Source organism: Geotrypetes seraphini, chromosome 4 (assembly GCF_902459505.1).
Source record: "Geotrypetes seraphini chromosome 4, aGeoSer1.1, whole genome shotgun sequence".
Taxonomy (NCBI): domain Eukaryota; kingdom Metazoa; phylum Chordata; class Amphibia; order Gymnophiona; family Dermophiidae; genus Geotrypetes; species Geotrypetes seraphini.
Window position 1 is genome coordinate 228852062 of NC_047087.1, and position 121421 is coordinate 228973482.

At 42.9% G+C, this 121421-nt stretch overlaps 1 protein-coding gene across 2 annotated transcripts; it reads left to right on the plus strand.

Annotated features, from left to right (window-relative positions):
* The first annotated feature begins 47105 nt into the window (after window positions 1-47105).
* Window positions 47106-99874, plus strand: COMTD1 (catechol-O-methyltransferase domain containing 1). Of its 2 annotated transcripts, XM_033942291.1 has the most exons (7): window positions 47106-47375; window positions 63599-63732; window positions 64924-65029; window positions 69546-69664; window positions 71626-71680; window positions 77828-77961; window positions 96058-99874. In XM_033942291.1, exons 1-7 carry the CDS (start codon window positions 47294-47296, stop codon window positions 96208-96210), a joined length of 783 nt encoding a protein of 260 aa, XP_033798182.1. In that variant the 5' UTR covers window positions 47106-47293; the 3' UTR covers window positions 96211-99874. The 2 variants fall into 2 exon arrangements, with proteins under 2 accessions (XP_033798182.1, XP_033798183.1); XM_033942292.1 differs by lacking the exon at window positions 77828-77961.
* Window positions 99875-121421: the final 21547 nt, after the last annotated feature.

Consider the following 121421-nt stretch of genomic DNA (forward strand, 5'->3'; position numbering starts at 1 on the left):
ATGGGGTTCTCTCATCAGCTGCACCACTGATATTGTAAAGTAGATCCACAACATCTCTCTCACTTTTTGACTTGCTGCCTTCTGAAGACAGATGGTCTGGGTGAGTGGGTGTGGGGAGCTCAAGGACGATAAATGAAGAAATGTCCAGATATGTGATTTCAGATGCATGCCTTCCAATTCAATGTTTGGATGGAAACACCATACAGAAGTAGTAATTGCTTGTGTGGTCAGTGGGTTCCTGCCAAATTCTTGGGATAGAAAACTTCATAGCTCTTGTTACCCCTCAATATCATTATGTATAAGAACAAAATTAAATTGTGGTAATAAAAACAATAAATTTATTTCACCTTTGACTAATGTGTACAAGATTCTCGCAACATATTTCATACATGATATATTTTCAAATAACATTGAAAATTTTAAAATTTAAATATTTAAAAAAATTAAACATTCTAAGAAATTCTATAGCAGAAAATTCCTCCATCCTAGTGAGAAACAAAATTATCTTACCTTCCAGAGTTTTTTGGCAGTGCCTGCATGTGAAGTGAGGTACCCAAGGTTTGTCTTGATCCCCAACGGGCATGGCAAAATATGCATTGTAGGCATCACATATCTTAGCAGATGCTTCTATGGAATACTTTTTCCCTCTTGTCTTGACAGATTGATTGCATACATAGCAATATGCATCTGCTGAATGTTTGTACCTTAGTAAAAGGACCCCTATGTTTTTTCAGCTTAGAATCAATCTGGAATGTTTTGCAAATAAAGTTAATTTCAAAATATCAATGTTTTGGTCACAAAAGCAAAGTATACTATGCCATTTTCTATACTTTTCTGGCATAAGTAATTAAGAAAGAACATTTATTACATTGGAACAAAATTGAATAAATAAACTTTTGTTAAGTGGAGGGGCATTTTCAAAACATATGTCTAAGTCTGATTTGGACATGGCACTAGATGTCCAAAGTTGGCAGTAAGAAAATGCCTATTTATCTGGATGCCCAGGCCATTAGGATGCTCAGACCACCAGGACATCTATCTTTATACCACTTTTTGAATCAAAATTTCATCTAGGTCCCATGTGCCGAAAAGAAGACTATTTAGACTTGGGAGGGGCCAGTCCTGTAATGGAATGGTCACCCAGACATGGCAATAAAGCAGTGGAGCACCTTTCAGGGCACTGCTGTGAGCTTTACATAAAGGGTGCCAGATAAACATCTCACAAGAACTCCCTTATAAGTTATAGTAATTCCCCAAAGCACCCCCCAAATCCACTATACCCACCTATCTACAACCACAAAAGCCCTTATGGCTGCAGGTGGCACCTATATGGCAGTAGAGTAGGGTTTTGGGGGATTCGGGTGGGCTCACATTTTCTATCATAAATGTAGTAGTTAGAGTGGCTTATAAGACTTGCTACCTCTCTATATAGTTCACTAACCCACCCAACAGGCTACTTAAGACTCCTGTATGCAGCTCTACTAGGCTTTCCTACACCAAGTGCTGATGTTCTGGAGACAGATATGTACATTTGTATTCTGATCTTTGTGGGTGTGAAGGGGTCAGTGAGCACTGGGGGGAGTGTGGGGTGTCTTACTTTGATGTGTCATCTGGTCAGTTTGGGCACCTTTGTGGAACTTAGACCATTCTAAAACTGGTCTAGTTCCAAACCTATCAGTTCTGTCCAGGATGTCATGAAAAATGTTTGATTATCGCTGCAAGATGTCCATGTCTAACCCACCCTTGAAACTACCCAAATACCACCCATAGCACGCCTCCACCACACCCCTCTCATGCTCTGAACATATAGAGGCTGGAAAACCTCGCTAGACGTATAGAAAGATGGTTTTGATTAGGACATCTGGATCGCACCAGAAAAGTAGGCCAAGGTTTTCAAGGCCTACATTTCCGGTGCCTATCTTTGACATGCATCGTGCCTATGGAGACACTTTACAAAGCCTAACGCCACTTCCAGCATTAGCCAAGCAATTACGACACTGTCTTTTTAGGTGCCAGTAGGTGCCTACATTTTTAAAAAGCAGCACTTTTAATCAGTTTTAAACAGCATTTTCAACTTAAGTTAGGTAGTGGTAAGGCAACTACCAACACCTAACTTAAGGCACCGTTTACAGAATCCAGGCCTTATTTCATAAATAGCACTTAAATAAGATTAAAACATTTAAAATTCAGTTAGATGTTTAAAATTGAATAAAATGTCAATTAAAATTTTACATTATAAAGCTTGCTAAAGCCTAGAAACGGATTCAGTGTTATGACAATCACTAATGTCTAGCTTTTCCATTAACGGAAATGTATTGTTCAAAATTACATTTTCTAAACCTTGTCAAGGATGTCAGTCAGATAGGCTTTCTTATTTTTTCACCTACACACTCACTCAGAACTCTGAGAAAATATTTTTTAATTAACAGAATATTAGTCCATTTGCTTTTAAGTAGCAGCCCTTTCTGAGAGCTTTAGTTCTGTAAGTCAAAGATACAGGATATAGATAAATTTCTCTTCCAAACAAATTTCTTTTATTAAAACTCTTTAACCTCACTTGCATTTACTCCCAGAATAAATTTTCCGCAGTTCAGGTTGCTTCTATTTCTTTTGGGAATTGCATAATTTTGTTTACTGGGATATATTCTTGCATAAATAATTTTAAATCCTTCAGTCTGATGTCTTTTCTCTATAATATTTCCTCAGATCTGTTAAAAATGAACAATGGTTTTTACAAAGCTGTGGTAAAGGATTCTACCACAGCCCAGAGAGGTAAATGCTTTGACGCTCATAAAATTCCTATGAGCATCAGAGCATTTACCTCGTTGGCCCATGGTAGAAATCTCTACCGTGGCTTTATAAAAGGATCTCTAAGATTTCACATCTCAGGAATACTTATTCTTAGGTATCTTTCTTTAAATTTTTCAATAAAATATGCTGAAATAAATTTTTAAAAAGATCAAATATTTATCTGATTAAACTTAACTATTTTCTGACAGAACTTACTTTCCTGCCAAAATAATCTCAAATTTCAACAGCCTTTTGTCCTCATACATTAGAGAGTCTGCTTTTATTTTTCTCTCAAACTTATTTAAATTTAATCATCCAGAGCTAATCCAAATACTCTTTCATACACACTTCTCCAGAGCACCTCTTTCTTCTTCCAGCTCAGCCCTTGAACTCATCAATGTTTCTGTCAGGTTCCTTTTCAGCAGCAGTGCAGCCAATCAGAAGCTAGTTCACATCTGCTTGAAACATCACTTACATTCTAATTTATTACATTACCTTAAAACATATAGGGCTCCTTTTACTAAGGCGCGCTAGCCATTTTAGCGTGTACTAAATACTAACACATCCATAGAATATAATGGGCGCGCTAAAAAAGCTAGCATGCCTTAGTAAAAGGATCCCTTAATAAAGCTTAGGGCTCCTTTTATGAAGCCGCATTAGTGGTTTAATGTGCGTAATAGTGCACGCTAAACCGCCGGACGCGCTAGCCGCTACCGCCTCCTCTTGAGCAGGCAGTAGTTTTTCCGCTAGCACTGGGGTAGCGCGTGATTAAAAGTCACGCGCGTTAAAGCCACTACCGCGGCTTCATAAAAGGAACCCTTAGTTTCTAATTTAAAGTACAAGAATTCAGGCCTGCTACTTTTAAATTTACTTATCATCCAAAATTTTCCCTTTTTTAGACTTTTGGAATTTTTATTTTTGACTCTAACCAATATCTCCTATTTGCAGACAAACAGTGCTTTTGCAAGAATCTGTACATCCAGTGCCTGAACTGACCTGTCAAAACTTTTCAAAACCTTTAAAAATGTTTGCAAGGCAGCTCTCCTTGCAGGTCTCCTAAAACACATGCATGAAAAATCACACCAGAATCGGGCTGGTAATTGGTTTTCTGTGCCGCCCTTTCACTCCCAGCATCATCTGGAGCATGTGTTTTAATATATGCATGTTTTCACATATGTGCAATTGTGTTTGAAGTGCAAAACATGCCAAAATTGAGTCTGATTCAAAAAGGGACCTCTCCAGGTCTCTGCTGGCCTAACCAGCACTTTTGTTTTTAAATTAAATTGGTGATTCAGGGCTTTGAACAGCTCCAGGACTTTCCCGAAGCTTCTGACTGCCTTTCCCTAATGTGCATGCAAACGTGACATCACTGCATATCACATCACCGTGTGTGCACACAGCAGCATTCTTCTCAGCCTGCCCAGTGCTAGAAGTTGAAAGTGTATCAGAGAAATAATAGCATCTTTCTTTTACCTCTTCAGAAAAAAAGAGAATGAAGTACTGCACAATATACCACTGAAAGAAAATATGATTCTAATAATGTACTGACACCAGGCTCAGCATAGCCTGGGCCTCTCCTGAATGTTGCAGCCAGCCTTTTCTCTCTTCCAGGCAGTCCAGAATGCCAGAGATCACACCAAAATGGTGACTCCCACACTGGGTCCACCCCCTATTTGGGACCCATTCTTCTGACCACTTCCTGAGGCCCCAATACTTGGAGAACCCAAGGTAAGGCATTAAATTTAATTTTTAACCACTGGTTGCATTATGATGACCATTGTTAGTCTATTGGTCTCTGTGGGGTGTAATTCTGTAGCAGGTTGCCTACTAATGACACCGATTACTGTGCCTATTTTAAGCCTATTCTGTAAAGAAAATTAGGTGCCTACTTCTTTTTATAGAATACTAGTGCAAGTGGGTGACAAAGCACATATATTTAAAGTGTAAGCTCTTACACCAGCCCTATATCTGGTATAACTACCTGAGCCTAGTTGTGTGCTAGAAAACAGATAAACTATGTTATTCTATCCTTTATTCATATATTTGTATGCTCCACCCATGTGTCATTTCTATAAGGCCAGTTACACATGCAAGTAACCATTTACCTATGTAAATGTCTAAAATACAGACATTTGCAAGCCTTCTTGCTGCTTATAACTAGATGTTGCCTTATAGAATTATTCCCTGTCTGTGTAAAGCATTATTAATCTCTATGTTAGGGTTTTCAAGAGTAGAGAGCGATTCAAGACAGAGGGCATTCAACTATCTGCTTTCATGAGCGTGACAGAAGAATGAATGCTGGCTGACAGTGTGCTTGGGAGGATGAAAGCTGAGCTGAGGAAGAGAGATGGGACAGGGATACACTTTTGTTAGCATGCATTCAGTTGGTTTGTCTTAAAAATTAGAGTACACAAAGTCAATTTACCTTATTAATTTATGAATTAATGCTTATAAAATTGATTTATATGCATTAAAAAGTTCTAACACGTGTTTATTTTTATTTTTTTAACAAAAGCTTTGAAATAAGTGAATCAAACAATGTGCAAAAATTAGGAAACAGTAGAGAAAACCACCCAGAACGCATTGAAAACTTTTTCCATCAACATCGCTAGGATGAGATGACCTGGAAAGGGGAAGTCATAATTCTGAAGGAAAGCTGCAGAATGCAAGTTATACTGGAGAAGGAAAAAGTGGAAGATGAGGCAACAGTCCTGTGTTAACATCCAACAGGCACAGAGAAGAACAGCACAGAACAGAGGAGGGAGAATAAGAGCAGAGAAGAAAATAGGTAAAAATAACAAGGAATTTTCCCGCAAAATGCTGTGTATTGTTTGAAGGGAAAACCAAAGCAATTACTTGAATTTATTGTGGCTACAGAAAGGGGGGGGGAGTAACTATTGGTTCAATTGCTTAACCAACAGTTTACCGAATCGATTATCTAGAGTTAAAAACAAATGTCTCCTTCTCTGTCTATAAGATCATGTAAATTTATCTTCCTTTTTTCTAGCTACTAGTTTATTTCCTTGTTCTTGGATCATAACTTTTTTGTGGACTAAATGATAGTATCTTAAAAAAATATTTTGTTCATTACTTTCAGTCATTTTATGACTGGTTAATATTTTTCTAAATCTCTATGCAAACATTTTGACTTGTTTATTAAACTTATAAATTCAATAAAAATAAAATAAAATGATAACAAGGAATTAGGGAGGCTCTACATCACAGACCAACAATTCCAAGGCAGGAAGAGGAGTAGAAAGAGGCAGGTTCAAACAACAGTGGTGCCAAGACAATGCATGGTTGCAGCTGCTTCATTACAGCCAAGAGGAAATTGGGAAATATTACATTCAAAATGGCCACCATGACTCTTTAACTTGTCAGTTTCGCTTCCAGTTTCACTGAGATTTCTTTCAGTTCCTCCGCATCATCACCCTTGAAAACTATTTATGGTTCAGGTAGATCTCTTACATTTTTTCCATACAGAGAGAATTCATTCAGTCTCTCCACTAAGGCTTTGTTTTCCCTCAGTACCCCTTTTGCCCCTTTATGATCAAACAGTCCCACGGATTCCCTCACAGGTTTTCTACTTCTGATATAGCTGAAAAAGTTGTGAGTTTTTGTCTCGTTGGAAAGTTTCTCTTCATATTCTCTTTTAGCCTTCTTATCAATGCTTTGCATCTACCTTGCCAGTGCTTATGTTGCTTCTAATTTTCTTTATTTGTATTCTTTTTCCATTCTTTGAAGAATAATTTTTTGACTGTAATATCCTCTTTTACTTTACCTTTCAACCATGCTGTCTGTCGTTCATTGTTCTTTCCACTTTTGTTAATTCATGGAATATATCTAGTCTGTGCTTCCAAGATGGTTCTTGTTAAACAACATCCATGCCTGATTTAAAATCCTATCCTTTTGGGGCTGATTTTTTTAGCTTCTTTTTAACAATTTTCCTCATTTTACCACAGTTGCCCTTTTGAAAATTAAATGTTGCTACAGTGGGTTTCCTTTGTGACTTCACTCCCGATATTAGCTCAAATTAGATCATATTATGATCACTGTTTCCCAATGGACCCAACACTGTTGCCTGTTGTATTATTTAATTTAATTCTTATATACCGCTAATAACCGTGAGGTTTCTAAGCGGTTTACAAAAATGAATGCATTAAAAGATACAATAAATAAAAATAAATAAGATAGGTACTTGGAAATTCCCTAACTGTCCCAAAGGCTCACAATCTAACTAAAGTACCTGAAGAGACAATTTATGAAAAATAAAGATAAAATATAAAGATAGAGATAGAAATGAATATTCCACCAAGTAATGAATAAATAAATTTAAAGATAGAATTAAAAATAAATAAGTAAAATAAATAAAAAAAATAGAGATAAAAATAAGTATCAAGAGAAATAAAAAATATATATTTAAAGTGTTCTCCCCTGCTGGATCAGGGGAGGGGTGTAACTGTGATCAGGTGCCCTGCATTTCACTAACAACTAGATCTAAAATAACTCCTCTTTTCAATTCTTGGACCAGTTGCTCCAAGAAGCAGTCACTTATCACATCTAGGAATTTTACCTCCCTAGCAAATTTATCTTGTACATATTCAATGTGGGTGCCATGAAAACCTGACTTACTAGGTCCTACAGCCACTTCATCCCACATCTCTGGAATAAACTCCCCCCCCAACTCAGGCAACAGAACTCTTTATTGACATTCCGTAAAATGGTAAAGACCCTCCTCTTCAACTAAAGATCTCCCTCAGTCTACACCCCCCCTTAAACCCCACCTCTCTCTTCTCTCCCCTATTTAACTTCTCCTAAATTTCAGTATAGTCCTCTCTTAGTCTGTACTCTGATAAATTGTCTGTACTCTGAAAAATTGTTTGTACCCTGATAAATACTGCACAATTTTGTATGTCCAAGCACCTAAACCTATTGTACATCTTATTTGCCTAATTACTTCTACTGTGTATGTTTACTTGTAGACCGTTCTGAGCTACTGGGAGAACGGGATATAAATCTAAATAAATAAATAAATAAATAAATAAATAGGTCTGTCCCAAGAACTGGTTTGAGAACCCATGCTCTAATCCATGTATATGTTAGCTGTAAAAAAAAAAAAAAAACCCAGTCTTAATATGCATATGTTTGGATGGTTTCATAATGGCCATATGGGGAAACCTGGTATGGCACTCATATTTTGGCAGAGCCCTCTTTGAGTGCATATACAAGGGGATCTTTGAGAAGGAATCATCCTTGATAGACGTGAGAGTGATGTAATGCTTTGATGTTAGCATCATGAGGCTTCCAGTTTTTTCCTTTGTGACTTCTGCCTTTTCTCGCCTTTTTCTAATTCAGTTTATAATGTGGCCATGGAAATTTTACAATAGAAATTGACTTCATATGTTCACATGAAAGAGACAGTGACTGGCAGTAGATGGCGAGCTGTCTTCTAGTTAGAAGCTGGCATTCTCTTTGCTGGCAAATCTTACAGATGAACCGACATGCTATTGAATAGGTTTTTCTTTAACAAAAAAAATATAGGATATGTCAAAGCCTTGACACAAAAATCTTTGTACCTTGTAAGTCATTCACTCAGTGCCAGTTCCAATGTTATGTCACTCCCAAATGGCTCTGATCTACTCTGGCACGAGAGATGCTGCTGAATTTCGGAGGTGAATATGAAAATGTGCAAAATGCCCATTTGTTAGAAGCTAGTCACAGAATCTATGTCTCTATGTGCTAATGTAACTTCTGCAGCTAATGGGAATTCAAACATCAATTAGCTACAAAGGTAAAAGCATTGCAGTAAACCAAGACACTTAAAAGGAGTCTATTTTTAAAATAAACATTCCATATATATGCAGGCTCAAATGTTTTTTTAACTGCTAGCACTAGCAACTGAACTCTTACGAAGTTCTGAGGAACTGTCATCTGTGTTAATGCTCTGCAATTCCCTGTGACTTGGATAGCTCTAGCTCGTCCTCATAAGACTCAGATTTGATTAATCCTAAAATAAACCAAGGCAAGAAAAGAGCTGTCTTCACTACCATGAAACTTTCTTGGGGAACTATTACCAATCAGGCAAATAGCAGATGAGTTTACAGGTTCTGAACTCTAAACCTGCCCATTCCAGCTGGGCATTAATCCTTAAATGATCAAAAAGGAACAAAGAATGAAACAAGTTCCCGGGCAGGAGTGAGAAAACAGAAGTGCTTGATACAATTTCTTGTGTTACTCAGGGCCCGATTTAAGTATAAACTAGATAAAATGTACAGTAGTTTAGGACCTTACATTCCAAGGAGCCTCAAGCCTTACTCAGGAAAATAAAATTACCGCAAATGCATTTGTTAATTATGATTATTATTGTTTTAATTATCAACTATTTTACATATATATATTTTTAATTTTATTATTATTCTAAATATTACCTCTGCACACAATATAGTAAAGTCAGTGAAGAAAAGTATTAATTCTCAAATTTTTAGCACTGACCATGGCAGCAACAGCTCTGACGCTAAGGTTTGTAAAAGGGGGGGTTAGTTAGTAGTTAGGTGATGGCGACTCATGTTCAAGTCCTAGCGACTTGATGAATTACAGATCTAAGAAGAGATCGGTTTTGTGCTAGTCTGCTAAGATCCTCCAGCGTCATCCCCGTTGTTGTTTAAACGTATCCACCTATCTGGATGCAGATCACCCTCTTCACCTGGTTCCTCCGATCTTATAAAACATGATGGCCTTCTCCAATGATCTTTCTCTTCTGACAGTGTGAGCAAAATAAGACAGTTGTACCTTCATCGTTTGTACTTTGAGTGATATAACTGGTTTGATCTCTTCTGGCAGTCCACATAAAATCCTTCTCCAGCACCAAAGTTCAAATGAGTCAATCTTCTTTCTGTCTTGTTTCCATAGTGTCCAGCTTTTGCATCTGTAATTGACCACTTCCTCCTTAATCTAGGGAGGAAGCTGCTGGTGATATAGGAGTGAGAGAAGCAGGTCCAAAAGTACTGTACCACCTGTAAAGGAAACTGGTGCACTGCTGAAATAGGTCCAAGAGGAATAAAGTAGGAGGAAGATGGGTTTTGAAATTGCACTGGGGTGCATAAAGGAGAGTCTTTTGTGCTGAGTAGCAGTTACCGTATTTTTTGCTCCATAAGACGCACTTTTTCCACCCCCCAAAAAGGGGTGGAAATGTTAGTGCGTCTTATGAAGCAAAAATACAAATTTGTTAAGTCCACTGCCGCATCTTTCAACCCTCCCCCACCCACCCACCCCCGCATTTTTTTTTTAACCTGCCACCGCCAAATCTTTAAAACCCACCTGCCCGCTCGCTGCCATCGAACGTGGTGATCCAGTGTATTTCCCGACCAGCAGCGCCACAGGCCAGAAGCACAGAGATCAGGAGCAAGCCCTCCGCGCTCCTGCCTGGGCCCGCCCCAATCTCCGAATGGCTGCAGTCAGCTGTTGCGGGACTTGAGAGAACTGACTTCAGCCATTCGGAGATCGGTGCAGGCCCAGGAGGGCTTGCTCTTGATCTCTGCGCTTCTGGCCTGTGGTACTGCTGGTTGAGAAAGAAGAGAGCCATTTAAGGAGCGGGTATGATTAAAGGTCCGGGGGGGGGGATGATTAAAAAAAGCACTGGGGGTACGTGGGGGGATAATTTAAGGTACTGGGGGGCACGTGGTTGTGGGGGGATGATTTAAGGTACTGGGGGGGCACATGGTTGTGGGGGGATGATTTAAGGTACTGGGGGCATGTGGGGGTATGGGGGATGATTTAAGGTACTGGGGGGGCACGTGGGGGTATGGGGGATGATTTAAGGTACTGGAGGGCATGTGGGGTATGAGGGAATGATTTAGATTAGGGGGGCACGTGGGGGTATGGGGGATGATTTAAGGTACATGGGGGTTTGGGGGGATGATTTAAGATACTGGGGGCACGTGATTGTGGGGGGGATGATTTAAGGTACTGGGGGGCACGTGGTTGTATGGGTGGATGATTTAAGGTACTGGGGGCATGTGGGGGTATGGGGGATGATTTAAGGTACTGGGGGGCACGTGGGGGTATGGGGGATGATTTAAGGTACTGGAGGGCATGTGGGGTATGAGGAGATGATTTAGATTAGGGGGGCACGTGGGGGTATGGGGGATGATTTAAGATACTGGGGGCATGTGGTTGTATGGGGGTGATTTAAGGTACTGGGGGCATGGGGGGGCATGGGGGGATGATATAAGGTACTGGGGGCACATGGTTGTATGGGGATGATTTAAGGTACTGGGGGCACATGGTTGTATGGGGATGATTTAAGGTACTGGGGGCACATGGTTGTATGGGGATGATTTAAGGTACTGGGGGACATGTGGGGGTAGGGGGATGATTTAAGGTACTGGGGGACACGTGGGGGTAGGGGGATGATTTAAGGTACTGGGGGGTATGGGGCCTGCCTGCCACTAGGCCTGCATTCCCATCACTAAGCCACTAGGCCTGCCTGCTCTGTGCCCTGTCCCAGCCTACCACTAGACCACCAGAAAGGGAGACAGGGTACAGAGCCTGGCCGAGAGAATTTAGTTCAGAATTGTTTTTTTCTTGTTTTCTTCCTCTAAATCTAAGGTGTATCTTATGGTCAGGTGCGTCTTATGGAGCAAAAAATACAGTAATTCATGCCAAATGTGAACAGGATGAGACATGGCATAAGCAGGAAAACAATCCCATATAGGGAGAGGCGCTATGTGGCAGCAAAAAAGCTACCAGGTCTGCATGCAAGCAGCCACTGATACTCTGTTTCCACGAAAATAAGACCTATCCCGAAAATAAGCCCAAGCATGATTTTTAAAGATGCTCCTAATATAAGCCCCACCCCAAAAATAAGTTAAGATTGACCCCTGAAGGCACCCCCAAATGTCCCCGACACTCCCTAACTCCATCCCTGACACTAGTGCTGCCAGATTCACCAGACTCATCAATTCAATGACCCCCACCCCAGTGAGACCTGACATACCTCTACTCTGAGGCCTCCTAAGGTTGTGGCAGCGGCACACACATGTTCAGCATCTTTCCTCTCCTCTCACCCATCCCCATGTGCAGCATCTTTCTATCCCTCTCTCCCATCCCCCTGTGCAGCAGAACCCCACCGACCCTCCCACTGTGAGACTGACATAACGTACCTGTGTGGCCTCCAAAAACAGCAGCAGTGGCAGCGCTTTGAAAGGGGCCTTCCCTCTGTCGCCGCTGCTGTTTTTGGAGGCCTCGGAGGTACAGTATGTCAGTCTCATGGTGGGAGGGTTAGAAAGATGCTGCAAAAGGGGATGGGTGAGAGGGGAGGAAAGATGCTGCACATGGAGGAGGGGAGAAAGGAAAGAGAAAGAATTGGGGTGGAGGAGAGGAAGGGAGAGATGATTGTTGTACATGATCATCCCCCTAATGCATTTTTTGGAACCAAAATGAATATAAGACACTGTCTTATTTTCGTGGAAACAAGGTAGTAGCAGATGGCCATAGATGATGATGTAAGAGATGGCAATATTGGCCTGTTGCTACTGCCCCTGGATTTATATTTGTATGAGATGTACAGCAGAGTGGATGGAAACAGAAGACAAATGGAGGAACAAAACAGACGTAGTTACGTGTATCAGTGGGATGTTGGAAGGCAAACTAGGGAACTGCATAAGAAGATAGAAAGTCATGCATAAAGGAAAGTGACTCTATGAGTAAACCTTCCACAGGTCTAAAAAAATAAAACTGGCAAAAAGAAAGCTGAGAATTCCTGTGAATTAGGGACCGCAAATAAGTATGTGTATGTAAGCTGTAAACACCTCAGGTGGATGTGTTGCTTTACAGCTCTGCAGAAAATAATGGCTGCTATTTGAGTAAGTGACAGATAATTAACTGATGGAAAATACTTATGTAAAGACATGAGAATCCATTTTAATGTGTCTTTGAGCAGCCGGTGGCAGAAAGGTAGTAGAAAGAAAAATTCATACCGCTGCTACAGGAGGGATTTTAGGAGATCAGAAATTGAATTCCATTTGGCGATACAGAATTAGAAATAGCCCAGAAAAGATATTGCTAAGCTAGAGAATGTATTCTAGATAGGATTTCAGAGAAAATATCCAAAAACGACAAATAGCTACTGATTAGAGAAAAAATGAAGAAAAAGGAACCACTGTGGTGGAACCAGGCTCATAAATAAAGGAAAAAAAAGAGTAGCAGAGGAAAATTCAGATTTATTACCTCAGCAGATGCTAGTGGAATGGAATTTAAAAAAAAAAAAAAAAAAATCAGGGTCTTAGATAGTGAGTAATTTGGCTTTTTTCTGAGGTATCTCCATCTCTTCCAGGGATCCTTGCTGTCACATGTATTATGAAAGATGACATTTACCCCTCCCTTTTACAAAACCATAGTGTGGTTTTTAGCACCAGCCACGGCAGTAACAGCTCCAACACTAAAAATCACACTACAGTTTTGTAAAGGGGGGGGGGGTTAGTTGTGGCACTGCCCTGCCAGATTTTTTTTTTGGGGGGGGTGAGAAGCGACTTTGGTGAAGTAGGCTCATAAAGAAAAAAATGTTTAATCCGCCCCGAAACCAAGACAACAAACTCTCCTGGTGCAAAGTTGACAGTCCTCTTACGACAACCATTATATATATCTTTGACTGTAATGCAAGGTATCATTTGTATTCTGCCAACTTCCTACACGGTTCAAAGCAGATGAGAAGAAGAATTAAAATAAAGAAAAGAACGAGCCCACAGGATAGGTAATCATGTGATTGTAAGGTATTATGGTGTCCCATTTGTAAATCGAGACATTGGTCACCAAATATTCACACATTGTAACATTAGTAATTAACACGGTGTATAGATGTTTATTATAGCATAGATACCATGAGGTATTCGCAAATGTTGCTTAGTACATATAAGTGTGACTTATGATATTATGACGCATATAAACTGCCTTATTATATTCACTTCTGTCTAGATTACTTGTTACTAGTTTTATTTTTCTTATATTACTGACTATTGACCCTGTATATTTATACCACATTACATTTCTGTATAAGGTCAATTGTATTTTTGTTACTTCTGTAAGTTATGAAACTAAATAAAGACGATTGAACTTAGAAAAAAAAAGAAAGAAAGAAAAGAAAAGAAACTTTACATTAAACAATTCTTAAACAAATATGTCTTGAAACATTTGCACAAAGAAAGATATGGATTCAATGTTCTTAATTCTTTTGGTAAACAGAGCCAGTCCTAAATGGCCTGATAACAAACAGAATAAAACCTTTTTTTTAAAAAAAAATTATTTATTGATTTTCCAAGCTTCAATAGTACAATACACAAATATATAACATATAAATCAATAAAGCATTTTCAACTTACAAATATACATAACCAACCATTTTCACCCACCCACCCACCCACCCAATGATTATTCAATAAAGCACAGAACCATAAATTTTCCCAATAACCTTACCCTATTCAAATTAATAATATCTTCTCAACCTTCCACGCACCCCAAGTGTAAATACTCAAAGGTCAAAATTAGGACAAAAATAGCCCCCCCTCCCACCCCTCCCTGGATGTGTACGAAAATATACAAAAACTGACTCATAATCAAAGACATACTATAGTGAAGTAATATAAGATGTCAATGGGCCCCAAACCAATTTAAATAAATTACTGTGCCCCAACAGAATAAAACCTTATTATAGTAAACTCCAGACAATAAAAAGAATATACTAAACAAGAGTTGCCAGTTCTAGGAGATTTGACACAGTTAGGAAATGAATATAAACTGATCAAATATTCCAGACTTGTTCCTTCAAAATTTATATATATCATACATGCTAGCTTGAAACTAAATCAAGCACTATTGTAACTCGCGAGTGGTTCTATCAAATTTTTTTCATGAATACCGTAATTCATTTCACTGCAGTATTTTGTAATATCTGAAGTTTAGTCCAAAGTTTAACCACAGTAGTTGAATACAAGCTCTTACAATGGTCAAGTAGGGGCATTTTCAAAACACAAAAATTTCTGCAAAACCATCCAAATCAACACTTGGATATTTTTTGCGCCGAAACATCCAAGTGTAGAGTTTTGAAACAAATATTTTAGACATCTTGCAGGACATTCACCCTCCAAGACATCCAAGTCATAAAGGGGCATGTTAGAGGTGTGTTTTGGGCAGACTTTGGACCAGCTTAGATTTGTACATCTTGCGACGATATAATTGAACCTTTCACAAGACATCCTGGATGGAACTTAGATGTTTTGACCTAGACCTGTTTTAGAAGCATCTAAGTGCCACAAAGGTACCCAAACTGATCAGATGACTACTGGATGCATGAAGGTATGATCTCCCATACTCCCCCAGTGGTCATTGACACCCCCCCCCCACCCCCTAAATATCTGAATGAAACAGAACATACCTGTCTCTAGAACAATAGTACCTGGTATTGGAAAGCCTAGTAGAACTCCACACAGGTGTCTAACCATAGAGAGGAGGAGCCAGACCCATAAGCCACTTTTTTGCCTTACATCATTCTTTCAAAATAGAGCAAAATAACAAACCCCACTTCCTGTTAGCGTGCTGGACTGTTTCCTTAGAGCATACATGAAATTATTTAAAGAACTTTCTTAAATATTTAGTGTGCTCATAAATTCTCCAGCAGGGTGCCACAGCAGCAATGCGAGGTTGCTGACAACGTGCTCAGATTTTAATCATAACACATTTCAATGGTGCATACTTGCTTCCACTAGATAGTAACAATGTGGCTTTACAGAATATTATAGTAGACCACTTATCTGAAGAGATGTTCCTCGGCTTCAACACAGTCTGTTTCGCTATGGCTACATCAGGAAGATGGACTGGAGAGCTTTTCATATGTTTCCATATGCTAAAGTGCAGTGCCTGTGAAAAACAAAGACATGCTGTAAAAAGTGTTCAAAACTTCACAAAAATAACAAATAATCATCCAAACATTTACTTTCAAATCTATATAAAACTAGAATTATGGTTGACAGGCAGGTACCTGAGTACTTTGACAGCCCAGCCGATGTCATAAACCACAGGTTACATTAGGCAGAAACGCCTTCCCCTTCATTGAAATATGAGATCATCCACTCAGAGAGAGGAGGCAGGGCTAGTTCCTCGACTGGAATACCAGATTTTAAAGGCTGCCAAAAACTGTAAACGAGGAAAACTCCTAAAGTAAAAATGATCATCAGACAACAACCCCCCCCCCCCCCAACACAGAAGCTCCAACCCAAGACAGAACAAAAAGCAAATGCATTATGATTAAAATCTGAACACGTTGTCAGCGACCTTGCATCGTTGCTGTGGCACCCTGCTGAAGAACTTATGAGCACACTAAATATTTAAGAAAGTTCTTTAAATTATTTCATGTATGCTTTGGAAGAAACAGTCCAGCACGCTAACAGGAAGTGGGGTTTGCTATTTTGCTCTATATTGAATTTTTGCCCTTCCTGGTATTCAGATTCCAATTAAAATACCTTGATCATAGAAACATAGAAACATGATGGCAGATAAAGGCCAAATGGCCCTTCTAGTCTGCCTATCTGCATTAACTATTATCTCTTTCTCTCTCAGAGAGATCCTACATGCCAATCCCAGGCCCTTTTGAATTCAGACACAGTCTCTGTCTCCACCATCTCTTCTGGGAGACTGTTCAATGCTTCTACCACCCTTTCAGTAAAAAAGTATTTCCTTAGATTACTCCGGAGCCTATCACCTCTTAACTTCATCCTATGCCCTCTCATTGCAGAGTTTCCTTTCAAATTAAAGAGACGCGACTTATGCGCATTTATATTATGTAGTTATTTAAATGTCTCTTATCATTTCTCCCCTCTCCCACCTTTCCTCCAAAGCATACAGATTGAGATCTTTAAGTCTGTCGCCTTATGATGAAGATCACATAGTTTCAAGTTTATTTCAAGGTGGTTATACATTTTAAAATAGGGCAGAAACAGATAATATAATTTAACATAACTTTAACAAAATAAACATACATGATTAGATAAAAGCAATGACATACACGACTGGATAAACGGGTACGAGTGGAAAAGAAGGGGAGAACTACAATGATGAAAGCAAAGTAAGATATTAAAGGTATAAACAAAAGGGTGAGGTTAAAAACAAATAAGTTCAATAGAAGTGGACTCGTAAAATATAAAAAAGTTTTTGGGGTTTTTTTTTTAAATAAAAATCCTTAAAAGGACATTTACACTTAAAAGGCATCTTTAAAAAGGAATATCTTAAGGAAAGATTTATATTTTTCAAGATTAGTAATCTCTCTTAGAGCATTTGGTGCCGAGTTCCAGAGGGTCGTGGCAACTACTGAAAAGATAGTGTTTCTTCTAGTGTTAATATGCTCCGAGAAACGAAGAAATTGCGATGTGACGTACGGTATCAAAAATGTATTAATGAATTCTGACTGTCTAGTGTTTCTTGTTTTAAAAGCAATAATAGAGTTTTATAAATGACACGGTGATGGATGGGAAGCCAATGGGCTTTTATCAGAAGAGGAGTTACGTGGTCAAATTTTTTTGCCTTATAAATGACTTTTACATCTGTATTCTGGATTATTTGTAGACGTTTTAACTCTTTTTTGGTAATACCATGATATAAGGCATTGCCATAATCCAGACAAGAAATAACTAATGAATGGATTAAAGTATTTAAGGCTGATATATCAAAAAATTTAGTTAGAGAGCGTATCATTCGTAAATGATAAAAACATTTCCTTATAACTGTACTTATATGATCATGAAAAGTGAGAGATTCATCCAAAGTGATACCTAGAAGCTTGATACTACGTACTGTATGTATTGGAATAGATTTGATTTTAATAAGAGAGGGAAGAGAACTATCTTTCTTGAAAGGAAAGACCATTGTTTTGGTTTTAGTGGTATTAAATGACAATTTGTTTGAGTTTAACCAGTCATGAATCTTGTCAAGTTTTTCATTGATGGAAAGAATATTATTTGGATCGTCTAAGTTGAGGGGATGTACTAGTTGGATATCGTCTGCATAAGCGAAGACGGTACCAATTGATTGTTTTAGTGTGATTAATGAAGCCAGGAAAATACCATTTTAGTAGCCTTCCTCTGGACCGATTCCATCCTTTTTATATCTTTTTGAAGGTGCAGCCTCCAGAATTGTACACAATATTCTAAATGAGGTTTCACCAAAGTCTTATACAGGGGCATCAATACCTTCTTTTTCCTACTAGCCATACCTCTACCTATGCAACCTAGCATCCTTCTAATTTTCACCGTCACCTTTTCAACCTGTTTGGCCACCTTAAGATCATCACATACAATCACACCCAAGTCCCACTCTTCTCTCATGCACATAAGCTCTTCACTCCCTAATCTGTACTGTTCCCTTGGGTTTTTGCAGCCCAAATGCATGACCTTGTATTTCTTAGCATTTTGTTTCGATATTTACATCCATCTTTGGCATTAACTTTTAACATTCAACTTTCTTCCATTTTTCTGCTTTCATCTCAAAATCTATCTACTTTTCCATGTCTTCCCATCTATCCATGTGTACCATCCCCTCCCTCTTTCTTCTCCCCTATTCCCATCTATCCATAAAAAGCATTTCTTCTCTCTCTATCTCCCCCCTTCCCCTTCATCCCTGTGCAACATCTCCTCCCTCTCTCCCCTTCATCCCTGTCACACTCTCTTCCTTCTCTCCCCCTTCCCCTCCATCCCTATGCACCCTGTCTTCCTTCTCTCTTCCCCTTCCCATCCATCCCTGTGCACCCTGTCATCCTTCTCTCTTCCCCTTCCCGTCCATTCCTGTGCACCCTGTCTTCCTTCTCTCTTCCCCTTCCATTCTTGTGTACCCTGTCTTCCCTCTCTATATCCTTCCCCTCCATTCTTGTGCACCATCTCTTCCCTCTCTATCCCCTTCCCCTCCATTCTTGTGTACCATCTCTTCCCTCTCTCTCCTTCTCCTCATGAGGTTTGTACTGAAGACACCATCACATTTGTAGATTGGATTACGTACACCTTAGAGTTGCATTTATATACAACCAGCAGCACGTTATACATTTGTCCCCCTGATGAAGGCATTCCAGATTGCTGAAACTGGGATCCTAGTTGGGACATCAGCCTTTTAACTGTATTAAGAATTTTATATTAATAAATATCACTGTTGACTGGATTCAACATCTCATTTACCTTTTTTGTTTGTTGTTACACTTCAAGGCAAGTTCTCTTCTTTCTTCTGTTTGGCACCAGGATTTACCCCAGGTTTTAGCTAGCCTAAGTCCTCACACCAAAGTTGGGCACATGAACCCACTCTAAGCCTTCGAACTGTGGGGCTGGAAAAGACTTCTGCGAATCCCATGGACAGCTAGGATCACCAGCAAAGATGTTCTTGATCCAGAGTTGTCCCTGGAAGGCAAGATTACCAGACAGAAACTGGCCTATTTTGGATGTATGATAAGGGCAAATTCACTAGAAAGGAGGTGCTACTCGGAATGGTCAGTGGTAAAAGGAAGCAGGGTAGACCAAAGGCCTGTGGGTTGGATATCATCAAGAATGAACATCAAGCAATTGAAAGAAACTGTGAAAAACAGGAAAGCATGGCAAGGACTAACCTACAAAGTATCCAAGGGTCAGACAAGACTGAATGGATAGTAGTAGCTCAACCTGGAGTGTCCATTATTTAATAGTACTTTGCATAGTTTCTCCCCAGCACATCGATTTGAGCCCATTCATTGAAACTGGCCCACTCTGTTGAACCACTTGTAGTTTATTTATAAGCCGTCTGTATGTATGTTATAAAAATTTTAAATTTAGGTATTTAGTTTTTAGTTCACTGGGGGGAGGATGAAAATACAAAAAAAATAAATAAATCAATGTTTATTGGTGATTTTTTTTTCTACAGTTACTATTGCTAGGTATATTTTCCAATTGAATCCTATACATTTGTGCAGCTGCAATCATGAAGGATTTTAAGATCCTGTTCAGATGAAAGGTGCTTTTATAAATGTTAAATTATTATTGCTTTCCAATCAAAGCCAACCATCCCATTTACGTCCTAAGATTGTGGTGCTAGCTGACAAATAATGTATCGATTAAGAGATTGTTGTTGCATAAAGTACTATACACTTTAGACTTGGTATGTGTTGGGCTTTTTAGTTCCCTAATGCATAGGTTCTTTTTTATGGTCTACAAATTATTGGTACAGAAGGAGCACTATAAATCATGAGATGCCAGAATTGTTTCAGCTCTTTCTCCTGGGCCCTAAAGCTCTTTTCTAATAGAGATTTGGAATATTAGTCCTGCAAATGCTCTTAAGTCAATCAATAGGCACTGCATATTTGCCTAAAGTGACATTTTCTGACTAGCTCTGATCGAATTGGTCTTTGGTCTTCATAAATGAATCTGGGATATAGTTGTATTCAAAAGTGAAAAATTCAAAACCCTGAAACGTTTAATCCAGAGGGAGCAGTCGACCAGTGCTATTTATTGCATAGGATGTCCTTCTGTTATCTAGTCACATGTTCAGATAGCCTAACCCCCTCTTTTACTAAGGTGTGCTAGCGTTTTTAGCATGCACTGCATTGTCGCGTGTGCTAACCCCGTGCTGCGCACCAAGAACTAACGCCAGCTCAATGGTGGCATTAGCATCTAGCGCATGTGGCAATGCAGCACGCGCTAAGCGCGAGCTAAAACCGCTAGCGCAGCTTAGTAAAAGGAGCCCTAAATCCACCATGACAGAATTCATTAAATCTTTTAGTTTCACTTTATTTTGCTTTCTTTTTTTATTTATTTATTTATATTGGTATACAAATCAAAGATCACAACTTTGGCAAAGGAAATAGAATTATCTTAACAAAGAAATATAAATTAAGAAAGGAAATTATATACTATGATTACAGTCCACAACATAAGAAGGGAGAGAAACCACACACTCTCAAGGAAAGTTGAAATTTAAGGAAATTGTTATAGTAAGAAATACAGAGATCTGTTGGACTAATGACTTATAGCCTAATTGAGGATATCAACAGCTGCTTCTAGGGTTCTTGAGGCCACCTTGCCTTCCTAAAAATATTGTAATTGATCTGGTTCATTAAAAAAACATATCTATTAGCCTGGTATGTAATACAATATTTGCAAGGAAAGAGAAATTGGAAAGTAGCTCCCAAATTTAACATAGATTGACGATAAGTCAAAAAAAATTTACGCCTGGACTGCATCCACTTAGAAACATCGGGAGAAATCGCTATTTTGTGTACATACAATTCAACATTCTTGGTCCTAAAGGATAAAGAAATAACTGCTTCTTTATCCTGTATGAAAACAAAGGTCACCAGTAAAGTGGCCCTAGCTGAAATTTCAATTTGTGAGGATTCCAAAATACCAGTGAGATCCAAGTTTCCTGGTTGTATTTCCACTTTATCTTTAAGCAAATTTAAATAGTACAGCTTCTATAATGGTGGAATATTAGTCATCGGGTATTTTAGAACTGTTACAAATAATTGAAATAACTCCTTAGAAGATTGCAATCTAGAAACCGGAAAATTAATCAACCTCAAATTTAGATTTCTATTAGCATTTTCCAGATTTTCAATTTTTCTAAGTAACAAATTTTTATCTTTCAATTGTTGGTTAATGGAAACTTTTAAATCTGAGGCCAATTTTTCTACTTGGTCCATTCTGGTATTCTGTTGTTCAATCTTCAAAAGTTTTAAGCAGTATTGCTGAATTTTGAGTTGAGGAAATAAAATGGGTGCATACCTTGTACAGGCTCTCAATAGCTCCCCCATATTGCCTCCATAGCTATCAGAGGGCTAGGGAGAGAGATAGAATGCAATGTTACTGAAGAAACTAATTCCAGAGAATCTTGAAAATCATTTTCTACTCTTGTCACCCTCTGAGACTCAAGTCCTCCAAACATTAACGCGGCTTATGTAAACTCAGCGAAGATCGAACTTCCTCCAGCATCAAGAGTAAAACCAGCAGCCTCGACGGAGAAAAGAACTCCGGTGCTTCCTGAAGCGCTGTCAGCGTCCCCAACATCATCCCGGGATGTGAATGAACTCCCGCACCCAATGAGCTCAGTGAAACTTCACCATCCAACTCCAAGGTCTGCCCACCTTGGTCTGTGGAAGAACCCACTCCAACAGGAACAGCATAGGCTATTATCGCTGTTTGGCGCAAAAGTTTTCCCCTGCGTTTCGACATCTCAAAGTAGGTAAAACTTATGAAATCATTGCCAATAATGCAGGAGCCTCTTCTAACGCAACCTACTCTGACGCCATCTTGATTTCTCTCCTCTTTATTTTGCTTTCTTACATAACATTGTTCAGGCAATATTTGTCTTACACACAACATTGTTCAGGCAATATTTGTCTTACACACAACATTATAGTGGAAGAAAAAATATAAAAGAAACCAAAGATAAGCATTTCAAATTTCCACAAACAAATCCTTCCTTCCTCCTCCCCCCCCTTCAGGGCCGGATTTAGATGAAAAGAGACCCTTTCACCTCCCATTTTTAAGTTTGTAAATTACATGAGAGATAATAAAATACATCATTACTGTGATATATATCAATAGGTTAAATGAAACATGTTGTTATTGGTACTAACCTTTATAAAAAATGTGACACGGATAATAAATTAAAAAAAGTCGAGGGAACACTTATTTGGACATTTATTATCAGCACCATATATAGTACTGGTAACAATAACTAATCAAACATAACACACAACATTGCCCCTTCCTATGTCCATAGTGCCCCCTGTGCGTCCTTCCTCACCTCGCCCCCCCCCTTCGATGCCCGCCTGCCTCCCATCCCCCTTCCATTGAACACCCCCCCATGCCATCCTGCCTGCCTGCCTTCCATTAAACCCCTCCACCCCACCTCCGATGCCAGTCTGGGCCACCCTGTCCTGAGGGATCCACGTTTTGCCTCTCTCCCCACAGGGCTGGGCTTTGCCCAGCTGTTTCCGGACTGATGTCTTTCCCTCCCCGATCCTCCTCCCAGGGCGAGAAAAAGAAAGGGAGAAGCCGAGTCAGCGTAGGATTATTAAAAAAGGGAAAGTTAACAAGACTAAGAATTTTATAATACCCCTGTATCACTCCATGGTGCGACTTCATCTGGAGTATTGCGTTCAATGGTCTCCTTATCTCAAGAAAGATATAGTGATGCTAGAAAAGGCTCAAAGAAGAGTGACCAAGATGATAAAGGGGATGGAACTCCTCTCGTATGAGGATAGACTAAAAAGGTTAGGGCTGTTCAGCTTGGAAAAGAGATGGCTGAGGGAAGATAGGATTGAAGTCTACAAAATCCTGAGTGGAGTAAAATGGGTACAAGTGGATCGATTTTTCATTCCATCAAAAATTACAAAGACTAGGTAACACTTGATGAAGTTACAGGGAAATACTTTTAAAACCAATAGGAGGAAATATTTTTTCAGTCATAAGAACATAAGAAGCGCCATCTCCGGAACAGACCCTAGGTCCATCAAGTCCGGCGATCCGCACACGCGGAGGCCCCGCCAGGTGTACCCTGGCATAGTTTTGGTCCCCATATTGCTCCAAGCTTCTCGTAAAGAGAAGTGCATCTAGCCTACCCCTACCCATGTCACTTCATGCCACTCATAAGGAGATGTAAATCTAACTTACCCTTAAATCCTAGAATGGTGGATTCCGCAATTACCTCTTCTGGGAGAGCATTCCAGGTGTCCACCACTCGTTGTGTGAAGCAGAACTTCCTGATATTTGTCTTGAACTTGTCCCCCCTTAGCTTCAGCCCATGTCCTCTTGTCCGCGGATAGTGTAGCTGGTTTTAAGAAAGGTTTGGACATTTTCCTGGAGGAAAAGTCCATAGTCTGTTATTGAGAAAGACGTGGGGGGAGCCACAGCTTGCTCTGGATCGGTAGCATGGAATGTTGCTACTCCTTGGATTTTAGCTAGGTACTAGGGACCTGGATTGGCCACCGTGAGAATGGGCTACTGGGCCTGATGGACCATTGGTCTGACCCAGTAAGGTTATTCTTATGTTCTTAAGTTCTACAGCCTTCTTTGGATTTCCAGTTTCCACTGAGAGTGACGTCAAATTATCTCCCCTTACTCCTATCACCCCCTGAATATGAGACTTGTACTGTATACTGATGCTTATATTTGCCGATTGTCTATAAGATTATAAAATGCATGATTATTGTAAAAGTCTGAGAGAGTGAGAGATTATAACTCCATTTTAAAAAATATAATATCGATGCCTTCTGGTAGCATTTCAACCTAGCCAACTTTTCCAGTTGATTAGGTAAAATTGGCTCTTTAAAACATGTTCCTCTTTTGTCTGAAATATTTCCTACCTTATGGCATTTCAAATGTTGGCATTTATACACATCCATTCAGTCTTAGATTCCCATGCGGTTGATAGAGGCAAAAGCAGCAAAACAACAAATGCAAAAGGAGAGAAAAACACTCCCCTGTGACAAAGTGTGAACTAGAAGCCAAAATGTTGTGCTGGGAAACAGTAGAGAGCTGGACAATGATGTGACAGATTAGATCTAGAAGCGTAATCTCTACTGAAGCCCAAAATACCCAACATATAATAGGTAACTGTACATAGCTGTTAATTCCACCTGACTTGAGATATTCAGAGAGGTGGGAGTTGAGAGCTGGACTGCAGTGATACCTCCACTTGCCAAATGGTACATTTGGTTGCTTGTCAGCACAGCAGATGTGGAATGGACATCCTTTCTGTCTGGTGACCTCCTGAAGGACGATGGAAGCAAGATAAGCAGCAGGAAATACGAGTCTTGTTAATGATTTGAAACAGGATATGAAGTTTGGATTCCCTCTGCTAAGGGAACAAAAGATGCTATTAAACAGTTTCATTTTTCCTGCCAACTTGCACCCTGCATGCCTCAAAATAAGCATATTTTTTGAGAAATAAAATATAAGAAATCACTTTAATAATCAATTGTACTTACTGTGAAAATAAAATGGTAAAGAACAACTCTACAATACAAGTAGAAGTTTTATGATATGGAGTGTTAATTAGTGGGTTTTAAATATAGAAATAACATGAAGGTAGTAACATTTTACGGCCTCGTATTACAAAGCCATGTGAGCGAGTGCTGCGTGGCAAATGCTTCAACGCCCTTCAATCCCTATGGGCATCGAAGCATTTACCGCATCGGCCCACACTCTTGGGCTTTGTAAAGGAAGGGGATAGAGGGAAAAAAAACCCCACTTACTTTAGCCTCTGGCAGCATTTCTAGCATGGATGTATGGCTGTTTCTTTTGGTCACAACGAGGGGGGGGGGGAGGCAGGGAGGTATTTTCATTTAAAAAAAAGAACAGAGACATATGTGCTAAACAGCAGATTTTTGCAGACAGGGTCTACAGCAGGGGTATCAAATCCAGTCGGGTTTTCAGGATTTCCCCAATGAATATGCATGATTTCTATTTGCATGCACTGCTTCCATTGTATGCTAATAGATCTCATGTATATTCATTGGGGAAATCTTGAAAACCCGGCTGGATTGCGGCCCTCGAGGAGGGACTTTGACACCCCTGCTCTACAGGCATTAAGAAGAAGAGTGTGGCACAGTGGTTAGAGCAACAGCTTCAGCAACCTGAGTTTGTGGGTTCAAACCCTGTGCTGCTCCCTGTGACCCTAGACAAAGTCACTTAATCCTCCACTGCCCCCCAGGTGCATCAGATAGATTGTGAGCCCACCAGGACAGATAGGGAAAATGCTTGAAGTACCTGTAGGTAAACTACTTTGAGTGTGGCCGAAAAGCACAAAAATGCTGTCATTTTAGCTTTTATTTATTTAATTCATTTTCTATTCCATTCTCCCCAAAGAGCTCATAAATAGTTACAGGTTGACATACATAATATACAGTTAACAGGTTACAATTTGCCATAGTTCCAGTGCAAGGTTTTTTTAAATACAAGTTTTATCCTTACTTGACACGTACTTGGGATCTAATACCAATGCACATAATATGCAGTTTATAGGATAAATGTGACAGTTACAGTACAAGATTTATCAATATAAGTTTTTAATCCTAATTTGACACATATCGATATACCTTGATATTTCTTTGTAAACTATCGGTCTTAGGTAGGGGGGTTAGGTAAAGAGGTATGTTTTTATTGCTTTTTCTTTTTATTTTGCCAATACTTTATTCGTTTTAACAACCAACACAAAGTGCAACAGATTAACCAACATTGGTACAAAAATAAAGCAGCACTCATTACAATCAAATAACAAGATAAGTTCATAGCCCCCCTCCCCCCACCCACCCATCCTGGATGTGTATAATCTTCATTCAGAAATCAAAGGGTAATACTAATAATCAATTCTTACAAAATTTTGTTAATGGATCCCAAACCTCTTTAAATTTATTATAGTGTCCCAACTGTAATGAATTCATATGTTCAAACTTGTAAACTTGGCATAAGGTTTCCCACCAAAAGTTATAATTTAGCCTATCCCAATTTTTCCAGTTTTTCGTGATTAACTGTATAGCAACTCCTGTCATGATAGAAAGTAATCTATTCTTATTTGCATCAAACACAATGTCATATGACAATACCATATTGATTTGACCCCCATATGGATCTCCAAAATTTAAGTATCAAGGGACAATAGAATAGCAGATGATCCAGTTTTTATTGCTTTTCTAAAGTTTTTATGTTTTTTAACACACGTACAGTACAACCTGTTTGCAAAACACCCACACATTAGGACACGACCTGAAAAGGAAATACCAGAAATTGTTCAATTTCCTAGGCATGCTAGAAATGAGCTTAGCATGTGGTAAAGTCTGAGTTTGCATGTACTACACCCATTTACTAGACCACGTGGAGGGGCATAATCGAAAGGGACGTCTAAGTCCGTTTACGTCCATATCGCAAGTTGTCCAAAGTTAAAAAGAGCCTAAGACACATTTTCGAAAGATACGTTCAACTTTTTTTTACTTTCGAAAATCGTCTAATTATACGTCCTGCCGATCTGATCGTCCAAGCCACTAAATCATCTATCTTTATACCACATTTCCGTCCAACATTCCGTCCAAGTCCAAAATGCCTAGAACAAGCCCTGTTGGATGTGGGAGGGGTCTGCAAAGTGATGGACTGCACACCCAGATATACCACCTAAATAGTGGGGTAACTTACAGGGCACCTCTGTGAACTTCACAAAAAAGGTGCCATGGCTTCTCCTCACCTTATAGGAGACGGTGAACCCCAAACCACCTCCAGAATCCCCTAGACCCACTTATCTACCACCCCAATAGCCCGTATGGCTGCAGGAGCCACTTATATGCCAGTACAAAAGGGTTTTGGGGGTGTATAGGGTAGTGCACATGTTTCAGTATCAATGCAGTGATTGCAGGGGCTTATGGGCATGGGTCGTCCTTATCCAATCAGGAGCTGCATGTCAAAGCAGCTCCTAATTGGATAAGGCCCAACTTAGTACAGGAAGAGGCGGTCGGAGTGAACCGTGAGTGATTTCATGCACTTGCGGCACTCCAGCTGCTCTCTCCTGCTGCCCTCTCCTTGTCGGTGGTTCACAGTCCGAAAATACCGTGAATGACTGGGACCGCCAACCGCAAACAACCGGGGGAACACTGTGCTCATTAAAGTGCTTTTCTCTCAGGTGACTGCAAGGGACGTGCTAGGCACGCCACCAACAGTTAGCACACAGCCTTTGCACTTATCGTGCATTAATTTTTGAATTTAACACACACTAAGTGCAAAAATTCACCACATTTCAGTAAACATGCTTTTTTATGCAGTCACACTGCCACTGACTTTATGAGGGTTTCCGAAGACTGATCTGTACATTTTTTTTTTCCTTTAAGAAATAAGAGAGCTACGCCAACAATAGAGGGCCCAGACAAACTTATTCCAGGAAAAATCTGTTCAGGAAAAAAAGTGATGATAAACTACTATTCTTTCCTTGGAGCCAAAATCACCAAGGATAAATAAGAATATTAGGAATCTTGCTGAGTCAGACCAATAAGAACATTAGGAATCTTGCTGAGTCAGACCAATGCTCCATCGAGCTCAGCATTTTGTTTGTGACTGTGGCCAGAGTCACTTGGCAGATCTTACCGGGAAGATCCCCTTTCCTGCTGTTCATTCCCAGATGTACAATATGGTGGTCTCAGGGGCGGCTCAAGGCAATCTGCTACCTAAGGTGAGGGATGAGACAGTGCCCCCTCTCCTCGCACACCTATAATCAGGGAGCAAGGTGGGTGGGAATGATAGAATACAGCAAACTGACAGGAGCCAAGTAATTAGGCTTATTACAAAAATCATGAAAATACATAAACTATATATATATTTATATATTATATGCACATAGAACCAAAGTGAAACAGCCTAATGGAGGAGTCAAACTATACCAAAAGAAAAATGTCCAGTTGCGGCAGAGTTAGGTCCAGGGAGGAGTGTGAGGACCTACAAAGGGACCTGGACAAGCTGGAAGACTGGGCAAACAAATGGCAAATGCGATTTAACGTGGAAAAATGCAAGGTCATGCATATAGGGAAAAAGAACCCGTTGTTCGACTACAAATTGGGGGGGGGGCATCGTTGGGAGACAGCAGTCTTGAGAGAGACTTGGGTGTGCTGGTGGATGCATCACTGAAGCCATCTGCACAGTGCGCAGCAGCCTCGAAAAAAGCCAACAGGATGCTGGGCATCATAAAGAGGGGCATAACAACCAGGACACGGGAAGTCATCATGCCATTGTATCGAGCGATGGTGCGTCCGCATCTGGAATACTGCGTTCAATATTGGTCGCCGTACCTCAAGAAGGACATGGCGGTACTTGAGAGAGTCCAAAGGAGAGCAACGAAACTGGTAAGAGGGCTGGAACACTGCCCATACGCCGAGAGGTTGGATAGGCTGGGGCTCTTCTCTCTAGAAAAGAGGAGGCTCAGGGGAGATATGATAGAGACCTTCAAGATCATGAGGGGCATAGAGAGGGTGGATAGGGACAGATTCTTCAGGCTGAAGGGGTCAACAGGCACGAGGGGGCATTCGGAGAAACTGAAGGGAGATAGGTTCAGAACAAATGCAAGGAAGTTTTTTTTCACCCAAAGGGTCGTGGACACTTGGAATGCGCTACCAGAGGAAGTGATAAGGCAGAGTATGGTACAAGGGTTCAAACAGGGATTGGACGGATTCCTGAGGGATAGGGGGATCGTGGGATACTGAGAGAGGTTCTGGGATGTAACACAGGTATAGAAAGCTAACCAGGAATAAGTATAGAAATCCAACCAGGTCGTGGATGTGCAAGACCGGAGGGTTAGGACTTCGATGGGAAGATAGGACTCAATGGGAAACCAAGGTGGCAAGGGGGCCCCTTCTGGTGACTCAGACAGGCCGTGACCTGTTCGGGCCGCCGCGGGAGCGGACTGCTGGGCGGGATGGACATATGGTCTGACCCGGCGGAGGCACTGCTTATGTTCTTATGTTCTTATGTTCATTCTACCAGGGTTGAGCCCTCTGGTGCTAGCGGCCACCAGGATCTAGCTTCATACTTCCAAGACCTAGAGTAAGGAGCACAAGTACTCACAGAGAAGTCAGTTGCATGTATATATGAGTATTCATTCCACATAGAAACATGGCAGATAAAGGCCAAATGGCCCATCTAGTTTGCCCATCCGCAGTAACCATTATCTCTTTCTCTCTCCGAGAGATCCCATGTGCCTATCCCAGGCCCTTTTGAATTCAGACTCAGTCTCTGTCTCCACCACCTCTTCTGGGAGACTGTTCCATGCATCTACCACCCTTTCAGTAAAAAAGTATTTCCTTAGATTACTCCAGAGCCTATCACTTCTTAACTTCATCCTATGCCCTCTCATTGCAGTTTCCTTTCATATGAAAGAGACTCGATTCATGCACATTTACATTACATAGGTATTTTAACGTCTCTATCATATCTCCCTCCTTTCCTCCAAAGTATACACATTGAGATCTTTAAGTCTGTCCCAGTACGCCTTATGATGAAGACCACATACCATTTTAGTAGCCTTCCTCTGAACCGACTCCATCCTTTTTATATCTTTTTAAGGTGTGGCCTCCAGAATTGTACACATTATTCTAAATGAGGTCTCACCAAAGTCTTATACAGGGGCATCAATCCCTCATTTTCCTACTGGCCATACCTCTCCCTATGCAACCTAGCATAATTGGCATAATTCTCATTCATATGGGTATTCCAAGATTAACCTAATGATTGAAAAACTTATAAATTAAAAAAAAAAAAACCAATAAAACTCTCCCAGCAAAAAGGTACAAAGCAGATATACTAACTCTGGTGTCAAATTAACAATAGCAAGACAATGATAATGGTTACTGCAGATGGACAGTCTAGATGGGCCATTTGGCCTTTATCTGCCATCATGTTTCTAAGTTTTTAATGTAAGAAAAACTTTGCAAATAGACATTCAGAAGCTTTCCATATTATACTAGCTCTAGGTAAAGAACTCAAGACTACAACCCAATCTATGGAAAATCAGCACTAGAAATGTTCTTGAATACCAGCACACCTCCAGGGATCGGGGCTGGGTTTTTTATTAAGCACAGGGGTGAAAAGCTTTTTTCCAGGTGGAAAAGACAGACCGTTACAAATTCGTATACAGAATATCATCCCTGTTACACACGAAAAATGTAGGCCATCACTTATATATATATATATATAAGATATTAAAGTAGAAACATACCTCCTCTTTTACAAAGCCTGATAGTGCAGGCCACTGTGGTAACTGTCCCAAAGCCCATAGGGATTTAAATGGTTTGGAGGCTTTTGCCACATGGCAGCCACTAGTACTGTATTGTAAAAGGGGGGATAATGTAGACCAGGGCTGCCCAAGTCCAGTCCTCGAGGTCTACTGGCAGGCCAGGTTTTCAGGATATCCACAATGAATATGCATGAGAGAGATTTGCCTGCACTGCCTTCTTGGTGTGCATCTCTCTCTCTCATGCATATTCATTGTGGATATCCTGAAAACCTCGAGGACCGGACTTGGGCAGCTCTGATGTAGACTAAGAAAAATTGAATGGAAAACAAAAGAAACCAGACTGTGAGCAGTGGAACCACAGAGAAACAGATCCCTTTCCTTCAGTACAGAAGAAAATATAAGAAGGCCTATATTCTCTAAATGGTGCCTTAACTTAGGTGCCCTACTGGTGCCTAAGTTAAGTCCAAAACGCCATTTAAAAAGAGTGCTTAAAAGAAATTTCAAGGCGTCTAATGGCGCCTGAAGAAATGGCACCAAAATCATACCTCTGGAGGTGCCTACTGGCGCCTAATGTCACTGTAGACATTATTATCTAAATGGTGCCATTGTGTGATTGACACGTGATCGATGTACATTTTTAAGGCAGCCGCCGCACCTTCTAGAAATTCCGGGTCAAAATGCCTATTTTCAAAGCTAGCATTATCTTTCTCTAAATATCAAAAATACATTTGTGTTTTCTGACCATGTTATTTTATAGATGGAAGATCCTTTATCTGAAATTCCAAAAAACTTAATTTGACACGAGCCAGAAGTAGTCAATTTCCCCAATGTGACATGTGCATAGACATCTGCAACACGTATTTCCCAAAGCATATTCCAGTTAATAACATTACATTAGGGATTTCTATTCCGCCATTACCTTGCGGTTCAAGGCGGCTTACAAAAGATTTATAAACAGGGTTACATTGGGAGAACAATAGATTTGCTAGAGTGCTAAAGAGTAGATCTTTTGATATTTCTTTGGTAGTTAAGAACAAGTTGGCTTAACAGAAGATTTATGAACTGGGGTTTCAATGGAAGCATAATTGCCCTTGTTATGATAGTAAAGGGTAGATCCTTTATCAATTTTAGCGTTGTTGAGAGTACGTGAGGTTAGGGCTGTTTCAGGGTATGAATGGGGAATGCGTTTTTCTGTGTTTGGTTGTGGATGCAGGGATGAGGCGGTTGTTCAGGTAGGACAGGCTGTCTCCATTAAGGGTTTTAAATAACATGCAGTAGAATCTGAATTGTATTCTTTCTTGGATTGGTAGCCAATGTGAGTTGATGTAGGCTTCTGTGATATGGTCATGTTTTCTCAGTGAGTAGATGAGTCTTAAAGCTGTATTTTGGATTGTTTGTAGTTGTTTGGTCATAGAGGCTGGGCATGGGAGGAAGAGGATGTTGCAATAATCCAGCAGACCTAGGATTAGGGATTGTACTATAAGCTGGAATTGTGTTCTTTCAAAGAATTTCCGGATTTGACTCAGATTTCTCATGATAGCGAAGGATTTCTGTATTGTATTGTTTATTTGTGGTTGCATGGTACATTCAAAATAAAACACTTTTCTTTTCTTCCTATGCATGTCTGGGCATTTTAGTTTTCCATCATGTTGGTCTGTTTCTCTTTTCTGCTTTCCTTTCTTCTGCTAATTCTGTTGCCACTGGTCATTATCCATTTGTTATTTCTCCTCCTGTCTTATTCCATTCATTCACTACACCTGTTTTTTGACATATTTATTTATTTTAGGTATTTATCTTCAACCAGAGAAAATACGACTCAGTCACAACCTTCATTAAACAAATGCACTGGCTACCCATCCCATCACGAATAACATTCAAAATATCTTGTATCATTCACCATATACTTTATGAAAATTTTATGAAAACTCTGCATGGTCTACTTCCCGCAGAACCCTCAACCAGATGCTACTAAATCTCCCATCCACTAAAGATTTTCACTATAAATGAGTTTTCGACTCCATGCTTACCTTCCTAGGAGTTAAAACTTGGAATGGCCTTACAGAAAGGACCAGAACTGAATCTTACATCATCTTCTGAAGAAAACTGAAACCCATCTGTTCGATACTTAATCTCCTTTACCCTCTCCTCTCTCCCTTTCCCCTTCTTCCCTTCCTCCTCTCTCCCCTTCCTCTCCCTCTTACCTATCCACCTCCTCTCTCTCCCTCCTCTTTCTCTCCCCTCTTACCTCTCTTTACAGTTGTCTTGAGCCTGTATAGGTATGAGCGACGCACATATAGAAGATTAGATTAGATTTATATACTACCTATCAAGGTTATCTGAGCAGTTTACAATCAGGTACTCAAGCGTTTTCCCTCCCGTAGGGTTCACAATCTATTGATCTTTCTCTTAAAGCTCTCTCCGTTTTTTTTTTTCTTGTCTGCCTGTGTCCACTCAAATTCACCCTCTTGCTCTACCCCTTTTTATTTTCCATCTGCTTCTCAACTTTCTATCTACTTCTCTCACATTTTCCCATCTCACTCATTTCTCAGCCTCTTGTTGCCTTTTTATCTTTCATCTGTTCCTCATTACCATATTTCTACCCTCTGCATGCACTTCCTACCTCTTACTCATCTCTGGACAACCCTCCCATGACCTCTCCCACAAGGATCCACCATTCCTAGCATCTTCCCTCCTTCATCCCTTGTTCCACCCTTATAACCTAGCATCTCCCCCTTCTGCCTCTTCCCCTGAGTCTGACATCTCTCCATACCACTTCTGCCCCAAGTCCTTCTCCCTCTCCCCATTTTTCTTCCTCTGCCCTCTCTTTCCCTCTTCTGCTCCTCCACCCTCCAGTGTCCATCTTTCCCTCTTCCTCCTTCTTCTGCCTTCCCCATCTCTCCCTCATTCCATGTCTCCTCTGCCCTCCCTCAAGTCCATTTCTCCCTCAACAACTTCAGCCCCTTCTGCCCTCCCAAGAGCATCTTTCATTCCCTGTTCTACCCTCTGCACTCTTTTGAGTCCATCTCTTCCTCTTCCCCCTCCATCGTCCCCCATCTCTCCCTATTCCCTTCCCTCTGCCCTACTCCAAGTTCATCTCTCCCCCCACCCCTCCCTTTTTTTCTATTATCTCATCCATGAGTCTAACATCTCCCTCTCCCTCTCTCCCTTCTGCCACCCCCTCTCCTAAGTCCTTCTCTCCCTTTTGCCCCTCTCTCAAGCCTGCCATTTCTCTTCTCTCCCTTCCACTTCTCTTCTGGGTCTGTCATTTCTTCCTCCCTGCATTTTATCACCTCCTCCCCCAAGCCAACATCTCTCCCTTATGCCTCCAGTCCAGCATCACACACTCACACACTCTCCCTCCACTGCCTCTACCCTACCACACCACACCATGCCAGGCCAGTCTGGCATCTTACCCCCTTTTACCTCAATCTCCTTCAGCTTTCACTTCCCTTCTCTGAGTCTCTCCCTCTTTAATCAAGCATTTCAGCCGCCATCTCCACTGCCATCTTCCCCTGGCATCTGTCCTCTCTCAGCTGGCATCTCTACTTCCTCCCCCCTGCCCCTCTCTGCAAGCCACCACATCATGATCTATCTTATTTGCATTACAGAAGTTACCAATGGCAGCAATTCACAAAGATTGCCAACTCCAGTGTCATCCTTCTACTACTGTGATCCACGCTCTATGATGTAACTTTCTGTTTCCTCAGGGACAGGTGCAGTAGTAGAAAGAAGATGATGGGGCTGGCAGCCTATGTGTATTGCTGCCACCGGTAACTTCTGCAATGCAAATAAGGTAGATTCAGCAGCAATGGTAGGGGGTGGGGGGGAGGATAAGGAGAGATGCCAGCCAGGAGGGAAGAACAGATGTCGGGGGAGAGTTGTGGTGGAGATGGTGATGGCTGAATCTCCTAATTAAATGGAGATAGATGGAGGAGGAGGGAAGTAAAAGGTAGAAAATAGAGCAGAGAGCCAGCAGAAGTTTGCTGCTTCCTGAAGAGTGCTATCTGAGTTCCCTGCCTCAATTGACCTAATTATAGGGCCACCCAAGCTTTGAGTGGATGCAAGAAGTGAAACCTGAGATTCAACCACATGTGGAGAGGAGAAACAAAGCTCACCAAAGGAATCAGTTTGCCTTCAACAATGTTGCATTGGATCAATGGAACGTAAGAAGTTTGGAAATAAACCTCAGGTGTGAAAAATCCTGAGCAGAGCCATGTCAATGGAAAAAGCAAGCTGGTAGCATTTTCTCTTCTCCTGGAAAGAAGATATTCAAGCTGGTTTGCCTCTGTTTGGAATATTTGCACAATAAATGCTCATCTAAATGTTAATAGGGGAACCTGAAGGAGCTTCTCTAACTCCAGCTTCCTCTTCAGTTCTTATGTGAAAGTCCCTTTCTTCTTTTTACCTTATACTTTGGCCTCCAGACTCCTGATGCAAGCTGACTGGGCAAAAACATGTACATGTTGAGTCAGTGAGTGAATAAAGCAAAGTCGTTAAACACATCAGCTCACCTGTTTTCTTTGGACATCTCCACTGTTTGTATGCAATTGACTCGTGGAGGCAACTTTCCTGTTCTGTACATTCTATAACCTGTTTCTGCAATTTTGTGAGTTAGAGTGAAAGTGTGCGTACAAGCTCCTTTACTCAATGACTACAGATCCTTCCCCCTAGAGAGCTGTGTACTCTTTTTGTGCTGCATCTCTAGTCCCAGCCCCAGCTGAAACAGGGGTGCAAGGCCTGACTTGGAATCCTCACGCAGGACCATTTTCATGGAGGTACATTCACTTACTATTAAGCTATCAGGCTGACTTCTGACAGGAGTGCTGCACACAGAGTTCATGAGTATGTGTCTACTTCCTCTCAACATGGAAAATGGTTGAGAAAGTAGTCATACCCACCAAAAGATCATGATTGGGTTTTTCATCACTGTAGTAGCTATCAGTCAGTTTTGATGGTTCCTTCTTTAGCACTGCAACTACTGCTTTTGATATTATGATGTCCTTAATGCAAGCTCTTAAAACTTGTTATAAATTCAAATTTAACATACAGTTTATCAAATCTCATGATCTGAAATTCACAAGCAGATTAAAACTCTTCAAGCAGTCATCCAGATAGATGCAGAAGCAGAACTATACTGTATATTCATCTCTGTTTACGGTTACTGTATTATTTTGGGCAGTTACTTCTTTTTCTCACCTTTCCTGCAGTTATTGACTATAACCACTAGATGGTGTCCGATAACCAGCAATCTAATTCACGACTTCATTTAAAGCTGGAAAAAAAGGTCCTAAAATCAAGCAGATACTAACTAAAGGGAGGCTATTAGAAAGCAACAGAAACTATTTTTTAAAATCAGGGCAAAGAGTACAAGAAACAGACCTAACTGTTACTAATGTTGGAGAGTAGGGGAGGAAACTAGAAGATTCAGAGAAGTAGGCAGATGACTGCCTGTTTAAGTGTTCAGAAATTTCAACATAGAAAAACATGAAGGCAGATAAAGATCACGTGGCCTATCCTGTCTTCCGCTCCATGCAATCTACTCTCCCTTTCATTTTCTTAGAGATCCTATGTACTTATCCTAAGCTTTCTTAAGCTTTTGTCTCTACCACCTCCACTGGGAGGCTGTTCCACAAATTCACTACCCTTACTGTGAAGAAATATTTCCAGTTTCTTCTGAGTCTATCCCCTTTCACTTTCATCTTATACTTTATCATTCCAGAGCTTCATTTCAATTTCAATTGAAAGAGACTTACCTCTTGTGTATTAATGCCACATAGGTATTTAAATGTCTCTATCATATCCCTCTTCTCCCACATTTCTTCCAATGTATACATGTTGAGATCTTTAAGTCTGTCCCCATATACTTTATGATGAAGACCAGTGACCATTTTAGTAGCCTCTCTCTGAACCAACTCTACCTACCCCAATCAACTTTCTGACATCTAGCACCTGTGAAGATTTTGACAATTACACTCAATTACCTTGGTCAACCTAACTTCACCCCTTCCAGAATGTTCCTGTAAAAATGCACAGTTGCAAGGTGAAAAGAGTAGTAGTCCAAGCAAAGGAGGTTTCTTTGCTGAATTTATTTGACCTCCTTTGCTTGGACTGCTTTTTTCATCTTCAACTTTAAATTGTGCATTTTTATAGGAACATTCTGGAAGGGGTGAAGTTAGGGTGATCAAGGTAATTGAGTGTAATTGTCAAAATCTTTACAGGTGCTAGATGTCAGAAAGTTGATGTGGCGGCTGAAAGCTAAAGGTTTGCTTAGGGAACTCAATATCCTTGCACCAGCCCTAGAAATAGAAAAGGGGGGGGGGGGGGAGATGCCAGTAGTGAATAATGGAGAAAATACTTCCAAAGGGGGAAATTTTAAACTAAACTAAACTAAACCTTGGGTTTATTTACCGCACCATCTCCACGAATGCGGAGCTCGGCACGGTTTACAGGAAGAAAGATGAGAGAGGAACTACAGTAGAGAGATTAAAGAGTTAGGTGTAAAGGGGGAAGGTGAGAGGCCTAAGAGGGGGGAAGTGTTACAGTTTTGAGAATAGCCAGGTTTTTAGGTGTTTGCGGAAGAGTTGGAGGGTGCTTGAGGTTCGGAGAGGGGAGGTGAGGTTATTCCAGATCTCAGTGATTCTAAAGGGGAGGGATGACCCAAGTTTGCCTACATGGGAAAGGAGAAGTCAGGAGGATTTATCCTGTAATTCATTGGAGTAGATTAAACATTCAGTATATTTCCCCCACCAACTAGAGAGGGAAAAGAGAGAACTGATCTGGGAGCCAGTCCACCATCAATAGCGCACAATAGGACAATTGCGCCCTGACAATTCTGCTCCGTCAAATGCGTGCACCCAGTGCATGCATGAAGGGAACGGGGTTTTCGGGGTGAAACTGTAAGTGTAGTGAGGGGGTTTGCGGCAATCTTCAAACTGAGACCACGTCGGCATCCCCCAAACGAGAGCGAGATTGTGGGGGGGGGGGGTTCCCACACACACACACCCCTCAGAGTGGATGAGCCGGTCTTAGGGAGGAAAGCATGACTTTTAAGTGTACTGGGGGAATTCCCCCCCCTACACCCCCCTTCAACGGGTGCATGAGGAGTTGTAAGTGTAGTGGGAGGTTCCCCCCTACACCCCCTCAGAACGCAAACGGGAAGGCCTCAGAGTGGTCAGAGTGGCGGTGTGCATTTGTCCTATGTGCACATGATTGTCGGCGCGCCAATGTCTGGTATGTTTTTGATGGGTCACCAAGAGACAGAACAATTCATCTCATCCGTCCTTACCAAGGTAGAACATTGGACTATGCACTCCAAACTAAAACTGAATCCTGAAAAAACCAAGATTTTCCTGGCAAGTCCCAATAACAAGATTGTGAACACCTCCTTGAGACTAAATGGATCAGACTACCCAATTAATCCCACAACCAAAATCCTTGGCATCACCCTGGACCGAAGTCTGACGTTTGAAGATCACACTAATGCTCGAATCAAGAAATACTTTCTCACTCTATGGAAACTTCGTACCATTAAATAATACTTCGATTTTTTTTCCTTTCGACTGCTGGTTCAATCACTGATCTTAAATACCTTAGACTACTGCAATATTATATACTTGGGATCTCTCAAGAAAACCATCAAACGACAAAGTCATCCAAAATGCTGCAGTCCGTCTCATTTATGGCCTCAAGAAATCAGACCATGTAAGCCCATATTACAAAAAACTGCACTGGCTGCCTGTGGAAGCAAGGGTCATTTCTAAATTTGCTTGCCTTTGCTTCAAAACCATGACAGGTTCATCCCCATCCTATCTGTCTCACCAATTCGAATTCCCAGGCACAACTAATATACGCAGTACCTAAAGGACTGCACGTACAAAAGATACCTCGATAGAACACTATCATTGCAAGGCCAGCCGAAGGGAGACTGTAGGAGCTGTGCCTAGTCCTGAGCACATGGTAGCAGAGTTCTGAGCACATGGCAGAACAGTGAGCGGAGAGTGTGCTAGCAGGAAGAAGCAGAGAGAGGAGCAGAGAAGGCGGTGCTAGCAGGGGAAGAGGCGAGAGCTAACTCCGCCCACCCCTGACATCACCAGCCAAACTCCCCCCATAAAAGGGGACGAGCCAACGGCGTGCGGCGAAGGCGAGCGGCAAAGGCGCTCGCCTTAGCGAGAGCGCCTTTGCGAAGAGCCTTAAGAAGAGCCAAACTACATAAGACAACGATACCTTAGGGCAACAAGCGGACCTCTCAAACACACTATCCCTTCACCCTAATCGTACAGGCTCTCATACTAACTCACAGACAGCAACCCTCTCAGACATCTCAAACTCTCAGTCTCTCAGACACCCTTATCTTTCAAGCACTAGATACCCCAATCTTCCAACTCTCAGACACCCTAACTTTCAAAATCTCACACCTGCTCACAGACAGATTTTTCTAATTTTCCTAATTCTCTTCCTTACTGACAGGCAGACCTCAATTACAACTCAGCAATGGCAGGGAGGACAAGAAGCGCGAAGTCTAAAATCAAGACCAGTATTCCAGTCGCTATGGGGATCCAGGAAGCGACCACGGACTGCGTGCAGAAGGAGGAAGACCCAGGACGGAGGACAGAGGTCTCTGTGCAGACCGAGACCATCCCCCAGCGCTACACTACAGTCTCTACACAGACAGAGGAGGCTGCGCAGCTGGATGGAGATCTCATGCAGGAACTAAGGAGCCTCAGGGAGGAGGTGATACGCCTGAGAAGCATCCGAGAGGACGAGGCCTACAACGACGGAGTCGTCCAGGAGCTGTCCCAAATCACCGAGCAGGCCCATGACAAGTCCATCCTCGAGACACCCAAATCATCAGCTTTGAAACCAACAATTGGAATACAGGAAATGGCTAGCGGCACTGACTCCTGGCAGCTGGTGACCTCCTCCACGGGCAAATATAGGAGACCCCCCCCCCCCTTTTTCAATCTCTTCATCTTCTCCTTCTTCTTACAAACAGGGCAGCTATACATGAACCCCTCAACTCGTCCTGCGGAACAGATTCCAGATTCTTCAGGAAGGAACTGCCGATGAAGAACAGGAGCAGGCCCAACACCCAGCTCCATCTCCAGGGACAACTGACCGGCTCCCCCCAAAGAAGTGCAGAGTAATAGTCATCGGGGATTCCATGCTGAGGGGCACCGAGGGACCAATTTGCAGACCGGATATGCAATCTAGGGAGGTCTGCTGTCTGCCTGGGGCCAGGATACGAGATGTCACCGCCAGTCTGGATAGACTACTCATGCCCCGAGACCACTTTCCTATGCTTCTTGTCCACATAGGAACCAACGACACTGCCAGGAACACACCAGAGACCATCACCAGAGACTTTGGAGCACTGGGTGAGAGGCTGAAGCAGACAGGAGCGCAGGTGGTTTTCTCATCGATCCTCCCAGTTAGAGGCAAGGGAAGAGCCAGAGATGAACGTATCCTGAGGACGAACGAGTGGCTACAGGGATGGTGCCGGGATATGAACTTCGGATTCCTAAACCATGGGGAAGCGCTACAAGGACTTCAGGGACCAGACGGTCTCCATCTGACCAGTAGGGGTAAGAACGTCTTGGACACCGACTAGCCCGCCTGCTTCACAGGGCTTTAAACTAGGTAAGTCGGGGGAGGGTACCCATTCACATATTAGTGCAGAAAGGAATTATCCTGATGAGGTGAGTCGAAACTCCGTTTCCATGTCCAAGGTAAGTACCCACATTGCAAACAGTTCTTTGGGAGTCACACCGACTCGGGTAGGATACGCCTCACAGGGACTTAGCAAACACAAGATATGGAGGGCCATGTATGTCAATGCACACAGTTTAGGTAACAAAATTCTAGAATTGGAGGCTGAAATAAGGAATGCTGACCTAGATGTGGTGGCAATATCTGAAACTTGGTTCACGGACTCACATGGGTGGGATATGGCTATACCGGGCTACAATCTACTTCGTCAGGACAGAGAGGGCAGGTTAGGAGGGGGGGTAGCTCTATACATTAAAGAGGATATCAAAACCACCAGGATCACAGATGTCAAGTACACCGGGGAGTCCCTCTGGGTAAACCTGGCAAGAGGCAGAGAAAAATGCCTGTATCTAGGTGTGGTTTACAGACCCCCAAGACAACTGGAAGACATGGACGCAGAATTAATTGAAGACATAGAGAATATCACTCTACGAGGAGAAGCTGTACTGCTAGGGGACTTCAATATGCCTGATGCAGACTGGAACTCATTTTCAGCGACAACCAGCGGTAGCAGGAGGCTCTTAACCTCCATAAAGGGAGCACGTCTCAAACAAATGGTAACGGAGCCCACTAGGGCCCAGGCGATCCTCGACCTGGTACTCACCAACAGGGAAAGCGTTTCAGAGGTCTCAGTAGGAGATACGCTAGCCTCCAGCGACCACAATATAGTATGGTTCAACCTTAGGAAAGGCTTCCCTAGATCAAACACGAAAACAAAGGTACTCAATTTCCGGGGCACAGACTTCGCACGCATGGGAGATTTCGTCCATCAGACGCTGCAGGACCAAGCGGAGACCGATGATGTAGAAGCTAAGTGGTTAACACTGAAATCAACCATACATGAAGCAACTAGCTGCTTCATAAAATCAGTAAATAAACGACAAAGAACCCCAATGGTTCACCGCGGAGATCTCGCACCTCATTAAGGAGAAGAAAAAAGCGTTTCTCTCCTACAAGCGCACGGAGAAAAGAGAGGCAAAAGTAGAATATAGGACCAGGTCTACAGCGGTCAAAATGGCAGTTAGGGAGGAAAAACTTCGAGTGGAAGAAATTCTGGCAAAAAACATTAAAAAGGGGGACAAATCCTTCTTCAGGTATATTAGTGACAGAAAAAGGAACACAGGCGGGATAGTACGCCTTAGAAGACCGGACGGAAGTTACGTGGAAGCAGATTCCGATAAAGCCGAACTACTGAATGAATACTTCTGCTCAGTCTTCACCTGTGAGGCCCCGGGACACGGTCCCCAGTTGAAGGCAACACAAAGCACAGAAGACCCGTTTCAGAATTTTGAGTTCACACCAGGTGAAGTTTACAGTGAACTGGCAAGACTCAAGGTGAACAAAGCCATGGGACCAGACAATTTGCACCCAAGAATGCTCAGAGAATTGAGCGATGTCTTGGCGAAACCGTTGGCTGAGCTATTCAATCTCTCCCTAAGTAAGGGGAAAGTTCCCCTGGACTGGAAATTAGCTAATGTCGTTCCTCTGCATAAAAAGGGTTGCCGGGCAGAGGCTGCGAATTATAGACCGGTGAGTCTCACATCAATAGTGTGCAAACTCATGGAAACACTAATTAAAAGCAAATTGGACACGATCTTGAATGAAGGGAATCTTCGGGATCCCAGTTAGCATGGATTCACCAAGGGTAGGTCCTGCCAATCCAATCTCATCAGCTTCTTTGACTGGGTAACAAGAAAGTTGGACTTGGGAGAGTCTTTGGACGTCGTGTACCTGGACTTCAGGAAAGCTTTTGACAGTGTCCCACACCGCAGGCTGCTAAGCAAGATGGAATCGATGGGGTTAGGAGAGACACTAACTACATGGGTCAATGATTGGCTGAGTGGCAGACTTCAGAGGGTGGTGGTTAATGGTACCCTCTCTAAAACATCGGAGGTGACCAGTGGAGTGCCGCAGGGCTCGGTCCTGGGTCCACTCCTTTTCAACATATTCATAGGGGATCTGACTCAAGGGCTTCAAGGTAAAATAACACTATTCGCCGATGACGCCAAACTATGTAATGTAGTGAATGCAGTTTACAGAATTATATGGCGCAGGACCTGCTTACATTGGAAAGTTGGTCCTCAACCTGGCAACTAGGCTTCAATGCTAAGAAATGTAAGGTCATGCACCAAGGAAGCGGAAATCCATGCAGGACATACTTCTTGAACGGAGAAACTTTAACTAGGACTTCAGCAGAACGAGTAATCATCAGTGCAGACATGAAAACTGCCAATCAAGTGGAGAAGACTTCATCTAAGGCAAGGCAGATATTGGGTTGTATCAATAGAAGTTTCATCAGCCGAAAGCCTGAAGTCATAATGCCGTTGTACAGGGCCATGGTGAGACCTCATCTGGAGTACTGTGTGCAATTCTGGAGGCCACATTACAGTAAAGATGTGCGCAGAATTGAATCGGTTCAACGGACGGCCACCAGGATGATCTCGGGGCTCAAGGGTCTCTCGTACGAAGAGAACATAAGAACATAAGAAGTTGCCTCCACCGGGATCAGACCAGAGGTCCATCGCACCCAGCGGTCCGCACCCGCGGCGGCCCATCAGGTCCATGACCTGTCAAGTGTTCCCTGCCCTAAAAAAACCAACCTTACTTCTATCTGTATCCCTCAATCCCCTTTTCCTTCAAGAATTTATCCAAACCTTCTTTGAATCCCTGTAGTGTCTTCTGTCCCACCACTACCTCCGGGAGTGCGTTCCATGTGTCCACCACTCTCTGGGTGAAGAAGAACTTCCTGGCATTGGTTCTAAACCTATCCCCTTTCAGTTTCTCCGAGTGCCCCCTTGTACTTGTTGTTCCCCACAGTCTGAAGAATCTGTCCCTGTCTGACTGAACAAATTGCAGCTCTACACTCTTGAGGAACGTAGGAAGAGGGGAGACATGATCGAAACATTTAAGTACCTCATGGGACGTGTCGAAGTGGAAGATGATATTTTCTTTCTCAAGGGACCCTCGGCCACAAGAGGGCACCCGCTCAAACTCAGGGGTGGAAAATTTCATGGCGACACCAGAAAGTATTTCTTCACAGAGAGAGTGGTTGATCATTGGAACAAGCTTCCAGTGCAGGTGATCGAGGCAGACAGCGTGCCAGACTTTAAGAATAAATGGGATACCCAGTGGGATCCCTACAAGGGTCAAGATAAGGAAATTGGGTCATTAGGGCATAGACAGGGGGTTGGTAAGCAGAGTGGGCAGACTTGATGGGCTGTAGCCCTTTTCTGCCGTCATCTTCTATGTTTCTATGTTTCATTCCAAGCAGGCAAATGTTTAACCAACTTCATCTTAAATGCACTTTCGTACCAAATGTTTAGGAAGTCAATAAAAACTTATCTCTTTGACAAATTTCTCTGACCCCACTTCAACCTGATGTACCCCAACCTGATGTACTTCCAAAACACTTCCAGATAAACGTGACTAAACTTAAAATGCCAATGTAATTTCGAAAATTCTCTGTAATGTCGCTGTTTGTATAGTCTCTTCCCTTGTAAATCGCTTAGAACTGTTTGTGGTATGGCGGTATATAAAAATAAAGTTATTATTATTACTATTATTAACATCTTGCCCAATCGAAGAGCTAACACTTTTTCTAGAATTTTTGCATCAATGTTCAAGAATAATATGGGCTGATACGCTTCACAACCCAGTGGGTCCTTCTCAGGCTTAAGTAAGATAGACGAAGCAATTCTAGATTCTTTTACATGTCCAGAACTCAAATATCTTGCTGTGCTGCTGACCCAGGGTCATGATATTCATAATAATCTCAAATGCCTCTTTGCCATCTCAATGGAACCCTTAGCTATTCGGATATGGGAGCATTTAGACTTGCGGGGGGTTCGGGTGGGGGATGTGGACCATCAGATAGCACTCTTTGCCGATGATATTTTACTGTATGTGCGGGATCCGGAGGTCTCCCTACCTATTTTAATTGAGCTTTTATCGATGTTTGGGGAGGTGTCAGGATTCAAAGTAAATATGGACAAGTCAGAGATGTTGAGGGTTACTTTGGGTGACAATGATGTTCAACAGCTAACTGCATTGCTCATTCCGTTGGGCTTTGGGGGCCATACGATATTTGGGGATCCGATTATCGAGTGACCTATCCCAATTATATGATTTGAATTATGCTAAAACAGTTCAGCAGATTCAAGGTGATTTACAGTGATGGAATGGGCTATTGTTGTATTGGTGGGGCAGAATAGCTGTTCTCAAAATGAATGTTTTACCCCGCTTACTCTTTTTGTTCCAAACTTTACCGATTTCTATCCCATCTTTGGTACTGTGTCAATTACATGTTGTTGGTTTTTTTTGTTGTTTATTTGGCAGGGAAGACCTCCGCATATCTCCCGGCGGGGCATGTGGGTCGCACTCTCCCTAATTTGTTTTGGTACTATAGGGCGGCACAGCTAAGGTTTCTGTTTGACTGGGGGTTAGGATGGAGCAGCATTTTGTGGAGCTGTTTGGGTGGTCCCTGAAGAAATAACTGGGGGCTATGTGATGGACATGTTATGTACTATGGGATGTTTTGTACTATGGGATGTTTGCTATTTGCGAGTGGATATCTTGGTACAGGGTGGGGTTCTAAGCGCTGTATATTGAGTTTTTCAGATTTGTCGCTTGTTTTTTAACGTTGTATATTGTATTTACTGGTGTACTGTTATCCCTTTTATGCTGTTTGTACTTTTCTAAACCTTTAATAAAAATTTAAATATATTTATTAAAAAAAAAAAAAAAGAATCTAGAATTGGATCCACAACTATTTATTTATGATTTATTTAAAAGATTTCTTAATCACCTATAACTAGGCGCTTTTACAAAAAAACAGTCATTAAAAAAAACATATAACACATGTTATACAAACAATAAATACAGCAATTCCTTCATATCAGCCATTATTTACGGCACTCAACAACACATCAATACAAGAACATTCATAACCCAGGATAGACATTTATTGAAATGCTTCAACAAACAATGTAGTTTTTAGCAGTTTCTTAAACTTTTGGAAAATCTACAAAAGCTCTTAGCGGTCCAGTCAACTTATTCCACGGGTGTGTCACTGGTAGGAAGAACACTGCATGAAATATCCTATGTTTTGCATGGTTGTAAGCTGGGAAGAGGTGACTGCATTAATGCACAAGCAGCTTGGGTAGATAAATCTATACAGTGCTAAGGTTGTCTGTTACCACCACATAAGATGCCTGTGTGGCACATCCTTTATTTGTACTGTGGTGAAGGCATTTTGTACTGGTATCAGTTTGGCAGTGAGGCACAGATGGGAAGAACAGTTTTCTGTATAAAAAGCAGAACTGTCACGTTACCCAGTTCCAGGAAGGAGACTTTGATACCAGTCCTGGTTTTGCACCTAAATCCCAAAAGCAGAGTGATATTTATAATCCTTAATTCTACCCACTGAAATTAATGTTGTAAGTCCTCTATGCATCAGAATTAAGTTACCTAAAATCCAGGACTGACCTAAAGTCTTCCTCTTGGAACTGAGTTTAAAAAAAAATTTTTGTATCGCTGAACATGGTAGTGTGCTATCTCTGCGTCCTCTTCCTCTTGAGAAAGAACTTGTTGAAACACAATCTGTGTCGAGAAAGCAGAGTTTGGATTTGCTGCATACGCATGGATTATATGGATTCTAATTGATTTGTTTTGATTTTTGATTATCTTGTTTGAAGTTCAATATGGATTGTTTTGGGAGGAATTTGACACACACACATTTTTATGCCAGCTGGTTGAGGACTTCATTGCTTTCTATGCTTCAGTGCCCCCTGCCTTGAACACTACGAGAGCCCACAAAGATTGAGATAAGTAACTTGCTATATAACACCTTCTTATACCTTCTTATATACTTTGATTAAGATACATCTTACGATGGAGGCAGGGAGGGCATGTGCAATGATGTTATGAGTTGAACTTTCATTAACCTTCCAGTGGCTTTCAGATTTGTTCACGTCTCTGAGCATATATATTTTTTATATTCCTTTTATTTTAAGTTCTCTTGTATTAATAGCACTGTAATGAAGCCTAAATTGCTCATGTGCTTACGGAATCCCTTTGAAAGTGCCTTCCTACTTATGCAGCATGTGAAAAAAGGTATGATCCCAAAGGAGTCTGTGGCAGTGCTGGCCTGTCATTTCATGTCCACCAGTCAACAATGTAGAACAAGTCACACAATCTCATCATTTTGTAAAGTTGTAGCCTTTGCTGATAAGCTGTAATTTGGGGAGAATGGGATATAAAACCAAATAAATAATGAAGAAGAATCTCGGCCTCTCAATGAAACACACTAAGGGCTCCTTTTACAAAGCTGCGATAGCGTTTTTAGCGCACGCAGAATTTTAGCATGCGCTAAACCCATGCTACATGGCTAGAACTAACGCCAGCTCATGCTGGTGTTAGCGTCTAACGCGCACGGCAATTTAGCCCGCACTAAGTGCACGCTAAAACCGCTAGTGCAGCTTTGTAAAAGGAGCCCTTAGGTGAAGAGATTTCGAAAAATAGCAGTTCTTTGGCACAGAAATGTTGTTTCACTTAAACAGGGAGATCTGGCATCTGCATTCCAGTACAAGACAAAATTAAAACAAAGTGTGAACACTTTTTATTATCCAGGAATTTAACACTTGTCTGGGATTTTAAAGTCTGAAGCTAGAAGAAATCCCATAGGTGTCACAGTGAATTCTTTTCGCCACTAGATGTCACTAAACACTCATGATATGAACAGCACGAGAGAAAGGAATCAGATCTTACTCTTACTTGATTGGTTCTCTAGTCACATGGTTTGGGAAAGGACCTGTTGGAAATTCTGTGACTTTGTAAACAAGGAAATCACAATGTGCTCTCTAGACTTGCTAGTGCCGCTGAAAAATTAGTAAACCAGTTTAAGCAGACTTCATTCACTGTTCACACAGTTGTTTTTCGTGGTTGTTGTTTTTCCTGGCCCAGCATTGCCTGGACTACAATGCCGATTTTCACAATATCAAAGGAAGCGCTGGTTGGCACTGCTGCCCTAGGAGCTGCTTTTGCTGCTGGGGTCATCATTGGTAAGTTCCGCAACCACACCCTTGGTTATACTCATACATATCGCTGATTGCTGGCCATGTACAAACAGAGCAGGCTGCAGATCAAAGTTCAGAGTTTTGTTTCTGACTGAACCTTCAGCTTAATCCAGCTTGTATAGTATATGTACATGGGCACACACACACCTACACACATATGGACATGAGGTAACCAGTATAGTGAACAGTGAATGCTTTAACACAATAGCAATTACAATATATTTGCTTTATGATGATTAATAATCAGGAAACACTGATACACAATACAGTACACTGTTTAAAAAAAAACAAAAAAAACACTATATACAAACCTTTGTTTTCTTCTTAACTCTGTCAAAACTTGACCAATTTCAATAAAATTTGGGATATATCATCCTGAATAAATTTGCAATAAGCTTACACTCATTCCAAATGCCTCACCTTCATGACCTAGCCACCACCTACCAATTATCTTGAAGATATGCGCAGACACCATTTTGCTTTAAACATACACAGTTACTATGGTTTTCAGTCAGGAGGATCTGATCCTTATAAAAAAAAAAATTAAAAAAAACCTTATCCTTATTTAAGAAAAGACTGGTGTAAGAGTTTCCAGAAATGATGTGGAAGAGGGCAAGTGTTTAATATATTTTGAAGAAACTGCAAGAAACGAGCTCAACTGATCGCCAGTCAGGAAGCAGCAGGGCCCGATTAGTTCACATTGAAGAAAGCATCCGTCGAAGAGCCAGATAGTGAAGTGACATCATTTGGGTGAGGGACTGGCAAGAGTATAAGCTTATTGAAAATCTATTCAGGATGACATATACCGCATTTTATTGAGCTTGGTTAGGATTTGACAGTTATAAAGAAAACAAGCTTTGCATAGTTATTATGAAACACAGTGGGCCAGATTAAGTAATTGGTGCCGAACACTGGGTGCTGAAAAAAATTGACACTGAACGGTATACTATAAAGGATGGACACCCTTTATAGAACAGTGCATAGCACAAGCATCCAAAACTTTGGGTGCAAAGATTTACACCAACTGAAACCAGGTGTAAATCCTGACACACAAGATAAGCAAAGATTTGCACTATTCTATAACTGCGTGCATTTTAAAGGAATGCCCCTCACCCGCCCTTGTCCTTTCCATTGTTACGTTAAGAGAACATAAGAACACCCATACTGGGTCAGATCAATGGTCCATCTAACCCAGTATCCTGTAATACAATGGAATAGATTAAACAGTCAGTATATTTTCCTGACCAACTAGAGAAAAGAGAGAACTAACCTGGCAGTTCAGGAGGAGCAGATGCCACCAAATGGGGTATTTGAAATTATTATGTATATCATGACCCTGAGGACAGCAGCAGAACAAGAGGTGGTGGAGAGAGATTGAGTCTGAATTCAAGAGGGCCTGGGATAGGCATGTGGGATCTCTTGGAGAGAGAAAGAGATAATGGCTACTGCGGATGGGCAGACTAGATGGGCCATTTGGCCTTTATCTGCCATCATATTTCTATGAGTTTTGGACATGTAAAAGAATCTAGAATTGGAACCACAACTACCATTCCCAGGTGTGTCACTGGGAGGGAGAACGCTGTGTGAAAGATCCCATGTTGATCATGGTTGTAAGCTGGGAAGAGGTAAGTACATTTATACACAAGCAGCTTGGGTAGACAAACCTGTACTGTGCTAGGGTTGTCTTTTACCACCACATAAGATTCAGGATGACATTTCCACAGTAGTCAATCCAGGTCACAAGAACCTGGCAAAAACCAAAATAGTAGCAGCAGTACAATTACCACTACAGTCAGTGAAAACTGCAAAATTACAAACTTTTTCTATGTATAACCCCGAGGTACCACCTCTTTCTCGTGGCTATAAGTGTGGGTGGGAAATGGGGAAGCATTCTTCTAAGGCCCTAGCTTCATGACATTCACCACACAAAGCCACGAGCAGCAGATGAAAAAGCCAGAAAAAGAAATCCAGGCTGTCACAGGTTTGGTCTGTTCAAACAAAAGTTATTTACTAAGGAATTCCAACAGTTTCCAGCTGGGAAATCTAATTCCAAACGTGTGAAACACAAATCAGTCCAGATTAGCCTGGGTTAAATTCAATTGGCATTCTTTGAATGAAGGGTTAGGTTATTACTGGCCTTCATTCTCACTCACAGAGGCAGCAAATCTAGGGTTGACAGATTTCCTCTTTTAAAAAAACAGAGAACACATGGCCCCGCCCTGTTCTGCCCATCCCCTCCCCATTCCGCTTCCTGCGCCGCCCAGCCCTGCCCCCAGCCCCACCCCCCCAAACAAACCTCCCTTAGGGCTGCATCTGGAGGGCCTCTGCGCATGTGTGGATGTCGACATGATGACATCACATGTATGTGTGATGTCATCGCGCTGACGTCTGCGTATGCATAGAGACCTCCAAACGTGGCCCCGAGCTTGGGGACATCCAAAACCCGGACAAACTGCTGAGTTTTGGAAATCCCTCAGGGCACCTGGATGGCCACTTGTGCAGGAGGGATCTGCCCTGCCCTGCAGACTTTGCGAGCCTGCTCTTCTCCAGCCCATCCGAGGGCTGCTAAAGGCCAGTGTGACCCGGCCTCTCTTCAGCCCACTGCGGGCCGACAAAAGCTTTTTTTTTCCGCTCCAGCGCCTCCAAGGCAGAGGAAGGAGGAAGCTTCCTCCATCTTGTTCCTCCTTCCTCCACCCGCCGCCACTCGAGCAGGAGGGATCTGCCCTGCCCTGCAGACTTTGCGAGCCTGCTCTTCTCCAGCCCATCCGAGGGCTGCTAAAGGCTAGCGTGATCCGGCCTCTCTTCAGCCCACTGCGGGCAGATGAAAGCTTTTTTTTCCGCTCCAGCGCCTCCAAGGCAGAGGAAGGAGGAAGCTTCCTCCATCTTGTTCCTCCTTCCTCCACCCGACGCCACTCGAGCAGGAGGGATCTGCCCTGCCCTGCAGACTTTGCGAGCCTGCTCTTCTCCAGCCCATCCGAGGGCTGCTAAAGGCCAGCGTGACCCAGCCTCTCTTCAGCCCACTGTGGGCCGACAAAAGCTTTTTTTTCCGCTCCAGCGCCTCCAAGGCAGAGGAAGGAGGAAGCTTCCTCCATCTTGTTCCTCCTTCCTCCACCCAACGCCATTCCTGCAGGAGTGTGCGGTCCTGCTCAGCGCCAGAAACTTTGTCCCCACAGCCCACCCAAGAGCTGCCGAAGTCCCTGCAAAACTGTACTAGCACACTTGGGCTCCTCTCCGCCTCACCTCACCGCCCTCCCCCCTCCTTGGCTTATCAAGGTCCACTTGAGGGCCTCCAGACTCTCAGCTCCCCTTACCCACCCGGATTCTGCCCATTGTCAAAGTTTACCACTGTTTATACCCCTGTTTCTGTACCATATTTTACTATTGTATTTGCTCCTGTTTAGATGCTAAACTTTTCTCTGTTTTTTGCTTAGTTCTGCACCAAACTGTACTCTCTGCCAAAGGTTTTTTACCAGTCTCTCACTTTTCGATTGCCCCGTTTCCCCTAGTACATCCTGGGCTACTTACATACCTCAACTGTGCAATCTCCCTGTTACCCATTTACTGCCCCAAGTCTCACCGCTCTAGGCACCACATGGAAAGCGCTTAGCTGCTAATTGTCCTCACTGATATAGCCCCCCTTTAGTCCTTAAAAAAAAAAAAAAAAAAGGCTCTCCTCCCTACTCTCGGCCCCGTACTTAGCCAGCTTAATTTAAGTTCCCCTGCTCCTTCCTCAACCAACTCTACTCCCCCTTGCTGTAGACTCTCACACACCAACCACCCCACCATGAACCCATCCTTCTGGGTCCTTCTCCTCCTACTCTGCTCTCTATCCTTCCCTCTGCCTGAAACCTCCCTCCCCCAACCTACTCGACCCCGCTAACACCAATACCATCTGCCCCGGACTCAGAATCCCCACATTGATACGCACCAGAAATTCCCCTCCCAAGAAAACCCCCCGAAAAGTCAACCAAGATTCTCTAAAGCCCCTGCTCCCTGCCAATCTTCCCAACACTGTCCCGGACTCTCTCACCCCAGTCCCGACACTTTATTGCAATGCCAGATCCGCGTGCAATAAGACCCAAATCTTGAAAGACCTTCTAGACGAGCTCGACCCTGGATTCCTGTGCATCACAGAATCATGGATCGCCAAAGGTGATCTATTCACACAAAATGAACTCCTCCCCCACGGTTACCAAGGCCTCTTCTCCCCCAGACCCAATCGAAAAGGAGGTGGTCTGGCACTCCTCTACAAATCTTTCTTTGACGTCCAGCTCCTTGAGACGGGCACCCATGCTTCTCTAGAATATTTGCTTGCCTCAGTCAATGATGAACTCCGCACCCACCCATTGGGCATCCTGTTACTATACCGACCACCCACCCCTTGAACCAAATCTTCCAATCTTGTCTATGAGACCATAACAAATGCCTTCCTTAAATTTCAAAGACTTCTGATCGTCGGTGATATCAATCTCCACCTCGACGACACAAATAACAATGATACATCCGAATTCAACAACTTCCTTACCTCTCTAGGCTTTCCCTCACCCACCCCATCCCCAACCCACGAAAAAGGGCATACTCTAGACTTCACCACCTTCATTGATCTTACCGCCTTCAAAACCTCAACCGACGACACCCGCTGGGAACAAGTCCCTTGGTCAGACCAGTTCTTAGGGACTACCTGCCTCCCCATCTTCATGTCACATCTTGACTCCCCACCCCACTCCTCTCATTCCATAACCTTCCGCAAAAAAACCTCGAGCAACCTATTCTGGTCCAAATTCCTCAGCAAACTCTCCTCCAACCCTAGACCTACAGACCCCGAATCACATTGGCACAACTGGACCGCCCTCTCCGAGTCCACCTACCACTCCCTTGCTCCATTAACCACCAAAACCATCTCCTACCCCCGAAAGGCCCCATGGTACCTACCTCTTCACAGAGAATTGAAACAGAAATGTCACGCTTTGGAGCGCAAATGGAAAAAATCTAAATCCCCCTCTGATAGACAGACCTGGAGGGCTAATATTAAATTTTACAATTCAACATTAAAAAAAGCCAGGAAAAACTTCTTTGGAGACAAGATCTCTAGATCCAACAACCAGATCAGTGCGCTGTTCAACATCTGGCGCTCCCTAACTACAAAAAAAAACCCATCTTTGCTCCCACCATCTCTATCAGCCGATGCCCTTGCAAATTTCTTTAATGAAAAGGTTACCACACTAAGATGCTCCTTCCCTCCCACGGTCTCCTACAATTCCCTGACCTCTATTGATCTCAACCCTACCTTACCTGTATCCACCCCCATTCCTGCCGACAGATCCTGGACCATCTTCGAGCTTGTCTCCGAACTGCAAGTCTCCAAACTCTGCCTCAAACTAAAAACTTGCAAGTGCATTTTGGATCCTTTCCCCTCCTATCTATTCGAGAATATCCCTACACAGGCCATCGCTTCCCTCACCGAACTTATAAACTCTGCCCTAACATCGGGCCTCTTCTCCCCCAATATGGGACACATTTCATTGTCCCCTCTACTGAAAAAGGCTGACCTTGATCCCTCCACTCCATCAAATTACCGTCCTATAGCAAATATCCCTCTCCTAACCAAGTTATTAGAATCCATCATATCCACCCAACTCTCATCCTACCTAGAAAGATTCTCTATCCTCCTACCCCACCAATTCGGCTTCAGACTCAACTTCAGCACCGAATCCCTCTTGGCCTCACTAATCTCTAAGGTGCAACAACTCCATTCTCGCAACAAATTTGCTGTTCTTCTTCAATTCAACCTCTCCGCAGCCTTCGATGTCGTTCACCACGACATCCTAATCTTCCAACTCTCCGAAATAGGCATAATCTCCACAGTCCTAGATTGGTTCTCGAAATTCCTACGCTTCCGCTCCTACACCGTTAACACAAACGGTACCTCATCCCCCACCTGGAAGCCGAAATGTGGAGTCCCGCAAGGCTCACCCCTCTCCCCTATCCTTTTCAACATCTACATGTCCTCTCTGAAACTCCTTCATATATCCCCCCTAGAAACTCTCTACTCCTACGCTGACGACATCCTCATCCTCCTCGAGACCGACTCGAACCTCTTTAACCTCGCTGAGAACATATCCACATGTATTACGAACCTCCAATCCTGGGCCCAATCTGTACAAATGAAACTGAATGAGTCCAAAACAAAACTACTCTGGCTCGGCCCAATTTCAGATCATTTACCCACCTCCATCCCACTACCTTCCGGCCCCACTCTTCAGCTTGAGTTTTCAAGCAAAGTCCTAGGCATCATCTTAGACTCCTCTCTCTCCTTCAATGATCACCTCAACTCCCTGGTAAAAAAATGCTTCTTTAGCCTCCATATGTTGAGGAAAGTAAGATCCTGCTTTCATCATTCTCATTTCGCCATCCTCGTTCAATCCACCATCCTCTCTAGACTGGACTACTGCAACTCCATCTATATAAGCCTAACTAAGAAAAACCTCCGTAGACTTCAGCTAATTCAGAACGCCGTGGCCAAGCTTATTTTCGCAAAAGGAAAGTTCGACCACGTCTCCCCACTCCTCTCCAAGCTTCACTGGCTCCCAGTATACTCCAGAGTCTTCTATAAATGTGCCTGCATAGCCTTCAAGATTCTACATGGCGTCCTTCCTCCCGTTATCCCACTCCTTTGAAATTCCTCAAACCCGCTCTCTACTAGATCCTCCCAAAAACTGAAACTATCTTTCCCATCTATAAAAGGTATATCCCGTGTAGGAAAACTTGGAACATCCCTCCCTTTTAGAACCACAGAACTCTGGAACAACCTCTCATCCCCGCTCAGAAATTCTAGCTCCTTCCAATCCTTCCGCAAACACTTGAAAACTTGGCTCTTTTCAAAAATCTAATCACCTCCCGTTCTCTAGTACCCTGTCCCTCTCCATCTTCTCAGTCCCCCCTTCTTTGTAGTTCCTTCCCTCTCAACCTCTGTAAACCGTGCCGAGCTCTGCGCTTGCGGAGATGGTGCGGTATACAAACCTAAGGTTTAGTTTAGTTTAGTCCTCTAAAAAGAAGATATGTCCGGGTTTTCCTAGACGTCTGATACCCTTAGTAAATCTCTCTATAGGGCTTAGGCCATCCTTTCCATCTCTGACACACCTCAGTGTTTTGGAATATAATTTCTTTGTTAGGATTAGAGTTACCAATATTTCAATAAAAAAGAATAAGAAGCTCACCTATTCCTTCATTGCAACCTTCCACTTTGAGATCTGACTATGGTGGCAGGAATAGCAGATCTAAAACCTAATTTTGCATAGGTCATGAGAGGTTCAGGCCAGGCCATTCACAATTTCCTGGGTATTTTATAAAAGGCTCTGCTAAAGACAGAGAGGCTCATTTTCAAAACACTTACCCCCTCTTCTACGAAACCGTGCTAGCGGGTTTTAGCACAGAGAGCCGCGCTGAATGGCCCGCGCTGCTCCCGATGCTCCTAGGAACTCAACGAGCGTCGGGAACAGCACGGGCCATTCAGCGCAGCTCACTGCCCTAAAAACCACTAGCGCGGTTTCATAGAAGGGGGGTTAGACACAGGGCAGGATTAATTCGTCCACGGCCCCTAGACACACAAGTACATTGGGCCCCCTGCCCCGCCCCACCCACAATGCCCCACCCCCACCCCAAATGTTACCTGAAATAAATAGGTGCAGCTCTAATCATTGAGGGCTACAAACAGACCTGGGTTTCAACAATGTGCAATTGATATTTGAGAGATATATTTCATCTTAAGAACCTGTTTTGGTTACCCTGAAAAATCTGAACTATTTGTTGCACTTGACATCTAGAATTTTTGCACTTATGTGCACAAATGTGCTATTTTAAGCCTGCTGTACATAAATCCATCTCTGGCTGTTTGTTAAAAAGATTTTGCTTATATCGGTTGCTTAACTTAAAACACTAATAGTATGGCCAAGCTACCACACCTATAAAACCAACAGTTCCAACTATGGGAATCTCTCTGAAGGGTGTGTACAGCACAGCTGAGTAATACACTCTGCATTAATGTTTGAGATGTTACATGCTCAGCAAAAATGAATCAGCCATCCCTTTTTGCCAGTGCCCTGAATTTTGAGTCACAGATTCTCCTGCTTCAGTGATAGAGGCTGTTATAAAGACTGAAATTATTGTTCATATACATGGATTTAGTCAAGGGGAATTTTGCCTCCCCAGTTTGCTACATTTCTTTGAAGGGGTGAATAAATGTGGCTAAAGGTGAGCCAATTGATAATGTGTATGAGGGGGTACTGAAAAGTTCTCAGCCCAACCAACCAACTTCATAAATTCTGAGCATTGTTTTGTACTGTAGCTGAAAAGAGTGTTATCTTATTTCGTTAAGTGCCAATTTGCAGAAACAAAATTCTGTGTTTTGACATTGTTTCAGATCATTGGTTGAACTATATCCACGCCATTCTCTTCTTGGTTGGGCTGAGAACTTTTCAAAACTCCCTTGGATTTGGATGTTCAGAAGTCATTTGACAATGTACCTCATGAATGACTCCTGATGAGAGAGCTGACCAGCAGGTACGCTGACCAGTTACAAAATGCTGCTTCCACCGGAGTGCCGCCTAGAAATAAGGCCCCTCCAGAGACATTTCAGATTCAGGAGAGGGGTGGAAGACAGAGAGGGAGCAGTATAGGATTTGTAGGATGGACTGGGGGAAGAAAATTTGTTGGACTCAAATGAGGGAAGGAGGGAGAGATGTGAGACTCAGGAATGGGGTAAGGGAGGGAGGGAAAGATGTCAGATTTGTGAGAGATAGGGAGAGATGTACTTGGGGATGGCAGATGGGGTAGAAGGAGGACAGGGTGAGGTTGCAGAGGGGGTAGAAGGGAGACATTGGGAGATGGATTTGGAGGAGGACGAAGAGATGGCAAAGGGGGAGAAAAGAAGAGATGGATGTGGAGGAGCAAAATGAGACAGAGAAATGCATTTGGTGGAGATGACAAAATGGGGAAGGGGAGGGAGAGATGGACAACTCAGGGAGAGGAGAGGAGGGAGAGGAGAGATGGATAGGGAAAGGTGGAGAGAATATGGACTGGGGCCGGAAGGGGGGGGAGAGAAATCAGACTTGGGAAGAGGGAGTGGAAAGGCAAAAAGATGTTGGACTTGAGAGAGAGAAAGAAAGAAAGAGGAAGGAAATGCTGGGTTACAAGGGTGGGGTAAGTGGCAAAGAGGTGGATCCATGTGGAAGAGTGTTAAGATAAGTGAGCAGAATAATGAGTATATGTAGGTAGAAATGTGGTAATGGGAAGCAGATAAAAGAGAATAGGAGGATGAGAAATATGAAAGCTAGGGGATGAGAGAAAGAGATAGAAAGTTGATTAGATAAAAAGTGAAAAGGAATAAAGCAATGTTCCCTCTAAGCTGCGTGGCCACACACCTTTTGCTAGCAGGCTGTGCAGCCAGCATACCAGGACCTCTGGCCAAACTCTGCTGCTGCCTGTGGCTTTGTAAAAAGAAGTGCAGCTGGAAAGAAGGAGGAGGGGCCTACTTGGATTTCTTGGAGCTGGCCAGAACACAGGTACACACCTTTGGGAGGAGGCATGAACTTGGGAGACAGAAGGAAGGGAGAGAGGCACATGGGGTCACAGAAGGGAGGGAGAGGGGCGAATTGGGATGCGGGAGGGAGGGGTGCATTGAGTTACAGAAGGAAGGGAGTGTGAACTTGGGACAAAGGAAGGAGGGAGGGGCATGAACTTAGGACATAGGATGGAAGGAGAGAGGGAGAGAAAGAGGGAAAGAAATGCTAAAGTGGGGGAGGGAATAGAAAGGTAGAATTCTTGAGTATGGGTGTGAATGAGAGGGAAAGAGATGGTGTACATGGGGAAAGGAATAAAGAGGAGAATTGTTGGGCATGGTGGTGGGAGAGAAGTGAAGTAGAGAGAGATGAGAGGGAGAAATGTTGGATGTGGTGATGGAGAGGGAACAGTGGGACAGATGGAAATGGATGCAAGAGGGAGGAATGTTGGACATGGTGGTGGAGGGAATGGAGGAAGAGATGTGGTAAGGTGCTAAAGACGGGTGACAGAAGGAGAAATGTTGGGCATGGAGCTGGTGGGCAGGGGCGAAAGTTCTACATACAATCCTGGGGATAAGAGAGAAAAAAATATTGGATGTGGCAGTAGAGGGAGTTGGAGAGATGCACCCTGGATCCCTCTCTCTCTCTCTTTCTCCACTCCCTTTGCAGCAAGGGAGGGAATGAGAGAAAGAAGTTGCACATCGGGGTGGAGGAGAGTAAAAAAATGCTGTGCAGTGATGTGGAGGGGAAAAAGAGTGTGCTTTGTGTAGTTTAATTTTGTGGTTACCATTATGTATTGTTAATAAGATTATATTGTGTGTATATGAAAATGAATGGAAGAAATGGCATTTACAATTAGTACTATTATGGGGGTGGTTCTGGGGCGCAACTTGGGCAGGTCTGAGACGGAGCTTATGTGGGTCTGGGGTGGAGCTTGGGCAGATCTGATGTGATGACTAGGGTGGAGCTTTTGGGCTCCCCCCAAACAAAATAGCATCCTGCTGCCTATGATTTGTAGTATATGAGTTTTGCTGCAGTGTTTTGTGTAAGTTTGAGTTTTTCATTAATTTCACGGAGAGTAGAACATTGCGTTACAATGGGTGCAAAATGCCGCAGCTAGGTTAGTAATAGGAGTTGACAGGATGGCATATGTTACTCCAATTCTGAAGCAATTACATTGGTTACCAGTTGTATTTTGGGTGCAACATATGTCTGTGGTCCATCAGACTATTTACCATCAAACCCGTTTAGAATATTGTGTACAATTCTGGAGGCCATACCTTCAAAAAGATATAAAAAGGGTGGAGTCGGTCCAGAAGAAGGCTACTAAAATGGTATGTGGTCTTCATCATAAGGCATTTGGAGGTAGACTTAAAGATCTCAATCTGTATACTTTGGCGGAAAGATGAGAGAGGGGAGCTATGATAGAGACGTTTAAATACCTATGTGATATAAATGCGCATGAGTCGAGCCTCTTTCATTTGAAAGGAAACTCTGCAATGAGAGGGCATAGGATGAAGTTAAGAAGTGATAGGCTCCGGAGTAATCTAAGGAAATACTTTTTTACTGAAAGGGTGGTAGATGCATGGAACAGTCTCCCAGAAGAGGTGGTGGAGACAGTGACTGTGTCTGAATTCAAAAGAGCCTGGGATAGGCACGTGGGATGTCTCAGAGAGAGAAAGAGATAATGGTTACTGCAGATAAGCAGACTAGATGGGCCATTTGGCCTTATCTGCCATCATGTTTCTATGTTTCTAAACACCATGGTACTTTCAACAAGTTGTGGCACTCTATAAGCCTACTATATCTTTATAATCCGAAAATCAAAAGCTATTAATTCCAATAGTGCAGGGAAATTATGCAGACACTAGAGCGATGACTTTCTGTATTGCTGGTGTTTAAAATGTGGAATGCTCTGGTGAGCCAATTGCGATGTGTGAAAACCTGTTTCAGTTTTAAGAAGCAGTTAAAAAACTCAGTTTGTTACTGCATTTTTGTGATTTATTAGTTGGCATTTGAAGAAAAGAATCTGCTGAACCATGTTTGCTATTATATTCTTGTGTATGAGAAGAGCCATTCCCTGGTCTGAGACTTAACAAGTTCAATGCAGTCATGAACAATTTATAAGTTATCTGGAAATGAGAATAACAAGTGAGGTGATTAAATTTGCTGATAACACAAATTTATTCAAAGTTGTTAAATCACAAGAGGATTTTGAAAAATTGCAGAAGGACCTTACAAAACTAGGAGACTGTGCATTAAGGGCATTCAAATGGCAGATGACATTTAGGGCCCTTTTAACAAAACCATGGTAGCAATTCCTAGTGTGGCAAATGCGACAAGGCTGATATGAATTGAATGTGCTGCGTCACATTTACCATACGGAAATTGCTAGTAATTTTGGCTTTGTAAAAGGGGTCCTTAATTTGAGTATGTGCAAAGTGATGCATGTACATAAGAACATAAGAATTGCCATAATGGGGCAGACCGAAGGTCCATCAAACCCAGTATCCTGTTTTCAACAGTGGCCAACCCAGGTTCCAAGTATCTAGCTCAGGGGTGTCAAAGTCCCTCCTCGAGGGCCGCAATCCAGTCGGGTTTTCAGGAATTCCGCAATGAATATGCATGAGATTTATTAGCATACAATGAAAGCAGTGCATGCAAATAGATTTCATGCATATTCATTGGGGAAATCCTGAAAACCCGACTGGATTGCGGCCCTCGAGGAGGGACTTTGACACCCCCGATCTAGCTAGATCCCAAGTAGTAAAACAGACTTTATGTTGATTATCCTAAGAATAAGCAGTGGATTTCCTCAAACCATAAAGCACTAAGAGGAACTGAAGTACGCTAACTACAAACAACTTCAACACTCCAGTTCAAATGCTGAATTTAAAGCCTCATAGTTTCCTACTCAAAATGAACATTTATCTAGGTGGAAAAAGGCCTCAGAAGCCGTTGGGGTCCACGCTGCCCCAGGGCTGTGTAGGAGAGAACTGTGATAAGTGCACTGATTCCCCTGCCCTTTCGATCACTGGCCATAAAAAACCTCCTGTGAAACTTAAACAAATGTCTCTCACACTTTAGCATGTGACAACAATAGAAAAAGTGCTTATCTTGATGAAGTTCCCATTGAAAGTCAGTCTTCTCGATGCTGCCAAGTATTAAACTTGCTTCTGCCTGTGCTCGTTTTCAACTGACGGTGGCCATCGTTTCACGGTATGGCAAACTGTTTCATCAGGACTTTACACAGTAAAAATATTATGCTGATTTTAAGACAATTATCAAATGGAATATTATCTCAATAAAAAATGTAACAATACCTGTTTGGCAGTAGACGCTGCAAAGCTGTGTGTAGGAAACAAAAAATGGCGCTTCAGCTGTGTCCAATCTACAATGCACGTTTTCAATTGGACTTAAACATAGTCAGTGCAAGACCCGAGCTGTGTACCCTGAAAAGCTGTCTTTGAAAGTAGCTTGGAAGCACTGTCAGTAATTTAGTTTTGAGATGACAAAGACGGTACTAAAGTATAATGTTATCAGTGATAGAGTCAATCCATCTACAGGGAAAGCCTATCAATGTCACCTTGATCCAAGTATATGCTCTAGCGACAGACAAAGAAGATAGGGATGTAGAGTTGTTCTACGAACAACTTCAAAATGAAATGGATCAAATGCCATAACACGATCTACTGATCATTAGGGGGGGACTTCAGTGCAAAAGCAGAAAGTACATCTGAAGATGCAGTGTTTGGAAAGCACAGCATAGGAGAAAAAAAATGAAGCTAGTGATAACTTAGTACAGTTTTGCAAAACTAACCAACTGTCAATTATGAATAAGCATTTCCAACACCACAAACATCACCAGTACACATGGACCTCTCCAAATGGCAAGTATCAAAATCAAGTTGATTACATCTGCATAGGACAGAGATGGAAATCTACAGCTTTGACTGCAAGGACTAAATCAGGAACTGATTGTGGAAGCGACCACAAGCTTTTCACATGCAAAAGCAAAGTAAAGCGTTGCAAGAAGAATATCATTAGAGACCTCCCAAAATATAACATTGAAAATATTCCATCAGACTATTGGATAAAACTAGACAACAGATTTGGCTGTCTTGATACAGGAGATAGAGAGCCCGAAGAGCTATGGAATGACATCAAAACCGTAATTAGTGATGAAGCTAAAAAAAAAACACTCCAGAAGAGAAAGAAAGCCAATAAATCACCTTGGATCTCAGAAGAAAGCAGCAAATCAAAGAAGACAAGCAAAACTTTCCAGTGATAGAGAAAAAGTATCACAAATAAGCCGAGCATTTCAATATCAAATTCAGCATGACAAAGAATAATATTTAAAGGATATTTGTCAAAAAATTGAATCCGAACATGTAAACAGAAAAAACAGATTAGTGGATTAGGAGGTTAAGAGATTGCGGCAGAAATTCCAGCCTCGATTGAGGATGCTTAAAGATGCCAATTGAATGATATTAAATGATCCTAAAAGCATTAAAAAGAGATGGAAAGAATATACGGAACATGAATACAAAAAAAGGCAATGAGGATAACATTGGGGAAACTGAACTGGAAACTGACTCCGAAGAAGAACCAGATATTTTGAGAGAAGTCATAGCAGCAATTAAAGTTTTATCAAAATACAAGTCACCTGGTATCGACGGTATTCCAATTGAATTAATCAAAGGCTCAGAAGGTGCTATCATGACCCTCACTTGACTGTGTCAACAGATTTGGAAGGAAAAAATATGGCCAACCAATTGGAGAAAATCACTGTTCATATCTATACCGAAGAAAGGTGGCACCAAAGACTGTAACAACTACAGAACGATTGCATTAGTTCCACATGCCAGCAAAATATTGCTGAAAATAAAATAATACAATGAATGCTACAATCATACATTGAACGAGAACTACCTGATGTTCAGGCTGGTTTCAGAAGAGATTGAGGAACAAGAGACATTAATTCCAGTGTTAGATGGATAGCCTCTATACTTTTGCTTCATCGATTACAACAAAGCTTTTAACTGTGTGGATCACAATAAACTATGGAGAACATAACTCAGCTGATAAAGAGCCTCTACAAAAATCAAGAAGCTAGAGTGAGAACAGAATATGGCAACACTGATTGGTTTCCAATAAAACATGGCATCAGGCAAGGATGCATCTTGTCACCTTACCTGTTCAACCTTTACAGCAAAGCCATCTTCAGAAAAGCAAATTTGGAAGAAGAGAGCATTGGTTTCAAAATTGGTGGCCAAAATATAAACAACCTGCACTATGCAGATGATCCAACGCTCATCGCCAGCAGCAAAGAAGACATGCTGTATCTACTGAAAAAAGTCAAAGCCGAAAATCATAACATGGAATTAGAACCAAACATAAACAAGATGAAGACCATGAACACAAAAAAATGATGAAGATTTTGAGCTTGAAGGTGATAAAATAGAAGCTGTAAAGGATTTCAATCTCCTGGGCTCTTTCATAAACAAAGAAGCAACTAGCAGGAAAGCATTACTCCATAGAATAGCACTGGGTTGCTCTTCAATGAAGGCTCTCAACATGCACTCATTTTCTCAGTGGTCAATTATGGATGCGAAAGCTGGACACTATGGAAACAAAAATGAAAGAAGATTGACTCATTTGAGCTTTGGTGCTGGAGAGGGATTTTATATGTGACGTGGACCACCAGAAGAACTAACAAATTGATTCTGAAAGAGATCAAACTGGTTATATCACTCGAAGCTTCGACTGTCTTATTTTTGTCATGTCAGAAGAGAAAGAAGGCAGCATCACTTATCATCTTCTTTTGGTCCCAGTGGACTCTGTGCTGGCACATTCCTGTTTCTTATTTTCTTTCCTGATCTCACTGTCTCTTCCCTTCAGACCGATCCAGGGGTTGGACCAGCTGATAATTGTGCTGAGTAAGTTTTATGGAAAAAGTGTGTTCCAGGAGCCCACAAATGTATGTAACTGAAACAGAACAATGCAGAAACTGTGTCAATCTAACTGAGGTGTTAGACAAATGTCCTGGAGGATCACCAGCCAGTCACTTTTCAGGATAGCCCTAATGAATATGCATGAAAGAGATTTGCATGTAATGAAGATGATAGGAGTGCAGATCTACTCCATGCATATTCATTAGTGTTGTCCCCAAAATCCGACTGGCAATAGTGATCCTCCAGGACAGGGTTGGGGACCACTGGCCTACACCATAGCTGCTACAGGAAATATGGATCTTCTGTGCAGCTAACAGACTAGAAGGCTCATCTGGTCCTGCCATAATATTCCATAAAGATTTGCATCCATTTCTAGTGAACCAGTAGCTCCATAACCATGCATTGTTTATAAGGAATAAAGGTGGCAAAGATATGCGAACAAAAATGAAAACAATTAAACTACCAAAGTAGGATTATCTGCATTTTAATTTGGATTTATTGTTTGATTTATTTTCAACTCGGCAGCGTTCCTAACCGAGTCTTAGCAAGCTTCAGTTTGCTTTGCTGCAGTTTTTCACTCTGAGGTATGCTTAACAGATCGTGAGAATGGCTTTTCTGTATTGTTCATTTGAGTCATTGTATATACCACAGTTCTACTGTAATCCCAAAAGTAATGTTTTTGTTTTATATGTCTCAGGAAAGAAACGGGCACCTTGGCATTTTGGGACTAGAAAAGAGCAGAAGGCCTTTTATAAAAAGGGCGATCCATTGATAGATTATATGCTAAAGCATTCCATGCGGGAGCACCCCGTACTAAAGAAGCTGAGACGGGTTAGTATTTGTCTAAATTAAAGAAACATCTGTGCTAATGTTCATGTTATAACATGATTTTGATGTGATTTTATATTATATTTTTGTGATATCTAGGGTCATAACCTTGTATGGTTTTCATGCTCTGCTATCTAGAACTACATTTCCTCAAATGCAATAAAGTAAGAGGGGGGAGGTTTGTTGGTTTTTTTTTTTTACTGATCTACAGAACATAGAGGCCTAAGATTTTGCAGCTACCACAAGATAATGACCAGATTTAACAAGCAGTCAATGCAAAATTGCTACATTATGTTCTAAACAATTTGTCATATAATTAACGCAGAGGAAAGTTTCTGACCATGTGGTAACTGAATGGCAGATAATCTAAGTGGTTTACATTCAGGTACTCAAACATTTTTCCCTATCTGTCCCATGGCTTTAGGCGCATAAAGTGCCTACGGAGGCACAATTCACATCAAAGGTAGGCGCTGGAAATGTATGCCTAGAAAACCCTGGTCTACATTTCCTGAGCCTACCTTTGACAGAGGTGCGATTCTCTACCTGGTGCCATCACCGTGATTAACATGTGATCAGCAGCTGCCAACAACGGCGCTGATTAGAGAATCTGGCCCTCAGTGTTTATAGATTAGCTGACCACCATCTGCTGAATATTGACCATTATATATTCATTTGTGCAGAAGACACGAACAAGTAGGCCAGATTCTCCTATCTTTCCCCATAGACATCAAGTGAGCTCTTTATTTGCATGTTGCTAACTGATTTGTGAATTTTGTATATTGCATCAAATCCTTCAGTAATATAAATTTTTTATTATTATGCATGGTCTTCTCACGGTGATTTTCATCAGTGAAGATTCATTTGGAGCAGGGGTGTCCAACTGCCCTGAGGGCCGCATGCGGCCCTGTGAAGTATTTTGTGCGGCCCCGGTCGAGGGCGATGCAGTGTTTTCCTCTGCTGTCCCCGGGTGTTTACAGACTTACCGGCTCCCTCCTCTGTCTTGCTGCAGCATTTGCACATTTTTGTGGCCCCAGAAACATTTTTTTCGGCCAATGTGGCCCAGGGAAGCCAAAAGGTTGGACACCCCTGATTTAGAGTGTCATATCCCTACTGCTTAGAAAAGTTCATTGCAAAAATTGATTCTAGCTGTCATCAGTAGACAAGCTCATATCTGCATCTGGATTTCTTTTTAAGCGTACCATGGAAGAACCTGAAGGGATAAATATGATATGTTGTGATCAATCTCAGTTTATGGCCAATCTAGCAAAACTCATCTGTGCCAAGAAAGTGCTTGAGATAGGTAAGAGCATGTCCTTCATATTAATGAAAATACCAAATATCCGCTTTTCACTGAAAGGTATTCAGCAGCACTGCTCAGTGTGCACTGTTAGTATAGAATAAGCTGGGTAAGTGGGTATTATATTCATTTTGAGGACAATTTTCAATAGGGCAACTTCCCTTGTGAAAAGTGGCTGCAAATACTTGCTCATGCAAATGGCATTATATGCTTTGCACCTACTATGTGGACAATTGATTGGAGAAGATCACTTTTTATACTTATACCGAAGAAAGTCAATGCAAAAGATTATAACAACTATAGGACGATTGCGCTACTTCCACACACCAGTAAAATATTGCTGAAAATAATACAACAAAGGTTACAATCATATGTTGAGCAAGAACTACCTGAAATGCAGACTGGTTTCACAAAAGGTCAAGGAACTAGAGACATTATTGCTAATGGTAGATGGATATTGGAGAAGAGTTAAGAATATCAAAAGCCTGCATATTTTTGCTTCATTGATTATAGCAAAGCTTTTGACGGTATTGATCATGATAAATACAACACAAGACAGTACTTATATTCCGCCATTAAACCTCTCAGCTCTAAGCAGATTACAAACTTAACCCCTCTTTTATGAACGCAAAGTGTGGGCTTTAGCGCCGGCAGTGGCGGTAACTGCTTCGACGCTCATAGAATTCCTATGAGCGTCGGAGCAGTTACCACTGCTGCTGGCGCTAAAACCCGCGCTATGCGTTCGTAAAAGAGGGGGTTAATCTACTGGATATCGAGGCCCTCTTTTACTAAGGTGCGCTAACCGGTTAGCATGCACTTAACGCTAATGGGTGCACGTTAGTCTATGAATGCGTTAGCATTTAGCGCACGCTAATTGGTTAGTGCACCTTAGTAAAAGAGGGGGCAAGAGTCTTCCAGGAATTACATAAAAATCATAAAAGCTATTCGTATATTTCTGCCTTATACTTCCCAAATTCAAATCAGTTTAAATATTCTTAAAAAAAAAATATCGCCTTGACTATCTTTCTAAATTTGAGGTTGTTTGTAATCTGTCTCACTTCCAATGGAATGCTATTCCATGTAACAATTGATTGATATTGGAAAGTGGAAGTAAACATTTTCCTATATAACCAAGGTATAATTTAAGTTTAGACAATTCCAGCAATTAAAAGATGATTTCTTAAAAGACGAGACTACTAATTGAATAAAATAGGAAGGCGCCAACTATGATATATCTTAAACAGTAAAATACTCATTTTAAATCTCATTCTGGCTTTTATTGGTAGCCAATTTAAAAAGATCTTAACAACGGAGTAACATGATCATATATGCTAGCAGAAAAAATAAGCTTTGCTGCAGTATTTTGAATAATTTGCATTTTTCTAATCAGGACCTATATACTGTGTTACAATAATCCAACTTGGATAAAATCAGTGCTTGTACTATTAATGTTAATTTTGCAGGTCCAATATAATTTCTTATTTGCCTCAGTTTTCTCAATATTGAAAATAATTAACCTGTTGTTCCATTGTAAATTGATCCAAGTGTACCCCCAGTACTTTTTCAGAAGATTCAAACTGGTGTAAATTGTTCTCAACTGGGAATTTCTTATCTATCCATGAAGATACTTTGGGGCTAACAGAATAAACTTTGTTTTCTTCCTATTAATCTTTAATTTATGGTAGGTAATCCAACGATCATTCATATCTATACAAGAAATTATTTTATCAAGAACTAAATTCCAACTTTCCCATACATGGAGCATTACAGTAATGTCATCTGCATAAATTAAAACTTCAAAGCCCATTGATTTTTATCCTTGCTCCTAACGAGTTTAATAGAACATTAAACAATATGAGCGATAAGGGAGATCCCTGCCGGTCTCCACATCAAGCTGACCATTTCCCTGATAAATTCCCTTTCATCTTCACTTTGTAAAAAGCTGGCAAACTAAGAAAGTATCTTTCTTGTTATTCTGATGTCATTCAATTTATTCAATAAAGTACTATGGTCTACCAAATCAAATGTGCAAGACAGATCAAATTGCAGGACTATAGGTGGTATGCCTTTACTCATCCATAACCTTGCAGTTGTAACTATTGCACAGATAACTTTCCGTACTGAAATTTTTATGGAATCCAGATTGCGTATTTATTATGAAGCAAACTAATTTTAGCCAGATAGCATTGTAAGTGTACCGCTACAACCTTCCATAATCTTTGCAAAACTCAGTATTGAGGCTACTGGCCTATAGTTAGAACCTCTGCTAAACTCTGTACACTAGGCCAAATTCTACCAAATGGTGTACCAATTGTAGGCAGCAGTAGGTGTCCTACCACTGTCTAACCAGCCAATCGGGATGTACTTTTTTTAAAAAACAACTCGAGGCATGTCGCCTACACTGTAGGCATTTTCATGAGCCTAAGGAGACACGTAGAACCACTTAAACCTGCCCAAGGCTGGGTGTGGTTTCACCCAGAAGTGGCCTTAGGCAAGTTTAGGTGGCCCTATGCATCTCCCTAGGGCCGTGATAGGCACCTAAAATGTAGACCACCAAAATGCTGATCTACATTTCAAATAGACACGACCGCTGAGCTGATTGTGGCAAGGGACTCTCCCTGCCATGATCACTTTAGCGGCTGTAGCAGAGAACCCATCCTCACTGTGAAGTTGGCCAGCAGGATGGATACCCATTCCCTCCTGCTGGAACCGCCGAAGCCCCCCCCACACACCCAAGGTCCACGGCAGGAGGAGCGCCCAATTCCTCCTGTCGATGCCACCCCCCCCTCCCCCAAGGCATCCCCTGCCACTTTGTAGCAGGGGGGGGTTTCCTGCTGTGGCCACAATTCTCTAACTGGTGCCTGTGACATGGACTCCGGTTAGAGAATTGAGGTAGTTAGGTGGGGTTAGGCCAGCAGTCTCAAACACGCAGCCCGCGGGCTGCATGTGGCTCTCCAGATTTTATTTGCAGCCCGCGGTCTGGACTGCATCATTATCTTCCTTTTGGAGCAGCAGCGTGTCTGGCCGGCTCGTTTCATTCAAAGCTGCGGGTTGGCGGCTCCTTGCGCTATCCATGAAAGAGCCGGCCAGACACGCTGCTGCTCCAGTGGCGTACCAAGGGGGGGCGGCCCACTGTTCTCCCTAGCGTGTGGCTCGTCTAGAGCAGTAGTGCCCAACCTGCTTCCCTTCCCTTCTCAGGCCGGCACCATGTTATTTGATCTCCCTGCTTCTCTTCGGGGCCGACCAACTCTTGCCGCCCGACGTCAATTCTGATGTCGAGAGGACGTTCTGGCTAGCCAATCGCTGCCTGGCTGCCCGGAACATCCTTTCCGACGTTAGAATTGACGTCGGGCGGCGAGAGTTGGTCGGCCCCATGGAGAAGAGAAAGAGGGAGACCTCAGCCTGTTCCCAATGGCGGCAGCGGCAGCAGCCTATTCCCCGGCGGCGGTGGCGTGGGGGAGGGCAGGAAGGAAGGAAGGAAGGAAGAAAGAAAGAAAGAAGGGGGGGACAGGGAGCCAGAAACAAAGCAAAAAATGGGACACGGAATCAAAGAAAGACAGACATAGAGAAAGAAAGAAAAAGTTGGGGGAGGGAATGAGGTCTGGAGGAGAGGAAGCATACAGGAGGCTGAAAGAAGAGAAGAAATATTGGATGCATAGTCAGAGACTGATGAAATTACCAAACAAAGGTAGGAAAATGATTTTATTTTCAATTTAGTGATTGAAATGTGCCAGTTTTGTGAAAGAAAAGATATTAAACTTTAAATGTGAGGGCTGCAGAAAAACTAGAGCACTTGGAGGGCTGCAGAAAAAATAGTTAATGTCTTATTAAAGAAATGACAATTTTGCATGAGGTAAAACTCTTTATAGTTTATATATCTTTCCTTTTAACTGTTAAAGGAAAGTTTTATAAACTATAAAGAGTTTAACCTCATGCAAAATTTTCATTTCTTTAATAAGACATTAACTATTTTTTTCTGCGGCCCTCCAAGTACCTACAAATTCAAAATGTGGCCCCGCAAAGGGTTTGAGTTTGAGACCACTGGGTTAGGCAGACAGATGCGATTCTATATAGGATGCCTGTGTGTGATTCTCAAAAGCCGCTTAGGCAGCTGCTGAGAATGGACTTCCTATACAGAATCAGGCCCTGTGTATACACAGTGACAAGAAGGTGTGTACTTGTACACAATTTGTGTATATGTGTATTCACGGGCATAGTTTGGGCAAAATGTGAGTGGAACCACAAAGTACACACTTGATTTATGAAATGTACACCTATACATGTACTTCACCTGTGAAGTTTATGTGAGGCCATTTTATAAAAACACAAGTTGCGACCTATTATAACATGACCCTTTATGTGTACAGGAAACTAAAACACAGTAAAGTGCATGTTTACCCGTAGAATTGGCAGTCCGTGGTGAATTCTGCTTCAGTACTAACACCGTCTCTGTTATTACCCGCAACAACAAAAAAAAGTGATACAATTATTGTGTACAATTGTGTTTTCTGTTTTGTAGGTGTATTTACAGGTTACAACACATTGAATATGGCCCTGGCTTTGCCAGATGATGGCAAAGTTGTTGGCTGTGAAGTGAATAATGATTACATCAATATTGGGAAACCATTTTGGAAACAGGTACCCATAAAAAGATTTTCTATCATATCTGGATGATTTTTGTACCTACTGTCCTTTGGATATGTTTCATTAAAAATATAAAGGAAGATTCAGATTCACAGGCAGACAATATGGGGCATTGCCACTTCCCAATTTTCTTACTAGAGATGGGCAGCTAGAAAATTTTCATATTGTTTGTTTATTGAAATCTTCTGTATCACTTCTAATGACTGGGAGACATTTCAGGGCAGTTTACATGAGCTTCTGTAATGGTGTTACAATACTGAGTTAGTTACTTAGTTGCAATGCAGAGTAGGTGGTTTTCAATACAGACACATTTATACCATAATCAATCATCCTACGTATATACACATATAATACTAGTATCAGGTACTATGCTCATACTAAATCCTTTTTATTTGCACACATAATACCTGTATCGTGTTCTATGTTCATCTTAGATTTACATACATCCTGATAATTCTAGTTATCTGTACTTTGTTTCCATATGCTCAGCAATTCTGGGTATCTCTACTGTGTTCACCCTATCGCTATCTCCTCTATGTTGCATTATTAGTTAAAGGAGTCTTTATCCCTTTCTTAAACTTTCTGGTGTCTTATTATTAGTTATTTTTATTTATCGCCTATTAACGGAGGTTGTCTAAATGGATTTTATATTCCGGTATTCAAGCATTTTTCCATATCTGTCCTGGCAGACTCACAATCTACTTAGCGTACCTGGGGCAATCCATAACGCTAAAAGTGGGCAGTGTGTGGAAAAGACCCACATTGGGACTAGCAGAGGCCTTCTTTTTTTTTTTTTTTTAGCAATGCTTAGTTAGTAAAAGGACCTCTTAATAAGAAACATACTATTCCGCTGTCACAGTCTCTTTTCCTTAACTTCCATAGGGCAGTATTCAGTGGGATTTATTCAAGTAGGGGAAGCTTCCACCTAGATAAGTTCAGCTGACTGAGTCATACCCAGATTTTCAGTGGCACATAACTAGAACGGACTCTGATTGTCCAGCAAGACCACCTTGGCACTGACAGTGCCAGGGAGGTCCAGAGGCAGAGCTGGGAAGTACCCAGGAATCTACTGATATTTAATGCTAGTATCCAGATAACTATTTTGACAAATAAGACTACATAAAAAGCAGGCCTAACCATGCATGCTTAGTTATCTAGATCCTGACATTGAATATTGGCAATACCCAGATTTTATTTATTTATTTATTTAGATTTCTATCCTGTTCTCTCGGGAGCTCAGAATGGGTTACAATTGACATTCACAATAAATTACAGGACAAAGGCATTCATAGTAGAGACAGGTGAAGTTAAAATGTTGAGAGGGAAGGGGAGGGGGGAGCAAGAAGAACACGGACTCCGAGGAGAGCAGAGATAGGGGAGGAGTAGGAGAAGAGCAAGGAGTCAAGGAAAGGAAGCATGGAGTAGGAGATTGGGAGGAAAGCAAGGAGGAGGCTTTTTGTTGGCACTGTTCAGTTGAAGAGAAGAGTCTTGTGATCTGGGATCTGCTGAATACACACTTATTGAGCACTGGTAACCGGCATTTTTATAAATATGGAGACAGCCATTTAATATTGACTTATGATTTTTTGATGTATTTGTTTTTATATTCTCATCATGATTTCTATGTTTTAATTATTAGTTGTGTTTGTTGTATATGTGTGTCTTGAGTTTTTAATTAATTACTATGTGCATTTATTGTAAACCATCTAGAAACTTAGTGAGAGGTCTAAAAGTTTTTTTAAACAAAATTAAAAAGTAAACAGTGGCCTTATGTTGGGGTTTTTTTGGGGGGGTTGGTTTTTTTTTAAAGTTCAAATTGTTTATTGGTTTTTAAGTAATACAATGAACAACAGAATATAAAAGGTTCATGAATCATAAAAGTAATGCATTAGGCCTTATGTTTTTAATTTTCATCAGTTACTGTATTCAAACAATTTTATTTCATGTAATTTTAGGCTGGAGTGGAGCATAAAATTGATGTGCGGATTAAACCTGCAGTTGAAACACTTGGTAAGCCAATATGTGTGGATGATCAAACGCCTTGCAGAGGTTATTTTTCTTCCTGTCTCTTTTTCTGACTATTATATAAATGATACCGGGCCATGGTTCACCCTCACCTGGAGTACTGTATCCAGCACTGGTCGCCATACATAAAATAGGACATGGTACTAGTCGAAAAGGTCCAGAGAAGAGTGACTAAAATGGTTAAGGGGATGGAGGAGTTGCCGTACAGTGAGAGATTGGAGAAGCTGGGCCTCTTCTCCCTTGAAAAGAGGAGACTGCAAGGGGACATGATCGAAACATTCAAAATACTGAAGGGAATAGACGTAGTAGAGAAAGACAGACTGTTCACCCTCTCCAAGGTAGGGAGAACGAGAGGACACTCTCTAAAGTTGAAAGGGGATAGATTCTGTACAAACGTAAGGAAGTTCTTCTTCACCCAGAGAGTGGTAGAAAACTGGAACGCTCTTCTGGAGTCTGTTATAGGGGAAAACACCCTCCAGGGTTTCAAAACAAAGTTAGACAAGTTCATGCTAAACTGGTGAGACTTGACTCATTTGGAGCACTGGTCTTGACCTAGGGGCTGCCGTGTGAGCAGGATGGACCACTGGTCTGACCCAGCAGCGGCAATTCTTGTGTTCTTATGTTATATTCTTATGATATCCTGAATATTGGCATTAAAACCAGCGTTTTCTTAATTAGCCCTGGATATTCAGTGCTGGGCCATATGTGGGCACTAGCATTACATATCCAGGGCTAAATTTCCCGACAGTGGCCATTGGAACTAATGAGAGTTCTGGCCAATATTCAGCTGGAGCTCATATAACATTTATGACATTACACCCCCTCCTGATCCCCCTCCTTGCCTTCCCCCTGACAAAGCCCCTTTATTTCCTCCCCATTCCCCTCAGCCTGTTGCCATGATCAAGGTCCCCCATTCCTCCCTAGAATGCATGTCACCCTCACGCCCCCCCCCCCCCCAAGTCTACCTGATTTCCCTGATGGTCCATGAGGATTGTTAGGGGCAGGAGCGAAAGTCAAGAGATCGCAGTAACCATTTTTTCAAGGACCCAAAAGGGGCAGGAGTTAGTGGCCTTCACTCCTGCCCGCAATAACCCCCACAAACCAGCAAGTACATCAGGTAAGCTCAGGGTGACCTACCTAGACAGTGGAGGCATTCTGGGTGAGTGAAGGAGCCTGCTGAGTTTCACGAGTTTGCAGTGGGAACTCTCCGCAGCCATTTTCACCAGTGAGTCTGCACAGGACAGGAGCGTAGGAACATCGCTCCTGCCTCGGTTTACCTCTGGACCACCAATGCATCAAAGGTAGGCTATGGATGGATCTGGGAGTAGGAGGGAAGTGGGAGGAGGACACAGGAAGGATCATTCCTGTCCTGGCTCACAGCTATACCACCAAGGCTTAAGGCAGGCCCGCAGGAGGCCTGCAATGGCTGGGGCTTGATCTGGGGCTGCCAGATTGAGCTTGGAGCTTGGGATGGAACTGGGGCTGCCAGGCTGCATCTGGAGCTTGGGCTGGGTGTTAGGCTAGGACTGGGACTGCTAGGTTGAAGCTGAGGTGGCCAAACTGGGACGGGACAGGACAGGACACCTCAGGCAAGGTAAGATTATTGGTGCTAGGGTGGGGGTAGAAAGGAGAGAGAGCATTATCATATTTAGATATAAACCCTTGGTTTATATTTGAGTCAACCTTTTTATCCTCTTTTTTTGAGGGTGTGTGTGAAGTTACCTCGGTTTATATTCGGTTTGATTTATGTACGAGTATGTTTGATTGTTAGCTGCCAAGAATTTGCAAAGATTGAGTAGGTTAGTAAATTTTGTAACTAAATAAAATAAAAATAAAACATTTTGTAATTAATCCTGAGTGAAATGGTAGGGTAGCTGTATTAGTTCACTGTCTGAGATAATATATAGAATTAAGTATTGAGTCAATAGCTCTAGATCTGAGGCTTTTTCCCCCAATTAAAAATAGTTAGAAATAGAACTGAATGAGCTGCAAGATAAGCACAGGTCATCTAAGTAGTGGTTTGTTTAGTTCATGTAGGTATTAAAATATTCTATCTTTTTGATTTTAAAGGTCTTACATTCCTGGATTGTTTTAAAATTTCTATTTCATATTCTCACCATAAAACCATTGATGCAAATTTCTGAAGTGTTATCCCACAGATATGATATCGTGGTTGGCATTGCAGCTTTTAATATGATATGACATCTGAAAACTTGGCTATTTACAAAAATGTAAATTTCGGTGCTCTCTAAACAATCACTAATTCTTATTATATTTTCCTTTCTTTATATTTTTTGTAAATCGTGCTGAGCTCTATCTGTATAGAGAAGATAGAAACATAGAAAAAAGCAGCAGAAAAGGGCTATAGCCCACCAAGTCTGCCCATTCCAAGTATCCCCTCCCCTGAATTTACTCCCTTAAAGATCCCACGTGAATATCCCATTTTCTCTTAAAATCCGTCACGCTGCTGGCCTTTATCACCTGGAGTGGGAGTTTGTTCCAATGATCCACTACTCTTTCGGTGAAGAAGTACTTCCTGGAGTCGCCATGAAACTTCCCTCCCCTGATTTTCAGCGGATGCCCTCTGGTGGTCGAGGGTCCCTTGAGCCAGAAGATATCATCTTCTGACTCGATGCGTCCCGTGATGTACTTATATGTTTCAATCATATCTCCTCGTTCTCTTCTTTCCTCAAGTGAGTACAGCCGCAATTTTTTAAATCTTTCTTCATACATGAGATCCTTGAGCCCCAAGACCATCCTGGTGGCCGTTCGCTGAACCGATTCGATCCTCAGCACGTCCTTTCAGTAGTGTGGTCTCCAAAACTGAACACAGTACTCCAAGTGAGGCCTCACCATGGCTCTGTACAACGGCATCATAACTTCAGGTCTCCTGCTGACGAAACCTCTGCGGATACACCCCATCATTTGTCTTGCCCTGGAGGAAGCCTTCTCCACTTGATTGGCAACCTTCATGTCCTCACTAATGATCACCCCTAGGTCGCGTTCCGCCATGGTCCTAACCAAGGTCTCACCATTTAGTACATAAGTTCTACGCGGGTTTCTCTTACTCAGGTGCATTATCTTGCATTTTTTAGCATTGAAGCCTAGCTGCCAAGTAGTTGACCATTGTTCCAGCAACAGTAGGTCGTGTGTCATATTATCAGGTAATAAGCTTTTGCCTACTATGTTGCAAAGTTTGGCGTCGTCGGCGAACAGTGATACCCTTCCTCTAAGTCCTTGCGTCATATCTCTTATGAATAAGTTAAATAGAATCGGGCCCAGGACCGAGCCCTACGGCACTCCACTGATCACGTACGATGCTTCGGATGGGGTACCGTTCATCACCACCTTCTGAAGTCTACCGCTCAGCCAATCCCCAACCCATGTAGTTAGAATGTCTCCTAATCCCATCGATTTCAGCTTGTTCAGTAATCTTCGATGAGGGACGCTATCAAATGCTTTACTGAAGTCCAAATATACCACGTCCAGTGACTCTCCGGCGTCCAGTTGTCTAGTAACCCAGTCAAGATGCAGTATATAAGCTTACGGTTTAGTTTAGTTTAAATTAATCCTATATTTAGCATCTGGCTTGTTTCTACAATGTAGCACCTTTCTTTACACTTGTTCCATTTAATAATATATACCACCAGAAACCAACTGGGTCAATATTTAAACATTAAACCCAAAGGCCCAGAATCTCTATACAGAGCTATTGGTATAAATGGCTGCCGATTGCGTATCAATAACGCAATGATGTGTATACAGAATCGGATCTCTGGGAAAGACAGGCACCAGAAATGTAGGCCAGGGTTTTCCAGGACTATATTTCCGGTGCCTATCTTTGTTATGAATCGCACTACGTGGGTGCTTTAGGCCACCTAATGCCACTTTTAGTGTTAGCTATGCCCACAGTTGTGTTAGAAGGCCTAAAGCGCCTAAGGAGGCACAATTCCGGCATTGATATTTTTAGGCACTGGTAGGTGCTTTAACTTTAATGTTTTTTGCTGTTATAAACGGTGTTTCTTAATTATATTAGGGATTGGTAGGGCGCCTAAATTTAGGCTCCATTTGTAGAATTTTCCCCAAAATTTCCAAAGATCAAAATACAGAAATTCTTTGCTATTATTAATATTGGAGACTCCTCCAGCTATTGTGGTGGAAAATATGGAAGTAGCTAGGCCTAGGCAAGAATCTAAGTGGGGGGAGGAATTATCAGCTCTAGTGCGTGCGGCATTGTAGCGCGCACTAAGCGCATGCTAAAACCACTAGTGCACCTTAGTAAAAGGAGCCCTAGGTCTCATTGTTTAAAATGCGACCTGTGCTAAAATAGCCCAGATTAGTGATAATATAACACATCTTAATCGTAACCCCCTAAGTCAAGTTTTGTTTTTTTATAAAATGTGGAGTCAAGCAGCAGATTTAGATTTGGTAGCTGGGAAGTTGAAGGGCTAGGTCAGGGAAAGTACATTTGCAGACAACCTGCACTGAGATAAAGGTTTCCTCAGAATCTCTTTTACCCGTTTGCCTAGGCTCACAAAACACCTTAATCCACTTTAATATTGTATACCACACCATGTTCTTGTGTAAAGCTAAACGATATAATAATATAAATTACAAGACTGAAAAGTCCTATCTACTGAGTGGTCATAGTAGAACTCTGTGCGTAGCTAATTATCCTGGTGGTGATGCATGCCAGCAATTTTGTGACTGTTTTACAGGACAAACTGAAGATATTGGTATTTACAGGAAGCTAAACAAAAAAAAATTGACCCGAAGATTCCACAGAGGAAAAAAAGTCCAAGAGAAACCAAAGAAACCCTGTGGAGAGACGATGTTCCTGAAATGGACTTTATTAAAAATGCATAAATATGTAGCAATCCACATAAACACCTTAAGGACCTAGTCCGCTAGGAACATTGGACTCAACACGGTCCGTGTTTCGACAAACGAGTCTTCCTCAGGGGTCCCTGCTAGTCCTAGAGTGAAAGATACGTGGAAAGGCTAAACAATCCAAAGTACTCTCTTCTGCACGGTCCAGTCCTAGTCCGATCTCAATACCTTCTCCCAAAGCACACTGCAGTGCAAACTGCTAGTGTGATTCCGACACCACCTCTCCAAAAGCAGGAAGTTGTCAGATGTAGCAAGCATGCGAGCAACTTTTTTGATGGCCCATGTGCCTAAAGTCCTGCCCACAGGAAGGGCCTAAGGCTACTGGGCCGATTCCGATTGGCCCAGGCCCCTGAGGCCCCACCTGTGGGTGGGGTTTGAGCCACCTGGGCCAATCAGGCCCTAAGGCCAGCCATTCGAGGGATGGCTGGCCTGCCGGATGGACAGGCTTGGCACCTGTCTGTCCGACCAACTTCTACAGGTACGGGGATGTGGATTGGGGACGTGGAGGTCGAGGGATTGGCGGGGGGGTCTCATTGGTCGGCGGGTGGGCCAATCGGGGGTTTGGGGGGCCATCTGGGAGGGGGGTGCATCAAGGGCAAGAGGGCCTGGGATCCCTCATGCCCATATCTTAGTGGGGTGGGGAGTAGGGGGTTCGCCAGGGCAGGAGGGCTTGGGCTCCCTCTTGCCCCAATTGTTGTGGGGGGGGGTCGCGGCTCGCCGGGGCAGGAGGTCTTGAGCTCCCTCCTGCCCTGATGGTGTTGGGGGAGGTGGATTCTGTAACCAGTGTTATTTTTGACAGACACCGGTTACAGAATTCAGCTTTTAGGCGAAGAACTGTCTCCTCCTTCGCCTAAAAGCCCTTGTTGTGGGCATTTGAGACTTAGGCTTTTTTTTAGGTTGATGATATGGTGTAAGTTTAGAAGTAGAGGTGGTCTGGGCGCTTAAACAGCTGAACGTAGAGGCAGGCCATTCTAACAAAAAAACCCTCCTTTTGGACGTTTTTTTTTATAATGGACATTTTCCCTGCTTCTACTTTCAACGTTTAGGGCCTTAGGCCAAAAGGGGACTTAGACGGGGCTTTTTTATTATGCCCCTCCAATTTTTCTTTATTCATCCAAAGTCTGTAAATTATTACAACTTTATGCTTTTTGGCATTGGAATGAGAGACTGTAAAGATCAGGTTTTGTCACAATAGGGTTAATTTGAAAGTTCAGGAGATTAATACCTTAATTTCTTGTGCAGATGAGTTGCTGGCAGCTGGAGAAGCTGGGACCTATGACTTTGCATTTATAGATGCTGACAAAAAAAGTTACATTGAGTACTATGAAAAATGTCTTCGTCTTGTGAGGAAAGGGGGAATTATAGCTATTGATAATGTAAGTATAAGAAACATGAGTAACTGTCTATAGTAAGTGTCCATAGCCCAGTGGCCTATATACAATCAGCAATCAGCTACCCATGCTCAGGCCCTTTTAGGAGATGTATTCTACAGATTAGAATATTTAATTACCATCCAGGAGAAGTCATGGGTTGTAATTTAAGGCACCTCTCTCTCTATAACTCTCTGTGACCTTGGCCACCATATCATCCTATGACTCCAATACCCAGAGAAAAGTAAGAGATTTATCTTAGTTTACCTTTCCTAACCAACAAATTCTTTTTCAGATAATCATATCTGTTCTCTTTGATTAGTAAGACTAGAAAGAAGAGAAACAGGACAGCCTGGTTCAGATCCCATTGCTGCTGCTTGTGATCTTGAGCAAGTTGCTTAATCCTCAGTTGCCTCAGGAACAGAATTATATTGTAAGCTCTCTGGCAACAGTAGCTGAAAATAGTTCATTTCAACTACAGAGAAAGGCATGAGCTAAGTCTAAGTTTCTATTTGCGGAGCTAGCTCAACGTCTCAATGGTGAATCTATGGAATACAATGCAAACGTTCAGGGTTTGGTTTCTAATAAAAATATCTGCTCCGTGAACCAATGAGGACTGGGGAAACCATGTAGGCCAACAGCCTCAGAAAGCAGGGATTCCTTATATTCATATCCAGTGCCAGGTTAAGGGTGGATACAGGCAGACATCTGAATGTGTCACACACTGGAAGTCTGGGCCAAAACTCTGTCCCTGAGGTAACAGAGCTGGATAGAAAACTGGAAAAAGAACTTCCAATTATTGTGAGGGCTGATTTTGTGATGGCATCTGAGCACCCAGGTTCTGTAATAGAATATTAGTGTAGTTATGGGGCCGCCAAAGACAATGCGTTTACTGAAGATTGAAAGAGTGCAGCACTGCTGAGCGAAAGAAGAGTGAGAGGAGCATGGAGGGGATGGAAGAGAGATGCATCACCTCACAAATGATGGGGAGGGTAAATCACGGGGGAAGGTAGTTGAGAGATGCTAAACAACAGAGAGTGAGAGGAAAGGGAAAGAAAGAGATGTCAGATCTCCAGGGGACAGGAAGGGAAAAATGCCAGACCATAGTAAGGGAGAGGGGGTAAAGGAAATGAGAGAGAGCGATACCAGGGAAGCGAAAGAGAGGAGAGAGATGGCAGACCACAAGAATGGGAAAAGGTGGAAGGAAAGGATAGAGATATCAGATCACAGTAGGGGGAGAGGGAAGGAAAGAGAGAGAGAGGGATGCCAGATCAGGGAAGGAAATGATGAGAGAGAGATGCCAGGGAGAAGGGAAAAAGATGTCAGAACATGATTGGGGGAAGGGAAGGAAAGGAAAGGAATGAAGGGAAGGAGAGAAATATGCTAGACAAGAGAAGGGAAGGGAAGGAGGGAAGAGAGATGCCAGACTGTGGAAAGGAGAGGAGAGAAATGCCAGATCATGGTAGAGGAGAGGGGGAAAGTGAAGGATAGAAATGTCAGAACCTTGATAGGGAGGAGGGGAAAGAGCAGGACAGAGATATCAAACTATGATAGAGGAAGAAAACGGATGCCAGACAATTGGGGGCAGGGAAGGAGAGAAATGCCAGACCACAGGGGAAAGGGAAGGGAAAAAGACAGATGCCAGACAATTGGGGGGAGGAGGGAAGGGAGGTAAAGGGAAGGAGATGGATGCCAGACCATGGGGGGAAGGGAAGGGAAGAGAAGAGAAGAGAAGGAGAGAGATGCCAGACCTTGGGTGTCTGTGGGGAGGGGGGGGGAGAAGGATAAGAGCTCAGATGGGAGGATAGGAGTGAGACGGAGAAATACTGAACTCACAGGAGAAGGGGGAAAGAGAGATGCTGGGTTGAGGGATAAGTGAATGGAGGTGAGAAAAGAGAGATCATATGGATGTGTAAGGAAGAGAGTAGTAGAGATGCTGGACTTGGGAAAGGAGTGATAGAGAGGTAAAGGTTCATGATCTGATATGCAGCCTTTCTGTGGTAGAACCAACACACTTTGAGAGAGAGAGAGATGTTATAGCATGGGGAGGGTGGCAGAGGAGAGATAATAAGATGCTGGCCCCAGGGTGCAGGAGAAAGGGAAGAAAGGGGGAGAAGTTGGATAGGGGGAGGAACAGGGACACAAAGGGGAGGTGCAGGACAGATAGGAACCTGGAATGACAGTGGACATGGAGAAAGAAGAACTATCAAATGGGCAGGAGACCCTGGAAAGAGCAGAAGATGAATGGGTCTGGGAGGGTAAAGAGGAACAAAGCAGAAGATGGCTAGGTTTGGAGGAAAGAAGAATAACAAAGCACAAGATGGATGGGAATGGGGAGAGAAGAAGAACAGAACAGAAGATGGATGGAATAAAGGGGGAGAAGGGGAACAAAGCAGAAGATGGATGGGACTTGGTGATTGAATGGTAGAACGTTGGGGAACAGAGCTGGGAATTATGGATGGGATGAGTACTTGGCAATTGGTGAGTATGGTGAGTATGAGTGGGGGTAAAAGGACAGGGATGAAGTATGGGGAAATGTTCAGACATGGTGTGAATGATCTGGAAGAATGGAAAGAGGGTGAGAGGCATTGAAAAGGGTTGGGGAGAATATGAGAATGGGATGGTTCTCCCAAAGGATTGAGTGAGGGTGCAACAGGGTTAAAAAGATAGTGAAAGAGAGGCAATAGGATATGATTTATAGAAGAATGTCCTGGAAACAAAGGAAGGAAGGAGAAACAGAGATGGAGCTGGGGCTGGTGAGTGAATGAGAGGCAGTATAGAGTAGATGAGTACAAAAGATGGAAATGGGGAACTGAGGAGGGGAATATGAAATGTGAGAAAAGAAAGAAGACAGAGGGGGCAATGGGATTGCTGGACAGAGGTTGAAAAGAATATGAGAAAAGCTGGTAGGTAGATAAGAGGTGAAATGAAAACTAGACTAGAGGGTGAAAGGAAGAATAAGGGGTAAAAATCATATGTGGGTGTATATAGAAACAGAAAAGTGAGAAAAGAAACTGAAAAAGGCAGCTATAGAGAAGGGAGGGGAAAAAGACAAGAAAAGAGAGAAGAAATGGAAAAGCAGTCCTGGAGAAATTTAAGAGAACAATACAAAAAGTGCAACAGACTGGAACCAACACAATTAGAAAAATGTCCACAAAGGTAGAAAAAATTATTTTATTTAATTATTTTTAATGATTAGAATGTGCTTGTTTTAAGAAAGGTATGTGTTATTTATTTTTGCATTTTAACAGAATTGCACTTTTACAACGGTGCGCTAGCGTTTTTAGTGCACCCACCAGATTAGTGTGCGCTACCCGAAAAACTACAGCCTACTCAAGAGGAGGCGGTAGCGGCTAGTGCACGCGGCATTTTAGCGCATGCTATTCCGCGCATTAAGGCCCTAACGCAGTTTTGTAAAAGGAGTCCTTAATGTGCTCTCTCCCACGTAAATTTACCTTTAGGAATGCCTCTTTTTCAGTTCAAACATTTGTAAGTATGTCTGCTATAAAAACCCCTACATACTTTTAACCAGGCCATGGAGGGCAAGGTTAGTCAAGTCATTTTACCTAGGTAAATGGCCTAGAACATTATCTACATCAATTTATTTTGGAAAGAGGTACCTATAAAAAGATTTTCTAACATATCTGAATGATTTTGCACCTACTGTCCTTTGGATATGTTTCATTAAAAATATAAAGGAATTTGAGTCTTTTTCCCAATGCACAGTCTACTTTGGGAGCAACGTAAATTGAGTTATTTGCATCAAATGTCTAAACTTATATCTTCATAGTTTTATGACGCAGGGCTGTATCACCAAATCTGGGACAAATACGTCAGTTGGACAGTGCAGCTTGCTCACACTTAACTTTTTCATTGCTTTGTTTCCTGCTCATTGCCTATTCACCTGGTCGCCGACCAGCCTTTTGGTATCTCATTTTGTTTTCATCCTACATCTTTACATAAGAACATAAGAATTGCCATTGCTGAGTCAGACCAGTGTTCCATCATGCCCAGCAGTCCGCTCACGCGGCGGCCCTCTGGTCTAAGACCAGCACCCTAACTGAGACTAGCCCTACCAGCGCACGTTCTTGTTCAGCAGAAACTTGTCTAACTTTGTCTTGAATCCTTGGAGGGTGTTTTCCCCTATAACAGCCTCTGGAAGAGCGTTCCAGCTTTCTACCAGTCTCTGGTGAAGAAGAACTTCCTTACGTTTGTACGGAATCTATCCCCTTTCCAACTTTAGAGAGTGCCCTCTTGTTCTCCCTACCTTGGAGAGGGTGAACAACCTGTCCATATCTACTAAGTCTATCCCCTTCAGTACCTTGAATGTTTCGATCATGCCCCCTCTCAATCTCCTCTGTTTGAGAGAGAAGAGGCCCAATTTATCTAATCTTTCGCTGTACGGCAGCTCCTCCAGCCCCTTAACCATCTTAGTTGCTCTTCTCTGGACCCTTTCGAGTAGTACCGTGTCCTTCTTCATGTACAGCGACCAATGCTAGACGCAGTATTCCAGGTGAGGGCGTACTATGGCCCGGTACAGCGGCATGATAACCTTCTCTGATCTGTTTGTGATCCCCTTCTTTATCATTCCTAGCATTCTGTTTGCCCTTTTTGCTGCTGCCACACATTGTGTGGACGGCTTCATTGACTTGTCGATCAGAACTCCCAAGTCCCTTTCCTGGGAGGTCTCTCCAAATACCACCCCGGACATCCTGTATTCGTGCATGAGATTTTTGTTACCGACATGCATCAATTTACACTTATCCACGTTGTACCTCATCTGCCATGTCTATGCCCATTCCTCGAGCTTGATTATGTCACATTGCAGATCTTCGCAATCCCGCTGTGTCTTTACTAGTTTCAAGTTTCAAGTTTATTGGTTTTTGATATCCCGATCATAAAATAAATATCTGACCGGTTAACAATAAAAATAAATTTTTTTAAAATAAGAGTAAAAACTAGTTATAGGGGTGTAGAAATATATTGGTAAAACATATTAGACATATACAGACAGACGTGACTGTGGGGTTAAAAGAAGAAGGAGGGAAAAAGTTACATAAGATAAAAAGAAATGGGATAGAGGGGAGGAATGAACATAAGGACAAGGGTGCTTGGTATGAGTGGTATCCTCAAGAAAGATTGAAATGAGAAAAGCAAGAAGTAGGACTTTTGGTAGGAAGAAGTAGGACTTTTGGTATAAAGGTAATAAGTAAGTGGTTAAAAGAGATTAGGATTTATTAAAGGCATCTTGAAATAGAAAAGTTTTAAGATTAGTTTTGAATTTGGCTAAGTGGGTTTCATCCCGTAAGAATTGAGGGAGAGAGTTCCATAGCTCGTCGTACCTATGTCCAAATCATTTATAAATATGTTAAAGAGCACGGGTCCAAGCACTGAGCCCTGCGGCACCCCACTGGTGACGCTCTTCCAGTCCGAGTATTTTCCGCTTTCCCCCATTCTCTGTTTCCTATGCTCCAGCCAGTTTTTAATCCATGTGAGGTGGTGAGAGGAGAGGAGAGTTGTAGTTCATAAAGGGATAAGGTATGGAGGGGGTTTCTATTATAGATCTGGGTTCTGATAGATGAGCTGATGGAATAGGGGTAGCCTTGTGTTTTTCAAAAGCTTGTTTATGGAACCGGAATGTCTATGTAATCCTTGTGTTATTCAATTGTTTTGTTGAATCTATATATATATAAAATCGGAGGTATGTATGTGTGTATGTATGTGTGTATGTGCCGCGATCACGCAAAAACAGCTTGACCGATTTGAACGAAACTTGGTATGCAGATCCCTCACTACCTGGGATGATATGTTCTGGGGGTCTCGCGGCCCACCTGCACACGTGGGCGGAGCTACAAACATAAAATCAGATTTCACCCATTCATGTCAATGGAAAAAATGTAAAAAGCTGCCATTCTCACAGTAATTCAAAAACGGCTTGACCGATTTGAACGAAACTTGGTATGCAGATCCCTCACTACCTGGGGTGATATGTTCTGGGGGTCTCGCGGCCCACCTGCACATGTGGGCGGAGCTACAAACATAATCAGATTTCACCCATTCATGTCAATGGATAAAATGTAAAAAGCTGCCATTCTCACAGTAATTCCAACTACCTGGGGTGATATGTTCTGGGGGTCTTGTGGCCCACCTGCACACATGGGCGGAGCTACAAACAGAACATCAGATTTCACCCATTCATGTCAATGGAAAAAATGTAAACAGCTGCCATTCTCACAGTAAATCAAACATGGCTTGACCGATTTGAACGAAACTTGGTATGCAGATCCCTCACTACCTGAGGTGATATGTTCTGGGGGGTCTCGCGGCCCACCTGCACACGTGGGCGGAGCTACAAACAGAAAATCAGATTTCACCCATTCATGTCAATGGAAAAAATGTAAACAGCTGCCATTCTCACAGTAAATCAAACATGGCTTGACCGATTTGAACGAAACTTGGTATGCAGATCCCTCACTACCTGGGGTGATATGTTCTGGGGGTCTCGCGGCCCACCTGCACACGTGGGCGGAGCTACAAACAGAAAATCTTATTTCACCCATTCATGTCAATGGAAAGGATGTAAAAAGCTGCCATTCTCACAGTAATTCCAACTATAAAACACTTTATATGACACTATAACCACTAGGGACATCTTTTCTATTTTACCACGGACACCATACATATAGAGTTTGTATGTTCTAACTGTGTTTGTAACTGTTTCCTTCATGCACCCCAGTTCATAATGTTATTACATTACATGAGTACTCACATATGCTGAACTAGGCACACAGGTTCCATTCTGAACCGGGATAAAACTGCATGGAGTTTCTTTTCAACCTGAGTTTCCACATATTGAGTTGTTTAAATCAATACTGAAACTTTTGGCTGCCACTTATTCCAACAGATCTTCCTTTTCAGTTTAAGAGATTGCTAATTCCAGTGAGACTTGCATTCATTCACCACTATAAAGTATCTTTATTTGAATCCATTTACAGTGTTATTGCTATAATTAAATACCCGTGCAACGCCGGGGCATCAGCTAGTTCTCTAATAAAAATCAACTTTAAAAAAAAAAAAATAATAATAATATATATATTTATAATTCGTATATATAGGAATACCCAGATTCGGAGGCAGGCAATATGGGGCATTGCCAATTCCCAATGTCCTTACTAGGCTTGGGCAGCTAGAAGATTTTCATTTATTAGGTTTTACCATCTTAAGTGTCATACTGTCATGTCATACTAGGTTAGCCACGCTTGTCTTATATACTCTGTTTGCCAAGCTATGCTTGAATATATAATAGTATGTTTACCATGCTTTGTTTGTATCCCACATTACAAGGGAAAAAACACAACCCCATGTGTGAAAGTATAAATCAAAAAGAAGTGGGAAAGGGACACAGTCAATCAACTTCAGGGACAATCAATTTATTTGAACAATATAGTCAATGATACATATATAACATATACATGAAACAAAACAGGCATAACAGGGATTGAAAGATTCCTTGTTAAGGATTGAAAGATTTCTTATGCCTGCTTTGTTCTATCTATATGTAATATACTAGCTTTATAGCCCGTTAACGGGTGCTAGAATATATGTGTGTGTGTGTCTGTCTTTATTTCTTTCTCTGTCTCCTTAGCCGCTTTTTCCTGTCCATTCTTCCTTCTTTTTACCTCCCCTGTGTCCACCACCACCCCTTCACTGCTCCCCTTATCCAGCAGCAGCCCTTCTCCCTTTGTTTTACCTCCCCCCTGTCCATCAGCACCTTTTCCTGCTCCCCTTGTCCAGCAGTAGGCCTCCCTTCATTTCCCCCCCTGTCCATCAGCACCTCTTCCTGCTCCCCCTGTCCAGAAATAGGCCTCCCTTCCTTTTTTCCCCCCTGTCCATCATCACCTCTTCCTGCTCCCTCTGTCCAGCAGTAGGCCTCCCTTCATTTCCCCCCCCTGTCCATCAGCACCTCTTCCTGCTCCCCCTGTCCAGCAGTAGGCCTCCCTTCATTTCCCTCCCCCTGTCCATCAGCACCTCTTCCTGCTCCCCCTATCCACAGAAGTTAGTACAGGGCCGGTCTCTGCCGTTCTTCCCAGAGTTTTTTATTTACTCGGATAGAGTCCTTGCCGCCCCCCCCTTCCCGCGGACCCGACTACGAACCCGGCGATTCAAGCGGCGTGTACAGTAGTCTTCACATGCTGCTTCGGGTCCTTCTAATGCCCTGATTTACTCTGACACGTCCCTGATGACATCATCAGTAGACCTAGTCTTAGGTCTACTGGACTATTGCAATTCCCTCTATCTACCTTGTTCTGCCAACATGATAAAACAACTTCAGACTATACAAAACACTGCCCTCAGACTGATCTACTCCCTGAGAAAATATAATCATATTACAACAGCCTTCCTAGACTCTCACTGGCTACCTATGCAAGCATGAATTCAATTCAAATTCTACTGTCTATTATTCAAAGCATTAAACAGCTCCGCCCCCCCCCCCCCCCTATCTAAACAACCGCCTAAACCAGATGCTCACCTCAAGACAAAGAAGAACTCCGAACCCTTTTGCCTTCCCTCCACTCAAGGGCACTCAGCACAAAAAGATGTTTGATAACCTTCTGGCAACGCAAGCAGCAAAACTTAACCATTCCATCTCCAACCTGTTGATGGCAATGGGCGACTTCAAAACTTTTCAAAAAGAAATCAAAACCCTACTTTTCAAAACATTTATCCAGATATCTTAACCCAAACCTTCCCCCTCCTCCTAGATAAATTCTCCCCCAAAACCTCCACTTAAATAATCTCTTCCTCCCCAAAACACCAAGTATTCAGATCCCTGAAATGTAACGTAATCTTATTTGTACCCTAACTGTAATCTATTTGTTATATCACACAGTAACATACAGTCAATTTAATATCCAATTTGAAAGTTCTTCCGAAATTAAACCAGGTACCTCTCCTCCCTTGTAACCAAAAAAAACCAAAAACCCCAAAACTGTTGTAACTTCACTGGAAATGTCCAGTTAGCTCTTTTGTAATCTGCCTTGAACTGCAAGGTATAGGCGGAATAGAAGTCCCTAATGTAATGTAATGTAATGCTATGTTTATATATGTATGTATCTATATACTATGTTCACCATGTATAATACTGTGTCTACCATGGTAAGCTGCCATCCTATGTTTTGTCATACAGTGATCATCATGCTATGTCATACCATACATGTTTGTCATGTTATGTTTTATTATGCTTTGTTGTATATGTAAATTTGTAACCCATTCTGAGTGTAAAACCAAATAAATAAATTACATGCCACAAGAATCCATTTGAACTTACTATATGAGTATAAGGAATCCCTACTCTCTGAGGCTGTTGGCATTGCGTGTATGGATTCCCAGTCCTCATTGGTTCATGGAGCAGAGGTTTTTTTTATTAGAAACCAAACTCTGAACTCTGAGCAGGGTAAATGGACACAAGCGCACTCGGTGCCAATTAAGCTGCTAGCTTCGCTCTAGGTGTGTAAAAAGTATATGGAAAATGACACATGACGCAAGTTTTATTAAAATAGTTATTTCCATTTATTAATTACCATAATGATCCTCAAAAGATTGGTTGTGTCACTGGGAGATCTTTACAGCTGCCAAACACTGGCCTTTCTGACAAAGATCTCAACCCGATAATTCGTCACTCCCCAATATGTACCTTTTGTCCTGCATGACATCATTACTTGTCAGCCAATCCATTAACAGAAGCTGTCCTTAGCTTTGGACAAAGGAAATTCCTTTTAACATGAAATAAAAGTTTCAGAAATCATATTTTTGTTTACATTCATTTCTGAATATACATAAACATTTTATAACATAGCCAAAGAAAACTTTAAATCTAAACCTGCTTATCTATTTCAAGAGAGCCTGCATTTAAAAGTGCTGAAAAGTTCATGTCTCTGTTAGCATAGAAAAAAGGGAGGGGCTGTTCCCACCTGCTCTGAAAAACTGGCAGTTTCAAGTTTCACTGACATACAGACTCAGAAACCCCAGATGTTGCCTCCCAGGCTCCCTTTAAGTTTCTTTAGGTTTCAAATATATAAAATATGTTTTTCAAAACCCACTCTCATGTTTAGTATACCTTCACACATCATTCATACATCATTTATTCGGGGCCCCATTCACACATCCAACATGATATATTGCATTCGTACTTAATACATGTTATACTCCATTTTGGAATATGGAGTCTAATATGCTCTTCCTGACTGGCCTAAGCACATCTGTTATCAATTAGAATCACGAGGCTCAAAGCGGGAAACAAACAAAGACAGACAGAGAGAGAAAGAAACATGGAGGCAGTTTCATACCTCTAGAAATGTGTCCTGGTTTCCCTTATGGTCTGGCTTAATAGCAAAGTACATAACAAGAATATTATTATGTTTTTCCTTAATATTAATCTGTAGTGTGTTTTTCTGGCCTTGGCTACATCCATATTCAGATTTTTATTCACCAACTTTTTGTAAGTTTCTATTGGGCATGGCCTTAACTAACACATATGCTTGTATCTAACTAGAGTTACCCAGAACCAGTGGTGTACCAAGGGGGGGGGGGAGATCCAACCCGGGTGCAGCCTTAGGGGGGTGCAAAGCCGGCCCGGTCCCTATTGCGCTCCCTCCCTCCCAGTGGCGTACCTAGGGTATGTGGCACCCGGGGCCCATCATTTTTTGACACCCCCCCCCCCATGTAAAATTTTTTTTTTTTTTGCAATAACCATGAAATGGAATAAATGGTCAGAATAGAAACGGCACCAAAAAAAAAAAAAAAAAAAGAAACAGGCAGTGAAAATTTTCTTTTATTGAACCTCATTTATGTAACCATTATTCCAAACATAACATAACATAAATTATGTCGGAATTGTCATGACATCAGAAGTACATATGGAGTAGTTGCAGGTGATGCTTGGGACAGTTCTGATTATGTTAGTTTGGTTTTATGTGTTTTTTGAATAGAAGGGTTTTTATTTCTTTTTTTAAGGTTTTGTAGTTTGTGGTCGAGGTCAATAGGTTGTAGAGTTGGGGGTCAAGTGTTGCAGCTCGAATGGCTAGGAGGTTGTCGAACAGTTTTTTTCTTTTGACGTTTTTGGTTGGAGGGTGTGTGAATGGTGCGTGAGTTCTCCTATGTCTGTTTGAAGTGGATTGAATTATTTAGCTGAAGAAATTAGTTACCCCCCCATTCCACACACATTAATTCTCTTCCATTTTTGTTCCCATTATAAAAAAACACTGATAAGTTCCCAGGAAAAAAATACATTAAAATAAGAAGTGAAAACAAAGGCCCCTACAGATGAGAACATAACATAAGAATAGCCTAACTGGGTCACACCAATGGTCCATCATGCCCAGTAGCCCATTCTCATGGTAGCCAATAGTGCTGCCCGATTCAGAGAAAAATATTTCATTCGATTCGATTCACCCTGTTTTCGATTAGATTCACTGTTAATGACACCGCTTTTTAAGTTTAAACAAAGTATAACAATAAATTTCACAACAACAATAAATTTCACAAAGTACTTAAAAAAAAAAAATCACATTTTTCCATTAAAGCAGTTCTGGAGACATTTGCTTGAACAGTCTTTTTTCCCAGTCCATAAGCAAGCAATATGAAAAAGATTTCCTTAATTATCTACTCAAACATTTTTGCTATTTACTTTCATTGTACCTAGACTATTATTCAGTAGAAAAAATTGTTGCTGCTGAGTGCACCAATCCAGGGCAAGCAGACGCTTCCCCCATGTCTTAATAACAGACAATGGACTTTTCCTCCAGGAATTTGTCCAAACCTTTCTTAAAACCAGCTACGCTATCTACTTTTAACATAACTTCTGGCCACTTCATTTTTAAGCTTAGATCTTTCCTTCCAAACAGAGACCTTGCTAGATGTCAAATACAGCACAAGGTAACTTCACATGGACTTAACTGTGCAGGAAATGAATCTCCTCATACACCCACCATATAGTGCAAAAATGTGCAAAGGTCTGTTTTTTTCTTTCGATCACTACATAGCCTAATGCCACACAAGCAGCGCTGTTACAAACATATTCTGAAGGTCAATGCTAAGGTTGACAAAGTTTCCTTCCTTGGACCAGAAGGAGATACTGACAAACCACTGGAAGAGATTCTAAAACAACTACCCAGAAATAACACCCAAAGACCCACTCAGTGTGTGAACCAGTTGAGTGGAGTGGACTAACTGGGGGTGGAAATGGGCCCAGAGTTTGCTCAGCAGAATTTCCCAGACTACCTCTTCCTCTCAACACACTGACATGCTACCACCACCACCAACACTAGGAACACCTCACCGAGTATGCCAGCAATGCTTATAAACTTTATAAAACACATTATTATATTTTCTTATAAAGCATATATTTTAACTGAACTCAGCCTTGCCATTCACAAAAATAGAAAAGTTCCCATTTCAAGCTGTCTCATGTACACTTTTCAAATCTAACATATTGTAATCACAAAACAGAAAATAAAATTATTTTTTCTACCTTTTGTTCTCTGATCAATATTCAAATCTTGTTGGTCCCAGGCTCTTGTTGTCTTGCTTGCCAGGGTCTCCTTTCTCCGTGCTAACCATCCGTCTGCCATCTCTGTTCTCCCCTTCCGTTTCCCTTCCCTCCCCCGGAGATCTGGCATCTTTCCTTTTTTTTGTCTCCATCCACAGATTCACCTTTTCTCAACTCCCCACCACCCCAGGATCCACCATCTCTCCCTTTCTGTTCCCAACTATCCTCCTATCCAGTATCTCTATCCCCCCTCCACACCATCCCCTGTTTCCAAGTTCTCTCCCTTTCTGTTCCTTCCCTCCCTAAATCCCATTATGCACCATCTCTCTCCCACTCCTCTGTTTTTAGACCCATTATTTCTAACCCCCAAAGTCTGGCATATGCACGTATCTTTGAACCCCCCCTTCCCTCTCTCCCTCTGTGTACTTTTACACCAGGACCCCCCTCCCCCGAAGGTCTGTCCCCCCTCAGAAGGGCTACACCCCACCCCTGAAGACCTGCACCCCCCGAAGGACTTTACCTCCCACCCGAAGGTCTGTCCCCCTCTGAACGCCTAAACCCCCCCCCTGAAGGCCTGCACCCCCCCCGAAGGATTGTACCCCCCACCCGAAGGTCTGTCCCCCCCTGAAGGCCTGCACCCATCCCGAAGGCCTGCACCCACCCCGAATGCCTGCACCCACCCCGAAGGCCTGCACCCACCCCGAAGGCCTGCACCCCCGAAGGCCTGTCCCCCCCCCTTGAAGGCCTGACCCCCCCTTGAAGGCCTGCCTGCTTGTCCCCCCTTGAAGGCCTATCCCCCCTTAAAGGTCTGCCTGTCCCACCCCCTTGTAGGCCTGTCCCCCCTTAAAGGTCTGCCTGTCCCACCCCCTTGTAGGCCTGTCCCCCCCTTGAAGGCCTGACCCCCCCTTGAAGGCCTGCCTGCTTGTCCCCCCTTGAAGGCCTGTCCCCCCCTTGAAGGTTGGCACCCCCCCAAAGGCCTGCACCCCCTTGAAGGCCTGTCCCACCCCCTTGTAGGCCTGTCCCCCCCTTGAAGGCCTGCCTGCTTGTCCCCCCTTGAAGGCCTGTCCCCCCCCCTTGAAGGCCTGCACCCCCCCTTGAAGGATGGCACCCCCCCAAAGGCCTGCACCCCCTTGAAGGCCTGTCCCACCCCCTTGTAGGCCTGTCCCCCCCTTGAAGGCCTGCCTGCTTGTCCCCCCTTGAAGGCCTATCCCCCCTTAAAGGTCTGCCTGTCCCACCCCCTTGTAGGCCTGTCCCCCCTTAAAGGTCTGCCTGTCCCACCCCCTTGTAGGCCTGTCCCCCCCTTGAAGGCCTGACCCCCCCTTGAAGGCCTGCCTGCTTGTCCCCCCCTTGAAGGCCTGTCCCCCCCTTGAAGGTTGGCACCCCCCCAAAGGCCTGCACCCCCTTGAAGGCCTGTCCCCCCCCCTTGTAGGCCTGTCCCCCCCTTGAAGGCCTGCCTGCTTGTCCCCCCTTGAAGGCCTGTCCCCCCCCCCTTGAAGGCCTGCACCCCCCCTTGAAGGATGGCACCCCCCCAAAGGCCTGCACACCCTTGAAGGCCTGTCCCACCCCCTTGTAGGCCTGTCCCCCCCTTGAAGGCCTGCCTGCCTGTCCCCCCCTTGAAGGCCTGCCCCCCCTTGAAGGTCTGCACCCCCCCCGAAGGCCTGCACCCCCCCGAAGGCCTGTCCCCCCACTTGAAGGCCTGCACCCCCTTGAAGGTCGGCACCCCCCCTGAAGGCATGCACCCCCCCTGAAGGCCTGTCCCCCCTTGAAGGTCTGCACCCCCCCCGAAGACCTGCACCCCCCTTGAAGGCCTGCCTGCCTGCCTGTCACCCCCCCTCCCCCTGAAAGTCTGCCTGCCCGCCCGCCCGCCCCACCCTGAAGGCCTGATGCCCCGACCCACCCCGAAGGACCATTCGCCCCCCTGGCCTCCCCGCACTACCTATGAAGCAGCCGCAGCAGGATCGCGACGTCAGCTATCTTTGCGCTGCTTAGGAGCTGCTTCCTGCGCCGGGCTACCTTAAGCTACTGCCCCCCCCCACGCCCGAAGGACCGCTCGCCCCACTGACCTTCCAGCACACCTATGAAGCAGCCCGCAGCAGGATCGCGACGTCAGCAATCCCTCAGCTGCTTGGGCGCTGCTTCCTGCGCCGCGGTCCCGCCCCCTCCTCTGACGTCAGAGGAGGGACGGGACCGCGGCGCAGGAAGCAGCGCCCAAGCAGCTGAGGGATTGCTGACGTCGCGATCCTGCTGCTGGCTGCTTCATAGGTGTGCTGGAAGGTCAGTGGGGCGAGCGGTCCTTCGGGCGTGGGGGGGGACTGAGCGGCAAGGCCGGGAACACCCCCTCAGGGCTGGTACCCGGGGCGGCCCGCCCCCCCCTAGGTACGCCACTGCTCCCTCCTTACTGCTGCCCTTCTTACTTAAGGTGACCGACCAACCCGTTCTCCTGACCCACCGCTTCGGGACTCCGAAGCATCCTGAAGCTGTGCAACGGGACAAGGGATTGGCGATCGCTTCCCCTCCCGCGCTAAAGCCTGCCTCCCTCCTTCCCTCCCTACAGCGCCGAAATGGTTAGGGGGGGCCCCAGTTCTGGAATCACCCTCCCTATTCTCAGGGCCGGCATTAGGGGATGGCAAGGGGGCATCTCTCTTAGCTGGCAGCTCTCTTAGCTGCCCTCAGCCTTGCCTTTGGCTGCGCCGGTAAAGCTAAACTGGACAGTAAAAGCAAAGAGAGACGCCGCGGAACTTTCCCACTTGCCTGAATCACTCGAAGTTCTGCCACTCTCGATCCTGCCCCTCAAAAACAGGAAGTCACTTCAGAGGGGGCTTGATCGAGAGCGGCAAAACTTCGAGCGATGCAGGCAAGTGGGAAAGTCCTGCGGCGTCTCTATTTACTTTTACCGAAGGCAGGGCTGATGGCAGCTAAGAGAGCTGCCTGGATCATGGGGCCCCCTTGCCATCCCATAATGCTAGCCCTGAGAATAGGGAAGCTGATTCCGGACCTGGCGGCCCCCCCCCCCCCCGACCATTTCGGCGCTGTAGGGAAGGAAGGAGGCAGGCTTTAGCGCGGGAGGGGAAGCGATCGTCGGTTACCGGCAGAGCCGAAGGCAGGGCTGATGGCAGCTAAGAATCGCCTACAGTCTTGCAGCAGCACTGGAACACTCTGAGGGACTTCTATACCATTCAGGCCTATTAAGTTGGGGAAAAGAGGGGAGGTACTGAAATGGGATGTGGGAAGATGATGGGTTGGCTGGCTCAGGAAAGGGAAGAAAGCTTCTAAATCAGATAAGGAAGAAAAAAAGGAACACAGGAAGATGCTGGACATGGAGGTTGTAGGGTGAAGGGAAGAAAACAGACATGATGTGAGTAGAAAGACAGGTGGGAGATGCTGGACACGGGGTGGATGCAACAAGAAGAAAAAGGAGGTTCTGGATATTGGAGTAGTAGGTAGATAGGGGGCATGCTGACACAGGAGGGAGAAGGAAAAGGGAGAGGAACAAGAGATGCCAAGTCCATGAGAGGGAAGGAAAGGAAAGGAGATACCAGACCATGGAGGGGGAGGGAGAGATGCCAGGGCATGGGGGGTGAAGGAGACAGATACCAGACCATGGGAAAGGAAGGAAGGAGGGAGGGAGGGATAGAAAGGAAGGAGAGGAGATGCCAGATAATGGAAGGGGAGGGGGAGTTGGAAGGAGAGGAGAAATATGCCAGGGCATGGGGAGAGACAGGAAACAAATGCCAGACCAGAGGGAGAAGAGGTGCCAGAGCATGGAGAGAAAGAGATGCCAGGGCATGGGGGAGGGAAGGAGATAGAAATGCCAGACCATGGGGTGGAGTGGGAAGGAAGGAAAGGAGAAGAGAGAGATTCCAGAGCATAGGGAGACAGAAAAATGGAGAGGGGTGAGGCTGAAATGAATCATGTACAAAGGAGACAGTTTATGGAAGGAGCATAGAAAGAGAGAAGATACCATATGGAAGAGAGAGTGGGCAAGGACACTGGATGGAAAGGGCAGAGAATGGAAGGGGCGAGACAGAGGGTGAACAGTAGATGGAAGGGCAGAGAGAGAGGGGGACAGACACTGAATGGAAGTGTGGGGGATAGGAGGGACAGACGCTGAATGGAAATGTGGGGTATAGGAGGGACAGACGCTGAATAGAAGTGTGGAGGAGAGGAGGGACAAACACTGAATGGAAGTGGGGGAGAGGAGGGACAGACACTGAATGAAAGTTTGGGGGAGAGGGTGGCAGACTGAATGGAAGTGGAGGGAGAGGGGGAGCAGACGCTGGAAGAAAGTGGGGAGGAGAAAGAAAAAAGGGCTCATGCTGGATTGAGGAAAGAGGATAGAGTTAAATACTGGAAGGGTTGAGGGAAATAGGTGGCGAGCTGTAGGTAGACAGTAAAAAAGGAAATTGATGAGAGGGTAGTAAAAACGTAATCTAGATGGATGCAGAAAATAAATTGAAAAGGAAAATGAGGGAAGAAAGGGATTGCAGAAGAGAGGTGTGGGAGAGGGAAGGAGAGGAGAGAGATGCCAGACCAATGGGGGTGAAAGGAGAGATGGAAGGGGGAGGCAAACAGTTTCTGGAAGGGGCAAAGGAGAGAAGATGCCATATAGGGGCAGAGAGATGGCAGACAGTGGATGGAAGGAAGAGAGTAACAAGATGAGGAAAGCAGAAACCAGAGAAGACAAAGGTAGAACAAAAATTTTCTATTTATTTATTGCTTTAGAAGACATGTGTCACTGTTTCTGTGGTGTTGCATTGTATGCAGAGTCCAGCTTCTTGCTGGTTCAATTTAACCTTTGTCTATGTATTTCTATTTTATCCCCCCTTTTACAAAACTGTGGAGCGTTTTTTAGCGCCAGCTGTGGTGGTAGCAGCTCTGATGCTCAGAATTCCATGAGCGTCAGAGCTGTTACTACCGTGGCTAAAATCCACACTTCAGTTTTGTAAAAGGGGGAGGGGTTAGTTTATGATGACATTTTATACTAGGCGAAGGTGTTTTCTGTGTTCTGTGTGTTTGAAAGACATGGTTTTCTGTTAGGATTGACGGTATAGGATTGATCTGTACTAGTGTGGCTTGTTTAGTTTTACAATGGGTGTATTGATGTGCTGCTCACTGCATATGTAAGATGCTGCCTTTTCCTAGGTACTCATGTGTGACATGTGGCTTGTTACTAAAAATCATGTTTTTCGTACAGATGGGGAGGGGTGCCAAAAAATGATGGGCCCTGGGTGTAACATATGCTAGGTACGCCACTGCCCAGAACCATATGAAAAGCAGGCATTTTTGTAGAAAAACTCCACAAAATACTCCACAAACACATCTTATTCATTATCCATTCCATTAACATACCATAGCGCCCCCTAGAGTGCCACCTCAACTCTTACATTATATTGCACAGATCCACAGAGTCATTGGGCTAGCTCTACAAATAGAAACTTAGAATTAGCTCATGCCTTTCTCTGTCGTTGAAATTAACTATTCTCAGGCACTGTTACAGTCAGAAAATGTTGATCAAGTATGAAATATAAGCTATTTCCTGGTTCATTCTGCCACAGGTTTTCTGGAAAAGAAAAGTTCTGAAGCCAGGCAAAAATGACATAGAATGTCAAACGATCCAGCATCTGAATGAGAAGATCCTGCGAGATGTTAGAGTGAATATAAGTATGATCACTATGGCAGATGGGGTCACTCTTGCATTTAAATTATGAGTTCAATTCAAAAATGTAAAATAAATGGACATTTCAGATTAGACTGCTCATGTGAGGGAAGGAAGGTTTTGCTACTATTTTAAAGTAAAATTCTAGTGCAATAGGTGTGTCATTCTGGTCAGTAGGGTATTCTCCCCATGCTCATGAGCCATGCAGAAGGAATCCACTCTGTGTTTTCAACTCCTTCTCTTTCTCCAGAGGGCTCTGCTGCCACCTTCAGTTTTTCCTTCTGCACATGAGCTGGAAGGTATCTTTCTGATCTGCTCTGTATATTTCTTTATTATTTTATTGTTTTTGCGGAATTTGTTGCCAGAGCTCCCCAATGCAAGAATAAGCTTTGCCTGCGTGGAGAAGAAGCAGACTTGGATCTGCAGCCAGTAGGTTAATCCTGCAGAAAACTTAGTTGAGCTTGGAGTCCATATCCCTTAACTTGCCCCCTTAGCTTGCCTACTGAATCACAGAGGCTTGAGCACAGGCTCTTAGGTTCATGCAGGTGGCTCAGGGAGGCTCGTCAGGGTGCCGGCTACAATTTTGCCTCCTCCCTTCACATGCGTGATTCCATGGGAGTTGATATCAGTCAAATTTTGGTCTAATTGAGATCCTGAGGAGACATCGGGGGGCCTGTGTACCAGGAGAAAATCTCTTCCAGAGCCCCGGAACAGCATCTTTCCTAGGAATAGGAGCATGGAACCCACAGATCCCAAGAGACATAAAATGGAGTTACCTAAAGGGGACTCATAACTGCCTAGTAAAGCCTTTTCTCCTGAATTTGATGTGGAAAGTTTATTAGGATAGCCGAGACCATCATAGGAAGTCTGGTAGCGAGCCAGGGGCACATCTGCCCAATTATAGGAGCAAAGGGGGGCATGAGCCCCCAGGGCACATCTGTCCCAATTACAGAAGCTGGCCCAGATCCCGTAGATATTTCTGACATATCATCAGACCAGTGTCGTATATACTCGAATATAAGTCGATCTGAATATAAGTTGAAACCCCCTTTTTCCCCCAAAAAAGGAGGAAAAATGGTTGACTCGAATATAAGGCGGGTGACTTAATATTCAAGTGTACTGTCCTGTCAGGCTCTGCAACCAGCCCCCTTCCCCCCCCCGGGTCAGGCACTTCACCCAGCTACGTTCCTGCTAGGCACTGCACCCAGGACCCTTCCCTCTCTCCCCTGTCAGGCATTGCACCAGCCCCCTTCCTTCCTTCCTTCCCTCCCTCCCCTGTCAGACTCTGCAACCAGCACCCTTCCTTCCTTCCCCCGTCAGACTCTGCCCCGCCTTCCCTCCCTCCCAGGCTCTGCCCCCTGCCCCCTCCCTGCCCTAGTCTCATACTTCATCTTGCCGATCCCCAGTGGAGGTGCAGCAGGCAGGAGCGAACTTTCCAAATTCCTGCCCTGCTACTAACCGGCTGCCGCGAATTCCTTTGGCTGCTGAGCAGCACAAGCAGGAGCGCGATTTGGCACTGCTGCTCGGTACAGAGAGGCATCCTAACTGGCTCTCACAAATTCAGTGCTGGGCAAAATGGTAGAAAAAATTATAAAAAATAAAATTGTGGAACACATAAACACGATTTAATGAGATGGAGTCCGCATGGGTTCAGTCGAGGGATCACCAATTTGCTTGATTTCTTTGAAGGTGTGAATGAACATGTGGATAAAGAAAGTTTGAGTCAAAACTGAGATTATGATGTCAATCAAACCTTAAGGGTATGTAGAATAATCTATATGTTTGTTTAGTATAGTTATTTTGATGTTTGGATTCTTCAATTACAATTTTTAACATGTTTGTTATACTTCTTTCAGAGCAGAAGAGAAATGTTTTTGGGGAGTCTCCCCATACCCCTCCTTCTTATGTGTTTCTATATAGGGCTATTGCCTGCTGTGGTACAAACTGAGGGGAGCAGCAGAACCTTCTGGAGAAGGAGTTTAAAACCTGGAGTGGATTCCTTCTGCATAGTTCTTGAGCATGGGGAGAATATCCTACAGTCCAGAATGACACACATATCTACTAGAAAAGATAAGGTACAAGTAAGAACCTAATCTTGATACAAAAAAGCAGCTGCAGTTCCTGATACAAAAAAGAACAGTAATTATACAGGTATTTTAAATTTACAGTATGTAAAATCAAACTGCAGTAACGTATATACGTATAGGGTCAAAGGTCTGTAGCAGAATAGGAACATCAAAGATTTTTTGGTCGAAGAAACAGGAATATTCTGGAGCTTAAATAAGGAAAATCAAGCTCAACAATAATCTGAAATATCTGAACTCACTCTTTTAGATAATGGTTAAGTGCACCCTGGCATGCACCACAAAAGGTGTGTGATCTTGCTCTCCATTCCTCCTGACAAATGTGATCTATTTCTAGATGCTAATGAAACCCAGATAAACTCATCATAGCCTCAGTGGGATGCTATATTAACATGAAAGAAATCAGTGCTTAGAGGCCCTTGAGAATCAGGACAACAGTCATGTAAATAATCAAATTTATTCCAGCAAGATGCAAAAGTTGGTGAGTTGATAATACAACATATTACAGACTTACAATCGCAGTCATAGTAATCTTTATTTGATATAATGACTGTCAAATGACCTTTTGGGTCTGCAAGAAATCTTTAGGAACAGATATGGGACCTTCTTGGCATGGTTTTTATCTTTACGTCCAGTCATCACAGCCAGACAGGATGATTCTCTTCTCTGGATAGAATGATAACTCTTCCAGAGTGTCAATTCTCTTTTTTATTTTATTTTTTTAGTTAATCTACATAATAATATCATGGCTTGAAAGTGTACTGTGACTCTTCAGTACACTGCTTTCATGAACACCAGAGCCTACATAAAAACAAACCCTCCTCCCCCCTGCTCTAATTCAGATTGCTTACGATCCAATAATTCAAGTAAACTAGCTCATATTTTACTTGAATTATTGGATCGTAAGCAATCTGAAATAGAGTTTGGTGAAGGCCAGCCAAGATCAGGGGGGAGGGAGGATCCTTGAAAAAGCTGTATAGCTAAACATGTTGGATCCAGCCTTCCCAGATTGTGTAGTTAAACAGATAAGTAAAAACCATTTACTTTTCTAATTGATGGGAAAATGGAAATGTGAAAACCTAGAAAAATCTTTTAAAAAAAATATAAAAAGGGTGGAAATTTAATACTCATTTGTAGAAGGACCAGCGACGATATGACACGTGAAGCTTGACAGCTATGAGAGTAATCGAGCGGTGAGTGGTGTCGCTGAGGTCCGGATGAAGTTTTGGAGAATTGTTAAATATATATGAAACTAAATACATGTTGGTGACTTGGGAGAGAGAGTACATATAAATTTAAAGTGTTAAGGTCATTTAAGTTTTCTTTGTATTGCATGCTGTTGCCATATACAGATCCTCTGTGTATCCATACGTTTTTATTTCTATCACTGTTCTGTCCCCCAAGCTACCACCACCATTGTTACAGAAATGTTCGAAATGTTAAAGTATTGCCTGATGTTACTTGTAACCTGCATCCAACTTCAATTTTTGTCCTTAAATGTATTAAAGAATTTTCAGAATGATGATGTAAGCTAACTAAAATGTGTAACATGTCTGCAAAAAATATGTTAAACATTGGTAGTGGAATTTAATATTACATCATACAAGATTGCAAAGTTAACTACAATAACTCATGATAAAATATATGAAAGCAATAATGTGTTCCCTTTAAATGCTTAGAGTATAATTACTTACTAATTTTACTAAATTATAGTTGAACACACACAGGGTAAAGGAGACATTACAAATCTTGAAACTTACAGTTACAAGACAATAGTACAAAGCAGAAACTCATAGGATCCTGAGTAGAGTTTAGCATTCAGTTTTGGATGGTTCTTTACTTGAAAAATTTCATGTTTACAATTTTAACGAGATTGAATTGGCTTTAAAATTTTTACTTAACAGAAGTATATTTATTCCATGAAAGCTGTTTAAATGGAAATAAAAAAAAAAAAAAGCTTTGCTTTGTGCCATTAATAAAATGTAATATAATAAATGCAAATTATACAAAAAAGCTTATTATCTATTAGGCCAGCAAAATGTATAGCTGCAAACTGCAGAAGAAAACACGAAAGCTTTATACTTCATATAAAAATACCTGCATTTAATTTAAAAGAAAAGTAAACAAATTTGGTTGTACCACAGAAAGCAGTATATCAAATCCCCTTTACCCCTTACCTTTACCTCAGTTCTCGCATTAGCATCTGTACTTTATAGTCTGCAATTATTATTATTATTTTTATTATATTTGGATTTGATTACTCATCTCTCCAAACCTGAACTCAAGGTGAATTCAATTCAAATTCAGTATGCATTCCCCTACCAAGGAGGATTTAGAATTTAAGGGCCTAATTTACTTATCTGCAGCAATACAGGTTATGTTTAAGAAATGATGCTTGAATTAACTCATAGTAGAAGATTGATTGATTATAAATCAATCTCAATATACCACATACTCATATCATAAAATAGCTATGCAGTTTACAATAAAATACAAATGCATAGGAATTAGTCTCGTTTACAGAGAGAAAGGGGAAAGCCAGGAGTCGATGGAGAAAGAAGAAATAAGGCAGGTTGAACTAGGCTTAATCAATGGATACACCGCATTACACTACTGTTCAGCTAGTGTCAAGAAAAACTTAGAAACTTACAGAGGTTCTAAAGTCCAAAGGCTGGCCCAAAGGATGAGGGGGTGTTGAAAAGTTCTCAGCCCTGCCAACTAACTTCCTAAATTCTAAATGTTATTTTGCCACTGTAGCTGAACAGAGTGTTATTTCACTGAGTGCTAATTTGCAGAAGCGAAATTCTATGTATTGACATTGTTACAGATCATTGATTGAACCATATCCATGTCATTCTCTTCTTAGTTGGGCTGAGAACTTTTCAGCACCCCCTCATAGTGTCTCTTCAACCAAGATTGGACAAAAAGGATAATAGTTCCAAATTTCAAGTTTTCTCCCTTTGAGAGACAGATTATTCCCTATTTTTTGAAGAAGAGCTAAAATCCAGGGTCAGAGTAGCCCAAATGGTCAGAATCTGGCTGTAGAAGATTATATTGTACCTGGAAGCGGCCTTTAAGTCCAGCGAAAAGTAAGGTGTTGTGGTCATCGATCTCTGCTCAGCTTATAGCATTGTCTGACACTAAAATTTAGTAGCAGAGAAGTAGCAACAAGATTGACTGGTGGAGGAAGGATGAAAGACAGTTGCAAATAAAGGAATGTGTAGCACAGTGGTCAAATCTAAAGCCTCAGCACTCTGAGGTTGTGGGTTCAAAACAGTGAATCATTAGCAGGATACAGAAGATGGTGAAGTGAGGTAAACTGGAACCATCTACAATAGAAGGATGGAGGATGAAGGGTCTCAAAAACCACTTGATTAAACCCCTCAGTGTGTAGTATCAAGACTTTATGGGTTAAAATGTTAATCGTTGACCCATATTACCACCTCCTCCTTGCACATTAAAGTGAAAATACTTACTGTTGTGATGTTTTATTGAGAATGATTCATATAACTAGTGAACAACAGCAAGTGTTAAGTAATACATCAAGGAGGAGGTGGTAATATGGGTCAACGATTAACATTTTAACCCATAAAGTCTTGATACTACAGACTGAGGGGTTTAATCAAGCGGTTTTTGAGATCCTCCATCTTTATATTGGACACTCTGAAGTGGGATGTTTTGTCTCTGTTGTGGGTTCAAACCCACACTGCTCCTTGTAACCCTGGACAAGTCACTTAATCCCCCCCCTTACCCCAGGTACATTAGATTGTGAGCCTGCCGGGACAAACAGGTAAAAATGCTTGAATACCGGAATAAATTCATCTGAACCATTCTGAACTCCCCTGGGAGAACAGTATAGGTGATTAGTAACATCACTGAATGATAATAGAGTAGCTATACCTCATATATTAAGGGATCATCTTGCCTCAACTAGAAATTGTACATTTTTATGTCTGGTTCCAATTTTATGGAATAGTTTACCCATAGAATTGAGAAAGGAAGAATCATTCCTAAAAGGCATTTAAAGACCCATTATTGTCAACTGGCCTTTGTGCATTGATAGGACATGAATTCAGTACTTCAACCTGCATTATTTCATTTCATCTTTTTTTTTTATTGAAGAATATATTAAATATTTTGTATGATAGATGTATGATATTTAGTTTTATTTTTTTGCTTTGCCTTTACTATTTTTAAATGAAGTTCTTTTCACTACTTTGATTGGATTATATTGTTAACCGCTTTGATCCTACTTGGCAAACTGAACGGTATATAAAGATTTTTAATAAACAAAAATAAAATAAATAAGAGACATGAAAAATAAGACAGAAAAAGTAAATGGATCATGTGTACGACATAACTAATTGAGGAGGAAGAAAGCATAAAGTAAAACATGATAGATGCACATTTGATAATGTCTAAGTTCCTTCCTTGGCACAGAAATTTAAATATAATTATACAAGCTAAGCAATAGCACCACAGAGCATGTTGAAAAATTCTCAGTGACAAAGGGCTCCTTTTACTAAGATGCGCTAGCGTTTTTAGCGTGCACTGCAGATTAGCATGCACTGCCCCCGCACTACGCATAAAAACTAACACCAGCTCAATGGTGGCGTTAGTGTCTAGTATGTTCAGCAATGCAGTGCACACTAAGCGTGTGTTAAAACCGTTAGCGCAGCTTAGTAAAAGGAGCCCAAAGTATTCTGACCTACTAAGGTTTTAAATGAACTGAAAAGGCCAATTTTCTAAAGGAAAATAAAGATGATATTTTACTACCAGCCAGATATCTTTTCCTGTATCCTGTTCTCCCTTCCTTAGTGTGGAGTAGAGAATGATACGGTGACTGTTACCCACAGCTAGCTGCAGGTAATCCACAGGAACGGGTTGAAAAAAAGATTGGTAGCTGCGGATACAGGGACAAGGCCATTCACTACTCCGTGGAGCAGTGAATGGCTTTGTCTCCACAGTAAAGTATCTGCCGTGCATTGCCTTCTTTCCCTTTCCTCCTGGTCAGCAGCCTTCCTTGCAATCGTGCAGTCCAGCAGCTCCCTCCCGATCGCTGTAGTCAGAGCATCTCTTCCCCTCATTGGGCCATCTCCCTCCCTTCTCTTCCCCTCACCTTCACTTGCACTTTTTAGTTTTCTCTCTCCGAGCAGCCCGGATGCCATAGTCTTTTCACAGGTCACATGTGGCTGTCCTGAAAAGTCTCTGACACAAGCCACCCAGGTGGAAACAGGAAGTTGCATCAGAGGAGACATTTCAGGGCAATCATGAATGACCTGTGAAAAGGCTATGATATCTGGGCTGCTTGGAGAGAGAACATCTCAATTCTAAAAAGCACCCGCGAAGGTGATAGGAAGGGAGGGAGATGACCCAATGAGGGGAAGAGGTCAAGTGGCACTGAAGGGGAGGGGAGAGAGGAACAGATGCTGAAGGGAAATGGGGAGGAAAGAAGAGGGAGCAGACGCTGCATGGAAGTGGGGAGAGGGGAGCAGACGCCGCATAGAAGGGAGGAGAGAGGGAGCAGATGCTGAAGGGAAGTGGAAAGAGAGGGAGGGGAGAGATGAACGATGCTGAAGGGAAATGTGGAGAGAGTGGGGAGCAGCCGCTACATGGATATGAGTAGGGAGAGGGGAGCAGACATTGTCTGGAAGTGGAGAGGTGAGGGGAGCAGTTACTGGAAGGAAGCGAGGAGAGAGGGGAGCAGATTCTGAAGGGAAGTGGAGAGAGGGTAGCAGTTACTGGAAGGAAGTGAGGAGAGGTGAGCAGATGCTGAAGGGAAGTGGAGAGAGGGGAGCAGTTACTGGAAGGAAATGAGGAGAGAGGGGAGCAGATTCTGAAGAAAAGTGGAGAGGGAGGAGCAGATGCTAGATACTAGAAAACAAGCTTTTTGGGCAAGATCAGTATGAAACCACCCTCTGCTAGTTACAGAAGATATAACACATGTCAGCTTTTCAAGAACTGTCTCATGGGTGGATCTAAAATGTCAGAGATACTACACTATTCACATCCGTTTCACTCTGGTTGTTTCAGTTTTTCCTTCTCTGTATTATGGTAAAGAGGAAAATAGAGGGTGTTTCTCTCTGGCTCATTTCGTTTAAGAAATGTCATGTATTCAGTATGTGTGGTTTTAGGAGGAGGCTGCTGCTCAGCCACTAGCCTTATCCCTGGACGAATGCAGGGAACCTTGATCCAGCTATAAGCAGAGACCTATTTCAGCTGGACTGTGGGAAGGGAAGGAAGATATGTATGACTGCAGGGCAGGGGTTTTCAATGCAATCCCAGCCACTCGAGTTTTCAGGATATTCACAATGACGATGCATGAAATGATTTACATACAATGTTGGCTGTGCATGCAAATTTATTTCATTGTGGATATCCTAAAAACCAAAGTGACTGGGTTGAGAACCCCTGGCTTAGGCTGTCAGATGCACTTAGGCCAGCTCTGATTTATTTCTAGCCTAACTTGCCCCAATACTAGGCTCTCTGGGTTTAAAATTAGCTAGCAGATGGTATAAAAAGTACATAGAGTAAAACCTTGGATTGCAAGTAACTTGGTTTACAAGTGTTTGCAAGACAAGCAAAACATTTTATAAAATTTTAACTTCATATACAAGCAATGTCTTGCAATACAAGTACATACAGTATACACACATCACAACTGAGCTGATTGTCCTCTCTATGACGCTGCAGGCATCTACTGACTGTTCTAAATAATAATAATAACAGTTTACATACCGCAATACCGTGAAGTTCTATGCGGTTTACAAAAGATTAGAGAAGGTACAGAATAATTGGACTTGAGAGCGGAAAGAGTGAGTGAGTAAGGGGGAGAACAGGTCAGTTGTCTAGGTATTTCAGGAACAGATACATTTTTAGACGCTTCCTAAATTCTTCGTAAGTAGTGGGCGAGAGCAATTGCTCTAGGTCTTTACCCCATAGGGCCGCCCGGTGTGAGAGAAGGTATTCGTGGTGTTTTTTCAGTTTGCAACCTCTAACTGGTGGGGAAACGAAGATTCAATGTGTGCTTCTCTTGCGTTTGTTGGTAGAGAAGCAGAAAAGGTCCGATATGTATTTGGGGGCTAGTCCATATAATACTTTGAAACAGAGGCAGGCAAATTTAAACTTTATGCGTGCTTCCATCGGCAGCCAGTACAACTGCCGGTAGTAGGGTGTTATATGATCGAATTTCTTTAGCCCGAAGATAAGTCTGACCGCTGCATTTTGCATTATTTGAAGATGTCGCATGTTCTTTTGGGAGATTGCTAAGTAGGCGATGTTGCAGTAGTCAAGCTGACTTAGTACGAGGGATTGCACTAGGATTCTGAATGCTGACGTATCGAAATATGATTTGACGAATCTAAGTTTCCAGAGAGTGAAGTAACCCTTTCTGATTAAGGAGTCTACCTGGTCTTTCATGGACAGGCATCGATCTAGAGTTACATCCAATATCTTCATGGTGGACTGAATAGGGTAACTAAGTTCATTGATGCATAGTGGGGTTTTGGTGTCAAGCGGGTGAGGAGAGGCAACGAAGAATTTTATTTTTTCTGGGTTGAGTTTGAACTTGAAATCTGTCATCCATTGTTCCATCACATTTATGGCTTCTGATGCCTTGGGAATGGTTTCTGAGATAGAGTTAGCAAATGGGATGATGATCGTAAAATCATCTGCGTAACTGAATAGTTTTATTCCCAGTTGGGTCAATTGCGCACCCAGTGAGAACATGTAGACATTGAAAAGCAGTGGGGATAGCGGTGACCCTTGTGGCACACCAGATGAGTTGCTCCAGATATCGGAAAGATCATAATTGAAACGTACCTGATAGGTGCGGGAGGTAAGGAAGCCGTGAAACCAGTTCAACACCTCATCCCTGATACCAATAGCATCTAGGCATTGTAGCAATTTCCCATGGTCTACCAGATCAAAAGCAGAGCTCATATCGAATTGCATGATCAAGGCATTGAGGCCCTTGCTAAACAATAGGTGTAAATAGTCTAAGATGGCCACGATTACTGTCTCTGTACTGAATAAAGATCTAAAACCGGATTGAGTTTCATGTAGGAGAGAGAACTGATTAAGATATTCCATCAATTGGGTGTGAATCAATCCTTCCATGATTTTTACAATGAATGGGATTGATGCTATAGGTCTGTAGTTGGTTATTAGCGCTGTAGATTCTTTTCTGTTTTTTGGGATAAGGGTTATTATTATGTGACCATTGTTGGTGAGGAAATTCCCATTTTTTAGGTTGTGGGCTAAGTAATGTAGCAAGGTATCCAGAGGACATGTGTCTAGAAAGCAGTTAGATTTAGAGTATTTGTTGTATAGTTTGGTGTAGTTGTTCCATTCTAGATTATGAAAGGAACTCCAGATCATGTCTGTTGGTATTTCATTTTCTTGTAAGTTAGCTATTTGGTGATCACTAGGGTTATTTGTTAAACAGTTATTTCTTAGGTTTTTAATTTTTGAGTCAAAATGTAGTGCTAGGTCTTTCGCAGAGGGTAACTTCGTGTTGTGCACAGATGTAGTGTAGCGAGTGGTGTCGAATAGATTTGTGATCAGGTTGAACAACTCTTTTGTATTGATTCCTTGAGAGTTGTTACATAATAGGTTGATTATAGTGGAGTAGAATGCTTTACGTTTGTCTTTTATCAGTTGCTTGTAGATTTTTATGTTAGCTCTCCATTTGTTACGGTCTGCCGGTTCTCCTGTTTTTTTCCAAATTCTTTCCAGTCGTCTAGCTAGTTATTTTGTTTTTAGTAGTTCGGTGTTGCATTGCTTTTGCTTTTACGTAGGGGGGCAATTTTATCTAAAATGGATGTGCTGGTTGTCATCCAGTGGTCCCAGAAATCGACTCCTTCTTCTATCTCCGTTTGCAGTTCGTATTGTGACCAGTATTCTTCTGGATCAATATGAGCGAGGTCTTGCAATACAACTAAGTAAACTATTTTGTATTAAAGTTTTTGGGTTGTGGAACGAATCATCTGAGTTTCCATTATTTCCTATAGGGAAATTTGCTTTGATATACGAGTGCTTTGGATTACAAGCATGATTCTGGAATGAATTATGCTCGCAAACCACGGTTTTACTGTATATGTTTCTTCTTTTGAGTGGGGAAAAAAGTACTAAAAAAAATGAAACAGTACTATTAAATACATGTCTTGGAAAAAACAAATCAGCCGTCACATTTAGGATCAGGAAGGAATTACTGTTGTAAAATTGGCAACAGCTGTTATGCTTTACTATTTTAAAAAATTGGCCCTGGCTTACTGGTTAAAGCTGGAGCTATTGACTTGAATTTTCAGGAAGCTATTTATCTACCACCATGTGAAATAAGGCCAGTAGCTTTCAAATACAGAGCACCTATCTTAAATATCCTTTGGTATATGCTCTTGAGCAAGACCCCTACGCTTTATCCCAACATGCAGTGAAACAAATCTTTTCTCATTACAAAAGGTTTTTGTACACAATTGGAACTGCCTCTCTCAGAAATACTTTCACTCTGTCATTCCAATTGCCCAAGTTATAAAATGGATTCAATATTTCTTTGTCTATAACGTGTACAACACAATTGATTCTCTTCCCAAGCAGCCTACCATCTTTCCAGGCCAAACTATTTCAATGTAAAGTTATGATTATCTTACAGACTTTCTCTTACCTCGTGGCAATTATATCAAAATGAAAAGCGGATCCCAGAAAAAAATCACATGATCTTATATTGTAAAAAGTTCTAAAAAATACCCATGGGCCACATTTTGCTCATGAGCGTCAGAACATTTAGAACTCTGGGCCGCAGTAGAAACCTCTGCCACGGCTTAGTAATAAATCTTTTATACTATTCCTGGGTCTAAGCTTGTGGAATGATTAAAAAAAAAAAAAATTTCCACCCATAGCTGAAAACTTCCCATTTAGTTTTATTAAGTTTCAAGTTTTATTAGGATTTTATATACCGCCTATCAAGGTTATCTAAGCGGTTCTACAATCAGGTACTCAAGCATTTTCCCTATCTGTCCCGGTGGGCTCACAATCTATCCAATGTACCTGGGGCTATGGAGGATTAAGTGACTTGCCCAGGATCACAAGGTACCATGAAATTCCCCCCTTTGTGGTTGGAATTATATTAACAGATATTTCTAAGCAGAAGAGCATTATGGGGTGAAACAGCTACTTCTAAAAACTGCTCAGGGTAAATGTGTTTCAATTTATGCTCTAAATTCACCCAATCTGGTAGAAAATAGCATTTTAATTTGTGCATGTATTTTATAATACACGCATAAGTATAAAGAGTAAAAATGAATATGTAGGTATGAAGCAGATATGAAGTGTGCACACATAGTATGTTTCCCACAGGATCATTGAAAGGGGAAAAAGTATACTTTTCCTTCTAAAATTCATTTAACTTAACACATATTCATAGTGCACAAGTTTGGTAACCTATGACAATGTTCTTCATCACAAGGACCAAGGACTATGGTAGCTTCTTAATTTCTCTCACTTTACATACTACTTCCTTTACCACTTCTCATCTTGTCCAAAGACTTTCTCCTGGCACTACCTCAGAACTGCTAATTTCTTCAGGACTCTTGAAACTGTATATAACTCAAGCTCATTGAAAGCCATACAGTCCCATAAGATTCCAGAAAGGATGTGACCAGTGAAGTTTGGACACTGTGTAGATCAAGCTTACTGAAAGCCACATGATGCTGGTAAACAGAACATCTACTCCAGAAGCAGTGTGGTAAAACTCGGGGGAAAGAGAGTGTTGGGGGGGGGGGGGGGGGAAATGTAGCTTGGAAGGATAGGTGACAAGATGATGGTGGCTGATTTGAGAGACTAATGTTAGTTGAGACTGATTGGGATAGGGTCGAGAGAGAATATGTATTGGGAGAAGGGAGTGTTGGGGAGCTAAGATGGGCTGAGGGATAGAGCAACGCTAAGAATCAATTTACACATAATTCTGTTAGTATGCGTGAGCAGCTGCACTACCTACAACATTGGAGAGCTGCGCCCATCCCATATCAAGGCTCTTCATACAGCTGTGACATTGGCTCTCATGAACTCTTTTTTCCAACATAGCTCCAGTTAAAAAATTGTGAGAATCACTGTTATGAAATAACTCTCTAACATAGTACAGACAATTTCTGAATTCTACAGCCTAGCTCAGTGTTTTTCAACCGCTGTTCCGCGGCACACTAGTGTGCCGCGAGATGTTGCCTGGTGTGCCGCAGGGCCCGGAGCTGACAGGGGGCCCGAGGCAGGGGCGCCAGTAGCTCGCCAAGGCAAAGTGAGTCGATCACCCAGGACTCACTTTGTCTTGGCGATCTAATCTATCGAGCCGATAAGTCTTCTTCTCCCCGACGTCAATTCTGCAGTCGGAGAGGAAGTTCGGGCCAGCCAATCGCTGCCTGGCTGGGCGGAACTTCCTCTCCGATTGCAGAATTGACGTCAGGGAGAGCATGCATCGGCGTCGGCTTTGGGGCCTGTTATCCATTGGTGGGTCCTGTTCCCCGATGGCAGTGGCAGTGGCTTGGGGAACGGCAGGGAGAAAGAAAGAAAGGGGGCAGGCAGGGAAACAGAAGGAAAGAAGAGAAACAGAAAAAAAGAAAGAAAGGTCAGGGAGAGAAGAAGAAAAAGTTGGGGGAGGGAATGAGGTGTGGAGGAGAGAAAGCATACAGGCTGATAGAAGGGAAGAAAGATTGGATGCACAGTCAGAAGAAGAAAGTGCAACCAGAAATCACCAGACAAGGTAGGAAAAATGATTTTATTTTAAATTTAGAAAAGTGGAGGCAGTATTACCACAGTTTTCAAAGGAATTTGCCCAAATAACTTAATAGTTAACTGGGTAAATTCCCAGAGATGAAAACTGCCCTTCACTTACTATGCACAGTTCTGAATTTATATCTGCTGTCTATATTTTACAATATGGTCACCTTTTACTAAACCGCAATAGTGGTTTTTAGCGCAGGGAGCCTATGAGCGTCAAGAGCAGCGCTGGACATTCAGCGCAGCTCCCTGCGTTAAAAACTGCTATTGTGGTTTAATAAAAAGGATGGAGGGTATATTTGTCTATTTTTGTATGCTATAAAAACCAAATACAGAGAGAGACTGAGAGCTGTTGACGAAGAGCTACGTGTGTGTCTTTCTTCGATTCCAGCCAGAATATCAGCTTTGTGTTCAGCCAAACAGGCCCAGGTTTCGCACTGAATAAAGTATTTTATAATTTTTATTTCGTAATAAAGTAATTATAAAATACTTTCTTTGTGTTTATTTGATTCCTATTCAAGAGAATTACTTTATATATAGTCAATATAGGCAGAGAGTTAAATTTTTTAACATTTTCTAATGGTGGTGTGCCTCGTGATTTTTTTCATGAAACAAGTGTGCCTTTGCCCAAAAAAGGTTGAAAAACACTGGCCTAGCTGATACCTGGTAAAATTCACTAGAGGATCATTTTCCTATTCACCCCACTGCTACCTAACCTCAGCATTTTTAACTCACATCCCCATTCCAGCCCACATGGCCTGTCATCTAACAGTGACTGCCAGAGCATAAATGTATTATGCATATAAAATCAGCAAAAATACAACATAAAAAAGCCAGGCCACTTACTGATAGGTCTATAAACATGTCAATTTTCAAGGCAAGAGGATAAAGGAAAAAAAAAAAAAGACAGTGGAAGTCTACATAAATCTATAGCTTAGAGCAGTGGTTCCCAACCCTGTCCTGGAGGACCACCAGGCCAATCGGGTTTTTAGGATAGCCCTAATGAATATGCATGAAGCAGGTTTGCATGCCTGTGACTTCCATTATATGCAAATCTCTCTCATGCATATTTATTAGGGCTATCCTGAAAACCCAATTGGCCTAGTGGTCCTCCAGGACAGGGTTGGGAACCACTGGCTTAGAGCAGGGATCTCAGTCCCTCCTTGAGGGCCGCAATCCAGTCAGGTTTTCCCCAATGAATATGCATTGAAAGCAGTGCATGCACATAGATCTCATGCATATTCATTGGGGAAATCCTGAAAACGCGACTGGATTGCGGCCCTCAAGGAGGGACTTAGAGATCCCTAGCTTAGAGTATTGCAATATATTTGATATGACTCCTTGAAAAATGATGCAAAGATACACATTTTGTGTTTTGAATCTGACACGATCATGTCCCACAGAACTACTACTATTATTTTAATGTCCTGAAACCATTTTATTAAAGCAATGTCACCACATGTAGTAATAGTTTTAAAACAGTGGTGGCACATGGATACATGTAAAACAGAAACCTTTGAAAAGCTGCACAATGGGTTGTGCTGCAAAGGATTATAAAACCTCAAAAAGTGAGTGTTGATTTATTAAGGACTAAGGCCCATCTACTATAATAAAACACTAAGCACGCATGCGTACTCTTACCTGCGTGTTCCCTGATTCCTGATCTGTATATCCGTGACAGGTAAGAGTACGCTTGCGCACTTAGATTTTATTCTAAGGACCAGCGGCAGGTAACACGCCGCAACTTCCCCCCCCCCCCCAGCACTGACCCTACCCGGCACACCCAAAACTCCCTGCTGCAACTGTTGTACAGGGAAGTGGGGTGGGGGAGGGAAATGCTGCTGCACAGGAAAACGAAGGGGGAGGGATTGCTGCTGCACAGGGAAGTGGGGTGGGGGGAAATGCTGCTGCACAGGGAAATGGAGGGAGAGGGAATCCTGCTGTGGCTACTGCATAGAGAAGTGGAGGGGGGAGAGAAATTCTTGCTGCATAGGGGGCAGGGAGAGAGAGAGACAGATAGAAATAAAGATAGTGGGAGGGAGGGAGACAGAAAGAAAAGAAGAAAGACACAGGGACAGGGAGAGAGACAGACAGACAGAAAGAGCAGGAGAGAGAGACAGAAAGAAAGAAAGACAGACATACATATATTCTAGCACCCGTTTATGTAACGGGCTTAAAGACTAGTATTCTATAAATGGCATCTTAAGTTAGGCACCATATCGGCATCTAACAAAAGTGGTAAAAGCCATTTAAAAATTATTAAAATATGGTTTAAAAGAAAAATGTAGGTTCCTAACGGTGCCTTCACCACATCTAGAAGCACCTTAGAATTCCTAAGGTTAAAGTAGGAATGGTTAATGCTGGAAACTGTAGGGCTATTATGCCTGTACTGCCAGCACATCTTGGAATTTTACTTGCTGCTTCTCTGTCAGTCAGGCAGCTTACCCAATGAGGGCCCTTGCCTCCAGAGGAATTTGAGATAAGAAGTCTCCATCTCAGAACAGTAACAACCAGTACTTGGCACCCTTATCTCTCTAGGGTGATTTATGATGACATCAAGTTTGGTATGGGATCTGAGAATGCACTGGTAACTTGAGGCACCAATTGGCCAGAGACATCGGTAGTAGAAATGAGAACAAAGTGCTTGGTCAGTAGTAGCAAAAAGAGTTGTTAAGGAGCTGGAAGAAACTATAAGCTGTGTGCAGGAGAGAAGAAACTAAGGCAGTCTGAATAAGAGTCGATGTTAGACTGATGTGCCTTCCTGGGTTGCCCTGAAATTAGGTTACAGAAACAGTCTCCTTGTGCCTTGCTGCCCCAGAGAGGGAAAGACTGAGACTGTCCCCAGTAGACAGCGGAACTTTGTCCTCTGGTACCCAAAGGACTGACAGCGGGGTGTGTTGGCTTCCATCATTCCAAGAACTGAAACCTTCAGTATGCTGTCATCAGTCTAAAATCCACAGGACGAAGAAGGCATTGGTCACTGCCTGGGAATGCATCTGCCTTTGTAGAAGCCTCCATTTCTATGGTGAGCAGGCATACCCTTCTTCTATAGTTCTGCTGGGTAAATAGTGTTTGTGCCTTGGGTAGGTTTATGAGACTTGGCGATAGGTTCAGTACTAAATCCTAGCTGTGTCTTCCTTTCTCTAAGTGACATAGTTTCTTATGCATAGTCTATCACAGAATTATTTGTGCACATGTGTTCAGTGCTGTGGTGTTCATCTATTAATATTTATACATATGTAAGGATTGAATCTTTTTATTTCTGTTTTTATTTGTTCTGACCTATTTTAATATTTTATGGTATGCAACCATTTTTGGAAACCATTTCAGAATAAAATGGTATAGAAATTGTATAAAATAAATATATGAGCTTTGCATTACCCTATATCCCTACAGGAATAAAAACCATTTGCTTTCCTTGGCAGCATGGTCATTGTTTACAAGTGAGAAACCAAGCAAAAAGCAGGTCCCAGGGCATGACAGTGCTACCCCTAGACATACAAGACTTTTATTACCAGTAATTGTATAGCACTGATTATCTTACAAAACAACCTTATGTGTTCTAAAGTGCCTCCGTAGACACGATTCTCAAAAGGTAGGAAGCAGAAATATAGGTCTTTAAAACTCTTGTCTACATTTCCGGCGCTTACCTTTGATGAAAGCTGCAATTCTGTAAACAGCACCGTTGCTTGATTGACACACGATCAGCGGCCATTTATTAGGCAGGCTCCAAAAACGGCACCATTTACAGAATCTGTTTCTAAATACCTAACATACCAGAGTTCAAAAAAAACATGTGCTTACCCCTAAATTATTACATAGGGAGCTATGACAATTAGTTCCTTCTGACAACAGATATCCAATGTCATTGTTTTAAGCTGTAAAACACATCTAACCAGTTTTTGTTTTTTTACTAGCAGTACTTAAAAACACAACTGTAGAAAGCAAATCTAGAGATATATCTCTAAACTTTTAATAATGAGAACACAGATATTACATACTATTTTACCCCTTCTGGAGAAACCACTAACATTAAATATTAGTAAGTTGTTGTGAAAGCTCAGTCAGTTATAAAACAGATTTTACTCATTATAATTCAGAAGACCTCAACACAACTAATCATGCCAAAACATTCAGAAGACTCATCTCATTCTGGGCTTACAAGCTGCAACACAGTTTAAAGATAGGAAACCTAAAAAGAACTTTGAAGTCTAAAATTCCACACAAAAGAAAAAGCAGCTGTTGGAACTCCACCACTTCCATGCAAGTCAATACATTCCATATAGGGCTGCCAACTCATGAAAATGCATTTTCTATACACCTACTCTGCCAAGATATCTCTTTATGTCCAAAGACAGTTCAAAACTAGAGTTGTACAGAGACAGAAATTTCACCTATTCGCACCTGTACACTACTACTAGTCTATTACTATTTATCATATCTATAGGACTGAAAAGCATATGAAGATACATTCAACATGTAACAGATGGTCCCTGCTCAGAAGAGCTTACAATCTAATTAGGACAGAAAGAACAAACGGGATAGAGGTTGGAGAGTTTCTTGCAGAGAAAATGATAGGATGGACATAGGCATTTTACTGTGAGTAGGAGTTAGCAGTCTCGAAAAAGTGGGCTTTTAGCTTGGATTTGAATACTGCTAGAGACAGAGTTCACGGAGCGGAGCATAGCGAGAAATAAGTGAAGAGAGATATTGAGCGGCTGCAGAGTGAATGCACTTGTAAGTCAGTAAAGAGTTTGAACTGTATTCAGAAATTGATGGGGAGCCAAGTGATGTAAGGAGAGGGGTGAGCATGGAGGCTCTCGTAGAACATTAGTCATGCAGCAGATTTTTGCATGGATTGGAGAGGAGATGGTCGAGTGGAAGACCTGAGAGAAGCAAGTTGCAATAATCTGAGAGAGGTGATGAGTGTGGATAAGAATTTTGGTAGTGTGTTCAGAAAGGAAAGGTCAGATTTTGGTAATATTATAGAGGAAGATGCGACAGGCTTTAGTAGTTTGTTCAATATGAGCAGAGGTGTCAAAGATGACCCCAAGGTTGCGCAAGCTGACAAGAGAGGAAGGGGGATGTGGGTTTAGGCAGAAAGATAAGGAGTTAAGATCTCTCCCATCCTCACAATTAATCTCCATCCCCACCCAAACCCGCAGGAGTTGACACTGTTATTTACTTGCTTGCAGCCCTCTGTTTCCTCGCATCCCCAACAGCCTCCAGAGATTTTTTTTAAAGATGGCATTCACTGTTCAGAGTGTTCCAAAACCTCAGTCTGGTGTTCCAGTTGTGTCTCTAGGCATTCTGGCACTCCAACTGCCTCTTCCCATACGTTCCAATTGTCTCTCAGTGCATTCCAAGTTTTCATTTTAGAGTCATATTTTGATTACACGCCCACAGAAATCCCATGACTTCTTCCATCCCCACCATAAAGCACAGTTACTTACCGTAACAGGTGTTATCCAGGGACAGCAGGCAGATATTCCCACACATGGGCGACGTCAGCAACGGAGCCCCACAGCAGACAGCCTCGAAAGCAAACTTGCTTGAAGATCTCGAACTTTCGAGTGCTGCATCGCGCATGCGCGCGTGCCTTCCCGCCCGAACTAGGGGGCGCATCTCCTGTGAAGATCCTCAGTTCAGATACCAAGCCAAGAAGCCAACCAGGGGAGGTGGGCGGGTTGTGGGAATATCTGCCTGCTGTCCCTGGATAACACCTGTTATGGTAAGTAACTGTGCTTTATCCCAGGACAAGCGGGCAGCATATTCCCACACATGGGTGACCTCCAAGCTAAGTAAAAAAAAAAAAGGGAGGAGGGAAGTTGGCAATTACGAAAAAAGATTTTGCAAAACAGATTGGCCAAAATGGCCATCCCTCCTGGATAAAGTATCCAGACAGTAATGAGAGGTGAAAGTGTGAACCGAGGACCAAGTGGCAGCTTTGCAAATTTCCTCAATAGGAGTTGATCTGAGGAAAGCCACAGAAGCCGCCATAGCTCTAACTTTGTGGCCCGTCACTCGACCTTGTAGAGGAAGACCAGCCTGAGCATAGCAGAAAGAAATGCAAGCAGCCATCCAGTTGGAGATGGTACGTTTCGAGACAGGACGTCCCAACCTATTTGGATCAAAAGAAAGGAAAAGTTGAGATGTCCTGTGAGGTTGAGTACGTTGAAGATAAAACGCCAACGCACGCTTACAATCTAAAGTATATAGAGACGCCTCACCAGGGTGAGAATGCGGTTTAGGAAAAAATACTGGTAGCACAATAGATTGATTGATATGAAAATCAGACACTACTTTAGGTAAGAATTTTGGATGTGTACGAAGAACCACCTTATCATGGTGAAAAACCATGACAGGCGGGTCCGAAACTAAAGCTTGCAACTCACTGACTCGACGAACCGAAGTGAGAGCAATCAAGAAAACAACTTTCCAAGTAAGATATTTAAAATGAGCTGAATCAATAGGCTCAAAAGGAGATTTCATCAGTTGAGCCAGAACAACATTAAGATCCCAAACCACAGGAGGCGGTTTAACCGGTGGATGAAGATTAAAAAGTCCTTTCATAAAGCGAGCAACCAGGGGATGTGCCGAGAGAGGTTTCCCGTCCAAAGGTTGATGAAAAGCAGCAATGACACTAAGATGAACTCTAATAGAGGTAGATTGGAGACCAGACTGAGATAAATGAAGCAAATAATCCAGAACTGAAGTCAAAGGGGAAGATTTTGGTTGAAGACTATGATTGGAACACCAAGTCGAGAACCTGGTCCACTTTTGACCATAACATTGACGAGTGGACGGCTTTCTGGACACCAGAAAGACATCCTGAACCGACTGAGAGAATTGAGAAGGATCAGTCAAGTGGAAAGGAACCAAGCCGTCAAGTGGAGAGACTGCAGGTTGGGATGAAGTAAAGACCCCTGACTGAGTGAGCAGCGAAGGAAAAACTGGTAGAAGAAGAGGTTCCCTGATGCTGAGTTGAAGAAGAAGAGAGAACCAAGGTTGACGGGGCCACCGGGGTGCTATGAGAATCATCGTGGCATGGTCCGACTTCAATTTGACCAGAGTTTTGAGAATGAGAGGGAATGGAGGGAATGCATAAAGAAACTGACCCCTCCAGTCCAGAAGGAAAGCATCCGCCTCCAGACGAAGGGGTGAGAAAATGCGGGAACAAAACAGAGGTAGTTTGAAGTTGTTGGGTGACGCAAAGAGATCCACCCGAGGAGTTCCCCATCGAGCAAATACTTGACGAAGTGTAGGGGAGTTGAGCGTCCATTCGTGAGGTAGAAGCAGACGACTCAATTTGTCTGCAAGGCAATTCTGTTGACCCTGAATGTAGACAGCCCGAAGAAGGATGTTGTGAGAAATCGCCCAATGCCACAACCTCAGAGCTTCCTGACAAAGGGAGTGGGAACCCGTCCCGCCCTGTTTGTTGACATAATACATCGCTACTTGATTGTCCGTCCGAACAAGGACTACTTGGTCGTGAAGGAGGTGAAGAAAAGCTTTGAGAGCAAGAAATATCGCTCTGAATTCCAACAGATTGATGTGACATCGACGATCTGTGGCGGTCCACAACCCTTGCGTACGGAGACCATCTATGTGGGCTCCCCATGCGTATTCGGACAAATCTGTTGTGAGTACTTTCTGATGAGGGAGATGTCGAAACTGCAAACCTCTGGAAAGATTGGTAGAGAGCATCCACCAGCGGAGAGACTTTTTTAATAAAGGCGTCACCGCAATACGACGAGAAGGCGGATCCAGGGCCTGTTGCCACTGAGACGCCAGGGTCCACTGAGGAATGCGAAGGTGGAGTCTTGCAAAGGGAGTCACATGCACTGTTGATGCCATATGCCCGAGAAGGACCATCATTTGGCGAGCCGTGAGAGTCGACATTGAAACTACGCAATGACAAAGGCGTAGAAGAGTGTCTTGACGATTGAGAGGAAGAAAAGCCCTCATGTGAACAGAGTCCAAAACGACGCCAATGAATTGGATCGATTGAGTGGGAACCAACTGCGATTTTGGAAAATTGATATGAAACCCCAGGCTCTGAAGGAAAGAAATAGTCTGAAGGGTCGCTTGAGTAACCCCTGGAAGAGAAGGAGCTTTGATAAGCCAATCGTCGAGGTAAGGAAAAACCTGAAGGCCTCGAGCACGGAGGGCTGCAGCTACCACAACTAGACACTTGGTAAAGACCCTGGGAGAGGTCGCCAAGCCAAACGGAAGAACCCTGTATTGAAGATTAAAGTTCCCCACCTTGAACCGGAGATACTTGCGAAAATTCGGATGGACAGGAATGCGAGTATAAGCCTCTTTGAGGTCCAGTGAGCACATCCAATCTCCCTGATCCATGAGAGAATACAAAACTGGAAGAGAGAGCATGCGAAACTTCTCTTTGACTAGAAATTTGTTGAGAGCACGGAGATCCAGAATGGGTCGCAAATCCCCCGTCTTTTTGGGAACTAGGAAGTATCTGGAATAAAACCCCAGATTGTGTTCGGAAGGAGGAATCTCCTCCACCGCTCGAAGGCGAAGAAGTGCCTGAGCCTCCTGAAGAAGGGGGAGTTGCGAGAGACTGGAAAGACACTCTCCTGGAGGATGATCTGGAGGGACCTGAAGCAGGCGTAGAGAGTATCCCTCGCGGATGACCGTGAGGACCCAGAGGTAATGTAATGGTTTCCCAGACAGATATAAAAAGGGAAACGCGACCTCCGATGGGCAGGGAGGAGTTTGGATGCAAGGCGGTTGGAATGCTCACCACTGGACCGTCAAAAAGACGGAGCGGGTTTGGTTGTAGCAGGCGTCTGGGACTTCTGAGGACGCTGTTGTTGAGGCCTTCTAGGTGGAGGCCTAGAGAAAGCTGGCGTGGACTTCATAGGGTATCTATGAGCTGGAGGCTTGTAAGCCCTAGATGTAGAAGGTTTTGGTTTAGGGCGAATAAGAGAGGCGAAGGAGCGTTCATGCTCCGAGAGCCGTTTAGTAGCCGCCTCAATCGAGTCATCAAAAAGCTCAGAGCCCTGGCACGGTAGGTTTGCTAACCGATCTTGTAAGTTGGGATCCATGTCCACTATTCTGAGCCAGGCCAGATGTCGCATGGACACTGCAAACGCCGATACCCGAGAAGAAAGCTCAAATGCATCATAAGATGCCTGCAACACGAAGAGACGCAATTGTGAGAGAGATTGAATAATTTGTTTATACTCAGCAAGGCGTTCTCTGGGCCAGTCTGGGCAAAAAGATGACAACTGCTTCAAAAAATAATTAAAATATGAAGTGAAGACATAGTTATAATTTAGAATTCGGTTAGTCATCATCGAATTTTGATAAAGTCTTCGCCCAAATTTATCCATAGTGCGACCTTCACGCCCTGGTGAAACTGTAGCAGACACTTTAGAAGGATGAGCTTTCTTCAAGGATGATTCCACTACTAAAGATTAGTGAGAAAGTTGTGATTTCTCAAACCCCTTGCAAGGCACAGTACGATATCGAGACTCCAACTTAGATGGGATCGCTGTCACAGAGTAAGGAGTCTCCATATTCCGCAGGAAAGTCTGCTTCAGCACAGGTGTCATGGGCAGATGCAAAGTTTCCTTGGGAGGATGGGAAAGTTCCATATCCGCCAAATACTCAGGTGTGTACTTCGAATCTGAATGCAAGTTGATGTTAAGAGCCTGGCCCATGTCGAAGACAAACTTTGCAAAGGAAGAAGACTTCGACGTAGAGGCTTCCTGAGGAGAGGCAGAGCGAGGCACTACTGAAAAAGATGGGGAGGCCTCGCGTGAATACTGGGAAACTGGCTCCGAACCGAGACGTAAGGTAACAGAGGATGCTGCACTACCAGTTAGAGGCGGTGTGGTGGAATGTTTCCGCTTAAGACTCCGAAACGGAGAAGTGCGCGGAGTACGAGGTTTCGCTAAAGGAGACAGCTCCTGAGGCAAAAGTCTCGAAGGTGGGGTCCTTGACCTAGAATGCCTCGATGAAACAGAGAAGGCAACAGTACTTTGAGAGCGAGGCACGTGCTTCGAAGAATCTGAAGGCCTCAAGCTCCTCGAAGAAAAGACTTTTGAATACTTAGAGCGGTGCTTCGATCGAGGTAAAGACCGCTTAGAGGCTCGATCAGGCGAAGAGTCCGAGGAAGAGACTTGAGATCGAGACCTGCGGCGAGGTGACCGCCGACGAGGCAGAGACTGCTGCTCAGGCTGGACCTGTGAAGACAAGGTCGAGGTCGGGACCAATTGTGCCACGATTGAGGAAATTTGCGTGGTCAAAATTGACTTGAGCATGTCCTCAAACATAGGAACAGAGACCAAGGGACTCGGAGGCACGGGAGGCCTTGTGCGTTCCATTGAGGGCGACCTCGGAGGAGAGTATTCCCTCGATTTGGAAGCACGTTTGGAGGATGGTCTAGAAGACGGAGCCGAACCTGGAGCCTCAGGTTGCGAGGTACTAGACTCCGTTGGCTTCTTAGGAATGGTACCTGAAAAGGAAGTCCAGGTTTCGAGGACACCGAGGAGGCCTTCGAGGCCGAGGACCCGGAGGTCTTCGAGGCCGAGGCCTGCAGAGTAGGCAAAGTCGAAGTCTTCGTACTCGAGGCTTGTCCCGAAGTGGGGGGTTTCACAGATGCCTCGGCCGAGGCCACCGCTTTTTCGGGCTCCATTCGAGGGAAAAGCTCGAAGAACCTGTCGCAGCAGCGCTTAAAGGCACGAGGTTGAAGAGTGAGGCAGCGAAGGCAGTCTTCGGGACGATGAGTCGTCCCCAAGCAGAGCATACACCGACTATGGGGGTCAGTTATGGAAATAGTCCTGCCACACTGATAACACCGTTTGAACCCAGTAACAGGCCGGAACATAGAAAGGACAAAGTCCGTGTCGAGAACAAGGGAGAGAGGCCTAGGCCTCAATCTCCCAACCCGACGCAAAAAAACAAAAACTAAAAGTTTTACTTTTTTTTTTTTTTTACAATTAGAAATAAAGCAAAAAACACAGCGACCGAACAGAAATAAACTACTAAGCCGCGGTGAAGAGAAGGCACAACGCTACGGGAACTAAGTCGACAAGTCTTCTCAGCTCCGCGGAAAACGTTGAACTGAGGATCCTCACAGGATATGCGCCCCCCTAGTTCGGGCGGGAAGGCACACGCGCATGCGCGATGCAGCACTCGAAAGTTCGAGATCTTCAAGCAAGTTTGCTTTCGAGGCTGTCCGCTGCGGGGCTCCGTTGCTGACGTCACCCATGTGTGGGAATATGATGCCTGCTTGTCCTGGGATAACTCCCATTCCTGTGCAGCCTCACAGAATTCAGCCCATCATGTTTTTATTACATAGATTGGAGGCAAAGGTTCACTATTTTCAATCAACAGCTATAAAAATTCAATTTGGAGGTGATCTTGTTTTGCAATTAAAATC

Excerpts from the sequence above, each read along its gene's own strand:
- COMTD1 (XM_033942291.1), top strand. The coding sequence starts at position 47,294 with ATGCCGATTTTCACAATATCAAAGGAAGCGCTGGTTGGCACTGCTGCC. Across the intron at positions 71,681-77,827 it reads ACCTGCAGTTGAAACACTTG|ATGAGTTGCTGGCAGCTGGA; the intron begins GTAAGCCAATAT and ends TTTCTTGTGCAG. Across the intron at positions 77,962-96,057 it reads GAATTATAGCTATTGATAAT|GTTTTCTGGAAAAGAAAAGT; the intron begins GTAAGTATAAGA and ends ATTCTGCCACAG.